Source organism: Adiantum capillus-veneris, chromosome 4, assembly GCF_014529385.1.
Source record: "Adiantum capillus-veneris isolate H3 chromosome 4, ASM1452938v2, whole genome shotgun sequence".
In the NCBI taxonomy this organism is placed as follows: domain Eukaryota; kingdom Viridiplantae; phylum Streptophyta; class Polypodiopsida; order Polypodiales; family Pteridaceae; genus Adiantum; species Adiantum capillus-veneris.
Genome location: NC_140934.1, coordinates 59,774,662 through 59,914,426, shown reverse-complemented (window position 1 = coordinate 59,914,426; position 139,765 = coordinate 59,774,662). Strand labels below are relative to the sequence as shown.

At 42.5% G+C, this 139,765-nt stretch overlaps 1 protein-coding gene and 2 pseudogenes across 2 annotated transcripts; all 3 read right to left on the bottom strand.

Moving 5' to 3' along the window:
* Positions 1-38,452: 38,452 nt before the first annotated feature.
* LOC147459257 (uncharacterized) lies at positions 38,453-86,826 on the bottom strand. 2 transcript variants are annotated; one of them, XR_015187846.1, is made up of 2 exons: positions 86,621-86,826; positions 38,453-38,815 (listed from the first exon to the last, which is right to left on the bottom strand). XR_015187846.1 is itself a non-coding variant. In XM_086510550.1 (2 exons), exon 2 carries the CDS (start codon positions 85,689-85,691, stop codon positions 84,231-84,233), a length of 1,461 nt encoding a protein of 486 aa, XP_086366676.1. In that variant the 5' UTR covers positions 85,692-86,406; positions 86,621-86,759; the 3' UTR covers positions 83,270-84,230. The 2 variants fall into 2 exon arrangements, 1 of the variants encoding a protein (XP_086366676.1); XM_086510550.1 differs by lacking the exon at positions 38,453-38,815 and adding an exon at positions 83,270-86,406 and having other exon boundaries at positions 86,621-86,759.
* LOC147459259 (uncharacterized) lies at positions 42,814-44,849 on the bottom strand (annotated as a pseudogene).
* LOC147459258 (uncharacterized) lies at positions 48,021-49,691 on the bottom strand (annotated as a pseudogene).
* Positions 86,827-139,765: the final 52,939 nt, after the last annotated feature.

Sequence of the window (139,765 nt, the reverse complement as noted above, 5' to 3'; positions counted from 1 at the left end):
GTAGGGTTAAGGGGACAAGGGCATTCAAGAAGTTAGTTTTGAGTAGGCTTTTCTAGCCTTTTTTTTAGACACATGTAGGATGTGGACCTAGGAGGTCACCTTCTCTCTCTAGCTTTTTGAAAGTGAAGGGAGTAAAGAGGTTGTGGCCACATCATAAAAAACGTGGATCACTAAAGCCAAAATTTGATTTTTAAAAAAAAAGTTATTTTTTACTTAATTTTTGAGTTAAAACTCCCCTCCAACATATATCCATATCAAAAAAGTATTTTTTTTGACCTTTTTAAAAACTTACAAGCACTAAAAGTCCAATTTTTCAAAAAAAAAAAAACTCCCTCCCAAAAAAAAAAAACCTTTCTTCTCTCTTCCTCCTCCTCCTTTCTCCCTCTTCTCTCCTCCCTGCCCCATTCCTCTCCTCCTCCTCCCCACTCTCTCTCTCCTCTCCCCCACTGTCCCCTTCCCTCCTCCCATGTTTCCTCTCTCTCCCTCCCTGCCCCCTTCTCTCCTCCTCCTCCACTCTCTCTCTCTCTCTCTCTCTCTCTCTCTCTCACTCACTACCCCCTTGTCTTCTCCCATGTTCCTCTCTCTCCCCCCCCCCTCTCTCTTTTCATCCTTTGCTTCCTCCTGCAACAGCTACCATGGTCCTCAAGGACATCACAAATCGTATGTATATATATTTTCTTGTTCGCAACATTTGCACCGAAGGCCACACGTGAGGGTGAGCAGAGGTCATCCCAGGACGTCGTACCATCGTGAGATGAATGTTGACGATTCTTCAATATCTTGCCAATACCATCACATATTTGAATAAAACACCCCTTTATGCAAGGTAACAATATACTTCTTACTTTGATTGTGTTCTTCTTATCATAAACTTTGAAGTCTAAGGTGTTGCCTCTACTTGTTTTGTAGTGCTTGCACAAAGGTTGCTTTTATGCACAAATAGTGAAAGGCTGCAGGTTAGAGAGGCCAAGTGTCACCACTTTTCCTCTAAAACAGTCTTCTTTGTTACACCTTGCAGGTAGGTGCTTCAAATCCATGCTTATTAGGGTGTAGTCTCATCCTAATGTATATTTTTGTATTGTTTATTCCCAGTTAGATAGAAATACTTGCAAATTTGTACAACTGATACTTAACAAGTGTCCTTCATTATATAGCTTGCAAATGTTGAATTTCATACATGTTTTTGTTACAAGGTGACCTCTTGCTATGCTAGTTGAGTGGCGTTGTTTGCAAGAATGGCTAAGGAAACTGGCATAACATGAAGCTTTTACGGTGGCACAAAGCTCTCCTCAGCGGCAATGTGGCTCCCACTACACCAAAAATCATTATGCTAACATGGAGAGATCCCTAGTAGGACAATGCAAAAACTTTTCATCAGCAGCAACACACCCTTTCCTAACATGAGGGCACTCCTACCAAAGATATTTTTATGTGATAGGTCACCCCAGGAGCATACCATGTCATAGAATGGATGTAAGAAGTATGACCACACTACTCCTTGGAAAGTGTTCACTGATGTATGTTTATCAAAGTTAATGAGAAGAAATTTGGACTTTTTTGTTTGTTGATGTGTAAGAGCACTCTAGGTCTACCATATATTAGATTGTTTGATAAGTTAAATAAAATTTGTAGTCATTTAAAGTGTGAGTTTGTTTTTGTTTGGTAAGATTGTACATGAGAAGACATAATAAAGTATAAGAGATCTTGAAAAAATAAGCCTCGATTAGATTCCTACCATGCACTTGTGACACCATACCTCTCCTTGAACCCTTTGATTTCTATCATTGTGGGAAGTCCAAGGGTGGTCTATTTTCAAATTTTTAGCAATAACTTAAAAAAAAAAGGAAATTTTGGTTATTTTAAAGTTTGTACACAGTTTAGGAGTTCATTCTGATTGTTTTCCTTCGGTTTCAATTTTTGATCGAGGGCACTCCTTGGAAGCCACTTTTGAAGGTGTTAGGGTGAGATTTTGAGAAAGTTTTGTATGTAGGAAATGCAGTCCTTAACACAATAAAAAACATTGGTTCTCTAAGTATTTTCAAATTCCCATGGTTTTAATGGCCGTTCGAGCCCGTAGATTACGAAAAAAGTAAGAAATGTCTGTTTTACATCATTTTTTAAGAAATTGCCAACTTGCATGTTGATTTTTGGAAAATCCGAGTAGGATATGATTTTTTTGCATCACACGATGGTCGAAGAGCGCGACGAGATGAACAAATTTATGTGAGACAAGCCCAGACAGATTCAGAGCCAATTGAACACTAGAAGCTCTTGAAAATAACCTAAAAGTTCAACACTTGAATTATGACCATGCATTAAAAAAAATCCTATACTTGTCATTTTAGGGCTTAGGGACCCTCAACATGAGGGCCACAAGGCGCGCAAATTGGCCCATCCAAAATTTTGGATGGCCAATTTGCGCGCCCTTGTGGCCCTCATGTTGAGGGTGCCTGGGGCCCTAAAATGACAAGTATATAAAATGACAAGTATAGGCTTTTTTTTATGCATAGCCATGAGATAGAATTGGGCAAATTAATGTATTCATAGCAAACTCCCCCCCCCCCCCCCTCCCCCCCCCAATGGCGAATAGCTAAACATTGTATCATGCCATGCTTTAACAAGAGGGCCACAAGGGCGCGCAAACTGCCATCCAAAAGCGCGCAAACTGGCCATCCAAAATTTTGGATGGCCATTTGCGCGCCCTTGTGGCCCCTCTTGTTGAGGGTCCCTGGGCCCTTAAAATGACAAGTACAAGATTTTTTTAATGCATGGCCATGAGATAGAACTGGGCAGTTTAATGTGTTCATAGCAACCCCCCCCCCCCCCCCCCCCCCCCCCCCCCCCAAATGGCAGATACCTAAACTTTGTATCATGCTTATCAACCATTTTTTACTTCCTTGTGTCCATCCCCTGTTCATGGAAATATCTTGGTCCCTATTTGTGCCTGGATGGGCATTCTACGCGCCGTTGTGGTCCCTCTTGTTGAGGGTCCCTGGGGCTTCAAAATGCAAATAGGGGCTTTGTTTTAATGTATGGCCATGAGATAGAGTTGTAGTGTTTGATGTCCGGAGTATTCACTATGTAAAATTTTCCTATATCATGTGCGTTCACCACAATGGATTGAAAGTAGCCCTTATAGGCCTGACCTACACATGTTTCTGTAACTTTACAAGAATATAAATTCCCTTCTGTTGAACACATGTGCTATGTTACATATACTTTACTGAACTCCCAAGGTCAAAGGCCTCACAAATTTTGTGCACTCAGAATATTTAGCACTAGAAATCAACCAAACAAGGAGCCAATTTTTACTTCCTTGTGTTCACCTCGTGTTCTTGGGAATGTTTTGGTTAAGCCATTTCTTTGGTATTTAAAACCACATGTGACCCCTATTGTTATAGTATCCAACCAAAGGTTTCTTGATTAGCAGTTATATAGGTTCGAGTGATACATATCTTCTATGTTAACAATGCATGTATCTATAATTTATGTTTACACTTTCTCTATCCAAATGAGCTACATAGTAAAAATCAAATCCGCAATTCAACAATTAAGTTCACAAGGTGATAGGTATTGGTATGATCTTTAGCAATACCAAATAAATAGCTACCAATAGCGAATGAATAGGGATATTTAAGAAGGTTTGATACCAAAAACTTGTCAACACTACTAAAAAAGGTGGAAACTCAAAGACTTTATAATATATATGATGAAACAAGAATCAATAATAAGTCACCCCTATATATCTACACCTCCATCTCAAGTTGTCACTTCTCTAAGTCAAGCTTGGCATAGGCATAGTATGGAAACAATAACATTTTGGAAAGTAAGAATTTAGCTTTCTCAACTTTTGAAATGTTGCTATTGATATATATTCAACATCCCCAAATGAGGACATCCTGACAAAGGTTATGATCCACTTAATAAGAATAACCATTAGTGATTAAACTGAAATCAAAATATTGTATGAATTTCTTCATGGTGGAATGATTAAGACTCGAAACTTCAAACATCTCACATGCAAATCAGAATATCCATAAAAATCAACAATATTTCTCAAATCTGTATGAAACTCTAGTAATCTAAATAAAATACTCACTCAGTGCGACACCATTTAACAAAAAGAAATATTTATATTGCATTTATAGAGGAATCCAGCCTCATAAAAATAATTACAAATGGAGACAATGTTGTTGCTGTTAGGCTTCTCTTACAAGTATTTGTCTTTCTCATCTAGAGATTCATATACACGAGTATTTGTGTGTCTATGACACTAGGGAAGATAGTAGTACTATAGGGATGGCTTTTCTAAGAGCTCCTAGAGAGTACCTATTGGTTCAAGATTCTACAAAAATCCTACTATTCTTATCAAAATCTTTTAACACGGTAGTGAAAGGTTCCTCACGGAACAAAAATAGGGTGATTTCCATCTCTGCACATGGTTGCTTGCTCATGTCCTCTCAAAACAAGTTGACTCTGTAAGTAAACAACAGATTATGTGAGCACAAAGTTATAATTACAAAATGATATCATTCTAATAATCTAATGACAACTATACAAAGAATAAATTATAAGAAAAATCTTTGATGACTCTCCATAGATAACACAACTTACTTACATTGTGAGACTCAATCACATGCTACAAAACTATAGATGGCGCACCAAAGCCATCAACAAAATAGCACCACCCAATGTTATGAGGTGTGAAGCCTAAACATTGAAAGCCATAAAGAGGTTAATTCCCTCCAGCATGATAAACTTAAAGATGGAGATGATCTTAAGCTCTGAATGTAAGCTACAAGGGTAGTTTTCTCACCATTCTATCTTTATGTTGGAGATGAATCCTTGCAATGCCCATGCACTATTCACACCTCCTGTTCTTGTGGTATGCAAGTCACGTGAGTTGATGCTTTTTCCACCTTCGGGAGTAGAGGTTTCCATGTAGTGCGAGTGAATGAAAGTAGAAGGAGGAGGATCTTGTTTCATGTTGTAATGGAGGTGAGAGAAGGGAGAGGAGCTAGCTTGGTGTGGAACTATGTGGTGGGCAAAGGGAAGAGATGGGGGAGAAGCTTGCTTGGTGCTACAATGGAGATGAGAGAAAGCTAGTAGAGAGATAATGTGGTTGTTGCAGCCATGGAGAGCTTCGAAAAGGGTTTGTAGAGAGAGAAAATCACTTTTAGCTATAGAATAGGTTTGGAAAGACTTTGGAGGGTGGAAAATGATGTTTTGAATTTTTTTGGAAAAAATTAATTTTTTAGTGCACGTTTTTTACTTTTGGAGGTAAAAAATACTCTTTTGACCATGAAATAGGTTAGGAGACCTTTTAAGGAGGGAAAACTTGAAATTTGAAATTTTTTGAAAACTTGAAATTTTTAGTGTATTTTTAAATCCGGGCCAAAAAGTGAGGAAAAAAGGTCAAAGTGGTCCCCCCCCCCTCCCCCCCCCCTAGCCACCTCCCTTACCTTCTCACTAGGTAAGAGGCCATTAAGAGGTGTAAGGCTACCTTGTCCCCCTACTTTTTTGAGGGTATAGAGTGTATCCACCACCCTCTTCCTATTGGCTGGCCTCTAATTAACCTTAATCCCAAAGGGCCCCTCGAGGGTTCATATTTTTTTTAATGAACCGCTGCGTCATCGAATTGCTCGCGAGAGATGTGGTTGTTTTTAAACAACCATCGCTAAGTATCAAATTCTGTATGTCGCTCCCAGTACTTGATCATCTCTCTGGTTGGTTGAGAAAGAGTGATATTTTCCTAAGTTAGCAATAACAATAACAAATCATCAACTACAATCTTTATAATCAACGATCGACGTTATAATTTAATCAATCGTACATATTTGTCATTCCAGGCTCCTGAGCCATAGTGTGTGGGAGTTTGTCTGATGCGTGCCTAAGCGTTGTTGTCTGTATGATGAGCCCGTCGCCTGATCGCTCTTTTCTTGCATTGCCCACTCCGACTCAGCGTCTGCCATGTTGCCACCACGGTAGCTCCTGTCTGGATCTCTACCCTGGTTGGCTGCTGCACGCCGCACACTGGAGTGCTTGTTTTTCAGAAATGTCTTTATGTAGCCCTCCAACCATTTTTGTGAAAAACGTTGACTGGGGGTATTTGAAAATCTAGCTAGCAGTGCATACTCAATGTACCGTGCATACTCAATGTACCGTGGTGTGCCAAAGTCCACCTCCCCGCCATATTTAACCCTGTAGTAGCGCCCATGAGTGTTTGGCACATGTGCGTGAGTATCCTTGTCCTCTGCATGAGGGAAGACACGCTCTGAAAGTGGAGACTCCGTTCCCCTGCCACTCCCAAAACAAGCGAAACCACAAGATCCGTTGCCGCTTCATCTCTCATGGTGCTCCCTGCCTAGAGACAAGCATCGACACGCGCTGTTAGAGGAAGTTCGTCAACGGTGTTCTAGCAAAGCAGGAGTGGAATGGAGTGGCGTAGGACCCTGGGATGCGATGGGAGTGGGACCCTGCAATGGAACATCTAACCTTCGAGTGCTATGCTCTCGTACTTAGTGCCTATATACATGCATAAACAAATATATATGTACACACAAATATATATACATATACGTAATGTAGCCATCGTTTGAGTAGAGATAATGAGTTATGGTTGTAAATGTAGCCATCGTTTTTTGTTGTGCGCAGTGAGAGAGTGCTCATGCTTCTATAGAGTGCTATGAAGAAGAGCTTCTTTATTGTGCTTCTTGCGCAACATCTCTTCACAATAGCTGCTTGTTCGAGGGATTACCTTGCACATCACATGTCTGCTTCCATTCTGAGGTACGGTATTGTTAAAAGCTATCCAACCTAATGCCTATTCGGTGGGAAGAAAGAGATACAAAGAGAGATAGAGAGAAGTTAAATTTCTGAGGGTCCATCGACGTCACGTAAAGAAGGTCTTTTTCATAGCACTCTACAAATGCACGAGCATACTCGCACTAGGCACACCACAACATGGTTGCTCTGACTACAACCATTGCTCTTTATCTCCCTATTTCTTTATCTTCCTCTCTCTACCTATCTCTTTCTTCCGATGGATATCTCTATTTCTCTCTCTCCCTCTTTACCTCTTTCTCCCCAGGAATTTCTCTATTTTCCTCTCTCTCTCTCTCTCTCTCTCTCTCTCTCTCTCTCTCTCTCTCCTCGTCTCCCTCTCTCTCTCTCTCCCTCTCTTTTTCCCTATCTCTCTTTCTCTTTCTCTCTCTCTCTCTCTCTCTCTCCCTCTCTTTTTCCCTATCTCTCTTTCTCTCTCTCTTCTCTCTCTCTCTCTCTCTCTCTCTCTTTCTATTTATCTCTCTCCCTCTTCCCTCCCCCCTCTCTCTCTCCTTATCTTTCCCTCTCCTCCTTCTATCTATCTCTATCTCTCTCTCTCTCTCTCTCTCTCTCTCTCTCCCCCCCTTCTCCTCTCCCCCTCCTCTCTATCTCTCCTCTCTCTCCCCCCTCTCTCTCGCTACTCCTCTCTGGTCTCTCTCTCCTCTCTCTCTCTCTTCTCTCTCTCTCTCTCTCTCTCTCTTTTCCCCCTCTCTCTCTATCTCTGTATCTCTTCCTCCCTCTATTTGTCTCTCTCTTCACTCTCTCTCTCTCTCTCTCTCTCCCTCTCTTTCCCCCTCTCTCCCTCTTTCTCCTCTCTTCCCTCTCTCTCTCTCTCTCTCTCTCTCTCTCTCCTCTCTCTCTATCTATCCTTCTCTCTCTCTCTCTCTCTCTCTCTCTCTCTCTCTCTCTCTCAGGGCTAAAAAAATAACCGAGAGCGTCCGAAAACTCGGACTCAGATCTGAGTTTTCGACGCGTGCTTAAGCAAGCAAGGTAACGCGCGCTGTCCCTCTCTCTCTCTCTTTCTTCTCCACACACACACACACACACACACACACACACGAGGAGAGGAAGGAGAGCCAGGTATGCTCCTTCCCTCTCCTCACTCTCATGTTCCCTTCCCCTCTTTCTCTCTCCCTCTCTCTCTCACACACACACTTGTGTTTTTGAAGAGAGAGAGAGAGAGAGGAGAGAGAGAGAGAGAGAGACTATCTCTATCTATCCCTCTCTCTCTCTCTCTCTCTATATATATATATATATGTATATATATATATATATGTATATATATGTATATATATATATATCCATCTGTCTCTCACTCTCTCTCCCTCTTTCTTCTCTCTATCTCTATCTATCCCTCTTTCAACTCTCTCTCTATCTAACATTCACTATCTCTAACAAACCTAATATTTCTAACATTTGCAAATCTAACAAGCCTAACAACGCAATAATTTCCAAACAAACGTCTCTTTTTTACCACGCACGAAGAGACATTTCAACAGCACAACCATTTGGGAAATGAACGAGGTATGTCATGATATCTCTACTTTTTTCATTTTTTAAAGGGTTTATGCATGTGTGTGTGTGGAGTAAAAACAATAGGGAAAGAGGAGGAGTATTGTTTTGTGTTTACCTTTTGTTGTAGTGTGGTTGCCGGTTAGGTTGAGCTTCGAATGATGAACGCGAAAAATCCCCTTTGACGAGCTCCTCCTTGACCCGAACATGCGTGTGTGTTTGTGTATGTGTGTATGTGTTGATGTTGTGTTTGAAATGGAGTAGGGAGAGGGAGGGAGGGGGGGGGGGGGGGGGGGGGGGGGGGGGGGGGGTGATGGTTTGGGAGGTGGAGAGGGGAGGGGAAGGGGGCAGGTGAGGAAAGGGAGGGAAGGGAGCTTGCAGAGGGAGCGATGACGGAGAGGAAGGAGAGCAAAGTATGTAGCAAAAACACCACATACTCTGTCTTCTTTTCTATTTTAGGTGCCAGGCGCTTTACTGTGGCTATTACCGTGTTTATTACCACAACATTTACTGCGACTATTACCACATTTATTACCGCAGTTGGTCATTTCAAACGGATACATGTGAATCCGAGGTTGCAAGGAGGGGATTTACAAACCACCCACTCTATCCTTAGCTATCCATTATTTAATTTTTTAGCCTTTTGAGTTTTTTAATAAACATTTTTAATTTTTTATGGATATTTTATTTTGTAGTACTTTAGATGTTTATTAATTGCATTTTTTAAGTTCTCTTTTAGTTAAAAATAAATTTAACGCTCATTGTCATTTATTCTCTTTGAACTTAACTTCATGTATTTTTTTAATGGAATTTAGGGCTTGTCTAATTATTTATTTTTTAGGACACATGACTAAATAAACAATTTATTGCATGTGCAAGACATCGACTAGGATGATTGTGGTCCCCCTGGAGGCCCTAAGCACGATCGTTGGCTCAAGGAATAACTCCTTTGTCCTTGTGCCAAGTGCAAAAGGGAAATCCCTCGCTTGAGGCGCATTGCATTGGAGCATGTGGAGAACGAAGGGCTTTGGCATCCTCAAAAAAGCGCTAGAACAGATGAGAGCGCGACTCACCCGTCGCTTGAGGAGGTGCCCCATTGGTTTGTGTTTAGTGGTGGTGCATCGGCGCGCAAGGCCGAATGGCAGAGGCAAGAGCTATTGGGCGATTTGGGTGCACCGCATGGTGATCCTCCCATTGACTCTACTTAGAGAGCTCCTATGGCGTCTCCGTTGCACTTTGAGGCAGAGGATGAGCACATGTTCGACATGTGTGATGAGTTACTAGCTCATGAGCGCGACGTGTGCGAGGAGGATTGTTAGCCCTACACTCAATGGGCTGTTGAAACGGAGGATAGATTGATGGCAAGTGCCCAAACACCTCTTTACGACGATGCACAGTACTCGGTGCTACGGGCATCGTTGGAAGTCCTCAACTTGCAAGCAAAATTCGGTTGGAGTAATGCAAGTGTCGATGCACTACTTCTGTAAGTATGGAATGTGGCTTTTATATACTCTCCACTCGCTTTATGGTGCCGTCTTCTAGCAATTGTACTAATACGCTTGTTTGTTGTAGTTTGATGGGCAAAATGTTGCCAAAAGATCACCACATGCCTCCAGATTGTCGATGAGCACGATCGTATGTCACTGCACTTGGAATGGAGTATGAGCGCATCCATGCGTGCGTCAACCATTGCATGCTATACCGCAATGAGCATGCATATGCTACCTCATATCCCGTGTGTGGGGAGGCACGATACAAGACCGGAGTGAGCGGGGTGCACCTACCCTGCAAGGTATCGAGACATTTTCTATTAATTTCTCGCATCCAACACATGTTTAAAAGCAGGTCTACCATGGAGCTTCTTGCGTGGCATGCCTACCACCACTCAAATGATGGAATGATGCGTGTCCCTGCCGATTCACCTGCATGGAGGCACATCGAAACCCAATGGCCAGAGTTCGGGTTGGAGCCTCGACACTTGAGGCTTGGGTTAGCAAGTGATGGTGTCAACCCCTTTGGCACTAGGTCTACTTCATGGAGCACTTGGCCTGTGGTGATCATCAACTATAATATTCCACCATGGGAGACAACCAAGAAGGGCAATATACTTCTTTCCTTGCTTGTGCCATGGAAGTACAAAGTGTGAAATATTGACGTCTACCTTGAGCCCCTCATCGAGGAGTTGGAGGAGTTATGGAGAGGCATTCCTATTGTTGATGTCTCACTTGCAAAGGGGGGGAGAGAGGTGAAGGAGTACGAGCGGAAGTGCGACGCGAGAGAGAGTGCGAGAAGAAGAGCACGACGATATGGTGAACTCGCTCTACTGTAATGTGTAGAGCATAGTGAGTTCTTATTAGGTTTTAACAAAATAATATGTGTACATACCTGGCGGCCCGCCCACTTACCTGAGCGACCACATTGGGATTTATACCCCAACAACCTCCCACTTAAAGTCCAATGTGGTACTTTAAGTGTGAGAGAAGCTACTATACAAGCTAATATACAAGAGATGTAGAGAAGTGATGTACTACCCTACACCTAACTGCTTGCGAAAATGCGCAAAGCTCTCTGAGGGAAGTCCTTTTGTAAGTAGATCAGCAGGATTTTCTGTGGTGTGGACTTTGACAAGCTGAAGTTGCTTATCCTCGAGCATTTCCCTGATGAAATGATACTTCACATCCACATGCTTTGTCTTTGAGTGATAAACTGGATTGCGAGCCAATTGTATAGCACTTTGACTATCACAATATAACACAGGCATCTCTTCTTTGATTCCCAAATCTGTTACTAGTAGATTAAGCCAAATTGATTCTTTGCATGCCTCTGATGCTGCAACATATTCAGCCTCTGTAGTAGACTGAGTAACACAATCTTGTAATCTAGAACGCCATGATACTGCTCCACCAGCCAATGTAAAGACATACCCTGACGTAGACCTTCGGTTGTCTAAGTCACCTGCATAATCTGAGTCTGTAAAACCCTTTACACTTAGCTCCTGACTCCCATAGCATATACGCATACTCTTTGTAGCTTTCAGGTATCTCAATATTCCTTTCACTGCCTCCCAATGTTTTTTGCCTGGGTTTGACATGTATCGACTTACTACTCCCACTGCAAATGCAATGTCTGGGCGAGTAGCAATCATTGCATACATCAAACTACCCACTGCAGACGCATATGGAATCTTATCCATTTCAGCCTGCTCTTCCTCAGACACAGGACAATCTTGTTTGCTAAGTTTCACATATGGTGGCAATGGAACACTCAATGCCTTTCCCTTCTCCATATTGAAACGTTGCAAAACCTTGTCAATATACTATGTTTGAGATAACCAAATCAACTTCTTTGATCTGTCTCTCTCAATGCGCATACCAAGTATATGACTTGCCTCACCCATGTCTTTCATGTCAAATGATTTTGCCATCTTTGACTTCAAAGCTGAAATTTCTTCCAAGTGCTTGCCAGCAATCAACATGTCATCCACATACAAAATAAGGATCAGCCAACTACCATCCTTAGCCTTCTTTGTATATAGACAGTGATCGAACTCACTACGTTTGTAGCCTTGAGAAAGCATAAACTTGTGGAATTTATGGTACCATGCCCTCGGTGATTGTTTTAAGCCATAAAGACTCTTTAACAACTGGCATACCCAATCTTCCTTGCCTTTCTCAACAAACCCTCCTGGCTGCTGCATGTAAATTTCCACATCTAAATCACCATGCAAGAACACTGTCTTGACATCCGTTTGGTGCAACACCAAATCTAATATGGCAACCAATGCAAGAAAGCATCTCAATGTAGTCATCTTGACCACCAGAGAGAAGACTTCATCAAAGTCAATGCCTTGTTCTTGCTTAAAGCCCTTGGCAACAAGCCTTGCTTTGTACTTTGGTTGACTATCATGAGCGGTGATCTTATACCTGTAAACCCATTTACAAGGTAGAGCCTTTTTGCCCCGTGGTAATTTAACTAGCTTCCATGTCTGGTTTTTATGCAGAGCTGTCATCTCTGACTCCATGGCCAATTGCCAATTCCCGGAGTCCTTCATTTGCATTGCTTCCTTGTAACATGAAGGCTCATTGCAATCAGTCAACATGACATAATTCATAGATGGAACAAACCTATCAGGAGGTCGCGTGACACGTCCAGATCTAGGCACAATACGTGGCTCAGGCTCAGCCACAACCTGTGGTTCCACTCTATCCTGTCCTTGCTCCTCTTGAGCCCTGACATTTTGTCTTGCATGTGCAGGTCCATCTTCTTGGAAGACAACTCTTCTAATCTCCTCAACCCTCTCTGGTTTAGAATGATATTTGGATTCATTAAAGTAAACATCATTGCTGCGGACAACCTTTCTGGATTCGGGATCCGAAAGTCTGTACCCCATCTCACCAGAATTACCATAGCATAGAAAGATGCACTTTCTACTCTTTGGCTCTTTGGCTCAAGTTTGTTCCTAAATTCCTTTGGAACGTGAGTATATGCCTCACAGCCAAAGACTCTGAGATGCTTGTATGAGGGAATTTTGCCTGACCATACCATCTCTGGCACTGAATCCTTCTGCAAAACCTTGCTAGGAGATCTATTTACAAGATGAACAGCTGTTGATACAGCTTCAGCCCAAAACCCATTTGGCAGCTGTGCATTAGACAACATACTTCTGACCTTCTCTTGTATGGTCCTATTCATCCTCTTAGCAACACCATTTTGAGGAGGATTGTAAGGAGCAGTAAGTTCACGTTTTAAACCTTTTGACTCACAAAAGTGATGAAAGGCCTTTGAAACATACTCTCCACCATTGTCAGTGCGTAAGCATTTAAGCTTCTTGCCACTCTGATTCTCCACAAGTGTCACAAACGTTTTGAAAACACTAAACGCTTCATCCTTGTGCTTGAGAAAGTAAATCCATACTTTCCTCGAGTAATCATCTATAAATGTCATAAAGTAAGAAGCTCCCCCTAGAGATAGGTTAGGCATAGGTCCACACAAATCACTATGAACAAGTGCCAATTGTGTATCTCTTCTACTGCTTCTATGCTTATGTGGCTGCTGTGTTTGCTTACCATACAGACAATGTTCACAGAATTCAAAATCATTAAATGAAAAGCCAGGCAAATAACCAGAACGAGACAAGATTTCCATTCCCTTCTTGGACATATGTCCTAACCGGCTATGTCACAAAGAAACGTTCGGCTGCTCGGTTACATTGATTACATTTTTAGAGACATTTGATACATAAATCATGTAAAGTCCTCCAGACTTTACTCCATGTGCTACTGTCATAGAACCCTTGGATATCTTCCACATGTTCTGTCCAAAAGTGGTGACGTAGCCAGCATCATCAAGTAAACCTGTGCTGATCAAGCTCTTTGTAATTGCGGGAACATGTCTCACATTCTTCAGCGTGAAAGAAGAGCCATTCGGAAACTTCAATTGAACATCTCCAACACCTAAGATCTCACATGTCTGCCCATTGCCTAGCCGAACATGATCTTTAGTGGTCACATAAGAAGTAAACCACTCCTTGTTTGGAGACACATGAAGTGATGCCCCTGAGTCTATAATCCAGTCACTCAGTGCATTTCCATCAGATGCTGTAAGAAGACCTGAGTCCATTGTATTCTTCAAGAAGTAGATGTCTCCTGACACTAGACTGTCATCCTCTGCAACAGTGTTTGTCACATTTATTTCTTGAATCTTCACTGAGGACTTGTTCTTCTCACCATGGTCTTCAGCTTTCTCTTTGCCTTTTTCTGCTTTCCATTCTCTGCAGTCTCCTTTCATGTGACCCTTCTTGCCACAATGGTAGCATTCTATGTCACTCTTGCCTTTAGCACTACGGGACTTGCTACGAGACTGATTCCTCTTTCCACCTTTGTACTTTTCTTTGGTCCTTCCCCTGACAACTAAGGCTGTTCCTTTGCCTTTGTCCATTGTCTTTCTATTGGTTTCTTCAATAAGCAGACTTCCTTCTACACCTGCTATGTTCAAACCATCTGGAGGTGCAGAATTACTCAAAGCTGTGAGAAAAGTGTCCCAACTTTCCGGCAATGTGATCAACAGGAACATAGCTCTAACAGGTTCATCAAACTTGACACCTTGAGCTAACAACTAACTATAGATTGTGGTTAATTCATTCAGATGATTGGACATAGGTGTCCCTTCTTTCATCTTCAAGTCAACAAGCTTCTTAAGCCCGTATACCTGTGAAGCTGCACTCTGCTTCTCATAAAGATCACTCAGCTTTAAGCATGCTTGATAAGCCGACATCTCGTCTGCTACATTGAAGTAAACGCTTTCTGCCAAAGTCAGCATAATGGTAGAAAGTGCTAATTCATCCATTTCGCTCCATTCATCTTCGTCCATATCTTCTGGTTTTATCCCCTTGAGCTTTATAGGTTTTATCTGCTTCTTTTGTACCAACACGTGCATGGGAAATTGGTTCCATCCAGCTTCTTGATATTGTAAAGAGCAGTGTCCTGTGATCCAGCCATAGCTACGCTTCACAGTAGTTTACTTTTCTGGGAAAAATTCGACAGAGTTTCCCCTGTAAACTGACCTCTGAACCAATATCAACCTGTCAAATGAACCAAGAAAGCTTCAGATTCTGCAGAAATTTTGGCAGAGTCTCCTTTGTAAAATGGCTCTGGTGTACTAAAAACAGACCAAAAAACAGTTCAAAAAACAATGTCTCTCTGACACTGTAAGCTGTGGGTAAACCTGTCCTGCACCTGTACTGTCTCTCACTGTCCTGTCATTGTCCTGTAAGCATAGACTGCGACAATGCCTCAACGGCAGTAAAGCAAAGATGCAATCCCAAATGTCGAACTCATAGTCAATACATCCTAGCTGCCTATCTAAGGGTGCTCGAGGGATCGCTCCAAGACCTGTATCACCGAAAGGATCTCAACATTCGAGAATCCCTCAGCTCAATAAAACCTCACTCGACCCTCAACAAAGGCTGCAGTAAATCTGACAGTACATAGAATTCCCACAAAGTCATACATCCACAAATTTCCCACTGTATGCTGTAACCGCTGCGGCGGTTGTTTGCTGCGTGACTCACAGCCAGCAAACCCTCAACATACATACATCATCTCTGACAATACATCCCATGTGGAAGTACCTGCAATGTCAGGATGAAATCTGGAATATCAAGCAGCAAACACAAGCTACCTGATGAACCAGTGGATGTCGCCTACAGTCTGTGTGTAGATGCGCCCGTGTCGTATGTGACACGCCTCCAAGAACTATGAGCCGTCCTTCGATGTGTAGACAACCACAAATCAACACTCTCGGAGTGTCGATATCCTCAGCACCTGCAGTCGTAGGCCGAAAACCCCAAATTTGCAGAGTCGGATATGCACCCGTCGAGACCACGTAGTCGAAAATGGCCTGGGTAGACCTTTGTCGAAGCCGAACGGTGGCCGAGATGACCTCAGAATGAACTTCTGACAACACCGAGCCCTTTGGGCTCGCCCACGAGATTTGGGGCCGTGTCTTCGCCTGTCGAATTTCACTCCAATCAGAGTTGGTGACTCTAGCCTCCTGCAGTGCTGACCCGAGCCTCGATCTGAGCTCTGATACCAGTTGAAGGAGTACGAGCGGAAGTGCGACGCGAGAGAGAGTGCGAGAAGAAGAGCACGACGATATGGTGAACTCGCTCTACTGTAATGTGTAGAGCATAGTGAGTTCTTATTAGGTTTTAACAAAAGAATATGTGTACATACCTGGCGGCCCGCCCACTCACCTGGGCGACCACATTGGGCTTTATATCCCAACAAGAGGCTATTGTGAGGGGAATCCTTATGTGGACTATGTACGACTATCCAAGTCTTGGAGAGATTTTTGGTAACCCCATTTCCTTCATCTCTCTCTCTCTCTCTATCTTTCCCTCTCTCCCTTTAGTTCACTCATCTCTCTAATGATATGATATGTATGCACAATTGTCCACATCGGGGCATAATGCATGTCCTACTTGCGGGCCATCGTTGGTGACAGAGGGGCCGGATTCCTTGTGCAAGGTAATCTATCCAAACAACCATTGTTTCTTACCCCAAGGCCATAACAAGCACAAGGCTCCAATAAATGGGAAGACCCCTCTAAAGCTCACGATGGCACATTGGGCAACCATTTGGGAAGGGCACCACAACAACAATCTGGCTCCGTGTCCTCCACCAAAAGGTATGTCAAGGTATTCCATATTTTTAAGGCTTCCACATTGGAAGGACTTAAAAATACAACACCTCTTGGATCCCATGCACATATTCAAGAATGGCCCAAACAGTATGGGACCACATTATTGGCAAGAATGACTTTTTGGGTGTGAGGGAGGATTTGAGGCTTTTAAAACGTCTTCCCGCCTCTGATACTCCACGTCGTGCCCCAAATGGAAAGATTGTGCTTCCTACAGCACCATGGATGCTCGCCAAAGAAGAATTAGACAAGGTGAAGGGTACCATTTCCTCTATTCGCACACCAACAGGATACATGAGGTCGCTAAAGGGAGCTTCACAAAAGTGAAGAAGGGGTGGAAGTGTTTAATTGTATGGGTTGAAGTCCCATGATTGGCACAAGATGCTTCAGGTAATCTTCATACTCCCTATTCTATCTATAGTTTGTGTGTATGACTTTCACTCACTTTCCCTTCCCCTGATTTACATTGTAGTTCATTCTGCCGGTGAGTATGTGTATATGTCGGGACAAGAAAGTCAGGGATGCTATTTTCAAACTAGGAGAGCTAGTAAGGTACACCACAAGACCACTCAACTACACCTTTTTTATGTACACAATAATTTCAACTAGCACTTAGTGTATCCTTGTTCTCTTTCTTGAAGATTTGTGAGCTCCAAGGAAATCGAAATAGATGCTATCCCTGCTACTCAAACATTTGCAACAGAAGCTGTGTGTACCATTGAAGATGCATTTCCTCGATCGGTCCTTCTTAGTCAAATTCACCTCTTGTTCATGTGGTGGAGGAGATCGCTATATGTGGAGTAGTGCACGCACAATGGATGTTATTCTTAGAGAGGTTTTTAAATACTCTCAAAGATTTTGTGCAGTTACGGTCTCAACCAGAGGCATGTATGGCCGAAGGGTGGATCATTCAAGAGGAATTTGTTTACATATCAGAGTATTTGGCACAAGTTGATCCTTCAATGCCTTGCATGTGATCAGACGAGGAAGATGCAAATATGACTTCACACTCGCCAAGTAGAAAGGGGAAAACTACTTAACATGGATATGAATCTATCTCGAGTGGTCAATAATTTTTGTATTTTCAATGCAAAGATTATGACCAAGTGGGTGGACTTGTGGACAGTGGAAAAGGCAAGGCGTTTGCAAGAGAGAGAAGCATGGAAAAAGCACATGGAGGAAGGAGGGCACCCCCGGTGCCTAGACACCTTGCATGTTTCCTAGATCTCATTAGTGCAGAGTGGATAAATGAGAAAATGACCAAGGCAAAAGCGCGTGGAGAAGACGTCACCAGCAAAGAATGGGAATATGCACGAGGCTGCGTACCAAAGGAAGAGTACTCATATACCTAAACCATATTGTATTTTTTTTTCTTGAAATTATCTTTAATTTGTATTTGATAAAAGATATTTTTCTATTTTGTAGTGCCTTTACTTTAACTCTATGTGATCAAAGGGTCGTCACTTTCGTACGCGCTACATTGATGAGCGTAGAACCACCATGGATTGTGCCATCATGGGTAACTTTGACACAGATGGTGATGAAGCTAGGTACTGCGGAACTATTGAAAGGATACTAAAGGTTAATTTTAGAACCTTTCATACCTTCATCTTCGAGTGCAAGTGGTTTGCAAATGTGTCTAGACGACATGAGAATGGTCTCTACATGGTGAACTCTAGTGTGCATCACACAGGGTGGTATGACAATTTAGTTTTACCATGCAATTGTGAGTAGGTGAGTGACATGTATCTTTTTTATTCTTATTTTCTTGTGGTGTTAATTATACCAATGTTACTCACTTTGAGCTTCTTTTTTTATAGGTCATCTATATCCCAGCAAACCACCAACCAAAACTTTGGTTCGTAATTGCCGTAACACCGCGGGGGAGAACTATTTTTTCCACGAATGAAGTGGACACCATCTTCGACCCTCTTCCACCTCCGACTTTGGATGAGGTGGAGACAGAGGAGAGGGAGGTCGATGAATCAAGTCCAGTGGTGGCAAGTCTTAGCGAGGATGATTGTCATGATGATGAAGATGATGAGATGGAGGATGACGTACTCGAAGATGATGAAGCCAATGCATCCACAAACAACAATTTTGTTTCTCTCTTTATTGTTTTAGGAGCCATGGGCTTAGAACTGGATGATGCCTCATGTAGGGATCTTTTGGAAGATGATTCATAAACATTTTGCAGTTATGAAGTTTTTTGATCGTGTAATCCATTCATCTCTCTCTCCCTCCTCTTCCTCTCTCTAGATTTGTGAACATGCTCAATTATGTTAATCAATTGACAATGATTATTTTAATTGTAACCAAGTGTAATCTTATTAACCCCCCCCCCCCCCCCTCTCTCTCTTTCTCTCTATCCCGCTTTCTCTTTCTTTCTCTTTTCTTTTTTAAATTTGAAAATATCATACAATGTTCTTTAATTTTTATTGAGAGGAGGGAAACACCAAAATTTGAAGGAGGGTGGGGGGGGGGGGGGGGGAGGGGGGAGGTTTAAGCCAGAATTTGAAATTTTAGGCACTAAATTTTTTCCAGAAATAAGCGCGGTAGCAATTGCGGTAATAAATGCGGAAACAGTGGCGGTAATAATTTAAACATAATTTTTTTTTCTCTAGCTGAGTTTGCACCTTCTCTCTACAAAACGCGATAAAACAACGAGGTAAACACTTGGAGATTTTTATAGTGCAAGAGACATTCTACCCTACGAAGAAGGGTGTACCTGCAACCTTTTGTTGGCTTGATATATGGACCAGAAGCATGAGAATCTAGGTACGTCTATTTCATTTTACCATATTCTCCTCATAGGAGGACCCCGTTTATCGAAAAATTTTCATTTTGACAAATAACATATGGTTGATGTATAATCATTGAATCTCTATGTGCAAGAAACACGATCTTTTCTCTAAAGCTTTATAAATTTTAACCAAGTTGGTTACAACTAGTGGGGTAGGGGTCCACTTGGTGGGCCATCCTCTACCAAGTGTATCTCTCCTCTAGGATGGGGGAGGGCCACACACACACACACACACTTACATAGGATCTCATTTGTTATGGATGACTTCCATCCCTCCTTGAAAATATGCCCTCTTAAGATCAATTTTTCTTATCTAAGGTGCTAGTTCTTGATTGCTCAATATGTAATTACCAAAGTCTGTACTAAAATGTAAACACCACATCCATGGGCACTTGCCACATAACACAAATCGTGTTTCCATGATGCACTTGCTACCTACCAGTCCTTTAAATGAGCTGAGGGACACCACATCTAGAAATTTTAAAAGGTCTAACTAGTAATCAATCACACCTAAATTTGGCCCCTTGGAAAATGACTGTAGCAATTAGAAAATACCCCCCTGCTTTGTATCTAAATTGCACCATTTGTCCTCGTTTTTCCCACTATAAAATGGGTCGAATAAGCAGATTCAGTTTACATTGCCAGACTGCCTCAAATTGGTTTAATAACCTTTTTTAATCAAAGTTAGAAGGTTTAATCTGCATGAGATTTTGTTGTCCCTCTAGAAAATGTGGCTTTATTATGCTGTACATCTTTCTGTACACGCGCGAAACTCCCTTTGCTCATCCAAGCTAGGCACATAAGTTCACTATCGTGAACATTACCCTTGATCATAAAAAATTCTTTTTGGCTCCATTCAGCTATGTTATGCCCATATGCATATTGGCGGTCTGAAATGAACAGCATGTGACTTAGGTATCTTGCTCTCATTCTATCTCAAATCGAGATGTCAACACGGTCCCTGCTCATAAAGCATTCAACAAATACCTAACTGGCCATTGAATCTCTTTCTTCATTCATTCGTGCATCTTTCTTGAGGGTTCCATACTCAATAATCCCACTCGGTCTCCTCTCCCTTTGCGGCATAAGTTCTCTCCGTCTTTCTTCGCTCGCATGCCTTGGTTGGGGTTTGTATGAGCTACACATCCCATTAGATTTACATGGTTGTGCGCCTCCCTCTTAGCAGGTTGAACTCTCTCTCTCTCTCTCTCTCTCTCTCTCTCTCTCTCTCTCTCTCTCTCACACACACACACACACACACACACACACACACACACACACACACACACACACACACACTCGCATTTGCAGGACCTGCAATGGAGATACCTTAAATCTAGATGACCTCTCCCTCTTTAGAGCTACATACAAGCTGGTGAATTTGTTCTCTGCAAACTTTGCATCTACTTAGAAATTTGGAGTTTTTTCTAGTTGTTGTTATATATAGCACATTAAGAGCTACCGCTTGTATTCTATGTTTGCAAAGTTTGAAGTGCTTTGGTAATGTAAAAATTTATAAAAAGGGATTTTTAACAACTAAAAGAAACATCATCACAGTAATGCGTGCCTCCTACCCATACATACCCAATGTGTGACCTGCAGATAAGGGAGTCGTTTTCATGGATGGGGAATTCCTCATGTGAGAGCCTCACGTGCAAGAAAAGCATTATGCATCATGAGATGACCTTCGTATCTGTGGTGAGAACATGCTTCTTCTCAAATGTATTTACGTTACCATTCAATCATAATGTATTGCTCAAGTATGTTTATTTTTGACATACAAGTTTAATCTAGGTATATATGTACCTACATCTATGGAGAATTCATTGATTATCTAGGCTACACAATATACAAAGAATGAGTGTTGTTTTTGCTTTCTAAGCCTTAAAACTGCCAGGAAGGGTAAAAAAAGAGACATGGTAGTCACTTTATATAATCTTGCTTTGTTGGGAATTTGTTTGTCTTTAACGAGCTATGGTTCATAGATATACCTAGAATGATATCTGGTTAAAAGTTTTTATATATAATTGGCTCAATGTGCTAGACTATCTGATGGTTTAATAGAAAAAGGGAATGATGCAGTGCATAAAAACACTGATTTTATACATGTCTGATATATTGCATTGCAGGTCTAAAACCATGTGCTTACCTAGCCTTAAATCTACCTTGGTGTCTCGATAGAGATGACAATGTGGCATTTTTTAGAATAGTTCATTTTATAGTTAAAATGCTTTTAATCGTTTGTTATTTTGATAATCAATATAAGAATAGCTAATTTTGGACTTGTTTTGGGAGACTTTCTGAAAATAACTATGGGTTATTTAATACTGATATGCATTAGGAAATAAAGTGGAAACCACAAGTGCAAATTGTTTGCCCCCATATTGATTAATAGGGACTAAATGTTGGTATGGAAACCTACTGTGGTTCATGGATGCCTGCTACGTCTGGGAAGCCATAAACCTCTCGTGAAGGTCACATTGTCGAGTGACTCATCTTCTCTGAGTCCCTATGTTTTGGCAATGTCCTCAAGGAACAAAAGTGACAATCATCCACCACCACTGCGCATGCAAAGTGGGAATTTGGAGGCATGGGACTTCCTCCAGCACCTCATCTCCCTCTATCATCTGATCTTCCTCCTCAATGGATCTGGGCTCTTGCAAGAGTATGAGTGCCATAGATCCTTTAGTCTGCTTATCAATCTCCTCGATAATGGTCATAGGTGGTTTTTGGTTGACCTTTTTCTTTGATTTTCCCTTATCCATGCCCTCAAGCACAAGTAACATCAGAACCATGTCCCAAGAAATGAATTGGGTGCCTATGCACCCCATGCCCAAATCTATGATATCATCCTCATCCTCTATCCTGTAGTCCCGTTCCGTGAGGCCTTTAATAAACAAACCTCAACAAGCAAAAGTGAAAGTTTTTGTTGGCTGCATAGAGATACTCCATGAGCCTCACTAAACACTTCTACCTAGAGCTGAAGATCTCCATCACATCCTTCTGCTAGATCATCCCTCTTTCTTTCCTTAACAGGTTTCTTGCTCCTTCTCCATTAATCTCTCTAGAGAGGATCTACTTCCCTCTCAAGATTTGCAACATTATCTTTCCCATTAAGCCAACAAGAAGGTGGAGCAGTACAGCAGTAAGTGGCATCAATCGTCTTTGTGTACCATCAAGAGTCCCATGGCATCATCAGGTAGTTGACGACCTAGGAGTGCCATTGACTTCCTTTTATGTAGCAATGTACAAGTCAACAGTGGATATTGGGTGACGATGGAGTTCAAACAAATTATGTGGGTGACAATGCAGCCCAGCTCAAGAGGTGGACATAAGGTCTCAAGGAGACACATGTCTTCTCGAGCACACCATTGGAAGGGAAGAATCATGGAGTTCAAGAAAACACAAGATGGCAAGAGGCTTGCAAAGGTACAACATGTGTATGTTGCTTCACAAATGAAGCTAGAGACAACAGTGGCTCCATAGAGGTTTTCTGCAAAAACTGTAATTTTACTCTTGTTTCAAGTTTTTAGGGTTGTTTATTTAGTATTTTTTCCTTGTACGTTTCTTTTGATGACTGCAAGATTTTCATTGCTTGTTCATGTTTGCAAATGTTTTCCATCCGATTTTGTAGAGTGGGAGCCAATAGAGTCCTTCAGAGGAACTTTTGAGGCCATCCACACTGAGCTTGGCAAGTTGCTCTATGCTGGCTGTCCATCCTCTAAGCTTGCCTCACGTGATATTTTTTTTAATAGTCATATTTATGTCACACCTAGGCAAAATGGGTATGGTAATCTTTCTCCGGTTCACTCGCCAACCTTGGAGAGTCTGGAATGGCCTAAATGAGACAATGCCTTGATCGTAGCAACCAAAAGGAGAATCAAGGCGGATGTGCAAGCGACAATGAAGTGCACCTATGGTTCCCACAAAGCCACGGTAACATGGCTTATGTCTCTTCATGTATTTGTGTTTGTCTTTCGACTTCAGAGTGTTCACAGGACGCCAACAACGTGGACTTGCAAAGGGGGAAGTGCGATCAAACGGATTCCTTGCAGCTGGATGGGAGACTAAGGTGGTCAATCACCAGGGAGATGAATCAAGTGCTTTGTAGTTGCTGACAATGTGGTGTTCAGATACCATATTACGAAGCAAATCTTGCGAATGGTCTTTCCTTATAGAAGATGGAATCTAACGATGGGAGAATGGGAGGCACTAGACTCTAATGTTGCTGCTAGAGAATCAGTTGACCTACAAATATGCCTCCGCGATGATGCAATGCACAAGATTGCAGTAAATAATGACTGGCACCTCAGTCACCTTTGCGAGTATCTTAATCTCAAACATATCTTGCCCAAGCAATGTCTCTTTGTAGTCAATGAAAAGGTTATTCGCTCCTTGTGAAAAGAGAAGAGCTTTCCGTGTGAGAACCTTCCGTTTTGGCGATGTATTTTTGTAAAAGCTTGTAAATGATAGGGATTCTTCTCCCATTAATACATACGGTGTTTTGAATCTCATTTCTGCACATACTTGTCTATTCTCAACTTGTTCAAGTTTTCGATTGAAACGTGCAATTCCTTTGATGTGGAACACAAATGTTTTCAATGTTGGTGTTTTTCAATGCTTTGTCACATGATTTTGTTTAAATTATAGTTTAATGTTATTTTGAGGTTAATTTTAAGTGCTTTTAAAAAAGTGACTTTGGGTATATAAGTGAATTTCTAGGTTTTAAACTTCATTTCTCACATTCACAAAACTCTAGCTCTAAGCTCTCTTTGTATCTTCTTCGCGAACGAACCCATGGCAACGTCTACTGATGCACTTCTCAGACAATAAGAAAAGGTAGGACTTGCAGATTGAGCACATGAACTACTTAGTGTGTTCGAGGGGACAATTGACATGCAAGACACTACCAACCTTCATGCAGAGGCATTTGATTAGAGAAATGGAGAACTTCAGTTTGAGGAGAATACAGCAAGCTTGAGGAGAATGTAGTAAGGTTGAGGAGGGAAAGGAGGTTCAAACTTTTGCTGCAGAGCTTTTGGGAGGGAAAACTAAAAGGAAGGAAAGAGAAGCAACTTGCAAGGTGAAGTGAAGCAAGGTGAGAGATGGTACAGTAGAGAGAGAGGGAGGGAATGATCATCACATTTTTGGAAGGACCCCCTTTTATGAGAGAGGGGGGGAGAAATTGGCAGCCACTAGAGAGAGAAAGGATTGGTTTTTACTCAGGTATTTAGAGAAAATTTCAGTTTTTTGAATTTATAAGATATTTTCTCTTTATATTTATAAAAGAGTACAAGTTTGACCACTTACTTTTAGGCCTTTCCATACCCACCATTTCAGTCCACATGGCATCTGCCAATTTTCCCCTTTCATAATCTACTTTTTAATCCCATGGCAAATAAAGAGGCAACACCAATAGCCATCTTCACTTCCAAAAGTGGCAATGGAAAGGAGAATGCGCAACAAAATGCAAAATGGCCTCAACAATAGAAGCCCAACTCACGTATCAACTATAACACAACATATATAAATCACTCAAGGAAGGGGGAGTGTCATCAACTACAAAACAATTTCAAAACTAAAGACCGTCCTTTAAGACAAACCTAAATACCAGATTGCACATGGTTGTGTCAAGGGACAACATGAGCTAGGAAGAGGGGAGTGTTTGGCTATTTCAGCATATAGGCGCCCAACTAGCCAGACACCCCATTTAAAATATATTTGTACTCTATTATTTTTTTGATCTAGTGTAGCTATACTTGTTAGGAAATATGACGTAGCTAAGTAGATAATTGAGTAGATTACTTAATGGAGAGAGATAATTTACACACACAAGAGATTATAGAGTAGAGAAAAGAGAGAGAGAGAGAGAGTACACACAATATATGTGGTTCACCCAATGTGGGCTACGTCCACGGGAAAGCAGCCACTCAACGGCTTTTGTACTTCAAAACAAGAAGTAGTTTACAAAGGGATTATACCCTTTTGGAGCTCCCGCCTTGCTTCACTCTCACCACCTCACACCCACCTTGTTTCATCAACTTCACACTATGAAATGTGTGTAGAACTGGCCTCCTTTTATAGGCCAAAAGGGCTGCCCTCTCTCATGAGAGGCAGCCATGTGTAGCTGCCCTTGTGTAGATAAGTCCAAATCGGACCCTCCAATCCGCCCATGTGTGGTCATCCTTGAGAAGACAAGTCCGCTTTTGAATTCGGCCACCGGCCATTGACTTCTGACCACCGGCCACCGGCCATTGACTACCGACCACCAGCCAACCGGCCAACCAACCGGTCGTTTTCTGACCACTTTCCGATCGCCATCCGGCCATAATATTCTGGCGAAAAGAACTATTCCGGTGAATATTTTTGGTTTCCGACGAGTGATTTTATTTTTTAGCGAGTTACTTTTCTTCACGAACGATGGCTTCTCCTCATAATGGGAGCCTTACAAATGTGCGTTTTTAACACAGAAAATTACAAGGGGTAAATCAGGCTCCATACTTAACAATACTATGTGTAAATCCTTATTCCAGAGTAGTAGATATATTCTATAAGTTGTAATTATTTCATGATATTTATAAAGGCCCATGTGAGCTTGGTCATTGGCCATTTAGAAAGCAATGACCTTAGTATGAAAGGAGGCCTATTCTGAAGAAGGAAAGGAGATCTATCGTACGTATTGTCAAGCGGTTGCACAACTCAGATTTGTAATAAACTTATCTCATGATTGGGTAATCCTATTTTGATTTCAAAAATTACATTGTGTTCCTTATCTCTTGCTCCTTTTTTCAAGTGTAATCATATTAAGTTCTATTGTGGTTTGTAACTTCGTGTCTGTGAGCCTTATCTTCAATTTTGAAGGCTTAAATCATTTTTTAATGACATTTTGACCATAAATTAGTGTTATTAACCTTAGGGTGACTTGCTTGAGTAGTTTTGTGCAGATTTTATGACCTGGTAAATGATGGCTCGTGATTTAGGTACCTTATCAAAATGCTGCCAAACTTTGTATACATATCACCGGAGATCTAATATAGCTTCCCTTAAAGTTTCTTGGCTATCCAAATCCATTTAGTCATTGAAATGGCATGATGACCTAGAGTGGTGAGAAACAACATAGGTAGATTTTTTGATCTGGGAGTTGGTGATTTGCTTGTTGAGTTTGATGCGTTTGCTTGTTTGGTTCACTTCTTGAGGGTGACAAAGAGTATATGTGCTCCATTTGAGTCACGTCCTTGAGTATTGACATGAGTATGTTAGTGCCAGAAAGCTATGCTATGGATGTCCATCGTGGTGAGTTGCTAACATTTGGGTACTCACACATATATTGACATGCTCCTTACTAATTAGTGCGAGTTTCAAGAAGGTTATCCCACATTTTTTAATCTTGTGATGGGTTGATCCCATGACTACTTGCTTTGGCCTCTGCTCAATTAATTGAGTGTGCTCTAGCCTAATCTCATGGTATTGCTACATTACTCAATTAGGCTTGTTTTAAGAAACCTACATCTTCCTTGGAGAAACCCCAAATGTATGTGGCAATACTTGGAAACGATCTAGTATCATAGCTCTACTAGATTCTCAGGCTTAAACATGATGTGGTAGGTATGATTATCACCAAGAGTTGGTTTTCTTGATTAACATTACTTGGATTTGATGTTGATGTTGGTTTAATCTCACTCTAAAGATCTCTAAATTAATGCCACTTTCATGTTGATTGTACTCTTATTTGCTGGTGACACTAGCATTTTATAAAAAATGGCAAAACCTAGATTATGTTGGGATTTAGTTCTAGGCATGAAATACCATTGCTAAACTGAAGATTTTTATCAGTGCTACTCTACATGCAAAGTTTTTTTTTTTTTTTGCTTTTGGCAATGTCTTGACACTCTAACTTTTCCTGATTTTGGGGATGGGACTCAGACAATTGATCCCTATTTCTGATAAATGCATTGTCCTCTCAGATTCTCGGTTTTAATTGATCTTATCTTCTATTGGAATGTCTTGTGCCAATGGATCATCTCCTATTTACTTGAACTTAACAAAAAAATGGATGCTCATTGTATGGCTAGTTTGCACTCTATATCTCCGAAGTTTTTCTACACTACCTAACAATGTGTTTTTCCTTGCCTTTGGTAAGTTCCATCCAACTAGATTAGATTTTATGGTAATAACATGCTAGTTTAATTTCATCAAGCTCAATTAGCTTTTGGAAATGAGTTATTGCATTTTATTGTTTGTCACCATTATCTACTTACTGCTGATCCTTTTTCATATTGTTACAAACTTAAAGCATAATGATATATTGCTGGAATCTTTGGGCTAGGTTAACTTTACCTTTGGAATAATCTTGCTTTGATCTTGTTGATGGTTGTGTCACCTTAATTATAAACTCATTGGACCTCGTTGAATGCCCATTGCTAATCATATCCCATAAGATGATTCATTGGGGAGATTTGCTATCAAGGATATAATTTGCTTATTTTTCAAAACCTAATAATGAATTGACAAGTTAAGAACATTGATTACTTGGAGGCTCCTATCTCAAATACGCATTTGTCTTATTGGGATTGAGATCTAAGATGCCCAAGGATATACAAGTTGAGAATGATCGTATGACTAAACCAAAGGTTGAAATTTACTTTTTTTTACACATACAAGATAATTTTAGTCTAATAATTTTTAAGTAAGACATGGATAATAGTTGATAGGTTCTTTGACACCTGTTATACATAGCCAAGGCTAACAAAATTTGATGTCTTGTCTATATAAATGCAGATGAGAATTATGTATTTTCTTGAAAGGGATTAGGTTTGTTGTTGTTTGACCTTGAAGATAAAGACCAATTTCATCTATAGATTTTGTGTTTGTCTAGATTTTTAAAGGATAATCAGAATGTTGCTTCATTCTGACCATAGTGTACAAGAATGATTTTAATGCAAAACAGTTCATGTACAAACACCTTCCTATTGTTTAAAGCCAGTTGTCCTTTGAACATAATGTTATTTTGAGTATAAATATTATTATTAATAGAACAACATACACACATGTCATATATTCAATTATGAACGTATTTGTTACCTTTCTCAGCTGAAAATTTTCATGAGGAAATTTATGTTATACATCTTGCTGGTTTTGAGGTTTTGGTTAAGGAGCATACGTTGTGTTGTTTGAGAAACCATTGCATAGTTTCAAATAATATCCTCGTGCATAGAATGAGATGATTCATGCATGTCTAATCTCAAAATGTAGTCTCTGATTGAGAGTACACTCTATGTACATTATAAGGATGATGTGACTCTTATCATTTTATTTTATGTGGATGATTTGTTATTGACCGGAAACAATGAGGATGCTATATGTATGTTCAAATAGACACTCCAAAGTGATTTTCAGGTATGAGACATGTAGACACAGGGTTTTTGGAGACATACTTGGCTATGCAATTTAAGCAATCTGATGAGGGTATTTATATGTACAGGGATCTTATGTAGGTAAGGTTCTTCAGCATTTGCATGAAGGTATGCAAGCCTATTTCTACTCCCATTGAGCTTGGCTTACATCTGCCACTTCATGATGGTTTAGATGCTTTTATGTGCATACTTATCATGCATCAGTTGTGATCACCTTGTATCCAAAAAATCAGTATGTAGTTTAAGTCACTAGAAGATTTATGCATTAGCCTAGTACAATGTAGTTCCTTGAGAAAAATAACATCTTTATCTTGTTGCATTTAGTGATTCATATTGGGATGGTGACTATGATACATGACATTCCACTAGTGTGGATAGATTATACATGGGTGATGCTTATGTTTCTTGGCTCAATAAGAAAAAATCCATATGGCTACGTCTATATGTGCTCCTAACTATAGGGCAGCTTTTATGATAGATATGCAGATTACATATGGACATGTAGGCTACTACATGATCTCTGGATGCCTTAGGATAATGCTATTATGATTTCAATATGCATAAGAGCACATTGATGTAGGGAAAATACACTTGGCATACTGTCCTACATAGGACAATGTGGCAAATATATTCAAGAGACCCAAGTTTGTAACTTTTATCAAATAACTTTTCTATGAAGCGCCAAATATATTAAGCTCAAAATCTTGCATCTTCCTTGTCACAACCTTGAATTTAAGCTCTAGATACAATTTCTCCAAGTCATTCTATCCCCAAGAAGCACTCTTTATCTTTTCTATTTGTAACTACATTCATTTTAGCCTTATATGGGTTTAAGTCCATTCAAAATCTCTTTGAATCCATGGGTGTGCCAAGTGTTAATGGGAATGTATGTTATTCGACAATTTTCAATCACCTGCGTCAAGTGAAATAGACAAAAAATTGCAACGATTTCTACTTGAGTGCATGGTAGGTGTCATCTTTGTGATACATATGGTAAAAAATATAATGGTTTCTACATGCATGATTTCATTCTTGTGATGCATAGGGTAGTACATATCTCCAAGGACATCATGGTTAAGTCACTCTCTCTTGGTGAGGTGAGTCTCTATGCAACTACAAATCCTCATGTATATTTTTGAGATTATGTGGAATGTGTGACTCAATTATCTTCAATTAGCCACATATAATATATGGCCTCTTATACATACATCTAATAAAATTGATGGGATATGGACTAAATATCTACTCCATATCCCTTTGGAAGGTACTGGGTGTATTTTGCTGACCAAACCATATCATCGTGCAAGCAAACACTCCCCATGTTGTGATGAATGCGGTCTTTGTTTGATCTGTGATTGTCCATTTGGAAATAATTGTACCCTTTGTATCCATTTGAAAAAGCATATATCTATTGACTAGCCACTTTGTCCAACGTAGAATCCAAAAATGAGAGTGAAAAGGATCTGACACCGTAGTTGCATTCAAGTTTTGGTAGTCGACACAAATATGTAGCTAATTGTTTTTCTTCGGCACTACCATAATTGGTGAGATCCATTTTGGATTTTCAATTGGGACGATAAATTTCCAACTTAGAAATGCATTAAGTTCATGAGACATATACTCCCCCCCTTTATCAGAACGGAGGGTGCACATAGTACATTTCGAGACATTTTCAGCCATAGCCAAAAATTGCTTGAAGCACAAAAACCCCACTTCGGAATTCGCCTCAAGCGGATACACCAATGCATGCCTAGAGTAATCATCAATGAAAGTTACGAAGTAAAGGTAATTGCCCAAGGACAGAGTTTGCATAGGCCCACAAACATCACTATGCACAAGCTACAACCTGTATGTGGTCCTAACTGAACCATCTTTTGAAAACTTTGAACACTACATCTTACCCAAAATACAGCCTTCACAAATATGTTCGGCAGGTGCTTCAAGAGGCGGCAAATAAGCAACCATATTAGATTATTGCAACTACAACAAACTGACAAAATTCAGATGCCCAAAACGTGCATGCCAAAGCTTTGTATCTGAAATAGCCTTTGAATCCACAACAGCATTTGTAAAATTCTATCCACACTTGTCATACAAAGTGAGCTTATACAACCCATGACATAAAATGCCAGGTGCAACAATTTCATCACCGAAACTGTGATCATGTATTATACATATGTCATCCACACAATCTAGCAAGTGCAAATACAGACAAAAAATTCTTCTTGATCCCAAGTACATACAATGCATCAACAAGTGTGAAAGAACTGACATTTACAGCAGTAAGCACAAACTTTCCAACTCCCTAAACCGGATAAGAGGCATTGTTGGTGCAAGTGACTGAATTCCCATGAGGGACATCCTCGAGAGAGGTAAACAAGTCACGATGAGAGGTAATGTGCTTTGTAGCAACACTGTCAAAGTACCACACATAAGCCTCTGTAGAAACTGACAAACATGAATCATGGACATAAGGATGATAAGTGCACTCTGCACTAACAGCCCATTCTGCATCAACATCAGCATCACAATCTCCTTTCGTAGAAGACTCTACAATAGCTGCATTTGTAGTGGACCAGCCTCTTTTGCCTTCAACTTAGGACACTGTTTGATCAAGTGATCATTAGCTTTACAATAATGGCAATGCGTCTTCTTTTTTTCCTTATCACCAAAATTCCCAGACGAATTGCTACCAACAGAAACATTAGGAACATGTGATTTTTCACCTGCAGAAGAACCATGAGAAGTGACTACATTAATGTTACCACCTTTTCTTTGAGCAACAATAAAAGCATGTTCAAATGTACGCTGTTTAGTACTTTTTTGTGGAAAGTGACTCTTGCAACAACAATGTGCATAATGCATTAAACTTGACAACTTTTGGATTTGCTTGGGTCATGAGTCTCCAAGTACTAGCAAAAGTCTGATAAGAGTCTGGAAAAGCATCAAGAATACTGTGCACAAGGGAACCGTTAGAAATGACTTCACCTGCAGAAACAAATTGCTCATTTATATCCTTGACACCAGCAAGGAAAGTGTCCATGTCATCTTCCTTATGCATAATCTTCGACTCTAGCTCTTTACACAACAATACAATTTTTGTCTCATTACGAAGACCAATCACAATATCCCAAGCATGTTTTGCAAATTTCGTTGAATGAATGTGAGCAATAATAGTACGCTTCACACCAAACGCAACGAATGCATGCGTATATGCATCTTTTACATCCTAACGAGCTTGCTCAGCCGTATACAAAAGAGCTTTGGCAACAACAACCCTGCCACCAAAACCTGTAACATCCTCAATATCGCCTACATCCTCAAAACCAAGACATACATTAATGCCTTGCACAATATTAGAGACACCCTTTGATACAAGGACATGTTGCATCATATAATCCCATATGGTGTAATTGTCCCCATCCAATCTATCATCAACAGAGCAAACATCTTGAACACATGAGTTATTGTCAGCCATAGCAAATTTTGTACCTGATGTGAAAAATGCCCGAAAAAAAGAGAAACGAAGCGGGAACACATGCTATATAGCATAAATGGTAGAATATTGTAAGGGACTTGTTATGCAAAAAATGACACTGACATAATTTTTGCTCAAAATGATGAAATAGCATGCGCAATACTGACATGTAGTGAAACGGAGGCAGAAATGAGTCTGAATCTAAAATCTGAGTAGATCAAGCTATATGAGCGTTTTCAAAATATTTGTCGACTTGTGGAAGCTCGCCAAAGCTCACAAAAATCAAAGAAAGCGAGCAAGCGTATGCTGGAGCTGCTGGCAACTAAGCTCGGGAGGACGCAAACTAATTGTTGAAATTAGGGTTGCAAAAAAGCACACACATCTTGGAGAAGACGAAGGAAGCTTAAGGTACACAACAGTGAGTGTGTTACTTAGTATGGAAAGATAGATAGCCCTAATGTGATGGGTGTACATACAATGCACGGGAGAAAAAACCTCATAGTGAGGAAAAAAATACCCCGACGGTCCTAAGTGTGTTCACACACATCACTATCACATGTATATGGTAACAGTGTCACATCGGTCCAAAACAAATCCCATGAGGTAGCACATAAGAAGATTGACACTATGATACAGACAATCTTACAAGAATGCCGACTACAAGAGTCTCTTGGCCTTAAGGTCAGGATTGGGGGACTCCACCCACCATGGTGCACTAACGAGAACACCCTCAAAGAAGCATTCACAAAGCTTAATGACATTCTTCAACCAGTTCACATCAAGCCCAAAATCGTTTCTTATGGCGGCTCGTGCCACCCAAGCATTTTATCCTCACTTTCAAGTACAAATAGGAGCAGATGAAGTTGTTGCACCAATCCAGACCCTTGAAGGGAACAAAGCTTTGGAACACCGAGGAATTGATCACAATTCAACTTAAGATCAACGCAAGCAAGCTCAAGAAACTGCATGAAGCTCACAAGCAAGGTAAATTGGCATTCTATCGAGGCGGTAAAGCCATCACCCAAGAATTTCAAGCTCTAAAACCAACTCCCCCCTTCGGTTTTGTTCTTTTCTTTTACCTCCGCGACATTAGGAGAAATATGAACCTTGCATGGGCCTTGTAAGGAATCCTAATTTTTAGGGATTAAGGCTAATGGTGTGTAGGGTTAAGGGGACAAGGGCATTCAAGAAGCTAGTTTTGAGTAGGCTTTTTTAGCCTTTTTTTTAGACACATGTAGGACGTGGACCTAAGAGGTCACCTTCTCTCTCTAGCTTTTTGAAAGTGAAGGGAGTAAAGAGGTGTGGCCACATCATCAAAAACGTGGATCACTAAGAGCCAAAATTTGATTTTTTTAATAAAAAAGTTATTTTTACTTATTTTTGACTTAAAACTCCCCCCCAACATATATCCATATCAAAAAAATATTTTTTGACATTTTTTTAAACTTACAAGCACTAAAAGTCCAATTTAAAAAAAAAAACTCCCCCCCAAAAAAAAAACCTTTCTTCTCTCTTCCTCCTCCCTCCTTTCTCCCTCCCTGCCCCTTCTCTCCTCCTCCTCCCCTCTCTCCCTCTCTCCCACTGTCCCCTTCTCTCCTCCCATGTTCCTCCCTCTCCCTCCCTATCCCCTTCTCTCCTCCTTCTCCACTCTCTCTCTCTCTCTCTCCCCCACTACCCCCTTGTCTTCTCCCATGTTCCTCTCTCTCCCTCCCCTCTCTCTCTTTTCATCCTTTGCTTCCTCATGCAACAACTACCATGGTGCTCAAGGACATTACAAATCGTATGCATACATATTTGCTTGTTCGCAACGTTTGCATCGAAGGCCGCACGTGAGGGTGAGCAGAGGTCATCCCAGGAACGTCGTAGCATTGGTGAGATGAATGTTGACGATTCTTCAATATCTTGCCAATACCATTACATATTTGAATAAAACACCCCTTTATACAAGGTAACAATATACTTCTTACTTTTGATTGTGTTCTTCTTATCATAAACTTTGAAGTCTAAGGTGTTGCCTCTACTTGTTTTGTAGTGCTTGGCACAAAGGTTGCTTTTATGCACAAATAGTGAAAGGCTGCACGTTAGAGAGGCCAAGTGTCACCACTTTTCCTCTAAAACAGTCTTCTTTGTTACATCTTGCAGGTAGGTGCTTCAAATCCATGCTTATTAGGGGTGGTAGTCTCATCCTAATGTATATTTTTTATTCCCAACTAGATAGAAATACTTGCAAATTTGTACAACATATACTTAAGAAGTGTCTTCATTATATAGCTTGCAAATGTTGAATTCATACATGTTTTTGTTACAAGGTGACCTCTTGCTATGCTAGTTGAGTGGCGTTGTTTGCAAGAACGGCTCAAGGAACTGGCATAACATGAAGCTTTTACGGTGGCACAAAGCTCTCCTCAGCGGCAATGTGGCTCCCACTACACCAAAAATCATTATGCTGACATGAAGAGATCCCTAGTAGGACAATGCAAAAACTTTTCATCAGCAGCAACACACTCTTTCCTAACATGAGGGCACTCCTACCAAAGATATTTTTATGTGATAGGTCACCCCAGGAGCATACCATGTCATGGAATGGATGTAAGAACTATGACCACACTACTCCTTGTAAAGTGTTCACAGATGTATGTTTATCAAAGTTAATGAGAAGAAATTTGGACTTTTTTGTTTGTTGATGTGTAAGAGCACTCTAGGTCTACCATATTTTAGATTGTTTGATAAGTTAAATAAAATTTGTAGTCATTTAAAGTGTAAGTTTGTTTTTGTTTGGTAAGATTGTACATGAGTAGACATAATAAAGTATAAGAGATCTTGACGGAATAAGCCTCGATTAGATTCCTACCATGCACTTGTGACACCAGACCTCTCCTTGAACCTTTTGATTTCTATCATTGTGGGAAGTCTAAGGGTGGTCTATTTTCAAATTTTTAGCAATAACTTTTTTTTAAATGAAATTTTGATTATTTTAAAGTTTGTACACAGTCTAGGAGTTCATTCTGATTGTTTTCCTTCAGTTTCAATTTTTGATCGAGGGCACTCCTTGGAAGCCACTTTTGAAGGTGTTAGGGTGAGATTTTGAGAAAGTTTTGTATGTAGGAAATGCATTCCTTAACACAATAAAAAACATTGGTTCTCTGAGTATTTTCAGATTCCATGGTTTAAATGCCCGTTCGAGCCCGTAGATTAAGGAAAAAGTAAGAAATGTCTGTTTTACATCATTTTTTAAGAAATTGTCAACTTGCACGTTGATTTTTGGAAAATCCGAGTAGGATATGATTTTTTTGCATCACACGATAGTCGAAGAGCGCGACGAGATGAACAAATTTATGTGAGACAAGCCCAGACAGATTCAGAGCCAATTGAACACTAGAAGCTCTTGAAAACAGCCTAAAAGTAAATCTTGTACTTGTCATTTTAGGGCCCCAGGGACCCTCAACATGAGGGGCCACAAGGGCGCACAAATCAGCCATCCAATGTACAGGCTTTTTTTGATGCATAGCCATGAGATAGAATTGGGCAAATTGATGTATTCATAGCAAACTCCCCCCCCCCACAATGGCAAATAGCTAAACATTGTATCATGCCATGCATAAAAATAAATCTTGTACTTGTCATTTTAGGGCCCCAGGGACCCTCAACATGAGGGGCCACAAGGGCGCGCAAATCAGCGATCCAAAATTTTTGGATGGCTGATTTGCGCGCCCTTGTGGCCCCTCATGTTGAGGGTCCCTGGGGCCCTAAAATGACAAGTACAGGCTTTTTTTGATGCATAGCCATGAGATAGAATTGGGCAAATTGATGTATTCATAGCAAACTCCCCCCCCCCCCCCCCCCCACAGTGGCAAATAGCTAAACATTGTATCATGCCATGCATAAAAATAAATCTTGTACTTGTCATTTTAGGGCCCCAGGGACCCTCAACATGAGGGGCCACAAGGGCGCGCAAATCAGCCATCCAAAATTTTTGGATGGCTGATTTGCGCGCCCTTGTGGCCCCTCAAAGTTGAGGGTCCCTAGGGCCCTAAAATGACAAGTACAGGCTTTTTTTTATGCATAGCCATGAGATAGAATTGGGCAAATTGATGTATTCATAGCAAACTCCCCCCCCCCCCCCCCCCCCCCACAATGGCAAATAGCTAAACATTGTATCATGCCATGCATAAAAATAAATCTTGTACTTGTCATTTTAGGGCCCCAGGGACCCTCAACATGAGGGGCCACAAGGGCGCGCAAATCAGCAATCCAAAATTTTTGGATGGCTGATTTGCGCGCCCTTGTGGCCCCTCATGTTGAGGGTCCGTGGGGCCCTAAAATGACAAGTACAGGCTTTTTTTGATGCATAGCCATGAGATCGATTTGGGCAAATTGATGTATTCATAGCAAACTCCCCCCCCCCCCCTCCCCCACAATGGCAAATAGGTAAACATTGTATCATGCCATGCATAAAAATAAATCTTGTACTTGTCATTTTAGGGCCCTAGGGACCCTCAACATGAGGGGCCACAAGGGCGCACAAATCAGCCATCCAAAATTTGGCCACAAGGGCGTGCAAATCAGCCATCCCCCCCCCCCCCCCCCCCCCCCCCCCCCCACAATGGCAAATAGCTAAACATTGTATCATGCCATGCATTAAAAAAAGCTTGTACTTGTCATTTTAGGGGCCCAGGGACCCTCAACAAGAGGGGCCACAAGGGCGCGCAAACTGGCCATCCAAAATGCTTGTACTTGTCATTTTAGGGGCCCAGGGACCCTCAACAAGAGAGGCCACAAGGGCGCGCAAACTGGCCATCCAAAATTTTTGGATGGCCAGTTTGCGCGCCCTTGTGGCCCCTCTTGTTGAGGGTCCCTGGGCCCCTAAAATGACAAGTAAAAGCTTTTTTTAATGCATGTCCATGAGATAGAACTGGGCAGTTTAATGTGTTCATAGCAACCCCTCCACCCCCCCAAATGGCAGATACCTAAACCTTGTATCATACTTATCAACCATTTTTTACTTCCTTGTGTCCATCCCCTATTCTTGGAAATATCTTGGTCCCTATTTGTGCCTGGATGGGCATTCTACGCGCCGTTGTGGTCCCTCTTGTTGAGGGTCTCTGGGGCTTCAAAATGACAAATAGGGGCTTTGTTTTAATGTATGGCCATGAGATAGAGTTGTAGTGTTTGATGTCCGGAGTATTCACTATGTCAAATTTTCCTATATCATGTCCGTTCACCACAATGGATTGAAAGTAGCCCTTATAGGCCTTACCTACACATGTTTCTGTAACTTTACAGAATATAAATTCCCTTCTATTGAACACATGTGCTATGTTACATATACTGTAGTGAACTCGCAAGGTCAAAGGCCTCACAAATTTTGTGCACTCAGAACATTTAGCACTAGAAATCAACCAAACAAGGAGCCAATTTTTACTTCCTTGTGTTCACCTCGTGTTCTTGGAAATGTTTTGGTTAAGCCATTTCTTTGGTATTTAAAACCACATGTGACCCCTATTGTTATAGTATCCGACCAAAGGTTTCTTGATTAGCAGTTATATAGGTTCGAGTGATACATATCTTCTATGTTAACAATGCATATATCTATAATTTATGTTTACACTTTCTCTATCCAAATGAGCTACATAGTAAAAATCAAATCCGCAATTCAACAATTAAGTTCACAAGGTGATAGCTATTGGTATGATCTTTAACAATACCAAATAAATAGCTACCAATAGCGAATGAATAGGGATATTTAAGAAGGTTTGATACCAAAAACTTGTCAACACTACTCAAAAAGGTGGAAACTCAAAGGCTTTATAATATATATGATGAAACAAGAATCAATAATAATTCACCCCTATATATCTACACCTCCATCTGAAGTTGTCATTTCTCTAAGTCAAGCTTGGCATAGGAATAGTATGGAAACAATAACATTTTGGAAAGCAAGAATTTAGCTTTCTCAACTTTTGAAATGTTGTTATTGATATATATTCAACATCCCCAAATGAGGACATCTTGACAAAGGTTATGATCCACTTAATAAGAATAACCATTAGTGATTAAACTGAAATCAAAATATTGCATGAATTTCTTCATGGTGGAATGATTAAGACTTGAAACTTCAAACATCTTACAGACAAATCAGAATATCCAAAAAAATCAACAATATTTCTCAAATCTGTATGAAACTCCAGTAATCTAAATAAAATACTCTCACTCAGTGCGACACCATTTAACAAAAAGAAATATTTATATTGCATTTATAGAGGAATCCAGCCTCATAAAAATAATTACAAATGAAGACAATGTTGTTGCTGTTAGGCTTCTCTTACAAGTATTTGTCTTTCTCATCTAGAGATTCATATACACGAGTATTTGTGTGTCTATGACACTAGGGAAGATAGTAGTACTATAGGGATGGCTTTTCTAAGAGCTCCTAGAGAGTACCTATTGGTTCAAGATTCTACAAAAATCCTACTATTCTTATCAAAATCTTTTAACACGGTAGTGAAGGGTTCCTCATGGAACAAAAATAGGGTGATTTCCATCTCTGCACATGGTTGCTTGCTCATGTCCTCTCAAAACAAGTTGACTCTGTAAGTAAACAACAGATTATGTGAGCACAAAGTTATAAAGTACAAAATGATATCATTCTAATAATCTAATGACAACTATACAAAGAATAAATTATAAGAAAAATCTTTGATGACTCTCCATAGATAACACAACTTACTTACATTGTGAGACTCAATCACATGCTACAAAACTATAGATGGCGCACCAAAGCCATCAACAAAATAGCACCACCCAATGTTATGAGGTGTGAAGCCTAAACATTGAAAGCCATAAAGAGGTTAATTCCCTCTAGCATGATAAACTTAAAGATGCAGATGATCTTAAGCTCTGAATGTAAGCTACAAGGGTAGTTTTCTCACCATTCTATCTTTATGTTGGAGATGAATCCTTGCAATGCCCATGCACTATTCACACCTCCTGTTCTTGTGGTATGCAAGTCACGTGAGTTGATGCTTTTTCCACCTTCGGGAGTAGAGGTTTCCATGTAGTGCGAGTGAATGAAAGTAGAAGGAGGAGAATCTTGTTTCATGCTGTAATGGAGGTGAGAGAAGGGAGAGGAGTTAGCTTGGTGTGGAACTATGTGGTGGGCAAGGGGAAGAGATGGGGAAGAAGCTTGCTTGGTGCTACAATGGAGATGGGAGAAAGCTAGTAGAGAGATAATGTTGGACTATAGGGGGTGCATGTGGTTGTTGTAGCCATGGACAGCTTGAAAAAGGGTTTGTAGAGAGAGAAAATCACTTTTAGCTATAGAATAGGTTTGGAAAGACTTTGGAGGGTGAAAAATGATGTTTTGAAATTTTTTGAAAAAATTTAATTTTTTGGAATTTTTTAGTGTACGTTTTTGACTTTTGGAGGTCAAAAATACTTTTTTGACCATGAAATAGGTTAGGAGACCTTTTAAGGAAGGAAAACTTGAAATTTGAAATTTTTAGTGTATTTTTAAATCCGGGCCAAAAAGTGGGGGAAAAAAGGTCAAAGTGGTCCCCCCCCCCTCCCCCCCCCCCCGTTCCCTTTTCCCTAGCCACCTCCCTTACCTTCTCACTACGTAAAAGGCCATTAAGAGGTGTAATGCTACCTTGTCCCCCTACTTTTTTGAGGGTATAGAGTGTGTCCACCACCCTCTTCCTATTGGCTGGCCTCTAATTAACCTTAATCCCAAAGGGCCCCTAGAGGGTTCATATTTTTCCTAATGATGGACGCTCAGTCATTAATTGATATGTATGTAACGCACTCACTCGGTGAATGATAATTCAATCTATCTATTTATCTCATTCTCTCCCCTTTCCTTTACTTATAAAACTTAGAACATTTGCATCCAAGTGTAACTTTTGAAATGTATACATAAATTTTCATCTAATAATTATTATGCTCTTGTAAAGAGGTAGACAATAACCTTGCAAGTGTTAAGACCCCTTTATTTTTATAATGGGAGAAAAAAGAGCTAAGAATTTAAATAGTAAGAGATTTCACACGTCATAAACGATACATGGTGTGTTTGCCAACCCATGCAAAATTGTGTATTGGTAGATTGGAAGAAGTAAGTGAGATTAGAAAATTTGAAAGAGAGAGAGAGAGAGAGAGAGAGAGAGAGGGATTACAAAGTGCTAAGGAAAGAGGTACCAAGATGCGTGGTGGAGGAAGAGACATGGAATGAAATATGAAGAGAACAAGAGAAGAAGCCTCCATAACGGTGAGTGATGCTGGAATTAGTGTTGTAGGGAAATATAAATAGCTTGGAGAAGACAAAGGAAGCTCAAGGCACACAACAAAGAATAGTATTACTTGGTGTGCAATGGAAAGATAAGATAGCCCCAGAGTGATGTGCGTATATACAATGCAGAGAGGAAAAAACCTCCTAGTGATGAAAAAAATGCCCCAACGGTCCCAAAGGTGTTCACACACATCACTACCACATGTATATGTTAACAAACCTCCCCTAACAGTGATGCGATGAACGCAAAGTGACACATAGTATAGGGAAGTGCCATGCCCTAAGAACATGATCAATCCACAAAGGGGAGCAAGCCCAAATCTTTGCGGAAAGCTTTGAACTTTTCATGAGATAATGCCTTTGTGAAAAGATATTATCCACCTAATGAAAGAGGGTTTATAGTCCACAGTTAAAAAACCAAGAGCACCAGATGGACATCCATCCATTAGTCCTAATGTTGAAATTGCCGGAATGTCTTGACATTCTTCATGTTATTCGTTCCAAACCAAACTGTGGTATTTGAAGAGCTCTTTCATTGCACAACAATCATATTGAATTGTGTATGTTTTGACCACAAGAAGCATACAAAGATAGATGTGTACAATATTATTGGACCTTACTAAAAATAGTAAAAACTTGATAATAATCTATGACCAAGTTGCTATGTAAATGTGCATGGAAGAGTTCAAAATAAGCAAAGAGTTATGCTATAAAGAGTTACGCTATAGGGTTTCTAAAAATAAGAGGTGCACTAAGATATGAGTAGCTACCTCCTTTTGCATTCTAACATGTTGTCTAAATTAATTCACAGAGTCCAAAGAGATACACGAACATTTAATATTTTTGTTATGCATACTTTTGTGGCCTTTGTCGACATATTGGCTTATTGCTTTTGTCTTTGCTATCTCCTTTTGCAAGACTCGTTTCTCCTTTGTTGTGTCCTTACCGGCCGTGACATTTGGGCTTAGTTATCCAAAGGCTAACAAAAGATAACCAAGCCTTCAAAATATAGAAGGGGTCACTTTCTCAACTAACCTTGCACTTTCCAAGCTCATCCATGCCTTCATTAGGTTAGAAAGGTCTGAACTTACAAAATACAAGAAAGGCTAAAACACTTGGACAAAACATAAACTAGTCATATGCTTGGTTGGCCGTGTCATAGGATTTTTTGTTTTTAATGCAAAAGTTAAAAAAAACATGTGTCTCTACGAAACATTTATAAATCTTTACAATTGAAGAAAACATGGCTTTAAATTAATTTTGAAGCAAGTGATGTCAAAATGCACAAATGAAAGTAGACTATGGACCTATTCAGCGATCATTTTGAGTGTGCAATGCTTAATATAATGTTTTGACAAGCTTCAACAAAAACCGTGAGTCTAGTTAAACTTTTCATCATGACATGAGAAAATAACACAAAATATAGACAACATAGTGCAAGACATACAAAAGTATGATGGAGCATTGGCACCGTGTCTCTCCAAGAATTATAAGGAACATAAGTCATGCCCTGTTCGGTAGTTTAGTTTGCAGCCCAAGCAAATGCACACACATGAAATTTGCATGCAAAAATGAATTCTTATTGTTACTTATCAATGTAAACATTTGCTAGTCACTTTGGAGAGGCTGCCATTGTCCGAGTTGCAAAACATGTGAATGTAGTGAATGTTTGCTAGGGCACATAGGACATGAGGTTAAGATTACAAACAAACATAAAGAGTAACATTAACTTCAGATGAAATCATTAACATACATAGCATCATGGTGAGCAATACTAAGAGAGAGAAAGAGTGATGACATTTCCACGAAGGTTCTGGAAGTAGGGAGAACTTTATATATAGGGAAAATTACCAAAATACCCCTCTAATTTGATGAAATTCCCAAAATGCCCCTCGTATTTTCAAAATTCCCAATCCGCCCATAAAATACACCTAAAATTTCTCAAAATACCCTTAAATAATTTGAAAATTCCCAAAATACCCCAAGTCCTAAATTAAGCAAATTGGAGAGAAAATCGTTCATATGCATTCAAGCTTTCAACACCCAATGAAGGCAGGTCAAATCTCCGCTACATATAGAGCAAAATCGCAAGGAAAATGTGGTATGGCTTCCTCATACAAAATGAAGCCAAATCCTCGCTATAATCGGAAAGAAAATCCCTCACATGCTGAGAGTAATGCATTAAAGCTTTTGACACAAAATGAAGGCAAGTCAAATCTTCCAGCACAAAATGAAGCCAAATCCCAACCACATATCGAGAAAATAGAAAGAAAGGTCCTCACACGCATTGTGACTTTCCCGTACAAAATGAAGCCACATCCCAGCTACATATTCAATCTGCAATTGGAGCTTTGCAAGAACGTTCATTGTGGCCAAGACCACCACAACGAGAGCATGTGAAAATACGCTTTTCCTTGAAGCGATCCTCAGTTCTAATACGAAGTTTTTTAGGACGCCTAGGTGGCCTACGTGTGGCAGGTGGTTTCAATTGATCACTAGCATCTTCACTTGCATCCACAATTGGACTTATGACACCACTATAAGTGTTACAATAGGCCTGCAAAGCATATGCTTTATGTACATACGATTGAACACACTCTCTCTTGAAGAGAATAGCTGCAATAGCATGAGCACATGGAATTTCAAATGTTTGCCACTTATTACATGAGCATGACCTTGTACATACATCAACCACACATGTTTTTGTACTTGTCAAGATCTCAAAAACCATATCACTAGAGGGCAAGATTCGGTATTGCCGAGCACTATTTCCAACCTCACGCAAGTTCTTCTCTACGTTTGCAACCAATGCAAATTGTGCTCTATCTCCCAAAGACTCACATGCCTTCTTTCCCTCCATTCCACGTGCATAGAACCAAGCTGTTAGTTGGCGACGAATGATATCAAGCATAGATATGATAGGCTTATCTCTAAAGCAACCATGCGTTCAATGACTCAGCAATGTTGGATGTAAGATGCCCATAACGCTTTCCTTTAAAGTGTGTCGTCGCCCAATGAGATGGGGGTGAAGTGGTCAATAAGTACTCCGTCGTGGCAGGACTTATAACTCTCATCCCCTCGATAGCCGCGTTGTAGTCGCTCATAGTGTTAGCATAAGCTGCTACCCAAAACAATCGAATAAATTCTCCATTGTTGCATTTCTTCTTGAGGTTAGCATCCAAATGGCGCATACAATATGCATGCTCACATCCTGGAAAGACAAGCTCCACAGCTGGGAGAAGACCTTTTTGCTTGTCTGATACAAAAGTAACCGCATTGACACTCGCCATACAATCATGTACATTTTGCAAAAACCACACCCAATTGTCTTCATTTTCCGCATCTACTATACCAAATGCTATCGGAAACAAGGCCCCCATAGCATCAATCCCTGTGGCTGTCAACAAAGCACCAAGATATTTGCTTGTTAAGAATGTGCCATCCAACCCAATAAAGTCACGACAATGCGTGAAACCAGTGATGCATGCTCCGAATGCAAGAAACATTCGAAAAAAACGACCTTCAGTGGTTTTCTGCAGATGGGCCACAATGCCCGGATTGCTAGCCACAAGCTTGTCGCAATAAGACTGAAGCTTTCCATAAGATTTTGCATGATCACCATGATTAATACCCAAAGCAAGTTGCTTCACCTTCCAAGCAACCTTGTACGAAATTGACACTCCAACTTCTCGACGCAAATCGGCCATGAGCTCCTTCGGCCTATACATTGGATGGTCTCGAAGTTTCTCTACATACCTTGTTGCAACCCATTCAGCAGTGGCTTCCTTGTTTCCAAGTTGTGTAGCACCACCGCAAGTGTGCTCATCATGAAATGCCTTGACCATACATCCAGGTCCACCAGAGACCAAAGACGCATGCAAGCGCCACATGCATCCCTCTGCCTTGCAGACAACTGTATATCTAGATCGATCACGCTTGGCATGCCTAAGCTCCACATGAGACTTGATTGCTTGTTCTTGAATCTTTGAACGAAGCACATCGAGAGATTCAAATTGAGCACCAAGAGAAAGAGTTGCAGAGACGGTAGCATTATTCTCTGATGTATTTGCATTACTCTCAGCCATGGTTTCCCTCTTCTGTGCATCCGCAATACCACACTTGTTTACATACAAACAACAAAAAGCTCGTGCATCAATATGTATCTTGCACTATGCGGATGCACATTTGCCTTGCACATAACCATGCCCATACATCGCACTCAAGTCTCCCCTCGTTTCTTTGAGTTGTCGACCTCAAGGGCCATGTAAGCAGATTGAGACTCAGAGCTGGCGAGTGTATTTGCAGCTGGCAAGTGTATTTGCACGACAGTATTCCCTGCTGCTCGTTGGCAAGTACCTCTGCACAATAGTATTCCCTGCTGCTCGTTGGCGAGTACCTCTGCGCAACAGCTCACTGGTTTTCGCTCAGTTTCGGATGAAACCGTGTACAGACATAATACGATGGGCTTTTTGGGAATAATGAAAATACGATGGGCATTTTGGGAATTTCCGCAAATTGGAAGGGCATTTTGGTAATTTACCCTTATATATATCTGTGTATTTAGAACCGGACTTGCTATATACATCAAACCGACAAGGGGCCATACGTTAAAGGACTTCCCTAATGGAGAAGTTGGGTAACACCCATCCAACATATCCCCTGGGCCTCAAACCTTGGCGTTACATCACGAAGGCTCAACCAACTGAGCTACTCTCTTGGGCATAGCAACATATTCTTCCTTTATTGTCTGACTTGCATTTACAAATTACAATTTTGTAGCTTACTACTCCCAAATCTCATTAAGGTTTGAGAGAATGTCACAATATGATGACGTGGCAATACCTGACTCAGCCAGACAGAGGGAGGAGGAAGAGACTGATGGCATGACAAATCCGTACAGCCCGAGATTCATGTTGCGGATCACGAGAGAATTTGCAGCGTAAAACATGGGGGATGCTTTTTCAACCAATCTTTGAAAGTAGTTGATTTTTTAAGCGTTGGCTTTTGAAAGTAGAGCTTTTCAGGCACTATGTTTTTAGCATTGATGCTTTTAGGTCTAGTGCCTTTAAATATGAGCCTAGGGGGGCACTTATGGCATATCAATGCATGGTTGCATAGTTGCAAGTGACTCCTAGCAATTATAGTCTACTTTTATCAATCGGAAAAGTACCATGTGGGACACCAACTTAGGGGTCAGTTCTCTATCGTGTTTCGTCTCCTGCATTATTTCAAGTGTTGTTAGTTTTTAAGTTTTATCACAAGTCTACTATGGATATACCGCCTCACCAATGGCTTGTCGGATACCTGAATCACATCCTTTGGTTAAAAATCTATGCAATCTCTTCGGCTTCTAATTGCTCATCAAGAAACATGTCCTTTGACACCTTTCCTTGAAAAGGTCCAAGAAGACTCACAAGAAAAGTACTGTGAATCTAGCAATTGTAATTGGACCATAAGAACCTATAGGCAAGAAAAGGAGTCCTCTTTTGGCCTTTCGCCCCACAAGCGTGAGAACGCTTTTTCAATAACTGGCTCAGTTTCATGAGTTGAGGTCACGAGAGAGCTTTTGGAGGGAGCTTTTTTCATATTTTTGCTCAACTTAGCAATCAAAAAAAAAAAGCTCGCTTCGCTCCAAAATCAATTTTAAGAGAGCTTTTTGGAGAGAGCTCTCTCTCTCTCTCTCTCTCTCTCTCTCTCTCTCTCTCTCTCGTTTCCCCCATTGTATTACCCTCCCACGCCTCCCCACAAACAAAAGTTACCCAGTGAACTGCTACCCCCCTTCATTTGTATTCAAATGTGCTTTCCACAATTAAAACATGCACAACAAAAGGCTTTAAAACCACCATAGGAATTGGGCACGTTCTTCATGAAGATTGATTCGATGTATAGCAACGAAGATTATTTCGAACCTTAAAGAATCCGTCTTGTCCAAGTACAAGTCGAGCATTCACTCCAAATCTAGAAATTCCATTCGTGTCCTCATTAAGCCTTTGAGTTTAGTTGCTTCTTTCTCTGATTCGAGAGCTTGCTCAATCAACTCCAGCTTACTCTCCGCATATGCGATGGCAATTCATCTCAGCTGAGTCCAGTTCACCAATTAGCACCACATTCTCTTTGCGAATTATGTAAAGGCCAAGAGAAACATACTGGTCCCCAACAATGATCCTCTCTATTGCACCTTCAATGACAACACTTGCAAACTGATCAAAGAACCTAAGAATGCCTATCAGCTTTCGTCCATCTCGTAAAATAACCAATAATTTCTTGTCAAGGTTATCTGCAAGCGAAGTACCTCAAAGAACCTAGTCGACCCCTGCAGTTCCTGGGCTCACGTTACCTGCAATGAAAACGCTCGCGTTATCAGCCTGTAAGTAGTTGTAGCGCCCTTAATTTAATGTGTATACATTGCTGCAGGGATATTCTAAACACGAAGCTCTGCGGCACTCTGGCGCTCGAGCTCAGCAATCTGGATGCAGCATAGAGAACCTGCTGGGGACAGCTCCTACAAAGGGCAACAAACGAGAGATCAACTTCTCCTTAGAAACCCAGCTACCGCAGTCCAATGTCTATGACAAGAGGTGTGGAAACACTTGAAGGCACTCGGCCTGCTTATTCGCAAGGTTTAAGATGTCAGTACCAGTGCAACCGGCTGCAGAAGGGCTGGGGTAGGTGCACAGCAGCGTCACAAAGCAGGCCAGCAAGCTGAGGGAGGTGTTGTGCAGGTGGGCAGCGTTGCAAGTTAGGGCATGTGTGCAGGTTAGCAGCAGCGAACAATCAGCACGCAGCTAGGATAGCAAGGTCAGCACGCGCAGCAAAAACAGCAGCAGATCGCGACAGTTGCTTCCAAGAAAAATGCGCATGAGAAAGTGCAAAGCATAGAAAACCCTAATGGCGCGACAGTCTGTTTCACAAGAGCGCCACAAATTTCTCTCTCTCTCTCTCTCTCTCTCATGTAGGCGCTACGCCCACTTGTACAAGGGCTAGGAAAATACATTTTCCCTAACCGGTGAAAATAAGGGCAAACTTGAACTTTTCTGTCAAAATTTGAAGCTTTTGCCGGTAATTACACTAAAACTTGTGTAAATTTCCTGGTTTTCTTTAAGACAAGCTCAAAATCTAACCGGGCTTTTACAGTTTGAGCCGATTAAAATACATTGGACCCCGGGTTTTTTCTAACATTGATATGAGAGAGAGAGAGAGAGAGAAGGGGGGGAGAAATGAGTATATATATATATATATATATATATACACACACACACACACACACACACACACACACACATATATATATATATATATATATATATATATATAGAGAGAGAGAGAGAGAGAGAGAGAGAAAAAGAAGAATGTTTTAACGTCGTAAAAAAGTATCCCAAGAGACCTTAAAGATCTATCCGACAAGGAAAGTTGAACTCAAGACCTGTTATTCAAGAGGGAAATGGCATAACCAATCTACCACTTGGGTGATAGAAAGGTTATACCGTTTTCCTCTTTTTACTAGCGCGCACACACACCCAAGAAGAAGAATGTTTTAATGTCGTAGGAAACCAACCGAAGAGACCTTAAAGATCTATCTGTCGAGGAGAGTTGAACTCAAGACCTGTTATTCAAGAGGGAAATGGCATAACCAATAGAGGAGCAAAGCGAGCTTTTTTTTTCAATTGCTTAGTTGAGCAAAAATTTGGAAAAAGCTCCCTCCGTTCCCATCCCCTTTTTATTTGCACTTGATCTTCTCCACAACTGAAATATACTACTCCCAATATAGCCTATCATCTTTATGCCCCCTTTCCCAACACTAAAACAAAAGGTGGAGAATCAAACTCACCTTGGTTTTAGGCAAAGAAGGGGTCATTGGTATAGGCTGCCTAGACTGCTTCAAAGAGAGTTCCTCCAACCTTGGGCAATCAGCAGCCGACTATATAGACAAATCAAGAATGTATTCTTGGAGCTGTTCCAGTTGTTGCAGGAATGGACCCAAAGCTCACAGCATACAACGGGGTTGAAGGTGCTGCACGATAAAGAGCTCATCCCCAAGATGATACTTTGCATATGGCCATTTGAAGAAGGGCCTTCCACAAGCAGGGTCTTTTCCTCCAGATGCACCATTCATGGACAATGATGTCATCGAAGGGCTTCCCATATTCCCCATCAATCCAGGTGATGAAGCTCTACCTAAATCTAAGCGTAATGGACTCTGCCAAAGTGGGCGGGGGCTTGCGATTGGACTGCTCACAGGTTTACCATCTAAGCCAAAAATTGCATTCGAAAGCAGCTTCCTCTAAGCTAGCAGCAGGTGTGGGCATAGCACCCTTGGTCTGTTTCCATGCGTTGTTTTCAGAAAGTCTAGGAGAATGTCCCATGGACTGTGGTCGCCGCAACTTGGCATCAGACTCGTGACTTTGTGATTTCCCAGGTATACTGAGCCGCAATCTCCCATTCCCCAAACGCTCCCTCTCTTTCTGTCTCTCCTTTAAACCAATACCAGAAAGGCCGTCTTGGACCAAACGGATCTTTCACCGTCTCTCACCCAAGTCTCTGACTTCGTGCAGTCCTGTTTCCTTCTCGCTCTTTTTCTCTAATTGGGTAGCATAGCTTGCTTAGAGGAGCTGCTCCACACATAAGCTCAGATTCAACCATGTCCGAGAGTGATTCTCTCTATCCATCTTTGTTCGATCTACTAAACTGCTGACATGGCTTCTCCTGCCGGAAGAAAACGAAGGAAGAACCTGCACCATGAGGAGATCATAATCCGTGTGACTTCCTGCAGCTTGCTGGCTAACCCCAGGTCTTGAAAAGGGCGAGAGAAATTTACAAAAAAACAGCTTTAAAAATGCTGTGTGCAGCACAGAGCTCATTATATCCACTCTTCAAAGATTCCAGCATACCTTGATAGAACGCAAGGTACGGTGAAACAAGTGCGCTGCTAGAAGCTCCTTTGAGTCATTCTAGAATAAGAGATGGTTCACTTCTCTCCATCAGAAAGATTCACCCTCGTCATAGATGCCTAGAACCTATCAATGCATATTATTTGCTGTCAGGGATAGTGTAACAAACTTGGGCACCCCAAGTCTAGATTGTGTCGCGACATGAGAGAGAATCACTTAAAATACTTCACAACTTTAAAATCACAGTTCAATTTGGTCAACACGGCCCGGCGTACTTCCATGCCCAGAGAGATTGGCCCCAAAACCTGGCCAACCTTTTGGTATTTCTTTATTTATTAAATCTTGAGCAAAATTACAACTCCCGTAGGGGTCCTCCGCTCTCAGACTCTGCATCCAGATGCTCTGAGAAGTGAGACCCTGTAACAAACTACTGACATGTCGACCTATTGAAGAACGGAGCTACCGATCGAGGAGCCTAAACCCTAGACGAAGCAAAAGCAACAGAAGAACCAACAATAGTCTTTCGAAAATTCCGTTGACTGCTGACGTGGCAGGACTGTACGATTTCCGCTTTTCACGCTGGCAGTGTTGATGTGGCAGGTTGTACGGATTTCCGCGTTTTGCGTTGGCTGATGATGTGGCAGGCTGTACGGATTTCCGTAAACTACGATGGCAGCTTTTTAGCATTGCTTTTGGACTAGATGCTCTGAGTTTGAAGGCTTTTTACTCTAAACTGCTTTGGGGCCTAGAGCCTTTAAATATGAAATTAGGGCTCATTCTGTGGCATGCTTCTTGGAGAAGGTGCAGTGTTTGGAGTACCGGCTTGTACTGTGTTGATGCAATATAAAGAAATACCAAAAGGGGCGCCAAGGTTTGGGGCAAATACTCTCTAGGGTGGAATTCTACCGCTCTGTGTCGCGTGTCGTCTCTCTCTCTCAGATCTGTTTTTTTTTAAAGTGATAAAAGTCTGTTCAGTCTGTTCTTTTCTATTGGCACGTGGTGCCCGTCTTGTGACAGTGGTATCAGAGCATCAGGCGTGTGCTTTTTTGAAAGCATATCAGTCCCACAAAAGAGCAGACATAGCAGACCAGAGACTTTTGGAATTTATTCGAGGTATCTTCGCCCTCAAAGCAGGACCTATTAGCCACTCCCACCCTTAACTTCATCGCGCATCGGGCGCGCTCCCGTCTTCACCACTCATGTCTTACAGGGCATAAGCCATTAAGATCACTTGCAAGAGAAGGATCCAAGATTTGTTTCGAGCTGCTATTTTTCTCAGAGAGTACCATGCAGATGTCTATAGTTACCAAGCAACACACTTCCAAGGACTTGGCAAGCTTTCAAGCAAAACTTTGCCCGAAGCTATATGGTTTCTGACATCTTCCTTCGGAGTGCAACTTCTGGCAGAGTGGGGTATCCTCAAATGCTTGCCATGGAAACCCTAGCAGATTATAACTCGAAATTTCTCGACATCTCTCAATAGATGTCTCTTCACGAGCAGATGACCTTGGAGGTTCGGTGTGATTGCTATCTCTAGGGACTACCATCGCCGCCAAAGAAACACAGTCTGTCCAAGAGCTGATGGACCATGTTGTGCTCGGCTACGACCTCATGGAAGGAGCCTAATGCTAATTTTTGGTGCAGGTTTCAGGATGGAAAGTCAGTTGACTTTTCGAGCTCGATCGATGTCGAGATTGCTTTTAAGTTTGAATTTTGTTTGAGTTCTATTTGAGAACTTGTTTGGTAATCCTGTTTGAAATGGATGGTATCTATTTTAAACCTGTCTTGGTGCCGATTTGAATTGTTCGACTCTGGTTTTAATACTGGTTTCAATGATTGGTGATTTTACTCTCGGGTGGAGAAGTGAGAAATACTGTTTTGGTATTGTTTGAACCTCGGAACGACGCAGGCCGATGCCCGGGGAGCGTTTCGTTGTATGCTAGAAAACCTCCGAACGACGCAGGCCGATGCCTGGGGAGCGTTTCGTTGTATGCTTGAACCTCCAAAGCGATGCAGACTACGGTCTAGGGAACGTTTGGTTCTCTGAGCTCATGGCCCGGACCTTTTTAGGTTATTTGCGGGAGGAGTGACGAGGTAGTCGTTGAGTAGCTTCATACTGCAGACCGTTTGTCTCGGGGGAGTGCTCATCAACGCTATTTGTTGTGTCTTGTAACATGCATATGTGAGCATTTGTGTTGCATTGTGATGTGCCAACCACTGAATATTCCTAATTGGATGAGATTGCCTGGGTATGTAATTTTAGTGCATCAAGACACCCGTGGAAGATCAGTACGGTCTGGGTGTGATGGCTAATTTTACTGCGCCGGAATATCAAGAGTTCCGATCTGGATGAAAGGAGAAGCTAACTCCTTGATCAAAAGAGCTGAAAGGAGAAGCTAACTCCTTCATCAAAAGAGCCGAAAGGAGAAGCTAACTCCTCAATAAAAAGATCAAATTGAATGTCCCTCGGAATGACCCTCGGAATTTTTTTTTTAGCTAACTTGAGTTGTTTTGCAGATATGCTGTAATCACGAACGATTACTCTCTTTCAAGAAGGGGAGATGTAACAAACTGTTGACGTGTCGACCTACTGAAGAACGGAGCTACCGGCCGAGGGACCTAAACCCTAGAAGAAGCAGAAGCAACAGAAGAAGCAGCAACAAACTTCCGGAAATTCCGCTGACTGCTGACGTTGCAGAACTGTACGGATTTCCGCTTTTCACGCTTGCGGTGCTGGCGTGGCAGGTTGTACGGATTTCCGCGTTTTGCGTTGGGTGATGACGTGGCAGGCTGTACGGATTTTCGTAAATTACGCTGGCACTTTTTGGCATTGCTTTTGGACCAGATGCTTTTGAGTTTGAAGGCTTTTTACTGTAAACTGCTTTTGGGGCCTAGGGCCTTTAAATATGAGGTTAGGGCTCATTCTCTGGCATGCTTCCTGGAAAAGGTGTAGAGTCTGGAGTACCGGCTTGTACTGTGTTGATGCAATATAAAGAAACACAGAAAGGGGCGCCAAGGTTAGGGGCCAATACTCTCTGGGGTGGAATTCCGCCGCTCTGTGTCGCGTGTCGTCTCTCTCTCTCTCTTAGTTCTGTTTGTATTGAAGTGCTAAAAGTCTGTTCAGTCTGTTCTTTTCTATTGGCATGTGGTGCCCATCTTGTGACAGGCCCTTAAGGCTCTTTTATTCTTACAAGGGATGCCAAAAGCACAGCTCCAAAGGCAGTTAAACTCCAAAACAACTTGATCCCAAAAGCTTTAAACTTAAAAGCAAAAGTTCCAAAAGCAATTGGTTTCCAAAATCTTCCAAAAGCAATCAACACAAATTACGGAAATTCTGTATAGTCTGTCCGCGCAAAATCTAGGACTGTTCGTACAGCCTGCCACGTCACGCAAAATCCAGAAATCCATATTGCTGCCATGTCATCATATCTGTACAGTTCCTTTCCCGCTCGGGTGGTCATGCCACATCATCAGTCCGGGTGGTTCTGCCACTCATCACTTTGTACATACCCCCCTCTTGAAAGAATTGTAATCGCCTTACGTCTACAAAACAGACAGAGGCCATAGACCAGTTCAGTAGACATTGACTCTAAGTACCGACGCACTTGACACGACACATCTAGCACTTGTACAAAGACGACAGTCACATCACTGCACATGACATCACAGGAGATCACATGACAATCAATCACAAAAATATTAATTCCAAATCTCAGACCATGACTGCCAGCAACGTATTTAGTAACCACATCTAAAATCATTCTGGACCTTATTGATATTGGGTTAACTAATCCCGTATTGCGATCATATCTATAGAGATTTTTTGACTCAAGCATTGTCGTGTGCAAGTAGTCATTCGCCTCGAGCACAGTCGTGTGCGAGAATCATCCGCCTCAAGCACTGTCGTGTGCGAGAAATCATTCGCCTTGAGCACTGTCGTGTGAGAGAATCATTCGCCTCAAGCATTGTCGTGTGCGAGAAATCTGTCGCCTCAAACACTGTCATGTGCGAGAATCTGTCGCCTCAAGCATTGTAGTGTGCGAGAAATCTTTTCCGAGGATCCCAATCCATCACCAAGCTCATATTGAATAGAGTGGTTTAAACATTCATTCGATTGAATCATTCGTAATCCATGATTCATTATCAGGTTCATTCAGGAGCTGTCACTGCTCCAAAATCATCATCATCATCTCTTTCTCGATCCTATTGTCTGTTCACAAATAGAAGGTTCTTCCATATTAGTTTCATTCAAAATTCATGATACTATCGGATTCATTCTGGAGCGGTCATTGCTCCCCATTGCATTCATTATCATCGAGTTCACCTGTTATCTGCACACAACTAGCAAGTTCTTCCAGACGACATTAATCTCATAAATCAATAATCATTTTCGGAAATTCCTATTTCAAAGTTCTTCACTCACACACTTAGTTCATACTCAACACAGTGTTTCAATCATCTAGTCATCTCACCCATCTAGAAGTCTTGATGCACCTAGATCCCTATGTAGCCATATATCCCGCAGGAACTCTTGATGCGCTCACCACAGCATCTAGTCATCTCATTCATATGGGAATCTTGACGCACTAGAATCATTCAACATACGTCATCATTCATTCATTCAAAATCATCATTCTTATCTCAAATCGAAAGGATATCCGATTCATTCCTGAGTTGTCGTCGCTCTCGATCTCACCATCTCATCCTTGATTTCACTTGCAAAATAAGCACTAACCTCGTTGCAAAAGAGTAGATGTCCAGCTCCATGCTTCCGAATCCATACAAATGCGAGTTTCTTGCTCCTATTTCTGGTTATCTGTCACAAACAACCATTGTCAATACATCAATATCTCTTTCAGTGTCCTTTCCAGTATCGGGTTCATCCTGGTCAACAGTTTTGTTCCAGCTCTTCCTGCGAGTAAAGCTTCCGCTTTTCTGCACTTGTCTGTTCTTTCAACTTTCATCTCGTCCTGAGAGAGGAATCAATGGCCTCACGCCATCTCGAGTGAATCTCATCAATCGGGTAATCTTCAGGTGTTTTTGCAAATCTCAGGTCTCTGGAATACTTCATCAATCTTTTCACACCCATGTCAACCTGCAGTGGACGCTTGTATTCTGCTCTGGCAAACTTTACCAAAAACAAAAACCCAAATCTTCATTCTTTTCTTCAGTTCTCATGTCAAATTTCAACTTTTCTTTGCCTTCCCCTTGAGAGGTGTTATGTCCATTAGATTCTTCACGAGAACACATGTGTAATCAGGGATTCTTAATGGCTTTATGCCTTGTAAGACAGAGCGATGAAGACGGGAGCGCGTCCGATGCGCTATGAAGTAAGGGTGGGAGTGGCTAATAAGTCCGGGGTCGGGACACAAAGATACTTCAATAACAATTTCCAAAATTGTGCCCAAGTGATCTGTTTGCTCTTTACCAGGACCGGTATGCTTTGAGAAAAGCACACGCCTGATGCTCTGATACCACTATAACAAACTTGGGCACCCCAAGTCTAGATTCTCTCGCGACATGAGAGAGAATCACTCAACTTTAAAATCACAGTTCAATTTGGTCGACACGGCCCGACGTAATTCCATGCCCAGAGAGATTGGCCCCAAAACCTAGCGCCTCTTTTGGTATTTCTTTATTTATTAAATCTTGAGCAAAGTTACAACTCCCGTAGGGATCCTCCGCTCTCAGACTCTGCATCTAGATGCCCTGAGAAGTGAGGCCTTTAGGGCTCTTTTATTCTTATAAGGGATGCCAAAAGCAGAGCCCCAGAAGCAGTTAAACTCCAAAAACAACTTGATCTCAAAAGCTTTAAACTTAAAAGCAAAAGTTCCAAAAGCAACATGTTCCCAAAATTTGCCAAAAGCAGTCAACGCAAAATCTGGGACTGTCCGTACAGTCTGCCATGTTAGCATGTCAACACAGAATCCGGAAATCTGTACTGCTACCACGTCATCATGGCACAAGACAGGAACCACGTGCCAATAGAAAAGAACAGACTGAACAGACTTTTAACACTTCAATAAAAACAGAACTGAGAGAGAGAGAGAGAGACGACACGCGACACGGAGTGACGGAATTCCACCCCAGCGAGTATTGGCCCCAAACCTTGGCACCCCTTTCGGTATTTCTTTATACTGCATCAACACAGTACAAGCCGGTACTCGAGACTTTGCACCTTCTCCAGAGAACATGCTACAGAATGAGCCCTTAACACATATTTAAAGGCTCTTGGCCTGAAAAGCAGTTATAGTGAAAAGCCTTTTTAACTCAAAAGCTTATGGTCCAAAAGCAATGCCAAAAAGCTGTGAGCGTAATTTATGAAAATCTGTACAGCGTGCCACGTCATCAGCCAGCGCAATTTTCAAAAATCTCCGTACAGCCTGCCATTCATCATGTCAACGCAATTTTCGAAAATCTCCGTACAGCTGCCGCATCATCAGCTTTTGCGTGGTCTTGCTTTATTTTAATTCCTTTATGTCACTGGGGCCCCATCGGACGGGGTCCCCATAAGTTGGTAGGACTTCTTCTTCTGTTACTTGTTCTTCTTAGGGTTTAGGCCCCTCGGCCAGCATTTGTAAGTTGGCTCCATTCTTTAGGCTTTGACACGTCAGCAGTTTGTGACATCTCCCCTTCTTGAAAGAGAGTAATCGTCCGCAATTACAGCATATCTGCAAAACAACTCAAGTTAGCTCAAAATTTTCAGAGGGTCATTCCGAGGGACAATCAGTTTACTCTTTTTGTTAAGGAGTTAGCTTCTCCTTTCTACTCTTTTGATCAAGGAGTTAGCTTCTCCTTTCGTCCAGATCGGAACTCTTGATATTCCGGCGTAGTAAAATTAGCCATCACACCCAAACCATGTTTGATCTTCCACGGGTGTCTTGACGCACTAAAATTACATACCCAAGCAATCTCATCCAATTAGGAATATTCAGTGGTTGGCACGTCACAATGCAACACAAATGCTCACATATGCATGTTAGAAGACATAGAAACATAAAGCCACCGATGAACACTCCTCCCGCATAACCTAACAAGGTCCGAACCGAGAGATATTCAAACTCCCTCATCACTCCTCCCGCATAACCTAAAAACGTCCGGGCCGAGAGATATAGAGGCCTTTTACAACCAAACACCCCCCAGACCGCAACCTGCGTCGTTTGGAGGTGCTGAGAGTAACCACTGCTCAGACTTCTTAATACTCCTCCTGCATAACCATCCAGGTCCGGGCCGGGAGTCACAACAACACTTTTCAATCACCATTTCTCACTACTCCAGCCGAGAGTAAAATCACCAATCATTGAAACCAGTATTAAAACCACAGTCAAACATTTCAAAATCGGCACCAAAACAAGTTCAAAACAGATACCATCCATTTCAAACATATTTCAAACGACTTTTGAAACAATATTGTCTAGGTATAAAGAAAAAAACAAGTAGAGAGTTTATTCGAGGTTTTGTTCGGACAACTGAACTTTGAGGACGATTGGCTGTCCTTCTACATCACGGTGATGGTTCGGTTCCGAACCTGGAGAGTCGCATCATTCTTGTTGTGCCAAGGCATGCCCAAGAGAACGTTGCAATTGCCCAACTTCATGATGTGGAGATCAGCTTTTCCATGATAATCTTGAATAGTCACTGGAAGAGCACCAATGAGCAGTACCCCTTTCTGAGTTGCCTCGTGGCTAGCTCAGCTTCAATTTCTCCACCCTCTGCATCATAATCAAAGTGCATCTACTTTAAGAATTCTGGATGGATGAAGTTCTCTGTAGCTCCGGGGTCAAAGAAAATAAGGGCTTTGACCATTGACTTTGCCATATGCTCGACACAATTCATTTGTACTCTCAAGGCGTATGCCATAAATATCAGGAACTAGTCCAATAGCGGGTCTGGCTCTCTTAGCAAGAGGTGGCGTCGAGGTTCTGTCGACCGTTGGTGCGGGCGTCGGCTCCTCTGGTCTATCAGTGCGTTTGGGACAATTTGAATGATTATACCCTGTTTGAAAGCATCCAAAGCAGTGGCCTTCTTGTAGTAGGGTGTCTCGTTGTTGAGGCGTCAAACGAGGCCTTTGCGGTCGATTTTCACGAGTCTCGAGAATTTGTTCGTTGTTGCTGATTATGCTCAACATAATTCATTTGTACTTTCAAGGCGTATGCCATAGATATTAGGGACTAGTCCAATAGCAGGTCTAGCTCTCTTGGCTGACGGTGGCCCTGAGGATCATGCTGTCATGGGAGCAGAAGGTTTCTCTGGAGACGTCAAGGCTCACTGAAACCGGCCCGTAGCACGGTAGGCTTTGGCTTTCACCCGAAATTCTTTACTTTAAACACACACAGAGAGAACATGCAAAGGAACCCTACGACGGGAATTAACACTTAAGCACACACACGGCTTGGAAGCTAGAATGCCCCGAGCAGACGTCGATAGCCTGTAGCCTCCAAAATTGGCGCCTCCTTTCGGTATTTCTTTATTCTTTGAGAGGGTAAATTACAGAGTAGAGTCCTGAGAATCCTTTACCTGTATCCCTCTAGATACTACCTGATTTGGCCAAATTTCGGCAGCATAACAACCCCAAAACTTGCGCCAAACCAATTCTCCTGCTAGAACTCACTTCCACTGGCGTATACCCTCTGATTCTAGACCAAAAACAGTAAATTCAGCTCGCTGTATTTACTGGTTTTTGTCCTGTTTTCAGCCCCAAACAGTCCCCTAGCTGTCCTGTGCTAGTGGGGTACGATTCTCAAGGATTCTAGCATCCGTATGGCTGAAAAACAGTCCATTTTCTGCGCATGCACAACGCTGAATTTGCACCTGTACGGTGAGGTTATGACCCTCACCGGTGCCTGCTTTGGAGTATCAGCTAGCTACCCCTGTTCCTGCTCAAGGAGGCTCTTGCCTCAGCACAAAAGCATGAACCCACACAGCTATACATCAGTCAAATGAAGAGCCCTCTTGTGGGGCATCACATAACTGCATGTAGGGGAGAGAGAGAGAGCAGTGTGTGGCGTGCAGGGCATCACTCCTAGCACCACACTATACATGAAAGGGAAAGAAAGCACTCCATAGCTCTTAACCTGTGACAAAAACCAAAATGAGGCCTCTCCCAGCATAAAATTCAGCGCCCATTTTTCTGTAAGAGGCAAGTCCATGAAAATCTGCCACTTGGCGCATTTACAAGCATTTTCCCGTTTCGGGTTTGCCGCTTAAAAATCTCCCGATTGGTTGCCTAGTTTGACTTCGCGGCAGAGTTGTAAAATGTTCCCCTAGTCATACCGGAGGTAATGACGTGAACACATTTCACAGCCCAAAATAGCAGTTCCTTGAATTTTAGGAAATGATTCCGTTGGGCTCCCACTGGTCATCTGACCATCTATCCTCATTGGGACCGCACCCAAAAGTGCAATGTGGCCCAACTGTCAGATACTTTCTGTTGGTAGTCCCACCTTGACTTTATGCCTTTATTGAGTTCACTTCCTAGTATCCACTAACTTGCTAAGTGCAATGGGGGAACCTACATGATCTTGCTATGAGCCTATACCATAAATACACGCCACTGATGATCCTGTGCTATCAACACTCTTTTATCATTGCATGTATCCGCAAGAAAGGTCGTAACACATAGATACAAATGACTTAATGAGACATTCATACTTATGTCATTTCCATCTATTACACTGAATTCATATGTACATTTGATGTACTAGCTCTATCATTACCCCTCCTTTGCACACGTTGGGTTGGGGCATAGGTAGGTTGTAACCCAAAGGCTTCAAGGTAAAGTTGCAATACATTTGGTGACTCTGACAGTTCATGCTCTTCCATCCACTTTGCATCCATAGGCGGATAGTTCTTGAACTTCACCAAATAACGTCTTGCAACTTGTCCTTTAAGTTTTTTGTCCTTATGTGCCAAAACTTGCTCAAGTACTAGGATATCATCAAGTTCCTCAACTTCTGGCTGACCCTCATCTGGCATATCTTCTGGCACATCACCCACGAAGGGTCTTAGAAGACTCACGTGAAACGCATTATGAATCTTCCATGCATCAGGCAATTTCAGCCTGTAAGCCACATCGTTGATCTTGTCAAGCACTTGAAAAGGCACATAGTAACGCATGCTGAGCTTAGGAAACAGCCGTTCCTTGCCTTTCATCTTCTTTAACCTTGCCTTTTCGAACCTTAACAGAACCCAATCACCAGGTGATAATAGCAATTCATGACGATGACGATCAGCAGCCTTTTTCTGTTTTGCCTGAGTCTTCTCCAAGGCAACTTTGATTTTCTTATACATTTCATCCATGTTCTCAACATATCGATCTGCCTCAAAGATCTTGTCCTTTGTATGCAAAATGGGAGGAACTTTTTTGCCGCCTTCAACAATCTCAAAAGGTGCTTTGCCAGTTGACGAATGCACTGTATTATTGTACGCATACTCAAGCATAGGCAAATATTGTTCCCGCTTGCCCTTATTATCTGACACATAGCATTTCAGCAAATCTAAGACAGTAGAATTAGCCTCTTTTGACTGTCCATCAGTTTTTGGATGAAACGAAGACGAGAATTTGAGCGTAGTGCCCATGTTCTCAAACAATCCTCTCCGAACAAACTGGTCATGCGAGGATCACGATTACTGACAATCGATTGTGTCATACCATGGTACTTAAACACATTGTACATGAACAAGCGTGTCATCTGATCATATTTTATCTTCTTCTTGACAGGGATAAAATGGGTCTGCTTGTTGAACCTGCAGATAATGGTCCATATACCATCATTCCCTGTCGGCGTTCTTGCAAGATCAAAGATAAAGTCCATAGCAATGCTTTCCCATGGCTTATCTGGAAACGGCAGTGGTTGTAACAGCCCTGGTGCCTTTTGCCTGTCAAACTTGACCTTTTGGCAAATTAAGCATGCTCGCACAAAGGCATCCACATCTCTCCTCAAGATAGGCCAATAGAAGAATGTCTCTACTGCTTTAATTGTCGCATCAATTCCACAATGCCTTGCATACGGTGGGACATGACTCTCTTCCATGACCTTATGTCGCAGTGGCCTAGTGACACAAAGTCTGCCATGCACCATCATAAAACCATCTCTGAGGAGGTAGTGCTCATGATGTTGCCCCTCTTGTAACTGTTCAAAGGTCCTTGCAAAATCTTCATCACAATATACTACTCCTTCATGTCATCTAGCTCATGATGATAAGGAATTGACACAACTCAAATTTGTGGCTTTCTTGATAACGCATCAGCCACAACATTCTTCTTGCCTTCCACGTGCATAATCTGGAAGTGGAACATGGAAAGAATGTCTGCCCATTGCATATGCTTTTCGGATAACTTTGACTGTGTCAAGAAGTATCGCAAGGTCTGATGATCTGTTAAGACACAAAATCAGCACCTAAGAGGTAGTGCTTCCAGCTAGAAAGCGCATGAATCACGGCCAAGAGCTCTTTCTCATAGACTTGGATAGTCTTCTCTGGCCCTTGCAAAATTCAGCTTTTATAAGCTACTAACCGTCCGTCTTGCATTAGCACTGCTCCGATGCTACTGTCACACGCATCACACTGGACCACAAATGACTTCTTGAGATCTGGCAAAACAATTACTGGATCTGAAGTCAACTTTTCCTTTTAAGAGACTAAAAGCTGAAATCTCTTTTTGGTTCCATCTGAAAGTGACCTCTTTCTTTTGCAAAGCGTGAAGAGGTGATGCCATCTCTGCAAAATTCTTGATAAACCTTCTATAGTAGGAACACAATCCCAAGAAGCTTCTGACATCATGCACAGTCTTCAAGTCTGGCCATGTCTTGATAGCTTCGACCTTTGCGGGATGCATTCTAACACCATCCTTTGAGGCTATGTGGCCAGGAAAGTGGATCTCTTCCAGGAAGAATTCACTTTTCTTAGGATTGACAAGTAACCTGTGACTGCGCAGCTCTTCGAACACAATGGTCAAGTGACGCCTATGCTCCTCTTCATTCTTCGAGTACACTATCGTGTCATCGAAGAACGTCCCAACAAACTGTTGATACGAGCGGCAAATCCGGTCCATCATTCTGTTGAACGCGGCAGTAGCATTTGTTAGCCCAAACAACATCACTAGAAACTCATAAAGGCCAAATGTCGTTCTAATCGCAGTCTTGTGCACATCCTCTGGCCTTATACGAATTTGATGGTACCCACTCCTAAGGTCTATCCTGCTGAAAATTGTAGCATCCTCTAAACAATCCAGAATATCATCAATTCTAGGAATAGGAAACCTATTCTTGATGGTATTCTTATTCAACGCACGGTAATCAATACACATGCGCCATGAGCGATCCTTCTTCTGCACTAGGAGCACTAGGGAGCAAAAGGGTAAAGAACTAGGCTGAATCAGCCCCTTCTCTAATAACTCCTCAACCTAGCCCAAAATCTCTTTCTGTTGCGCCGCGCTAACCCTTTAGGGAGGTCTATTTGGTGGGCTACACCCTGGCATCAAATCTATCCGATGGTCCTCAGGTCTCTCTGGCAGCAATTGCGACGGTAATGAATCAGAAAAACAGTAACTAAACTTTTGCAAAAATGCTGACCTTTCTTTATCTAACACGGATAAATTTGACTCATCACTATCGGAGACATCACGTGCAAAAATCAAGTACACAGAAAGATGATTCTTTATTACAGAAGTGACAAAAAAAAAGCAGAAACAAAGGGACTGACTCTCCTTTTAGCTTTACATCCAAGATGTGAGTTTTGCCCCTATGCTGTACAATGATCTTTTTGTTGTAGGCATCCATGACTCCATGCAGTTAGAACATCCACGAGATCCCCAACAAGGCGTCACATGCTTCCAGCGGCACGATGTAGAACTCTTCTGTGTCCACATACGACTGAATATGCAGACGCGGCTTTCCAATAATGGGAGTTACACACTTTGAGTGGCCAAGACATGCCAACCCTGCCTCTACTGTGTACCCTATCTCTTCAGTTGTGATGCGCGGCTTCATAGCTAACTCTGGTGAGATAAAGTTGGCTTTGGCACCTGGATCAAAGAAGATGAGTGCCGTCTGATCCCTAACTTTACCCCATGTCCTGCATAACTCACTGGCATCTGTACTGGGCCTGTCACCCACCATGTGTGGCACCAAACCTGCCGTGGGTTTAGGATTCTTGCCTTTCTGGACTTCTTTATCATCTCAGTCAGCTGGTCTTTTCCTTTGTTGACAATTGGTAGCAAAGTGACCAGGCTGCTCGCATATAAAGCATTTGTTTTCAGCCATTAGGACCTTCTTTTCCTCGAGCGACTTGCGCACAAAAGGCTTCCTTTTCTGTTTCTTTGCCTACGCTCCAGAAGGCCCAACTGAATCCTCGTCTTTGGTGGCCTTTTCCGACCCCTGTGACGCTTCAGGAGCCGTTCTCACAAAGGGCTTCTTCGCTGAATTTTTCTTTTGCTGCCCTCCTTTATCGTTGCTCAAAAACCCACACAAGGCAAGACCAGTGTTAGCAACTTCCATTAGCTTAGTGAGGGTAGCCACTCTGTTCTTACAATAAACGCGAAGCCCTTTAGGCAGCCCACAACAATACTTCTCTATCTGCTCTGTCAGTGGTACAAATCTGTAGGAGGTCACTGAGAGTAACGCTTTACAAAACCTCTGATTGTACTCCATCAAGCTCTTGCATGAAGCTAAAGTAAGCTGGTGCCAATCTGTCATGACGTCGGCTTCAAATTCATTTGACAGCCAAGCAGATGCAAACATTTTCTTGAAGTAAACTCAAGTGGTGGGTGCCTATCCTTGCATTAACAATGTCGTCCACCATGTGAGCGCATTGTCCTTTAAGAAAGTGGCAGCTTTCCTGACTTTCGAGGCCTCTGTAAAATTCCCTCCTGCATAAGCTGTATCAAACTGCTGGAGGAAAGTGAGAGCCTTTGCTTTATCCTCAAAGCCACTGAAAGTACTAAACTTTACAGCTGCACCACCTTCTTTGTAAGCTTTCGGCTTCTCCAGTGCCCCCAAGTTGTCATAAGGAATGGTCTGCAACATGGGCACTGTAGTAGGCATGATCGGCACATCTTGGCCATTCACATTTTGTGTCAGAGGTGCGATATCTGGCTGCTGTCCAGAAAAACCAGCCATGCCAAAATGACCCTGTGGCACCCCAAACTAGCCCTGATTGCACTAAAAACCCTGCTACATGCCGATACTACCATACATGGGGTTTGGCATCATGCCTTGCATACCCCCAAACACTGTTCCTGGCATGTACGGCTGACGTCCAGGCGCATAACGAGCCATATTTTGGAACACTAATCCACCCCCGAAATACCCAGGATGTACCGTGGGTGGTGGAAAAACTGGGAGCATTGCCTGGTAACCAGTTCCCTGTCCATTCAAGACAGCATGCTGGCTCTGAAAGGTGGCGGGCTGAACTGGCATAACCTGTGGAATCGGCGTTCTAGCCACTTGTTCAGCACGGGAGGAACCTGTTTTGGAGCCCCTAACTCCGCAACATGCGAGTGTTCCCTTTCCTGCTGAGTCGCATGAAGTACTTGGGCTTGAGCCTCAACAAGCTCCATACCCGGTGTAGGTTGCCTATTTTGTTGTTGCACTGTTGGCGCTTGCAAGAACTCCATAAACCATGGATTCTGCACCAGCTGCGAAAAGACATTCACCGCGGCAACTAACTGAGTCCTGAACGCATCATCCTCAAGTTGCCCAGTCATAAAGCCCTGTACTACTGGAGGGACATTCACATTAACAGGAGGTACAGTCTGACGTGGCCGTGAACTCTCGCCAACCTCAAAAGACCATAGGAATTTCCTGCCTGTCCTTCGAAGAGGAACCCTCTTCCATAATGCCCTTCCCTTTGTCGGCCATAGGTAATCCCGCGTTCTTGCACTCTGTGTCTTTACCCAAAGCAACCGACGCTCACTCTTTGAGGAAAAAGTGATTGATGTCCTGGCAACAGAACCTTGAAACCGGCCCGTAGGGCAGTAGGCGTTGGCTTTCACCCGAAATTCTTTACTTTAAACACACACAGAGATAACGTGCAAAGGAACCCTGCAACGGGAATTAACACTTAAGCACACACACGGCTCGGAAGCTAGAATGCCCCAAGCAGAGGCCGACAACCTATAGGCCCAAAAATCGGCGCCCCTTTCGGTATTTCTTTATTCTTTGAGAGGGTAAATTACAAAGTATGGTCCTGGGAATCCTTTACCTGTATCCCTCTAGATACTACCTGATTTGGCCAAATTCGGTAGCATAACAACCCCAAAACTTGCGCCAAACCAATTCCCCTGCTAGAACTCACTTCCACTGGCGTATACCCTTTGATTCCAGCCAAAACAATAAATTCAGCTCGCTGTATTTATTGGGTTTTGCCATGTTTCAGCCCCAAACAGTCCCCTAGCTGTCCTTTGCCAGCGGGGCACGATTCCCAAGGGTTCTAGCATCCGTATGGCTGAAAAACGGTCAATTTTCTGCGCATACACAGCGCTGCATTTTCACCTGTATGGTGAGGTTATGACCCTCGCCGGTGCCTGCTCTAGAGTAGCAGCTAGCTACCCCTGTTCCTACTCAAGGAGGCTCTTGCCTCAGCACAAAAGCATGAACCCACACAGCTGTACATCAAATGAAGAGCCCTCTTGTGAGGCATCACATAACTGCACGTAGGGGAGAGAGAAAGCAGTGTGTAGCATGCAGGGCATCACTCCTAGCACCACACTATACATGAAAGGGAAAGAAAGCACTCCATAGCTCTTAACCTATGACAAAAACCAAAATGAGGCCTCTCCCACCATAAAATTCAGCGCCCATTTTTCTGTAAGAGGCAAGTCCATGAAAATCTGCCACTTGGCGCATTTACAAGTATTTTCCCGTTTCGGGTTTGCCGCTTAAAAATCTCCCGATTGGTTGCCCAGTTTGACTTCGCGGTAGAGTTGTAAAGTGTTCCCCTAGTCATACCGGAGGTAATGACGCGAACACATTTCACGGCCCAAAATAGCAGTTCCTTGAATTTTAGGAAATGATTCCGTTGGGCTCTTACTGGATGGTCATCTGACCATCTATCCTCATTGGGACCGCACCCAAAAGTGCAATGTGGCCCAACTGTCGGATACTTTCTGTTGGTAGTCCCACCTTGACTTTATGCCTTTATTGAGTTCACTTCCTAGTATCCACCAACTTGCTAAGTGCGACGGGGGAACCTACATGGTCTTGCTCTGAGCCTAGACATCCTCTTACTATACGAATCCCAGTGCCGACCACTTCCCGTCTGCGGGTGACTACCGTTCACATTGGCCATACAATGTCCGACCGTTTGCTACTTCAAAAAGACGGTCTCAAAAATAAAACAAAAATCATTGGAAAGAAACCAACAACTAAGGTTAGCAGTTGCCACGTCCTCGTGACATAGTTAACAGTTGCCACATCCTCGTGACACTCGCTCAGGACATGTAGTAAATGTATGTCTTGTTTGAAAACATCCAAAACATCGGCCTTCTTGTAAAAGGGTTTCTCGTTGACGTGTCAAACGAGGCCTTTGAGGTTGGGTGTCACGAGTCTCCCGAGAATTTGTTCGTTGTTGTCGAGAGTTGTGGTTAGTGGATGAAGATTCTTCTGTGGCAAACTCCAACTTTCCCTTCATGAGCTTGTAGCCGACCGCGGCATGGTCCATAAGCTCTTCCATGGTGGAGACTTGCTTGGAGAGACAATATTCCTGGAATGGTGATGATAGTCCAATGGTGTATTGCTTGCATTGGGCCTCCAGGGGAACAGATCTAAAGGACACCGGAAGGTACACGTCGAGAAACCTTTGGTTATAGTCGTCCATGGTTTCAGTGGCAAGCATTTTCAAGTTGCCCCACTCTGCCAAAATCCGGACGTCAAACATAGAAGTCATGTAACTACGTGCAAAAACTGTCTTGAAAGCTTGCCAGGTCCTTGGAGCATGCAGTTGTGTCACGATTGAACTCCACCATTGCATAGCATTATCTTTAAGAAATCCCGCCGCTCGAATAATCTTGGATTCTTCTGTATAGTTCCCCAAAGCATAGATGTTGTCGAATTGCTGTAGGAACTGCAATGCTTTCTTGCGATCTTTAACCTCGGAAAAAGTGAAATTTGATTGTCGTGCCGCCATCCTTGAAATCTTTGGGTTGGTTAGGCGCGTATCCCACGTACAGATAATAAGAGTATCCATCTGGGCTCCAACCATTGTAGCCTCGTGGCAGTGGTGGTGGGGGAGGTGGGGGCAATGGCAGTGGCAAAGACGGTTGCACTAGATCACGGTCAAATGGCTGCACTATATTCCTGAAGACTCCCCCAATCGGAACAAATGGCTAAGAAGGTTGTCGATTGGAAGTCTCATACTTTCTCGTGCCGGAGAAGGAGGTACCACTAGGGGTATCACAGGGGGTAACGCGTAGTTCAAAAATTGTTGAAAACTTTGCAGCATCGGAAGATTCTGTTGAGGATGCCGCGAAAGAATGTCGTGAAGCTCGTAGAGTAGAAACTGCAAATATTCTATTGAATCGATGAATGCCATGTCTTGGGTTCTTTACGGCTTATGCCCTGTAAGACACAGCGATGAAGACGGGAGCGATGAAGTAAGGGTGGAGCCGCTAATAAGTCCGGGGTGGGGACACGAAGATTCTTCAATAACAATTCCAAAGATACTTCCAATTTGCTATGTCTGCTCTTTTGTAGGACCGGTATGCTTTCAGAAAAGCACACGCCTAATGCTATGATACCACTGTCTTAAAGAAGGGGCACAAGTGCCAATAGAAAGAACAGACTTTTAGCACTTCAATAGCAACTGAAACTGAAAGAGAGAGAGAGAGAGAGAGAGAGAGAGAGAGAGAGAGAGAGAGAGAGATAGAGAGAGAGAGAGAGAGAGAGAGAGAGAGAGAGCACACATGACATGAAGTGGCAGAATTCCACCCCAGAGAGTATTGCCCCCAAACCTTGGCGCCCTTTTCGGTATTTTTTTATATTGCATCAACACAATACAAACCGGTACTCCACGCTCTGCACCTTCTCCCATAAGTGTGTCAAAGAATGAGTCCTAGTCTCATATTTAAAGGCCCTTGGCGATTGAAAGTAGTTTACATGAAAAGCTTTAAACTCAAAAGCAGCTGGCCTCAAAAGCTGCCAGCACAAATTACAGAAATCCGTACATTGCCACATCAAACCTGTCAGCGTAAATTACGAAAATACGTACACTGCCACGGCAGCACCTGTCAACGCAAAATCCGGGCGTCCGTACAGTTGCCACGTTAGCATGTCAGCGTAAAATGCGGGACTCCGATGGCTCTGCCACGTCAACAAGCCATCGTTAAATGCTTCTATGCTTCTGCTTCTTCCGTTGCTGCTGCTTCTTTTATTGCTTCTGCTGCTTCTAGGGTTTAGGGCCCATGGCCGGGATCTGCAAGTTGGCTCCATTCGTCAGGGCTTGACACGTCAACAGTTTGTGATACTATGGCACACAAAAGCTGGGAAGAAGACAACAAGCACGATAAAACTGAGAGAGAGAGAGAGAGAGAGAGAGAGAGAGAGAGAGAGAGAGAGAGAGAACAAGAAGAAGAAGAGAAGTTTAGCATCGTAGGAAACTATCTCGAGAGACCTTAAAAGATCTATCCAATGAGGAGCGTTGAACTCAAGATCTGTTATTCAAGAGGGAAATGGCATAACCAATCTATCACACTTAAGAGAGAGAGAGAGAGAGAGAGAGAGAGAGAGAGAGAGAGAGAGAGAGAGAGAGAGAGATGAAATGAGATGATATATTAACGTCTTCCAAAGGCCAAAATGACCTATGAGACCAATCCATTACAAACTGGTGAATCTGATACCATGTCTAGGTACAAAAAAGAGATACAAAAATGAGAGAGGGCTTACCTTGTCTAGCAACACAGAGGAATTGGGGTGCATATGACCATGAAGCCTATAGAGCTCACAGAACAGGGAGAACGGCTGCTCTAGTTATTGGCAGGAGTTGGCTGGGACACGTCTGCACTTCATTGGTTTTTCCAATTTTTCAAGTGGTGCCAGGTGGAATTTTCTCCATTTAGCCTTCGTAAATACATTGCTGGGTTAACCAAATAACTATTTAACTATTTGGAAGGGACAAGCACCTCCCTCATGTAGGCCCTTTGGTGTGTTGTAAAAAAAAAAATCGTTGTTGGGTTAACTAAAGAGAGAATTGGATCGAAAGAAAAATAGCGTAGGTAATCTCTTTTTTGTTTTTGAGCAGAAATTCAATAAAAACGAACAACATTTACTTCAAATTTCCGAAAATCGAGGACTGATGCTGACTTGGCAGGACTGTATGGATTTTCCACAGTTCTGTTAACTATTGACGTGGCATATACGGACAGCACGTCAGTTTTAGCGCCATCTTTTGGAGAGCAAGAGCTTTGAGAATTAAGATGTTGGAATTAGGGTTGCAAAGAAACGCACACAGCTTGGAGAAGACGAAGGAAGCTCAAGGCACACAACTAAGAGTGTGTTACTTAGTGTGCAATGGAAAGATAGATAGCCCTAGAGTGATGGGCGTATGTACAATGTGGGGGGAAAAACCTCCTAAAGAGGGAAAAAATGCTCTGGCGGTCCTAGTGTGTTCACACACATCACTACCACATGTATATGGTAACAAATCCTCCCTGGAGTGATGCAGTGAACGAAAGCTGGCACATGAGTAAAGGGAAGTGCCATGCCCTAAGGACATGATCAGTCCAAAAAGGGGAGTAAGCCCAAAGCTGTACGGAAAGCTTCGAGCTTCTCACGAGACAACGCCTTTGTGAAAAGATTTGCAAGGTTGTCCTGTGTTGGCACATAAGCCAAGTTGATCTCTCCTGCTGAGCACCTCTCCCTGACATAGTGGTAATGCACCTCAATGTGCTTTGTGAGAGCATGAAAAACTGGGTTCCTTGCAACTGCCAATGCGCTTTGACTGTCAGTGTAGATAGAGTTGGCAATGTCCTTTCAACACCCAAATTAGCCATAAGAAGTCTGAGCCATACACACTCAACCATAGCTGTGAAGACTGCTCTGTACTCAGCCTCACAACTAGAAGTGTCCACAGTAGGTTGCTTCTTGCTCAACCATGATATACATGAACTGCCAAGCATGAAACAAAAACCACTTGTGGACACTCGCGTGTCAAGACAACCAACCCAATCTGAGTCCCAAAAAGCATGTAAGTCTGGCGGCAATGATCCCCCCTTGGGATAAAACAAGCCAAGATGTGAAGTGCCACTAAGGTAGCCGAAAACCTTGGGCTATGCATAAATCTACTGACCTGTGAGACTACAAAAATGCTCCCAACTTCATCTTGCTGTATCTCATTGACCGAGCACCCGATGGAAGAACCATTGATTTGTGTTAACTCCACATGGTGCACACTATCACCGAGAACCTTGGCGAGGCTAAAAAAGTGTCAGATGGCACATCCTCCAATGTGGGGAAGTGGGGTCAGACCTCGCCCCCAAAAAATCTTCTGACGACCATAACTTGCTATCCAGAGCTCCGATTCGCAATCCGAGAAGATCAGCATGCTCCACAACTCGAGCTCTACACATGTATCCACTGACACTTGCATGGGCCACAATATCCGGCCTCGTGTTGCATACATAAATAAGGCATCCAACAGCAGTTTGGTAAAGAGTGACATCTGCAGGATCACCAGCATCATGAAGACTCAATTTCAAACCTGTTTCCATGGGAGTGGCAATAGGTTTACAATCCTCAAGTCCAAATTTATATAGCAATGTCTCTATGTAACTTTTCTGACACAAGGCAATACCACCATCACACTGCTTAAACTGAATGCCCAAGTAATGATGCAACAGCCCCAAATCTTTTATCTTGAAAGTAGCATTCAAATCAGCCTTAAATTCAACAATATGTCTCTCATTTGGTCCAATGATCAGCAAATCATCTACATAAAGAACCACAATGAGAAGTACATCACCCTCACGCTCTACATACAATGTGCTTTCTGTTGGACTGTTACGAAAGCCTTGTTTAACCAAATGAGTGTCAGCTTTCTCATAGCACGAGATTGCTTCAACCCATACAAAGCCTTCTTACATCTGCACACTTTGTCCTCTTGTCCTTTCTTGACAAAACCCGAAGCTGCGTTACATAAACTTCCTCAAATATGTTAGCATTCAAGAAAGCAGTAACAATGTCTGATTGATGTACATCCCAACCAAAATGAGCTACCAATGCACATAGAAAACGCACAGTAGTCATACGACAAGTGGAAGCAAAAGTCTCTTCATAATCTATGCGTTTTTGCTGTGCATAACCCTTTGCAACAAGTCGAGCCTTATGGCGATCAACCTCACCATCCGGCTTGCGTTTCAACTTGTAAACCCACTTTGTACCAATGGCCTTTTTGCCAGGAGGCAAATCACATAAAGTCCATGTGTCATTTTCTATAAGTGCATCATATTTTGATTGCATGGCAGCCATCCAATTTTTTGAATTCTATGCTTCATCAAAAGAGAGAGGTTCCTCAACATCACGTAAGCTAGACACAGCCAAAGCATAACAATATGATGCATAAGATGCATGGCGAGAGCCTGAACGAGTACGACTAGACAAAGGTACATCCAATTTACTGTCATGCAATGTGTGCACCAATCATTTTGGCATACCTCTAGTGTGCTCATTTTCAGCCCTTTCCTCATCAAGTACATCATGTACATCTGCATCAGTAATAGGCTGATCTGTAACATTTTCGGAAACCCCCATAGGCTATACATGTGCCTCATTGGAATTTACATTCGTATTTCCACCACTGAAAAGAGGCAACAAAGTGTCATAAATGTCATGTGAGCTTATATTATTGTCTCTAGTACATGACAGTAAGAACTGAACAAAATCTTCTACAAACACTACACCCCATGAAACCAAAATATGTTTTGTTTGTGGATGATACAACCTGTAACCTTTGCTTTCAGCACTATAACCAACAAAAATACATTTGACAGCCTTATCATCCAATTTTCTGCACTGTGTTTGTGGCACCAAAGCGTATGCCAAACAGCCAAAAACACGCATGTGCTCAATAGAAAGCTTTCTATCATGCCATGCTTCATATGGAGTAATAGATTGCAAAGCTTTCGTAGGACACCTGTTAAGTACATAAGTGGCACACACGATGGCCTCAAGCCAAAAAGAATGCGGCAAAGCTTGACTTTTGACCATACATCGTGCCATTTCCGTAAGTGACCTGTTTTTCCTCTCAGCAACACCATTTTGCTGAGGTGTATAAGGCATTGTACATTGGTGTTTTATCCCACGACTAGCCAGAAATGCATTAAATTCATGGAGAACTCGCTTCATCAGGGAGGAGAAGTGCTTTGGATGCGGGGAACATGGACATATCTCCGCGAAGTGCCCTAACAAGGCACCGAATGAACAAGATGAAGAAAGGCCAGAAAGTTCTAAAGCAACTGAGAGACATGGCAGAAAAGGCAGATAAAAAGCAGAACTGGTACCACATGGCGTGGGACCTGAACCGAATCAAATGAATTAAATTACAAACTTTGCCGCCTTTTTGGGACAAAGTTTTTTATTTTGTTTCCCGAGTCAGGTAGGGCACGCCCGGCCGCTCCCCTCATACACCAAAAACGAGAACGACCAAGACTATGCACCTAGAAACCGAAGGCAGACGCTTTTGTCACTAGTTTCCGTCACTTTGCCGCCTTTTTGGGGCAAAGTGAAGGATCAGGAAGCTCTTTTAAAGGAGCTTCTTTTCACTTGGAATTGGCGGCTCGATTTAGAATTACGCCCGACAGACTGACGCCACAGGCGGAGGTAGTTCGATTGGCACCCGGATACAGGATGTTGCCATTACACCGAGCATTGGCAAACTTCGTTTGCAATGACAGGAGTGTTCAGGGCACGCAAGTGACGTTCTACTCGGAATCCCTTGGTACCACAAGAACTACGCCGTGGTTGACTACCGGGCCGAGAAAGCGACTTTGACAAATGAAGGGCTCAGAGTTGTACTTCATGAATTTTAGTTTCTTTACTCATTCTTTTGGGAGAGAACTGAACGATGGATAAAGGTCGAATATGTTTTGACCTAAACAAAAGAACGCCAGATTTTTCTCCACACTCCTTGATCTAATAATACCTGGAAGCACACGACCGAACCGGTCACCTTACCGTGTGAGCCGAGCACAGAATGAAGAGATTATGAACCAAGTGAAAGACCTCTCGGAAAAGCGTCTTGTCCAGCCTAGTACTTCACCGTATTGCTCTCCAATGTTGTTGGTTTTGAAGAAAGACGGATCTTGGAGAATGTGCATCGATTATAGAGCTCTCAACAAAATCACCATCAAGAACAAATTTCCGATTCCTAGGATCGATGATATACTCGACAGACTACAGGGATCCTCATGCTTTAGCAGGAGTGATATGAAGAGTGGATATCATCAGATCAGGATCACGCCGGGAGACGTCTACAAGACAGCTTTTCGGACAACTTTTGGGTTATTTGAGTTTTTGGTGATGCCTTTTGGCTTAACCAATGCTCCTGTGACATTTAACCGGATGATGGACAGGATTTTTCGAGAGTACAGGCTATTTGTTGGCACTTTCTTTGATGATATCATTGTTTTCTTCGAGAATGAGGCAGAACACAGAGATCATCTGCTTCAGAGATACACTTTTTGGGACATATTGTCTCAGCGGCAGGAGTGCAAATGGATCCGGCGAAGATAGACACTATCCGTGATTGGCCCGATTTGAAGAATGTCCATGAAGTTGGAAGCTTCTTGGGACTGTGTTCGTACTACAGACGGTTCATTCGAAAGTTTGCAAAGGTTGCTTCTCCTTTGCGTATCTTGACATAGAAAGAAGTCCCTTTCTCGTGGGGATCCACAGAGGTGACTGCCTTTCAGACATTGAAAGAGAAATTGACTACGGGACCAGTTTTGACTTTGCCGGACTTGCAGAAGTCATTTAAAGTATATTGTGATGCTTATGGTCGTAGTCTGGGTGCGGTCTTAATGCAAGAAGGCCATGTCATTGCTTACGAGAGTCGATTGTTCTGAAGGCCGGAGATGACAGCACAGATTTATGAGAAAGAGCTTTTGGCGGTTATCCATGCTCTTACTCAGTGGCGGCATTACCTACTCGGAGCGGATTTTACTGTCTTTACAGACCATCAGAGTTTGCGCTACTTCTTGTCACAGAAGCAGCTTTCAGAAAAGCAGATGCGGTGGGCGAACATCTTGTCACGGTTTCACTTCCAGATTGTCCATGTGCAGGGACAGAAGAATGTGGTGGCAGATGCTTCGTCTTGGAAACCGTTAGTTCTGGCTATTTCCGCAATACATCATAGGAGCTTCGAGGATATGGTCGACCAGTATGCCACAGATACAGATTTTGCAGACGTTTTTACACGGATACAGGATGGGGAGACAATACCGGGATATTCCATTCGGAATGGCTACTTGATGAGGAAAACCATGTTGTGCGTGACACAGCCATTGATGAAAAGGTTATGACTGAATGCCATTGTCCACCTTTTACAGGTCACCGCGGCATTGCTACCACCATGAAAGGGGTAGAGAGAGACTTCTTTTGGCCGAGACTCAAGAAGGATGTGGAAGAGTTTGTGCGCAGTTGCTTAGTATGCCAGAAGGTCAAGTTTGACAGGCATAAAGCACAAGGATTGTTACAGCCTTTAACCATACCCACCCGCCCCTGGGAAAGTATTGCAATGGATTTCACCTTTGATCTCCAGAGAACACAGAAGGGTCACAATGATTTTTAGATTACATGGCATGCCTGAGACGATTGTCTCCGACAGAGACCCCAGATTTACGAGTTTGTTTTGGAAGGCAATTTGGGAGAACATTGGCACGCAGTTGCAGTTCTCGTCATCGTTCCACCTGCAGACTGACGGGCAATCTGAGATTGCCAATTCAGTGGTTTTAGATTTATTGAAGTCTTGTATCTCGGATCAGAAGACTCTATGGGAAAAGTACTTACCTTTGGTGGAATTTGCCTACAATAACACGATACACTCTTCGACGGGGAAGGCGCCATTTGAGATTGTTGAAAGGCTGCGAAGGTTCCACCCTTCCTGAGCACGAAAGATAAGATTTTTGAAGCGGATGAATATACGCGAGACTTAGATACGACTTTTGCCAAGGTTCGCGAGACTTTGCAGAAGTCTGAAGAACGACAAAAAAAGGCAGCGGATCGCCATCGTCGCGACTTGAAATTGAAGGAGGATGATTGGGTGCTCTTACGTTTTGAGAAGGCACGCCTGAGAAAAAAAAGGAAAGGAGAGGCTTTTTCCAAAGCTTAGTATGCGAGACTACAGCCCTTTCCAGATCACTGAAAAGATAAATGATGTCTCCTTCCGACTAAAACTGCCTGATACTTAGAGGATTCACAATTCATTTCATGTGTCTCTTGAAACCTTTTAAAGGTGATGTGCCTGATGATGGGGAGCCTGATGAGCAACCTGAAGTTGAAGAAAACGAGGAGATCCTTGTTCCTGAACAGATTTTGGCACATAAGGATACGAAGAATAAAGGTAAAGTCCGAAGTCGGTTCTTGGTTAAGTTCAAGAACTATCCTGCATTGGATGCGAAGTGGATGGAGGATGGAGGACCTAGCAGATACTCCTCAGATTGTGAAACTTTACCTCGATGCTTTTGGTTTAGCATAGTCTAGTCCAAATGGAACCCAGAATTCAGCTTGGCCGGAGATCTGGTGCAGTAGGATACACAAGAGGGGAGTCACTCCGCTCCTTTGTCAACAGATGCCTTGATTTTGATACTAAAGACACTGATGTCTCTTTGAGCTTCGGGGATACTGCGAGCTGACAGTATTCTGTTGGTTGACTTTATGAAATGGAATTCCTGATTATGATACTGATTTGTTCTTGACTTCTTTTAAGTGCAAGAACTGATAGATGAAACGACTGCAGCATTTTGGTCTGATTGATCTCGAATAGACATGGTTGCAATAGGGGTTAGTCAATCGGACATCGATGGGGTCCCGATTAGATCTAAATGCGATTGCTAGCTACATTGCCGATAAATCATGCTCTAAGATCCGAATGAATGTTGAATGTCCCGTGATGTCTAGTGATGTCCTGTGATGTCGTGTGATGTGATTGCCGATTGGTACATGTGCTAGAAGTGCAGGAACTGATAGATGAAACGACTGCAGCATTTTGGTCTGATTGATCTCGAATAGACATGGTTGCAATAGGGGTTAGTCAATCGGACATCGATGGGGTCCCGATTAGATCTAAATGCGATTGCTAGCTACATTGCCGATAAATCATGCTCTAAGATCCGAATGAATGTTGAATGTCCCGTGATGTCTAGTGATGTCCTGTGATGTCGTGCGATGTGATTGCCGATTGGTACATGTGCTAGATGTGTGTTCCTAGTACGTAGGTACTACCAGTCAGTGTCTGCTAAGACGGTTTATGGCTTCTGTCTGTTTTGCAGGCGTAATCGAGGGCGATTACAATGCTTTCAAGAGGGGGGTATGTCACAAAGTGATGAGGTGGCTACCGAGAGCAAAAACCCTAATTTATGCCAAAAATCCTAAAACTTGCAAACCCTAATTTATGCCAAAAACCCTAATTTCTAGAAACCCTAACCCTAACTGCTGATTGAAACCCTAAATGTGGCTGAAACCCTAAATTTGGCGGCAGAAATGCTAGGTGGCAGCAGTACGGAAATTCCGGATCTTACGGTGGATATTGCGTTGATTCTCAGCCTTCCAGCGACGCAATTTGGCTACTTTTTTTTTGGCTACGCAATTTTGAGCTTGTGAGAGAGAGAACTGATTGCTTTATTTTACAAACTCAAGAGAGGGTTTGTGTGAGATAGAGAGAGAACACTTTGCTTTTGAACTGGAAGCTTTTGGGGCTCTGCTTTTGGGCATCCCTTGTAAACTTTAAATAAGCGGGGAGGGTTCTCACTCTACAGAGCATCTGGACGCAAGAGTCTGAGAGTGAAACCCTAACCGCTCTCTTGTACTTTGACATTGATTAATACATAAAGAAATACCAAAAGGGGCGTCAGTCTTTGGGGCCAATATCTCTAGGCACGGAACTCCGCCGGGCCAGTGCAAATCTATTGTGATCTGTGAATTGTTTTGAAGTGGTTATTTGGTGCTGTCGTGATTGATTCTTGACTTGGAATGTCCAAGTCTGTTACATTTCCCCCTCTTGAAAGAATTGTAATCGCCCTCGGTTAGGCTTGCAAAAACAGCAGGCATATGCTCCGTAAGTTCTTCACGTTGGTCAATTCAGTTTCTCTTGTCCACACAGCCATTTTTCTTCCATTTGATCATGCCACGTCATCACTTTGTGACATTCCCCCCTCTTGAAAGAATTGTAATCGCCCTCGATTATGCCTGCAAAAATAGCCAAAGGACTGAAACTTTCTTCAGTAGACACTGACTCTATGTACTCATGCACTAGACTCCACCAATCCAACACTTCTACAAAGACAACAGTCACTGATCAATCACATTTCTATCGAGGGTCTCAGATACAAATCTTGATCATTGTAACCATTTAGCAATCACATCCAAACCACACTGATCTTTCACGGATATCTTGAACTACTAATTGTTGATACTATCAAATTCATATCTTTTCTTTTTACATTTCAATCAAGCAATCCATGCTCATGGCCATCCCCATAGGACAGTATATCCATATAGCATATAGATCACAAAATCACACACTTAGTTCACATTGAACATCGTGTCTTCAATCATTCAATCTAGCCATCTCATTCTGTCCAAATCTCTTGATGCACCTAGATCATTGTGTAGCCATCTCATCCTTCTGAAACTCTTGATGCACTCACAATAGTATCCAGTCATCTCATCCAGATAGACATCTTAATGCACTAGTGTCATTCAATTCAGATTCACTTAGGCATCACATCCAGATCTCACTGATCTCTAAAAAATGTTTATATGCGCTAAGTTTGAATCACATTCATTCTTCATTCACTTAGCCATCACATCCAGATCTCATCGATCTCTAACAGATGTCTAGATGCACTAAGTTCAAATCATTCATCAGACAAAATATTGCAGACAATTCATCTTTCTCTACATGTCTCTAACAATAACACATGAAAGAGCACATATTTTCAGTTCAATCAAGGAAATTTCCAATTCGGTGCACACAGTTCAGTCATTCCGCAAAATAATGTCAGCCCATCAGTACCCTAAAATCTCAAAGAAAACTAGTGACTTTATTCAATCTAGGCAATCTGTGACAAGGGAGTGGAGTGGCTCCCCTCCTGTGCAGTTCGCACCACACCAGATTCAACTTGTTGATTCATTGGTAACTTTTGGCATAGACATTTCTAATAGCCCAAAAGCTTCAAGGTACAACTCTCTCTAAAGAAAATTTACGAGGTTCTCTCCCTCCATCCACTTAGCATCAAGGGCCAAAAAGTACCCTTGACCAAATTATCTAGTGGACTTAGCTTACCTTTCTGGTCTTTTCTCGTGTCCTCGGACCTGTTGGTAGCCCTGCTGGCCTCCCTGTCCTTGGCACCTCAAACTGGATCAAGGGAATTCTTTAATCTACTAGTTCATTCCCTTTCCTTCTGTCCTTGTGCCCTTGGACCTATGGGTAGCTTCCCTAGCCTTCTCTGTCCATTCACATGTTGTCGGGGGATTTGTGTTCGAAAGGTAAGCCGAGAAGGCGCGGGGCCTCTGGCTGTGAGAGGTGTGTGGAAGAGAGTAGACAGCTTATGGCTTCCCCCCCTGGTACAACAAAGAACGAAAACTTGAATATCTCCTAATCAGTGCAGCATTAGCCCCTATGCGTGAGACACAAAAATGCTCAAAACGTTGTTTCCCTTGTCCCATCACGACCCGTTTTCCCAAAAGGCCTGTTTTATGAAAATTTTACAGACTAAGACTTTTTCGGCCTCCCTTATGCAGAGGTGTGAAGTCTCTCACACACTTTCCTTTTTACCATTGACCACATGTCTTCCTCTACCCAAGTTGCCTTGCATGTCCTAAGAGCCTTTTCACATGTAAAAACCTTTTCTTTAAGCATGAAATCTCTACGCTTAGGCCTTCATAACCATATAAAACATACACTTCCTGGATCTCCTTGCTTGTTCTCGAACCCTAGTCACTGCTCAATAAATGTGTAAGCTTCAAATAAACTTTTTCGGCTTCCCTTTGCACTTTTTCCCATCATGGAAGCGCAGCCGCAGGACATCGTCAGTCTCAATCATCGGAACCCAGAAACGCATTGTCATTTGATCCCCTTTCTTCTCCGGAATCCCGTGATGAACTTGCATCTGGTTCCCCTGATTCATTCTCTTCCTCTGGAAGACTCTTGCCTTATTGAGGTGAATACTAACATGTTCGTAGGATAAGTCAATGAGCCGGCATGCATTCCAAATCCTTGCTTAGCATGTCCCATAAGTCTCTGATTAAAGTCAGACTTTTGTTCCAGACAATACTCTCGAATCTCTTTTGGCAAACCACAGCAAACCGCTTAATCTGGCCTCTCAAAGTCATCTTTCAAATCGAATACACTGACAAATAAGTATTTCAAAACCTCTGGTAGTAGCCATCCAATGTATCTTTCTTAGTCATTCTCAAGTGATGCCAAGCGGCAATGACATCTCTTTCATATTCGTCTAATATCTAAGTTGACGTGAAAATTTTCTTAGAATGTTCTGTGAATCGACCTCTTGAGAAGGCGACATCAAACTGCTATATAAACTCGAGGGCTCGATGGGTGTCCTAGTAGCCAGAAAACGTCTCAAACTTGACGGCTTGACCCTGCTCCTTGAACTCCTTGGTCTTCTTGCTCATTTGGTCACTTGCAAAAGAGAACGAGCTCTCCTCCTCTGAACTGCTAGATGGCCTTCCATGCCTTCTAGAATTTTTCACAAATCTACTTTTCTTTCTTTTTCTCCGCTTCTTCCGCCTTTTCTCATCCTCTTTGAAACTAGAGAATTGTCGGAATTTTGTGCAGATGAAGAAAAATCTCAATCATCCTCGAAACGAGCTCTCTGTCCAGCTCTTTCTACGAGTACAATTTTCGCTTTTCTACACTCGTCTATCCTTTCAACTTTCTTTCCGACCTGAGAGGAGAATCAATGGCCTCACGCCATCTCGAATGAATCTCATCAATCGAGTAATTCTTTAGATGTTTCGCAAATTTCGGGTCTTTGGAGTACTTGATCAATCTTTTCACACACATGTCAACTTGCAGATGACGTGTTTGTACTCCGCTCTAGCAAACTTCTCCGTTAAAAATTTGCCCAATTCTTCATTCTTTTCTTTAGTTCCCGCACCGGGTTTCAACTTTTCAGCTTTCTTCCCGACCTGAGAGGAGAATCAATGGATTCACGCCATCTTGAGTGAATCTCATCGATCGGGTAATTCTTCAAGTGTTTCCCAAATTTCCGATCTCTGGAGCACTTCATCAATCTTTTCACACACGTGTCAACCTACAATTGACGTTTGTACTCCGCTATGGCAAACTCCTCCGCTGAAAATTTACCCAATTCTTTATTCTTTTCTTCAGTCCCCGCGTAGGGTTTCAACTTTTCTTCACCTTCCCACTCAGAGGTGTTATCTTTGTCAAAACAGAGCCCCAAAAGCTATTAGTTCAAAAGCCCTAAACCCCAAAACCATCTGCTATCAAAAGCTCATGCAAAACTGCCACCTCATCAACCCAACGCAAATCGCGGAAATTCGTACAGCCTACCACTTCAACATCCGTACAATCTCCAACGTCAGCATGTCAGCGCGTTTAACGAAAATCAGCTTCAAGGTTCTATCTTTGGGTTTTTAGGGTTTTAGGCCCCACGGCCTGTGCTTTGTAAGTTCTTCAAGTTGGTCAGTTCAGTTTCTCTTGCCCACTCGGCCATTTCTCTTCCGATTGGTCATGCCACATCATCACTTTGTGATAGTGATCAAGGATGATTACAATTCTTTCAAGAGGGGAGTATTCACAACTTGGTGACATGGCATGCCCCCTTAAAAGGAGGACCAGAGGGTTAGAGTTTAACAACTCTAACCTAGACCAACTTGTGAAGTATGGCCAAGGGGCCTAAACCCTTCAAATACCAAGCATAAAGAAAAGATGCTGATTGGCTGAATTTTTGGAAAGCGCAGGCTGATGTTGATGTGGCAGAACTATACGGATTTTCCACAAATTCCGCCAACTGCTGGCGTAGCAAACAACAAGGGTCAATTTTAGCGCCAACTTTTGGAGAGCAAGTGCTTTTAGAATTGAGATAATTTTGGGGCTCTCCTTTTGAGCATTCCTTGTACAGTTTATGAGCATCCCTCGGGGCCACTCTCAGGGAGCATCTGTTCGCAGTCTTGGAGAGCTAGACCCTCAGGGAGTTGTACCTTTGTGATCAGCAATCAATAAAGACATACCAGAAGGTGCGCTAGTCTTTGGGGCCAGTGCATCTGCTGGGAGCGAAACTACGTCATTTCATGTCGATTCTCTCTCTCTCTCTCTCTCTCTCTCTCTCTCTCTCTCTCTCTCTCTCTCTCTCTCTCTCTCTCTCTCTCTCTCTCTCTCTCTCTCTCTCTCTCTCTCTCTCTCTCTCTCTCTCTCGTAAGTTCAGTTCAATTACTAGTACTTTCTGTTCATGTGTTGCTATTGATTTCTCGCTTGAAGTGTCCAAGCTTGTAACACGAATGATGTTGTTTCATTTCAACTCCAAGCCCGAGTTCAGTGCCACAAATCCCACCGCTCTAGTTCCGTTCATACCCCACGGAAGTTATCATGAGACATCATGCGCTTAATTGAACACGATCATAAGTTGTTAGAGGGGAAGAACGGGATCGCAGATCAAAAAACATTTTACCTTTCGGTTGGGCAAGTTTGAAAGTGTTACAAATGTCGCAAGATAGATCACTATGCTAGACATTGCCCGAGGTGATGGTTGTCAACAAAAGCCAATAGTTAAATCCACTTAGAGACGTGTTTCTAGAGATGTCAAGCCCTCTGCTGCTGCGACTATGGATGCACACCGGAGCATAGCAGCCATGGTATGCGACGGGACGTTTAGTACGCGGTGTACAATATGTATGTTTGAGAATCAAAAATAGAATACATCAACTTTTTTAGATTTGATACTTTGATAAGGACAAATGAAGCGGGTCATGTACCTCCTCAATGACTCTTCAATGTTTAATTATACCATACATAAACAAGCACCATGAAGCTCTAATCAACTATCAAACATAGGAATAGAATACGTGTAAAGCAAAAAAAAACGCTACAATAAAAAACGTTATGTGACGTACTATACGTTTCAATATAGGACGTCCCGTATTCTAAACAAAGTACGCGTATTATAGCTGATATGCAGAGGCGGAAGCGCGAGATCAAGATGTGGCTGAGGATGCAATGATTGAGGATGATATACACCCTGCACCCGAAAAACAAGAGGAAAGAATAAGAAGGGTTCCTGCACGAGGTTTTACCAGTTGGTGAAACCCAAAAGCAAGATGTCATTGTTGAAGACATTCATGGGGAGAAGATCAATTTTCTTAGCCATGTTGTGGGTGTCTCTGTTACGTCTAAAAGTACTACTCTGCTCAAAAAGAAGAAAAAAGAAGAAGTGAGTATCTATCCATGATTCTTTTAAGTTCATGATTGTATGGGTTGCTGGTGGCCTCCACAGATTGGTCAGACAGGGAGGCACCCTTTTCTGAATCCACCATGAAGAATCTCGTAATCTAAGATCAAGGATGCATCCATACATATAGAATCCAGATCAGTACAGTACACTACATCCATATGGTAGATCCATGCGTATGGAAAGGTACAGACTAGAGATTTGGCCTTTTATCCTGCGCATGTGGTTGGAATAGCATAGCAAGGGTATATTTGAGGCACCAAGCGTTTTGTGAGGCTCTGTAAGTTTTTACAAAGAACCAAAGTAATTTTGATTTCATCTTATTTTGTATCATGTATGGCATCTACCATGAATTTCTCTATGCAGTAGAAGTCGGAATATCAATGTTATGATTCTTCAGGTCCAATTCTTGATATTTTGTCGAGTGTTGTTATCATGGTTGTAGTTCTCGCTTATAAGTGTACATAACTTCATATGAATTCTGATGTGATCTGGATATTTAGCTTTAGGAATGGTGATCTATGGAGTAAGATGACTGATATGTCTATGAGAATAATGTAGAATTTTCGTGTAATTTATGTTTTTGTTTAAAGGGTACATTCTGTTACTTACCTTAAAACTTTATCAATACAAAGGGTACATACCTTACGAATTGAAACCAAACCATACCTTACATACCTTTCCACCTTGCCTTAATCAAGATTAATGTAGATGCAATGAAATTGCAACTTTCAGATGGCACAAGCAAGAAGTATCTTGCATAGTTTTGTGGAGAGTCTTGCCACAAGGTCAGTGACACGACTTGCAGATGCTTCGCTATATAAGCCTATCAAGAGTATCAAGTATGAGCCTCGTAAGTACCCATTTACAAACTAAAAAGCCAAAAGAAGATTTCAATGCTCCACATACCAATGTCAATGGTATGCCAAACTCTCAGCTTCAGCAAGGCTTGTTTCCGAAAGCGCAAACAAGAACACAAGAAAATTTTGAGTCCCTATGAGGACAAAGGTCCTAGGCAATGAGCCCATACAGCATGATGCCAAAGTAACGCTATATATTAAGGAATGGATGGGCCGACACTCTTTTGCCATAACTCATCTCCTCAGATTATATGGCTCATTACCGAAGATACTTGTCATCACGGTCCCAAATGCATAGGATTGCAATCGAGTACGGCAGCAAGACAATCACGGACCCATCTGAGAAAAGAAAGGAGATTATTTGGAGAAAAAACAGAGTAAAGCATAAGCCACCATCTGCGTGATGGAAACCGGCTATTTACAACCAAGGGAATGACATTAATGGCACCATTCCCAAATATCCGAATCACACATATAGTAACTATGGCTCCAATCCAAAATGTTTTAGCATCCTAGTGTCAAAATGTGATCCAAAATGCCCACCCTTATTTCCTGTTTTCTGTCTGTATGCAAGCTATTGACCCATGTCTGCCATCGTCCACAAGACTGTAGCCATGGTCCATCAGTTCCATGATGCATACTATCATATACCTGGATGAATCCAAGATATGCCCAGGTTCACCTTTAAAGAATAGTGCACGGTATAGAGTCAACGTAGGCATCCACGAGTCAATATAACCTTCAGCTCCATCATGCTTAGTATTGACTAAATATGGCATACACATTATCGCCATCAGTGATGAATAGGATAGGGATCCAAGCACATGAGCACAAATCGACACAAGGATCTACATAGACTATTTGTCATAGCCCCAGAGCTTAAATAAGAGTGCAGCGCAATTATCCGTTATTCGAGATGATGAAACCAAAATGACATTTCAAGCCAACAACTGAAAGGATTAACCATCTCTAAACAAGTGGCGCAACAACAAGCAAGCATGCAGGAATGTCGCAAAAAAAACCCTTAAAATTTGAACCCATATCTGGCAGAAAACATGTATTCAGTGAAGCCACATTTTTGCCTGGCCCTACAATAAAAGCATCTCTCTTAGGTCTGGCAGCTAGAGATCATTTTTTTTGCAAACTGCTTGTGCATTCCAATGGAGAAGACTTCTAGTGAAACAAAGCATTCTTGGTTTTTTCAAACGAAAAAGTGAACAAATACTCCTCAAGGGCAAAAAGCTTCTCTCCATTGGACCCTATATTTAACTGTGTTTATATGTGTATATATATATATAGTAAATACGTGTATACGCATGTGCTAGCAAGCCTATAACTATCAGTAAAACGCTCTGCTTCCATAATACAACTTAGAGCCCTCTTTCTTCCTTCCATCCGCCACTTTCCTGTCTACTTGCACGCTTCTCAAAGCAGCCAGATCTTTGGAGTCGATGTCAAATGAGAATTTCATATCAGCAAGCTTATCTGTGAATTGCTGCATGCTCTTCAAATACAAATCTACGAAATGCTCCTGACTAATCGCTGTTTCGGGCTCTACAGAGGCATTCACTGGGGGTGTAGCGTTGTCTGTCATGGCTTGATCAGCTTGGCAAGTCGCAGAAGTTTTCTCTGTTTCTTGAACCATCTCTTTTGCTGCGCTATCTGGAGACTGCTTGCTTCCGCATTCTGCTGATAGTTGGCCCCCTGCAGCAGGCGATTGAGCTTCGACAGCAACATGAGATAGCTCCTTCCCTACGTTTACATTAGCCATTTCCTGCATCTCAGATGATGCCACTAAGCCTGGCAAATAAGAAGGCATGTGCATGCATTCTTCCCTTGGACTAACAACCATTTCATCATCCACACTGCTCACAGAGGGTGCATGTAAGCGTGCCAAGGGAGCAGTCGTTAATGGGTCTTTGACCTCAAAAGGCGTCGCATACTCGGTATGTGATTCAGCAGAGAGACTCCCATGTCCCGCATGCTCGCTTGAAATTTCCACATTCCCCGAATTTGCTGATGAGCTACTTGACTCACTGCACTCCTCAAAAGGGACATTATTTGCCAGCTTATAGTACATTGAGACCAAATGCTGGTCCGCTGCAGCCGCTTCCAAGTCCAAAAACTCTACTTTACACATGCTTGCAGACACAACATTTTGTTGCCCACAGTCCATCATGACTTCTTGGAAGTTAGACGGTGAGTTACAAAACAACACTTTGCTTTCAAGCGGCGAGAACTCACCTCCCACAGCAGCACTGCTGTTATTATCAAGAATTGAAAGAGAGAGCTGCAGCGTGCCTGCGGGCGTGTAGAAAAGGTCGGTTGAAGTCAAGCAATACTCACATGTTTGCTTGCCTTTTCCATATAATGTCTTAAGAGGCACCAGCACAAAACCCAAGAGCTGGTCCTCCAGGTAATTTCGTGCACAGCTCATCATCCAGAGCTCGCATTTGAGGATGGCGTCCTGCTGCTGCTTGCTGCTAACAGGAATTTCAAGGCTTTGGTTGAAAACTGGGTTTTGGCCACCGGCTTTGACGGGGCGAGTGGGATAGACAGCATCTTGGCAATGGCTTAAGAGAAACTTGGCATACACGTCTTGGTTTCCATAAATGCAGATGTTATGAATGTGCTTAGCTTGGTGAATGGTCACGTGAAGGATACCATCGTCCATTCTTTGTTTCTCTTGTAGGCTCTGCTTCATCAAAATTGCCTCATCTGAAGGCATGGTGCCCTTGAAACTAGTATCACAATACATGAAGGAAGGGGGCAAGGTCCAAGGAGTGCTATAATTGGCCATGAAACACTTGAAAATTGTACACAGCAGAGGCAGGAGAATACTCGTGTGTATGTGTGCAATGGGAACAACTCAAAGAGGATACCTATGTGAATGTGTGCAATGAGAGAAAACTCAATGTCGGAGGAGGGCGGCCGCTCCTATATATCACACAATACTGCAACATGCATGATGAGAACCATAGCCCAAACCCAGAAAAAGCTCATAACCTACCATCATTTCTTCCTCAACCTCTACTCCAAGCAAAAAAGGCTGCCCAGAGAGCGCACACACACATACTCGCACGCACTTCCCGCCTTCGATCATACAATATCCTCCTTTTTCCTGCACGATTGCACTTCCCCTAAACAGCCCAAGTGCAGAACTAGAAACACTTTGTATGGAAAGGACCCACAAGCAAGCAGGAAAAGCTCCCTTTTGTGGAAGCTACTCTCTTTACAGGCAAACATGGCTTTGTTAGCAGCAAAGACGGATGCTCAGCGCTGCGCAAATCGACACATATTAAGCTTGGTACAGGAGGTAGATAAATGCAGGAAATTTGCGGATCAACATCTAAGCCAAAAGGGCTCATTTTTCCACGCTAATCAATCCGACGCAGGGCTAGCCAGTCTTGGGACCCAACAAGAATTTAAAAAATAAGAGTAAAGAAATGGGGGCAGATATTTTGACAAGAACAGGGGAATTCGGGAAGATGAATAGGCAGCGAGCAAGAACAACCCTGTGAAAAGATGGAGGTGTCACATGCTTATCTGCAAGTCCAAAAGCACTTGAAACACTGTGTGTGTGTGTGTGTGTGTGTGTGAGAGAGAGAGAGAGAGAGAGAGAGAGAGAGAGGGAGTGTGCGTGTGTGTGTAATGTTGTGTTCGAGTAAGCGCGCGCGCGCCTGTGTGTGTGGTGTAAGAGAGCGAGAGAGAGCTCTTGGATCTGTGTACCTTGGCGCAGCGGTGGTGCTTTCCATTATTCAAAAGCTCCCCATGCCTTACTTCCTCTGCTGCAACCTGCTGTTCAGCCCACCTTTTCCCCTTCCCAAGGCCTCCTGATTCCTCCCTATATTCTTTTCAAAGTCCTCTTCTTTGAAACAAAAGTGTATCCATCTAGGAATCATGACATTGATGTTACATTTATCCCACCCTGCCATAAATAGGCAATTTTCCATAACTCAGGTTTTTTTTGGCATATTTAGTATCTAGTATCTACCTCTTTCTAGCACACTAGCCTCATACTATAGTTGAAATAAGGCTTGGTTCACAAGGGGACGGTGGAAGTCCCTGGCAAAATGTATGTTTCCCGGCAGAAGGGAGATAAACTCGAGCTTTCTCAAGTTCACACAGGGCGGAAGGAGACAACACAAAATTGCTTGCATGGACCCTGCTCATGTGTGCATAGAGCCTACTTTTTTCCTCTATCGAGCTTGCATGGCAAGTGGAAGGGAGCTTGGGCGAGGGGTCGGAAGAAAAGATGTGGATGGTGGAAGAGAGAAGGATGTTTCATTCCATGATGTGGCACCTTTCTCATAGGCTTCTTCCGCACCTTGTGAACAAGATATCCAGGCGGCTACCATCAAGTGGCTAACATAGCCAAAAGTCTCGCTTTTGCCGCACTTAGTGAGCCCAATCCAAGGTCGTTACTATGGGGCAGGTTTTGCATAGGTGAGGTAGAACCTTGCCTTCAACAAGCAAACTTGTCAATCATAGCCGTGAAAGCTTTGTACGAACGCATGTGCTATTGGGAGGGCGGGGGTAAACATATATATTATGAGAGAGTTGCCAAAATCAGCAGAGTAGGAAATCGGACGAAAAGTTTAGTGACGTTCACATGCTGAGGTAGCACTCAACCTGTGTGAAAGCTCTCTATCTCACACAAGGTCCTTCAAGTAAAGGGGATATAGGGCCCAAACCAGACGAGCTTGATCTCCATCATCTCATCAGTAGAAGTAACTATGATGAACTAGAGGGCGGTGAACTAGGTCGTAAACTAGAGTATTGTACACCTAACATGCCCACATGGACAAGTGATGTGCAATATGATGTTGGTAAGGCCTTCGTGTGGGAACTAGAAGGTCCCAGGTTTAACCTCGAGTGATGAATTAGGGGCGACATTTTTGCTCCTTTTAGGGAATTGGACAGTCAAAGATCTCCTGATGATTTGTGGTCATTGATCCCCCTAGGACACCTCATGTTTAATGGAGATGTGGGATGTCCAGAATAGTCACCAATTCTCCCCTAGTTCACCAACTTCATTTGACGGTCGAGAACGATGCCCATCCTAAACACTTAATCTCAGCCATAGATTCCCTCCCTTAACCGGCCTATGCCACAGGGAGACGTGGGCACACTAGCACATTCCCTAGAGACTTTAATAGAAAACCTACATTTATAATTTTAAGCAATATCAATCAATAACTTTCGTTCCAAGGGTGTTGTTTAGTTTTGTGGTTAGGTCTCCTTCGATCTCATCTAGCTCTATTGTGTATGGAGACATGCTTTTGACACTATCGATCTCGCCCTCGTGTTGATGCATGCGACGTCTCTCTCTCTCTCTCTCTCTCTCTCTCTCTCTCTCTCTCTCTCTCTCTCTCTCTCTCTCTCTCTCCCACATGCCCTCTACTACTGTTTTCTCCTCGGTCCCATGGGAGCATCTGAGTAGCTTTTTAATTAAGCACCTCACAAAACCTTTGGCACACCTACTCGTTACTCTCTAGCACACCACATAGTGGAAATCCTTTCCCCACATTTTTCTCCACAATGCGTGCAAACATGCTTCGACACTCCTCTGGTATGAGGATTAAGGTGATCCAATATCCTCAAAGTGTCGTGATGACCAAAGACATACTTTGAGAAATTTGGCACGAGGGTGAACGTGTCAATAAGTGGACATGTCCATTTAGCAAACTTTACCACCCCCCACCCTCCGCACAAAACTACTTGAGTTAGTAGATTGAGAAAATTGAGGTGGAGCATTTTCATTGGCAAGAACAAGGATACAAGCCTCGTCCACACATGGCCTTGTACTGGCCTCAAGAGCTATGGAAACAAGTCAAAAATTATGCCTCTTCCATTGCAATAACACATCCAAGTTCGTCAAGAAGCGGCGCATCTTTTGCGTTGCATCGGAGAAGTATAACACGAGCAAAGATCTACCCGATTTCATTGTCCTTTAGTTGGGTATTTTACCCTAGCAATGTTTGAGGTGTCTATCACACAAGTTTTTGGCAACCCTCTAAGCCAAAAAAACTTGCTTTCTCCATCACAATAACACATCCAAGTTTGCCCAAGGAAGGGAGTGAGCATCTTTTGTCTTCTTGCATCCAAAATGCATCTTTTGTCCCCTTGCATCTAAAATTAGAGAACTACAACATGAGCAAAGATCTGCTCACTTTCATTGTCCTCAAGTTGGATATTTTACCCTGAGAGTGTTGGAGGTGCCTATCACATAAGTTTTTGGCAACACTTCGAGCGGCTTATGCTACTATGAAGGTATTCCAATTCTTCGAAAAGTGGGTAGCATTGTAAATTTTTTTATTTTAATAAATTTCTCACTGAGATTTTGTGAGTACTGGGAAAAAAAAAGTAAAGCACTAACTGCAAAAAAAATGGTTAAAGAAAAAGATGTAAAACACCGTGAGATAAGCAATAGTCTTATCAATCTCGAAAAAATAAAAATCCATTCAAAACATCTTAAGTTCATAACTGAAGGGTGAGTTTAGAAAATGAAAAGACACATGAAGGTGGAAAGTCAAAAGACTTGTGTCCATATAAACATATAAAGAGAGATGGTTGAGTGCACATTGATATATTGTGTTTCTCTTCTCCTTCAACATTTTCTTCTCTTTAGAGGGCTTTTGCACTATCTAGGTAGTGATTATATTTTTTTGGAGCCATCAGTAATATAGTCTTACTGCCTTACTCCAGAATACGCTCGCAAGGTGGTCAGTGGAAAGGGCTTGAGGTGCATGATAAGTTGATGGCCATGTAATGGGCCGTTTTGGAACTTGGGGGTATGACGTGCGAGCTTACTTGGAAATGCAACAGAGCAGCGATGTCTTTGGAATGGAGAGAGTTGTCGAGGTACTTCCACAACTCTATATCTAAATTGTCCCCTTGGCTCTCCAAGACTAGAGGTGTCCTTCTCACCCCTTTTTGGAGGGAAGTGGCCAGAAAAGTCGATAACAAAGGTAATAGGCATATAGGACAATTGTGGGACTACATCAGAGGCTGTAAGAAAGGAACATATCAACTGGCCTTCGAATTTAGCCTCAATGGGCCAAAAAGATTGTGGACCAGTAGAGCCCTTGAACTACTCAATATGTGGTATTTTACTGACTGTGAGTTTTACCCCCCTTTCAAAGCCATTCGAGCCATCAGAAACCTCATTCAAGCTACGGTTGAGGAGCTGCATTTTTCAGCCCTCTTTTGGCAGTTTATGCTGCGTTTTTGGATCGAAACGGAGGTTTTTTGGCGTAGCTTTCACACCTGGACTTAGATACATGTGATCCAGGAGTCTACCTTGGGGTTTTTCCACGCTCCGAACGCGCTCGTCATATCAGAATTTTAAAATTCTGAACGCTGAATTTTCTGCAGCAGCAGTTGTTTATTGTGTGTCGAGGATTTCACACATGGTTTGCTCTCAGATGTGAGAGTGATATTTGCTGCAAGTTTCCTCACAGGTGGGAGGATACGATGTATGCCTTATGTGGTTTGATGCTCAGGGAGACTAATGTGATTGCATTTTGAGCTCGGCAATGTACACCTCGAGCATGTTTTTTGGCAGTCACAGGTAGAGCAGATATTTGTGTACTAGATTTGCAGGTGTTTGCAATGATGTATGCAATGTGTGGAGATTGGTGCATGCATTTGGAGTGCGGTTTGATGCGCTTTGGTTGCTCATGGTTTTGAGCGTGTAGTCAGTTTGGTTACTGGTTTTGTGGCCGTTTTACTGACGAACTCTGGCGAAATTTTCCCAGGAGTTTTATGCGTATCATTTATGCGATCTAGGTAGAGATTGCGGGTTGCACTCAGCATTTGTGTGCGGTGTTCTCTGCAGGTGGGAGATTTGTGCGTGTGTATGCATCGATACCGCACAGTGTGGGCTTGGTGATTCGCTCACGGTTTGACAGGCATACAGTTATCTTGGCACACTCACAGGAGTGAGTATTGTGATGTATGCTTGTGTGGCTACGAGCTAGGTAGCCGGATTCGAGCAATAATGGCTTGAGGTTTTTCAGCAGGTTTTAGCTACAGGTTTACAAGTTTACAGGCAGGTTCGAGGGCTTATTTGGGAGCTGAATTTTCAGCCATTGTTTCCTCTTTGTAGGTGTCCATGTATGGCTCAGTTGTAGGCTGATCTGGGACACGTTTGTGACTTGTTTATGCAGTTGTTTAAGAGCTGAATTTTGGGGCTGTTTTGGGGCTGATTTGCAGCCATATTTGCAGACTTTTGTTGATGCGATTCGAGCCAATTTAGGGCTGATTTGGTTGACATTTGCTACTCATTGTTGGTTGCTCTTTTGCAAACATTATGGCTGATTTTTCATTTGACTTCCAACGTTATGGTCTGACACAGTTTGATGGTGCAAATTTTGTTGCTTGGAAGGAGCATATGCTTGTTGCATTGGCGGATTTGGGGCAGGATAAACCCTTGTGTGGTTTATCGGCGAAGCCCAAGTCTATGCGTGATGATGATTGGCAGGATCTTGATGAGTTAGCAATGTCTACGATTCGTTTGCATCTGGTTGAGTCTGTTGACTGGCAGGTCTCGAGGGAGACTACAACTCATGCTTTATGGCAGAGTTTACATGCTATGTACGCGACATCCATGCCTACGGGGGAGTCTAGTCCCACTTCTATGTCCATGGGAGAGATTGGTCCCACACGCAAGTCTCGACGGCATAGAGACTTGACATGTTGGCATTGTGGACATAGAGGGCACATTAGGCGTCGATGTTTCAGGCGTTTGAGACAACGGAGGCGACAAATGCGTGATGCAAATTTGGGCATGACAAATGCTAGTGAGATCAGTACGGTGGTTACTGAGTATGCTTGTGACGGCGATGTCACATTTACATCTAGCTTGTCTTTAGACAATCTTATGTCTACGGATTACATATCGGATTGCACATTGTCTTCACATTGGTTACTAGATTCAGATGCTACTTTCCATGTCACGTCGCATCGTGAGTGGTTTAGCACGTTTTCTAGTGGGAGACTTGGTTGTGTGCACATGGATGATGGTGCTGTGTATGACATTGAGGGTACAGGAGACGTATGTTTGTCCTTGCCCAGTGGTATGAGATTTACCCTGCGTCATGTGCGTTATGTGCCAGATCTGAGATGGGATTTGATCTCAGTCAGACAGTTACGGGATAGTGGATGTCAGATTTTGCTACGAGAGCGAGATTTTGTGATGCATTTGGGTTCGCTAGTGATTGCGAGAGGTGCCAAGAATGGTACAGGTTACCCATTGCATGTGGATCACGGGAGAGATGGTGTTGTCTCTGTGATCATGCAGCCAGGTAGACAGCGAGAGACCAGGCGAGTCTCTTTTGCTTGTGGGTTGTAGGATGCTTTGCATGGAATGCAGAGCAGTGACCTTGTTGTGCAGGTTGCGTCTACGGATGCACAGGTAGAGCGGGACAGCTCTAGTGAGTCACAACAGGATGAGTCATCAGAGGTGATGACAGAGATGACTCACATGGATGCTGAGATGTCAGCTATTGTGGAGTCATTTCTTGATATGCTTATGCCAGAGCTTGATGCAGATTCAGGACAGATGGATACTCTTGGTACACATGTGATATGTGGTGGGCACGAGGAGTCACTCCAGAGCTCGGAGTCAGAGTAACATGGTCTCTATGACAGGGGACAGGATTGCCATGAGTTGAGTTCTGAGTTGGAGGTGGCAGAGGTTGCCAGGGTTGCATCAACGTTCGGTGTCCTCATGTACGAGATCCTGATCTCGAGACTCGACATAGCAGCTGCAGTGGGAGCATTTTCAGCAGGGTTGATTAGTTGTTCGATGACTGATCTCGGCATAGAGCATAGTGGAGGTTTGCAGGTATTGGACCGATACTTGCAGGAGTGCATGAGCTCTTGTAGACTCTTTGCAGAGCTTGGAGCTAGCTCTGTGTGGCTTCCGCAGCGGGATGTTTGTCTATCAGTAAAGCCGGATGCACTAGCTCATCGAGAGTCAGTGGGCATAGGTTGAGAGAATATCTCACCTTCTATTAGTTGTACACTAGTAGATCTTGCTTAAAGGAACATTGGCCTTTAAGTGGGAGGTTGTTGGGGTTAAGGCCTATGTGCCTTGACCGTTCGCCCCGGTCATGGGCACCCGCCCACTGTTACCCTATACTTATAGTGAGTATACTGTATAGGGGGAGCTGCCACTTCACAGTCTCCCCACCCACATCGTGTGTGTGTCTCCTTCTCTCTCTCACTCTCCGTCTGTGGTGCTCCCCGATCCCCTTCAATTGGTTCTCCCCGCTTAATAAGCAGAGGGGCAAAAAATGGCCAGGGCCAAGATGGGAGACGGTTATGAGGAACATATGGTGCATGGGATGAAAGTCTTCTTATGGAGGTGTTTTGGAGAGCAATGCCAACTAGAGTGAATGTCCTTGCAAAGGGAATTGGTCAAGATAGATGCTTGCAATGTAGAATGGCTTGTGAAGACCTCTCTCACCTGTTTAAGGAGTGTCCGTCGATTTGTGGTCTTGCAGGTAAGATTTGCAAAATGGATCCAAAAAAACTCAGAAAATAGGATTCTTCAAGAACGATCTCTTCTTGTGAGGGAAGACGTTCAAGAGTCATACACTTCTCATTGCTACACAAATCGTGAGGTATTGCTACTTTAAACACATTTGGAAGAAAAGGAATTGTCGGATCTTTGAGAACTCCTTGGAAGTAGCAAAGCTCACGGAAATAATCAAAGAAAGCAGGTAACGATCATTGGCATTGGAAAGCAAAGAAACTCAGAGGAGTGGAACATGACCCTGGGCGTCGTTGGAATTGGAGCTGATCTCTTTAGATAGCTTATTCCAGTGTTAGAGTTTACAGCTACTGGTGAGTCATTAGTTCAATCAGTAGAACTGGAGGAAAAGATAGAAACTGAATCAGAAGAGTTACATGAACTGGAATACATCTGTTGAGAGAGAGATAACTGAATGACTGGAATTAGTGTTCAGATTTAATTCAGATTCAGATTTAGATTCAAAAGAAATGGATACAAAGTTTATATGGCTAAAGTACACTCGACTACTGTATTAAGGATTACAAGTAGGATAGCTCAGGAATAGCTTCAGGACTACAAGCACACAACTAAGAGTAGGAAGTCAAAAGATAAAACAGCCCAAAAGTACAGCCAACCCGATTACAATGTAATGGGTCCTATTTATAGCCTCTTGGAGTTACTGTGGTAACCGTCATGGTAATTATTGATTGGTCCGCTGCTCGGCTTTCCAGGAGTTGGTTCCCACCTAGTGAAATGGCCTCCGCCAGTGAGACTGCCTCTGCCATCTATATCCTTCCCTCCTTTCTTGAATTTTGGTAAGACTCCAAAAATTTCGAAAAAATCCACCGTCTGATCCTTCTGAAGCATAGTTTCATGCCATATTTCAGGGTTTCTTGAGTGCTTGACACCCCCTATAATTGTAATTCCAAGGGTGTCAGCCAAAGAGATGCCCACACCTGGTTGAGGAAATCCACCGTCTGATTCTGAAAATGTTTGGAAAAATCCACCGTCTGATTCTGAGACGGCTGGAAAATTCCTCCATCAAATGCCGAGATGGGACTACCCAATATCCTTCCACTGAACCTGCTTCCTTTTGCCCTTAGGTCTTGATGGTGTCTCAAAAGTCCCACTGCCACCATTGTCCTTCTGAATGAGTCTGTAAATGGCCTCTTGCTCAAGTTGATCCCTCCTCTCTTTGGTCATTTTGACTTCATAAGGCGTGAGGGGATGATAAGTTTTGGTGTCAGGATCATAGAGCGTGCGTCTGCCTTTTGTTAGACGAGTCTTGGCCAATTTGTGACAATGCGAAGCTGTATGGATCCATCCTTCTGGAAGAGGCTAATTTGTTTTGATCCTAGCTTCAAAGAGAATCGCAACCATCTCTCTGTACTCGGGTCCTAAGCCTGGTTTAGCCGTAATGTCCTTTTTAGGAACTTTAGAGGACTCAACAGTGAGTTGCAACAGCTGGTTTGTGATCTTAGTGAAGCCTCTAATCTGAATTTTCCATTGTCCCATACAGAGCTTGATCCTCTGTACCTCATCTTTTGATTCCTGGAAATCATTTAGTTGAAGAGCATCATTGAATAGTGTTTGGCAGGTTTTCCACTCCACGGTTGATCGCTCATACCAATCCTGAAGATCATCAGTAATCTTAAAGTATGTAAGCCGATCTACTGGTTCAGTATGTTGTGGGTAGAAAAAACCTCGGCAGCTCTACTTCTCTTGCTGGTAAAGCATACATGAGAACTAAGGAATCAGGGACAAACTCTAGAAAATTAAGGACAGCCTGGTTCTCCTGCTGCATCATCTTCTTGGTAACTTTAACCAGCTGAAATAATCTCAGGAGAGTAGTTGCCCGTTCTCCTACTGTCACTTGTGTTTGAGGTCCTTTGCTTGTGGTAGTTTGTTCTTCAAGAATGGCTCTCACCCTCTGATCCAAAACTCCCCTGGCAATCTGCATTTGCACTAAGACCTCTTTTAACTGACTTCTAACATCTTTCATACATCTATATGTCGGCTTATTCCCCAACAGGAGTTCTAATTCCATAGAAAGGGAATGGCAATCTGCAGTAGAATGCCTCTGCCAATGTGGATTAACTACTTGTGCGCTCCTTGCCGCACTGTCGAAGCAAGGGACTTGCCGATACACCGTGTGCGAGCCACAAATGGCTCCAAGTACACAACAATACTAATCTAGCAAGCTCAAAAGAGGGCAATTGTGTGTCACTCACCGCTCTATGCTCCTGTCGCGGAAGATTCCTCGCCGCGATGAAGAAGAAGCTGCAGTCGTGCCGCGCTCAACCGCTTCGCCACCGTCGTGCCTTCGTAATGCTCGATCGCACACACACTCTCCTCTCTCTCTCTCTCTCTCTCTCTCTCTCTCTCTCTCTCTCTCTCTCTCACATACACACACACACACGAGGAGGTGAAGAAGAAGAAGATGGAGATGGAGATGGAGCAAGAGCACTCTTCTATTGCACAAATGAGAGAATAAGTGAATTTTAGGTTTAGTTGGCTTTTATATGAGCTCACCCCATTCACACTTGGGCGCCCATGCTTAGCCAACTAATCCCTTGAATGTCCCAGTTAGAGTGCGCCTCTCATCGGCGATCACTCTTACCCTTTTCCTATTGGTCCGACAAGCCCGGTACCTGACTCTACCAAATACATAATACACGTCCGTCGTAGGTGATGGGGTGTCCGTGAGCCGTGAGGATTAACATGCCCCCCTTCCTGATGTAGATTCCGTCCTCGGAAGCTATTGAGTTGAAGCTCGTTCGTTGAGGTGGAAGAGCACGAGATGAATGTCCTTAGCCTTCTTCAGTCACTGCAAAATCAAACAACATTGGCACAGTAATTGCATTCTCATAAGTGATTAAAAAGCATATGAAGTTTTAGGTAGACAAATTGATTGGTAAAAGAATTTCAAACAATTTGTCAACAATGAACATTAAATTGCAATGTAATCAAATGCATAAAGAGATGTAAAGGTAAAAAATAAAACAAGTCTGGGGTCGCTAATTTGACGGTCGAAAGGCACTAGAGATCGAATATTAATACCATGGGTAAGCTTCTTAATTTTTTGTGGTCAATTAAGTTGTTTAATCGCGAGAGCCAAGTATTCATGTTCGAGGGCTGACTAGAGGCTATATCTAAAAGACCTTGTAGTTAAGCTACCATAAAAGGAATTTCTCATGAAATCATCGCTTGACTAATTACTTTTTCTTTGACCCCCCAAAGTCTTCTCACAGTGATTCAATTTTGATGTGTGTGCTTATTTTGTATGCCTTGGGTTTTTTGCTTTTTAAGTAAAAGCGCCCATACTGGGAACCTCTAGGGCTCTAGTACCATAGGCAATACATGTGAGTGAAGTACCAAATCAAGCTGAGATTTCTCTTCCAGCTTAAGATTTTACAGTGTGGCACTTTGATTTTTTGTTTGTTCATTTTCAGCATTTTAATTTTGTAACTTTGGGGGGTCATATAACACTGATACACCTCCCCAGGCTCATCACACTAGTAAACTCCCTTTATAATACTTAAGCTAAAGGTCAATAGGGTCAAGCCCACTAGAAAGCCCTAGTACATTTCACACAATGCTGCCTAAATCGGATTAAGAACCTAAGTAACCATTGATTATTAGGAAGGCATTCCCCATGGTATTAAGAGAAGATTTCTAACACCCAACTTGGTCAAACTAGCTTAGTCGGACTGCTTGATTTTTAAACCTAGACAAGTGATTATGACAAAAAATTACATTGAATTAAATGTTTGATACTAAGCAAATGCGGTGAATATTAAGCTACCAATCACAATTAAAGCTGACAATCATAGATGCAAAAAAGATAAGGGACAATGCTAATGGACAAGAAACACCTGTTTGTGTCGATGGTCGTGCTTGATTTGAAGAGTGAGTCGAGATGAAGATTCCATGAAGGTCCAAATCCTACCAATAGCAACACGCTCCTGTACACACTAGGAAACAAAAGGAATACCTCCAGGAGGCACATTAGTGGAAAAACGTACCAACCTTATTGATCACAACAAAAAACATAAGGAACCCTAACCTAATTATTTGCACTCCCCCTAGAGAGTCAAGGGAATAGGATATTGTAGAGGTTGGGGGGAAACCCTAAGGCTAAACCCCTATCCTCGTCGTCGAGATAAACAAAGTCATCATCCATGAGACCATATGTGCCATCCGTGTAGTCGTGTAAATTTTCTTCTTCATCATAGGTGCCCATGTTTACTAAGAAGGTCACTAGACGCCTATAGTCATCTTGGTCAAAAGGGTAGGCTTGTGCAATGGGAGAAACACTCTCTACTAAGTATGGATCAGACGTGGTCAAGAGACGTATCAGCCATTCTAACTCTTCAAAATTCCTCTCACATGCTAGCGTACCTATCAAATCCCATTCACATGCAAGCACTGGAAAGACCATGTGAAATATTTGTAAAAAGTAACGAGGGTACCTCTCACCCAAGGCAGGAGTGGATGACTCTAGCGTACTAGCCATATCTATACACGCAAATAGATGATGGTTAGAGTGCAAATATTACAAGGGTCGTGTTCTTGTGCATAATTTGTTTTTATGATTTGTGTTATGGCTCTTGCTCTTTTACTTTTTTATCTTGTTTTTGTGAGTATAAGGCTGTATATATACATTCCCTAAGATTGGAGATTAAGAGGTCAGGGAGAAAGGTTGAGAGGGAAGCAAGTGAGTGATGGATGTCCACAAACACTCCCCCCTTCCTTGGGTAGATCATACCGTTTGAAATGATGTCGTCACCCTTTGAAACCAATTGTTCCAGTTGGTAATAGGTGAGGATTTTTGCCAGTAGTTTTCTATTACCCTAGGTGCCTCGTCAAGTTGCAAGGGTGGTAAGGTACTCTCCCAGGATCGAACTTGAAGTGGTTCATCAGGTGATTCTTGAACACAGGAGGTGTGGATTCTTTTGTAGCTTCATGGAGGTCCACTACTATAGATGGAGGCTGTGTAGAAGCTTTTACCTTATGGATGTATTACATGAGGAGCTAGAAGCTTCATGGAACTCCCCCCTTTCTGAGCTAGGTGGAATAAATTGGTTTTGCCTTGGAGCCCAAACTAGCTCTGGACTAGGTGTGTAGCATTCTGTGATCTTTCCCTTCCCATGGTCTGCCATTGGCTTTAGTGTTACACTGTTTGACTCATATGGGTTTGTTGTTGATAGGGAAGGACACATTTTACGTTTAGGTACCCAAATTTGCTCATTTCCATCATAGTAGCCTTGGGACTCTAATAGTTGTTTTGGAATCCATCGTGATTTGGTCTTGACTCTCCTAGGGCGCGCTCTTGGTTTTCCCAGGAAATTTTTTCTTGGAATGGATGGGAGGGTTGAGGTAGTTGGAAGTAAGGCCTTGGGGACCCATTGATATGTACTCTTAGGTCGTACAGGTTGAGTACTTGCAATATTACTGCTTGCTACAACTACAAGTGTTGAAGTGCTAGGTTCATGGGTAGCCGGCAAAGACGAGTTAACCACCTTGGCTTGTGAATGTTGGCTATCCTTCAACTTTGCTAGAGTTTGCAACGTAGGTGACTTTGCTTGAATGATAGGGGTAAGAGTCGGTGGTCGCGTCGTGACACTACCAGCATCCCAATCAATAGTGCATTTGGTTGCCAACATCCACGTGCGTCCCAGGTTTACGTTGCCTTCCATAGCTCCCGCGGACATGACTAGAAACCTCTGCACTATGCTTCCATTGTCATAGACAACAGGGGTCTGAAGGACTCCAACAATAGCAGTTTTCTTTTTATTAATGCCCTTGACTTGCATCGTACTCGGGGATAGGGTCGGTTTCCCTAATTGACACGTACCAAACTCCATAGGATAACAAATTGTGTTTAGCTCCCGTATCTAATAAGGCATTGTATAGTACTTTCCCATAGGGGCTATTTAGCTCAATTGGGTATCGTAGGGGTGGCTCAGATTCTAATGAGTCGTTATCTGTGTCCTCGAAAAATGCTTGCGTGATTCCCAGATTAGCCTCTCGTTGGCGTCTAAGACGTTGTTGTCGTTCTCGAGCCTCAACTCTTGCTTGGATTTTTTTAAGCACTGCTTGTTCCTTGGCAGCCTTCTTTTGATGGATGGCTTGCAACTCTTCCTGGCTTAGAGGATCATAATATCTTTTGAATTTACTCCCATTAAGGAATCCAATGGTTTCAACTCCATCTAGAGTCTCCACACGAATGGTACCTTGCGGGGTAATTTCACACACTCGATATGGTCCCTTACCAGCGTATTTCAATTTCTTCTTTTCATTACGTACCCCGTACATAAGAACTTTATCACCAACCTTGATGTCTTTATCCTTTAAATGGCTATCAAACCACTTCTTTCTCCTATCCTTCTCCACTAGAGCATTTCGCACAGCTAATTGCCTCTCTTCATCTAGCCTTTCCGGGATATATAATCGCTCCACTAAGGGGTTACCATCCCAACCTTCTTGAGAAGCTACTCGAAGACTAGGAATGACAAACTCCCATGGCATAACTGCTTCTTGGCCATACACCATCTTAAACGGTGTGCAATTAACAGCAACTTTATACGCAGTACGATAAGCCCATAAAGCTGATGTAAGCTTTAGGTCCCAATCAGTGCGATGAGCCTCGACTGTCTTTGTCAAAATGGAGATGAGAGTTTTGTTGGTACTCTCAGCTTGGCCATTTGCTTGGGGATAATAGGGTGTAGACTTGTGGTGAGATATCATGAAGTTTGATGTGAGTTCTTTTATTACTTCATTTATAAAATGAGTTCCATTGTCACTCACAAGTTCAAAGGGGCATCCAAAACGTGTGATAATGTTCTCAAAGAGGAACTTAGCTGTTGTTTTTGCATCCGCCTTTCGTGTCGCTTTTGCTTCAGCCCATTTGGTTACATAGTCGGTACCCACAATGATATATCGTGATTGCGTGTTACGTGCAGCCGGACTAATCGGTCCTACAAAGTCTAAGCCCCACTTTTCAAATGGTTGGGTTACCTTGATGGGATGTAGAGGCATCCTATCCCTTCTTTGTGGCTTGTTGAAGCGTTGGCATTCATCACATCCCTTTGTAAAAAGTGATGCATTCTTAAACAGAGTGGGCCACCAATAGCCTCATTGTAAGATCTTTCGGGCAGTCAACTTTCCTGAAAAGTGACCACCAGCTACGCCCATGTGTGCCTCTTGTAGAATATATAAATACTCATCCTCGCGGGCACAGCGTCTAAGAACATCATCTTTTCCTCTCTTATAGAGAGTTCCAGCCAGTAAGCAATAGGGTTCGCATTCCTTGATTAATTTTCGAGCTATATCTTTTCGGAGTTCTTTGGGTGGAAAACCATTAACTAAGAAGTTAACAATCTTTTCACTCCATTCAGGCATTGTCTCAACAATGAACAAAGGAGTATCAGGCAATTCACATCAACCCCCGTAGGAGCTTCGCCATTAGGGATACGAGATAAATGATCCACCATGACATGTTTCCTCCCAGGCCTCACAACAACGGTGAAGTCAAACTCAAGAAGAATTAACAACCATCGTGTAATTCGACCTGTGGAACACGGCTTGTTTACCAAATATAGCAATGCTTGATGATCAACATAAAACATAAACTTGGTAGCAAGAAGGTAATAGCGAAATTTCTTTACTGCGTAAATCATAGCTAGACCTTCGCGCTCTGTAGTAGTGTAGTTCATCTCGGCATCATTTAATTGGCGACTTGCAAAGCTAATAGGGTAGTCCAATTTATGTTCTCCTGGTTGAGTTAGAACACACCCAATAGCAAAATTTGATGCATCAATATGCACATGAAAAGGTACATTCCAATCAGGTGTTCGCAGGATTGGAGCACTTGTTAGGGCCTTCTTTCATAACTCATAAGATTTATGACATTCTTCCGTCCAGTGAAACTCGATAAGAAGCTTGTACAATGGACGCGCTATCTCGGCAAAGTTTAAAATAAATCTTCGATAATAACCAACATGGCCCATAAATCTTTGAACTCCTTTATAGTTCGTAGGTGGTGGCAAATCGGCAATGGCTTTAATCTTACTCTCATCTGTGGATATCCCGTTCTTGGACACTATATGCCCTAGAATGACTCCATGCTTAACCCAAAATTGGCATTTGAAAGGGTTCAATCAGATGTGATAAAATCTGCACCTTTCAAATATTTTTCGTAGATATAACAAATGCTTCTCCCAAGAAGAATAAACACAAAGGTCGTGTAGGAAAGCTTCACAAAACTCCCTTAGAAATTCTTTAAACGCAGTGTTTATTAATCGTTGGAATGTAGCAGGGGCATTTGTCAAGCCAAAAGCCATAACATGAAATGCAAACACTCTAAACTCTGTGATAAAAGCAGTTTTAGCTTGGTCCTCTAATGCAATTGTGATTTGATTGTAACCAGAGTACCCATCTAAAAAGCTATAAGCTTCCTTGCCCGCAACTCTTTCAAGCACATGTTCTGAATATGGCAAGGGATAATGATCTCTCCTAGTGGCTGCATTAACTTTCTTGAGGTCCACGCACACTCTTAGTTTCCCATTCTTTTTTGGCACAATGACTATTGGAGAAACCCATTCTGAGTGCTCAATAGGGTATATGAATCCACATTGGATAAGTTTTTCAATCTCCTCTTGTACAATTTTGGCGTACTTAGGATTCATTGGATAGGGTCGTTGCTGGACGGGTTTAGCGGTGTTGATCATGGGAATTGTATGTTGCACCACAGAAGGTGGAACGCCCTTCATGTCATGATATGTCCAAGCAAAGATACCCTTGTATTCCTTGAGGAGCACCTTAAGTATAGCCTCTTCAATTTCGGTAAGGTCTTGAGCAATAAAGACTGGTTTAGACTCCTCACCTGGTTTTGCTAATTCTATCTCTTTAACTACCGCTGGACCATCATAGACTCCACTGCTTCCATTGGTAGGTATTCGTTGGGCTTTGGCATACACAACCTTTCGCTCCCCCGTGGTATAAGATTTAAAATGTTCAGGATCCGTATGTAAGTCAACAGGCTCTTGTCCTGACGGGGACCTTTCTTTTAGTTCTGCTTCCTTTTGTTGTTGTGCTAACTCTCGGTTTTGACGTCTTCTTATAGTTCGACTCAATTTCGGCTCTGTAACCTCCAATTGAGCGAGGTCAATGGGTCGCGGGCTGCACCACATGACACTCTGGAGATGTTCACCCCAATTGTCTACTAGCTTTCGATGAGCATCACATGCCCCTAGATAGCTAAGCCATTCTGCAGTAGATCTTTCCTTGTTTATCCTAGCTCTCACATTTGCTCGATATTGTTGTCTCTTATATGACCTTTGTTTCTTGTTAAGGTTTTGATGTTGGTAAATGTTTGAACTCGACTCGCTTGATAGGTCTTCGCTTGTATCTTCTTCACTCTCATATAAATTACCATAGATGGTCCAACTAGACCTTGAGTGTTCAGTTTCTACACTTGGCTCACTCAATGTTTCCTTAGGTTCTGAATCCATTTCTTCCTGAGATTTCGTTTTCGATGTGTATTGGCCTGAAGCCTTTGAGGAATCATCAGTTTCACTCTCACGTAGGTGTGCCTCTTTCTTATCATCGGATGTTACATGCGCTACACCTAACATGTTTACTGGTGCAATGTGTGGTATCTCTTCCCCATCTGGTGTTACCCAGGTTGTTCCTCTAGCTCCCCATGTATCTATAGTTGCCGCTAGGTGTACACAATTGACATTGTCTACCTCAGCCATTCCGGGTAGGATATCCATATAAGGAGAGTTCTCCCCAATATCCGTGTCTTCGTTACACGTGTAACAATACTGTAATGGAGCTGAGTGAATTGTTGTGTCTGATCGATTATCAATGATGAATTTATTTCCTAGAGGATGCGTTCGACCACTTAAAAGATCAACTCGAATGACAGAGTCTTGGAACTATAAGTAGACGTGGTTTTTGGACCAGTCATGCACCACTTTTGCTTCCCTCATGAATGGACGCCCTAAGATCATCTCAAATGACATAGGATGCTTGGAAAAATCCATAACAATGAAAGTTTGCCTTACCTTGTGTCCCAAGACCTTGATTCTGAGATCCTTTAGCATTCTAATAGGCGTAACAGTAGATCCATTAGCCATTTTACCACTACGCTTGTGGCTTCAAGGTGAGGTCGCCCCATAGACTCCCAACAACTCTTTGTCACCATGCTGACTCCCGCACCACCATCAAGGACCCCCTTTACAGTTAATCCTTTAGTAGTGATTGGTAGAGTAGCATTAGATTCATCACCTTCAAAGTATTGCCCCAACTTGTTAACGGGTACTTCAATTACAGATTCATGTCCCGCTAGGTCAGATGGTGGTGCTAAATGTTCCTCATCATTCATTACCGAGTCAGGTTTGTTCATATGTGCAAATTGTGGTAATCCGGCCTGTAATTCTCCATTGAGGAAGGCTCGAAGAGTTGAGACTAGCTCGGGGTCTTTATATAGTTTGGACATGATGGTGGTTCTAACTTCTGAAGACATGAAATCCATCAATTTGGCAACATTTAATGGCATCTTGTGGGACGTAGGACGCTGACAAGAGAATGGTGAAGATGGAATCTCCACCTCCTCAAGGGGGTCGGGTATTCCCTCACCAAACATTCTCTCTAGTAGGAAAGGTGTGTGTTCACTTTCAGATGTCCTACCCTCACTCTCTTCCCGAATGATATTGGGTATAGCTAACGGCCTGTAGTTCTTGTGAGGTTGAACTTGTGTGGGAAACACTGTGTCCGACATCTGGATATGTTTGGGTTCAGGTTCTAATGTTCGTTGAGTTTCTTCCACCAAACCCCTCAGTTGTTGGACTCGTTCAATTTCCACTATTGGGTTTGGATAGGTTCCAATCTTTCTCTTGCAATCCTCATTTTTCGTCTCTCGTGGCTTATCTTGGGGGTTCGCAACTGGGTGGTTTAACTTTGAATACTCTTTTGGTGTTCGTCGTAATTCCCTCTCGTGATCCTCCTCACTGGCTTTTTCCTTTATAGTAATAGTTTTGGTCTCCGTGGTCTCTATCAAATCTGAGTCATCCTCAAGGTCATTCATATACACGGGATCCTCTCCTGTCCCTATGTTAGTCTTTGAACTAGGTTTTGAGCTAGAAGCATTAAGGGATTTCTTTCTTCGTGTTTTCTTCTTTCTTGCTCGGCCAATGGATGCAGCATCTCTCTCTTCGAGGATGTAATTTTGCTTTTGGAGCATCGACCGTTTGAGTGCATTCACTGGTGCTATGTTTATAGTTGGTGGTGTCCCATCAACAATCTCTATTATGTTCAATGGTGTGATTTTCGGTGCGTTTGGATTGTTAGGACACTGTGTGATCAAATGATCTATGCCACAATGATTACAAGTGAGTATTGGCATTGCCAATGCATTCCCTTGACTTGTTTGCATTAGTGCAGCATTCTTTTGCATTCTAATGGGGCACTCAGCTACTCGATGTGGTCCACCACATTCGTAGCACTGAAGAGGTGGTCTCCTGGCAAAACTATTAATGTTTTGGCCTCTTGCTGCTAGCGCAATAGCTTGATATACCGGTTTGATTTGTCCCCAATGGTCTTCCATATAGTACATGGGACACTCCTCAAGCATGTCGACTCCATAGGTGATACTAGAGTCTATGTCCTCTTTGCAATCTACATAAGTACTAGATGAATCGCAACATATTTGGTTCATAGGTGTAACTCTTGGATGAGGGGGTTGCGGTCCTAGCACTGAAGGTGGCAACGGTGTGGTTTGGACCACATTTTGGGTTCTAGGGACCATGTGCTGTAATGGAAACTGTTGCTCCATGGGTGGGGTAGGCATCAATGCAGGCACTCGAGGTGAGTCTGCCCAAGCTATAGGTGGTCTATTTTCCATGATGCGTTTAAGCATTAGGCAATCCTTCGCTTGATGGCCATACCTACCACACGCGTTACAAGTCTCGTTAAACTTTACTCCGAAAGTAGGGCATTCACTCGTAGTATGTGGGCCCAAGCAAATTGAGCACCATTGTTGCTCCCTTCTTGGATACATGTGAGTGTTTTGTGGAACACGATTACCCCTAAGGCTTTCTTGGATGGCCTTGGTGAGATCTGCCAAAGTCATCTCAGATATTGTTTGCTCTTTCACGATTGGCTTTATCTTCATTGGCTCATGCCCTGATGCTTGCAAGCTACTAGACTTCGGCTTGGCAGACACTCTTTCTCCTGCAATCATTAAATTATCCTCCAATTGGATTGCATTCATGGTGACTGCTTCCCAAGTAGTGATACCTCTAATGACTAGGCCATTATAAATACTTTCATGTCGTAGTCCCCTAATGAATCTATCCAGCAATTGGTTGTTGTTGAATCGCTCGTTTGGATTGCATCGAGAATTCAAATTCTTTAGGCGACTAATGAAGTCTCTCACGGATTCACCTTCTTCTCGTTGGGCTTTCTGGAGCTGAGAGGCTACACCCCAAAGTACTCCCTCTTGTATGTATTCTTTTAAGAACAGTCTCCTAAGAGTAGAGTAGATCGTTTTCTCTTCTACTCTTAAGGTTCTATACCAATCTCCAGCCTTTCCGCTTAGTGTCAAACTCAAAGCCTTACACTTATGTAGCTCATTGTGCTCTTCCAAGGAATCACACACATGTTCAAAGACTTCCATATGCTTTCTAGCATCTCCGTCTCCACTGAATTTCTGTGTGAGCTTAGCGACTTGAACTGCCTTTCTCCTAGGCTCTCTATCAGGTGCACTACGCATGTTTTCCACAATAGAGCGACCGATAGTTTGAGCAAATGCTGCCAAATCTCCTATTTGAGCAGGTATAATGGGTGTATGTGCTCCTGGAACCACATGTGAGATGGGAGTTGGCCTTGGCCTTGGCATACGCGCGGCTCTTGGGTCCCAAATTTCGTATGGTGGTGTACCAGACGGTGGTCCAAAGTTTACAGGCGTGGCCCTAGGCATAGGGGGTGCCTGATATGGCATGTTATTATTAAATGGCATGGCTCCACTTGTATAAGAGCTTGGATAATGCCATTTTGGATTGTAAGCTCTTGGAATAATCGGAGGTGTAGGAGCTACATGAGGCTAAGGTACGACAGGTGCACATGATTGATACATACATGTAGGTATAGTTGGGGGCTCTGTGCTACTAGGCATCGGCGCCGTGTTAACAAATGAACTCCATGGTGTACTTCTTGTCATGCTGACCATTGGGATATGCATGGTAGCCGTAGTGTCATTAAGAGAAAGATGAGCTAGATCTGGGAAGGTAAAGCTGCCACTTGTGGGCTCAGATTGTATTGAGGCTCCTGGTGAAACAACATATGGAGGATAAATGGGGCTCACTGAGGGAGTCTCCATTTGTGACAGGGTTGGTTGGTTGGCCTTTCCCGTATCCAAGAATCTCATTAGGCCTGTTGAAGGCATGTTGATCCCTGTGTTCTGTCTTTCTAACTCGACAATCCTATGGAGGACATCACAGACTTTTTGTTGTTGCTCATCTATGCTAGTAGCACTCGATGTGGATTGTATAACATCTAACCAACCCACATGATAGGTGTGTCCTGTGTACCGATCAGTTAAAGCTTCTGCTTGTAGGTCATACTCCCAATTTTCGTTTAGGAATATCCCATCTAGGCCTGGCGTGCTGGAGGTTTCCCTTGAAGTGGAAGCATTATTGCTCCCCATAGCTTGCCCCTCCGTGATTGTAACCTTGGGAGCACTCGGTTGCTCGACTGGCATGATTGTTGTCATAGGAGCCTTTGCTTTTAGGGCTCGACTTTGTTCTAGCCCTCATAGGTTCTCAATTTCTCTCTCCCTTGTTGCTTGCATATAGCGTTCAATCTCTTGCACTTCGGCAAGACTCATACCATCGGGTAGTAAAACCTCAGAGGGAGATAGTCCTAAAGGATCAGGAGGTGCAATGGATGGAAGATTCACATGCACAGTCCAAGAAGCATAGGGTCCATTTTAGGCATGAATGACGAATTTACTTCCCCACTCCCTTCATTTATTTCATTAACCGCATGTTCGGAGCGAGTAGCTCTACTAAGGGTCTCTTTTAAGCAGCTAAACACGCTGGACCCGGGCTGTGGGCCCATGGCATGCATGTATTGACTTGAACTATCAGGGTTTGGTGTAGGATACCCCTCCATGACTTCGTAGTCAGAGGAAGAATCACTAGACGCGATATGAGGATCTTGGGTCGCGCTACCTTGAGTCCCGGCCGAAGGTCCAGAACCTAGGGTGGAGGAATAATGGGTGCCCGCGTAAATGGAGGCACTACCAATATGCTCGTGCTCTAACACTCGTCCAGAGCGTAGGTTCATATGACTTGGATCCCCTAGAAGTGTCAGTGAGGGCCCGTAAAGGCTGCTCACCTAGTAATTTTGGGTGTTTTGCAACCCAAGTCTTTTCTTATTTATTTATTTTTTGATTTTTTGGTCCTTTTTTTCTGACCCAGCTATAGAATAGAACGTATGATAGCTCAAAATGAGCGTCTCGGTCAGAGGGACATGCCGTGCTTTACAGCCCTCCGTTTGGTCACTTTATGCCCTCGGAATCCCTAAAACCGTCAATTTCTAGTAGGGAACTAGGCCCAAATTAGAAAGTCTAAGGGTGCAAGTGGGAAGAGAAGGGAGGAGAGTGGAGGACTTGCCCCACATGCTCTCATTCCCTCTTGAGGGGGTAGGGTATATATGTAAGAGTGAGTCTAGTATATATCATAAGACTGAGGATTGGGGCTTGGGCTTGGGCTTGGGGGAGTGATCCCGATCCCGATCATAATTTTAGTGTAGCCCCCCAGTCACTCACGCTTAAATATTTTCGTTTTTTTTTTTTTTTTTTTTGGGCGACGATCGCGCGCGGTTTTGGTGACCCTTTCTTGGCCACACACACTGTCACCTACCTAACCTCCCAGTCAACAGCTCACAGCTCACAGACAGCTCACTACCTTATCTACTTACTAACAGTGCTGCTAACCACTAACTAATCTACTAACTAATCTGTTAACTGCTTACTGACAGTGAGCTAACTGTCCACCTACTTCCTCTCTCACTACCTTACTGTGCAAAGACTGTGTGCAGGCAAACCTTGACAGAAAACTGTGTACAGATTGTGTGCAAGCAGAAATTGCTAACTGCCTTCCTACTTATTCATTCACTGCAAACAAGCTAACGACTACTAATTGTGCAAAGACTGTGTGTAAACGGAAAACACAACATTATGCAGAAATCACAGAACTTGCAGACAATACAGAAATTAACAACTTGCAGAAAAACAACTCATTCCTCTTCCTCTTCCTCTTCTTTCCTACTACAAACAACTCATAGGAGAAGCACAAAGTGCCTCTTGGGCTTGGTGCAGGGCGATTCCTCGGCAGCGGCGCCAAAAATGTGCGCTCCTTGCCGCACTGTCGAAGCAAGGGACTTGCCGATACACCGTGTGCGAGCCACAAATGGCTCCAAGCACACAACAAGACTAATCTAGCAAGCTCAAAAGAGGGCAATGGTGTGTCACTCACCGCTCTATGCTCCTGCCGTGGAGGATTCCTCGCCGCGATGAAGAAGCTGCAGTCGTGCCGCGCTCAACCGCTTCGCCGCCGTCGTGCCTTCGTAATGCTCAATCGCACACACACTCTCCTCTCTCTCTCTCTCTCTCTCTCTCTCTCTCTCTCTCTCTCTCTCTCACATACACACACACACACACACACACAAGACGAGGTGAAGAAGAAGAAGATGGAGATGGAGATGGAGCAAGAGCACTCTTCTATTGCACAAATGAGAGAATAAGTGAATTTTAGGTTTAGTTGGCTTTTATATGAGCTCACCCCATTCACACTTGGGCGCCCATGCTTAGCCAACTAATCCCTTGAATGTCCCAGTTAGAGTGCGCCTCTCATCGGCGATCACTCTTACCCTTTTCCTATTGGTCCGACAAGCCCGGTACCTGACTCTACCAAATACATAATACACGTCCGTCGTAGGTGATGGGGTGTCCGTGAGCCGTGAGGGTTAACACTACTTTATCCATCAACAGTTAATATCCATTCTTGCACTCTCTCTAGCAGTTGTATTGTACTAGGATGCAGGCAATTGGCACACCTCATGATCATGGAAAGCAGCTGACTTCCAATGTTGAACCATTTCCCTAGTGCCGACATATAGTCGTTGAAATCGCTCCAGATCAGTGATAAGATCATCATCCTCCAGATACATCCTGGTTATAGGAGCCTGATGATGTCGTAATCTCTTGTTCAACGTGATGAGCTGTAATGCATGTTGCTCATCAATTGTTGGAATCTCAGTCACAGCTTTGCCTTTCCCTTTATCATTTGTACCGTGTTGTGATTGGTGTGCTGGTGAATTTCCAGCATTGCTGGTTTGCTGATCTCCCTCTTGCTGGTCACTTGAATGTTGTCCTTCATGCTGGTCTGATTGGTCTGCCTTGGACTGATTCCCTCCTATAGCCCCCGCTCCACCATTACCAGGTCCTGAAGCTGGAGATGGAGGAGAGTCATCATTACCATGCCCCTGTTTTGATTCCTCACCCTTCTCTTCTTCCTCAGCTTCTGCCTTATCATCATCTTCCTCAAGGTTATTCTGCTGCTCAATATAATCAAGGATAGCTTGGTTTGCTAGAGCACTGGTATATTCAAAGAGTTTGCCTTGCAAGTCACTCTGCATTGTTTCCATGAGAGTCCTCAAATTGTCTATATTGAAAACAACATTCCCTTCTGGATTTAATATCTCAACCAGATTATTATAGATGTATCTTTCTGTTAAGGTGGCTTTCAGAGCAGTGTGGGTATTCAGCAAGGAGTTGAAATCAACTCGCTTCATTCTCAACAGAGTTTTGAATCTGTCCGCAGCCCTTTTAGCTTCTACCTTTGCTTCCCTCAAAGTCCGTTCCTCAGACTCCACCTTGGATAACCTATTTTCTAATTGTTGAATGGTCCTAGCCGACTGAGCTTCAATGATACCGTGGCACAGGGTTTGGGCGGCCCTTTCCTGCTCCATCTTTTCAATCTGCTACTCAGCTTCCTTCAGTTACGTTTTTGCCTTGGTTAATTCGTCATCTGACACTGAAGTATCCAGCATTTGTCCTATGGCATTCACAATAGTGTTCCAAGATGACTGAATTAGTACAGAATAGCCGTCCCTCACTGTGGCTGGGTCATAGGCAGTTGGCTCATAAACCATGACATGAGCCATATATGGTAGTGTAGAATAATCAGATTTTTGCAGAATTAGACGTCCTATGAGAGGACGAGTCTGCAGCTGTTGTAACCTATCTTTCTTTGTTAATCGTAGGGCCGCTTCACTATAAGGAATGGAAACCTTTCCCAGTGGACTTGAAGGTGCTGGCCCTTTTCCCTTATCAGTCTGATCTGATGGCTGCTCAGCACTGGCCCTATCTGATTGGTCCTGTCCCTACTGGTGATTGCTGAAATCTAACATGTTGACTGGGTAACTCCACCAGTGGTCTGATTGAGAGTTTGTTCAGTATGACTGGCTAGAGTCTTTTCAGTAGACACTGTTTGAATCTGTCTTTCTAACTGCTTAAGAAGAGTAGTGCTTTTAGTCAATGTCCTCCTTTGTTTTTTAAAACTGCCAGCCTCCTCTTGTGTGGCCTTTCTCTTTTGTCCAGTGAGAACTAACTGGTTTTCTGGGGTCTCTTCATCTCAAGATACTTCAACATTGCTAGGCGCTGGAAATGGCTTTTGGCTCCAAGCCAATCTTACCTGGGCATGGGCGTCTGGAGCAGATGCCCAGTAAAGAAACTGCCAAACATACCAAGCTTTGAAGACATTCTGAGACTTCAACTTGGCAGTCTGCTGAAGCACATTGTGTGATAATATCGGATAGAGAGGATAGAAACTGTAGAGTCCAATCTTTTTGCTAAGAGCATAGCAAACAACTTTTCTGACACATAGGTAGGATTATTTTTAAGACTCACAGCTTCAGCCACAAAGCAGTAGGCCGCAGGAATGTCCAGACCTGCTAATGGCACTCCTTGTACACTGGCTTTTAGTTTATTTTTGGCAGCATCATCTTCTTTCAAGGCTGCACTAATTTGCTCTACAATTGCCATAGATGGCTTTGGCCCATTTGGCATTCGGAATGCAAAAGCAATGTTCTCTGGAGTGACTGCTACTTTTCTACCATAGACCATAGCACTTCCGTCTTCAGCATTGAAAGAATCCAAAACTTGCCTTATAATTTTTGTGTCAAACTCTATCCTTGTTGCTTGCACAACCACATGAAAATTCCACAGTCTCAGTAAGGCCTCTGCTTGCTCAGTAAACACATATCTCTCTATTTTGCTGTGAGGAATAAGCGGAAGAGTCGCTTTTGCAATAGCAATAAGGGCTTGGGTTTCTTCTATAGTTTCCTGCAACTTCTTCGACATTTTCTTCCTACTCATACACCGTGAAGACGATGAATGAGTATATGAAGAAGAAGATGACTTACTTGATTCGTCAAACCCGTATCCTGGTGTGGCTGACAAGGATAAACTACAGTCTACACTTTCCTTGGATGAAGAGGTTTGTGGCTGTAGCGAAGAGCTCAACGATGGCGAATGAACGACAGTCTGCAGGCGTCGTGCAGGAGACTTGCGAGGAAAAATGCTTACTCGCCTTATTGTTATACGCATTCACACCATAAAAGCTCCACCACTTACCGTTCCTAGAGTTCTGCGCACCGCAAGTGACGTGGCATACATGCATTGGACAAGACTTTCTCTGAATAATAGAGCTGGATTTTAGCTCCATTTTATACCCCTAGCAACAATAATCCAGACAGATCTTTCAGCCTTATCGTGCCATTTGAGAACACCCAATCAACTTCAAATGGTCCAGCCCAGGCTATCTTTAAGTTTGGTTTCTTAGGGCTTAATCTTGATTGATATAAGAGAACCAGATCGCCTTTCTGAAACTCCCTAACCTTAATTCGTCTGTCATGCCAGTGTTTCCTTCTTTGCTGAACAATTTCTTGTTCCAGCATAGCCCTCTGTCTCAGCTCATCTAACTACGTTAGCTCTTCTAGTGTATTTTTTAGATTGTGATTAAAATCTAGGCCATGCTCGACGGCCATTCTGAGACTGGGTATGGCAAATTCCATTGGTACGACAGCTTCAGTGCCATACACCATTCTAAATGGTGTTAGTCAAGTAGTGACCTTATAAGCCGTTCTATATTTCCATAGAGCAGTTTGAAGTTTCAAGTCCCACTGCTCTGGCTTTTTCTGCACAATCTTGGTAAGGATAGTCTTGATAGTCTTGTTACTGCTTTCTGCTTGCCCATTGCATCTAGGATAATAAGGTGTTGATTTCCGATGCTTGACTGAAATCATATCCATGAGAATATCCATAGTGTCATTTATAAAGTGTGTACCTTGGTCTGACACAATCTTCACAGGACATCCGTATCGGCAGTCAATATTCGCAAAAATAGGAACCTAGCCGTGGATTTTGTTGTATTGTCGGGAAGAGCTTTAGCCTCAATCCACTTAGTCACATAATAGGTAGCCATTAATATATATCTATTCTTTCTGGGAGTAATATTTTTGAATGGCCCCATAAAATCCAGACCCCATTTCATGAAAACACCCAGTGGTGGCTGGATTGGTGTTAAAGGAGTCACGTCTGCTATTGTGGGTCTGCCCATTCTTTGGCATATATCACAGGTTTTGCAAAAGCTTCTGACATCAGATATTAAAGTCTGCCACCATAACCCAGCCTGCAAAATCTTCTTGAAAGTAATATCAGTAGAAAAATGTCCACCAGATTCCCCATTATGTGCATCTATAATAACTTGCCTTCTACCCTCCATAGACACACATTGGCGAAGAATCCCATCGACACCCAATTTGTAGAGTGAACCGCCAATGATAGTGAACTTAAGGCTTTTAATAACAAGAGCCTTCTTTTGATTGTGAGTCCAATCATCTAAGAACCCTCCCTTAGACAGGAACTGATATACTTCGTACAATTCTGGATCAATTGAATCTGCCACTTCTAGCTGAAAAAGTTCTGCATCTATTGGCTCGTCGCTTAAAGACTCCTTAGAGTAATTTTCTGTACTCTTGGATAAGAAATCGGCACCACAATGGTTTTTGCCAAGTTTATGGAAAATACGAAATTCAAATTCCATGAGGAACATCATACACCATATCAGCGTGCCTTGAATAACGACTTTATTAATCAGAAATAATAAGGCTTGATGATCCACATAGAAATGAAACAACTTGCCCAAAAAATAATGTTTGAATTTGGTGGCACTGAAAACCATCCCTAAGGCTTCTCTTTCAGTAGTTGTATATCCTTGTTCAGCTTGATTGAACCTGTGTGACTGGCAAAGTATACTGGATAGTCAGTTATTCCTTTTGGCTGGGCTAGAATTGCTCCCATTGCCAGTCCCGAAGCATCCACATGTACATGGAAAATGACATCCCAATCCGGTTGTTCAAGAACTAGTTTACTGACGATGTCATTCTTTAATTTCTGAAAACTTTCTTCACATTCAGCAGTCCAACTGAACTTGCTAGTTTTCTTTGTAAGCTCATACAATGGTAATGCTTGAGAAGCAAACTTGTGCACAAACCTTCTGTAAAAATTAATATATCCCAGAAAAGAACTTAATTCTGATGTATTCCTAGGCGCCTTGGCCTGTTGAACGCACTGGATCTTGTCATTGGCCATTTCTATTCCATTTCTGGACACCAAATGTCCCAGTAGCTGTCCTTTCCAGACTAAGAAAATAGATTTGAATGGATTCAAAAAAATCCGCTTTTCCCGACAACGCTTAAAAACCATCTCAAGAAATAGTAAATTCTTTTCCTCTGTGGAATATACAATGAAGTTATCCATGAATACGGCGAGGAATTGATGAAGAAATTCACTGAAGATTTCATCATACATCTTTGAAAAGTGGCCGGTGCCTTGCAAAGGCCAAATGGCATTACCAGATACATAAATGCTCCCCACTCTGTAATAAAAGTGGTCTTTCCCCGATCCTCAGGACCAATTTGTAACTGGTTATAACCACTATACCCATCCATAAAGCTATACATCTCATATCCTGCAATTTCATCAAGTAATATATATGTGAAGGGTAATGGAAATGGGTCCTTGATGGTTTGAGCGTTCAGTTTCCTATAATCTACACATACTCTCAGCTTCCCATTCTTCTTAGGCACAACCACAATAGGAAACAACCAATCACTACTGGCTACTTCAGTAATGAACCCAGCCTTTAGAAGGTTGTCAATATCTTCCTTGACCTTCTTAGCATAATTCAGATTCATTCGATAGCACTGCAGTCGTACTGGCCTGGCATCGGGTTTCAGTGGTATTCGATGTTGACAGACCTCTGGATCCACTCCTTTGAGATCAGTATGTTCCCATGCGAACACATCTTTATAGTGTTGGAACATATGTCGTGCCTTTCTTTCATCGTAGGATTCAAATGTTTATTAACCTTGATCATTCTAGGGTTTTCTTCAGACCCCAAATTTTATTCCTCTATCTCCTGATCATCTGGAAGCAACCAATTAGGCCCTCCACCCTTTATCTTGGTTGACTCCTCAGCATAATCCCAGGACAATCCTCTGATCTCTGATTTACTATTCTGATTTCTAGTAGCTCCTCTAGAGTATGCCAGTTCTAATGGTGTGCTGAATTCAACTGGTTCTTCTGGCCTTCCAGTTAAACGAACTGGACGTTCTCTTGAATTCAGTTTAGTGAACTGGTCTGGAAATTGTTTCTTTTTTTTTCCAGCTTCATCTTTGTTTATTAAAACTGCATTGAGATCTATCTCTATTAATGGAAAGATATTCATAGCTGCTAACATTCTCTCAATTTTCTTCACCTTGTACTTCTGGCAAAGGTCTTTGGGTCTCAGTTCTTTTCTCCAACTTCTATTGTTATTCGTCTAAATCTGGATCCTACTATTGGCCCCTTGTATTGTCAAAGTATGATTAGCATAGTCACGAACAGCCTGTGCCGTTTGCAGCCATGGGCATCCTAGTAGCATCCCATACGCTCCTAGCACATCCAGTACTAGGAAACTGGCTTTGAACTTTTCTTTGCCCACTCGTATCTGCATATTCTCTACCCTTCCAGTTGCTTGCACCACTAGATGATCCACCATTTGGACTTTGAAAGATGATGGTTTCAAGTTAGTAATTCCCATCCTTTGCTGAAGATGTGCTCCCAGAATGTTTACCCCTACTCCTCCATTATGACGCTTGAGAGTGGTTCCCACTGTTTTCAAACTTTGTAGTCCACCTGAATCACTGGCACTTCATCATATCTGATAGCTGTCAAGTCGACTGAGCCTCAGCCTTCATTCACCGTCTGATGAATTTCGCTGCTTCAGGCAAAGTTCTTCTAATGTCCTCTAACTCCACAACGAGTTTCTGAATTCTATCACAAATTTTGACATGAGTTTCCTCTTTCTCATGATCAAAGTTGTCGTCAGAACTTGAAGAGCTGGTAGTATCTTCACAATACCATTCCTTTAGTTCAGTGCTTTCAGCTCCTTTAGCATTTTCCAACTCTTCCATCAACCCTTGTACTGCAGCCAACATGGTCTCAGGCATCCGAGGCTTCGACTGATTTGGTTGTGTTGTCTCATAAAACTGGGTAGGTATCTTATGAATGACCCAAGCATCAGAACTCTCTAGCTGCTCTGGCAGCTTCTTGGCTAAATTCTCTGTGATTTTCGCCGCTAGTTCTCTTTGCACCTGCCATTCATCAACCACCTTTTCTTTACCCTTGGCCTTCCATACTCTCTCTGATGAGCCCATTTGCTACTTTCATGAGTGACTGGTTTCGTTGGACTTTCTGGAATTTCCTCAATCACCAACCCTTTACTTTGTGTAATTGCTCGTACAAGAACTGGTTCTGGAACCTTCGTCTCAGTATCCGCAGCCCCAGGTGTTTCTGGTCACTGAGCCGCGAAATGCCCATACTTACCACATGTATAGCAATTCAGGATTCGATTCTGAAAATTACCACGACCTCGGTCCCAGCTGGTACCCGCTTGGTATTTACCGCGCCTTGCACTAGTATCACTTACACCTGGTTTCTCTTCTTGAGAAGCACTAGTAGTTTCCACTCTTACTGGTTCAACATTAGTGAATGCCACCACTGACAAATCTTTTCCCTTCTTAAAATGATGAATTCGAATACCACAGTTGTTCCATAGATGGCCATAGGCTTTGCAATAAGTGCACTTTGGGCATTCATTTGAAACATGGTCTTTAGATTTATACTTTGAACACCAGGTTTCCATTCTTCTTATCGGCTGTTTGGTCTGGCTAATTTTAGCAATTTGCCGGGCCATCTCTTCAATATTCCTAGACCAAGATCCTTTCTTAATCTTGTCTTTGGTTCTTTCATCTCAACTACTTTCAGAACTACTGGAGGCTCTACTAGACTCAGAATCTTCAGTAGAAGCACTGCTACTACTGGACCTTCTCTTCTTATGACTCTTTTCCTTCTTAGCTTGCTGTTCTAGCTTCAGAGCTCGCTGCACCAAATCATTGAATTTCTTGGTTGGTGCGGGCACCTCCTGTTCCCTAAGCTTCTTACTGCAAAAACCATTCAAAAACCATGCTCGCAGTTGCTTCTCGGATGGTGGTTCCTGCAGTTGTCTATTTAGTTCCTTGATTTTCTCAACATAACTTCTGACTAACAATTTTCTCTGCTTTATCTTATCCAGCTCACAAAGTATATCCTCATCCCCTCTATTGTCTGAATAATCGAGTCGGAAAGCTTTAAGCAGTTTATTATATGATCTGAGTTGACAAGCCGGGTAATGGTAGTACCATTTCCTTTCTGTCTCCTTTAATGTTTGCGGAAAGTATTCACCCCAGTCATCTTCATCAATATTTTTTAACTCAGCATATTGCTGAAAGGCTTGGATATGAACATCCAGGTCATCCTTCTTTCCCCCTTTGAACATGGGAAAAGAAATTTTCAATGAAGATGTGTAATCATGTCTATTAGCCTCATTTCTTCCTCTTCTCACCTTGGGGTCCTGACTCCTTTTTGAAGCTTTCTTATAATGGTCTATGTCTACATTCCAATAATTTTTGCCTCCGTCTCAATTGTTGTTTCCTCCCTGGCTTTTCTACTAGAACTATGATGACTTCCTTTACTGCCTTTGGCGCCTTCGTCTCCCTGTGTGGTCCGAGAACTCTTGGTCTTGCGTTCTTCCCTTTCAGCCCTTCGTTTTCTGGGATGACTAGAATGCTGAGAGTCCTTTGCCTCATCAGCATTACTGTGCTCCTCTTGAGCCTCACTATCAGTTACTTGTTCATCCTTGGGATCAAAATCTTTTTCTGACTCCTCAGGGATAGGGTCAATGCGGTAGGATGGTTTCCGGCCACGACTGGGTTTGGGTGCCATTACTCCAGCTGAAAACTCAAACTGGGAGAGGAGTTCACTGGTCAACGAGCAACATCTCTAGCCACCGTGATCGCCAAAATGGAATTGGAGCTGATCTCTTTAGATAGATTATTCCAGTGTTAGAGTTTACAGGTACTGGTGATTCATTAGTTCAATCAGTAGAACTAGAGGAAAAGATAGAAACTGAACTAGAACAGTTACATAAACTGGAATACAACTGCTGAGAGAGAGATAACTGAATGACTGGAATTAGTGTTCACATTCAGTTCAGATTCAGATTCAAATTCAGAATAAATGGATACAAAGTATATCTGGCTGAAGTACACTCGACTACTGTATTAGGTATTACAAAGTAGGAGTACAATTGAGGATAATGTAGCTCAGGAATAGCTTCAGGACTACAACCACACAACTAAGAGTAGGAAGTCAAAAGATAAAACAACCCAAAAGTACAGCCAACCCGATTATAATGTAATGGGTCCTATTTATAGCCTCTTGGAGCTACTGTGGTAACCGTCATGGTAATTATTGACTGGTCCGCTGCTCGGCTTTCCAGGAGCTGGTTCCCACCTAGTGAGACTGCCTCCGCCAGTGAGACTGCCTCCGCCATCTACAGTCGTACTCATAGACGTGCAAAGGTGAAAGTATAGGCTCATCTGTGGTTTTGGGGTGGCTCCCCCATGATCTGGTAAAGTGGTCATGGCTCAAGACGAGCATGGCAAGAATTTGTAATTTCTTGGATCTTTCAATATAATCCACTCACCATTGTGAATTTTGCCCCCCAAAAAAGAAGAATATAGTCTTATTGTCCTTTGGTATATAGTCTTACTATATACCAAAGGACAGTGGATGTATTAAAAATATTGGAGCTTTAAGAATTTTATACGTGGCAATACAAATAAAGAGATTTTTCTTCTATTTAAGCTCTCTCTCTCTCTCTCTCTCTCTCTCTCTCTCTCTCTCTCTCTCTCTCTCTCTCTCTCTCTCTCTCTCGCGTTCGTAGGATGGGTCTCACACTCGTATAAGAAAAGAACCTAAACAAGTGTAAAGATATTGTGACTTCAATTCGATCAACTTTCCGAAGCACTTCTTTCATGAGTCACAAATTGGCCCTTTGCATAGGGTTTCCAACAAGTACCGCTTAGGATGAAGATCTTTGTATGGAAGGTACTCTGGAGGGCCTTGCCGACTGGGGTGAAGGTACTAGCTAGAGTATTGGTCCCAATAGTTGCCCGCAATACAGATCAACAAGCAAGAACCTCCCCCACCCGTTCAAGGATTTCTAGGGATCTATGGCCTAGAAGGAAAGATATGTAAGTGGGTACAAAAGACATGGAATGTCTGTTTTTCCCCGTCTGCTCGCCAAAAAGTTTACAGTGTTATGTCATCTTGTACAATGGTCGATATATTCCCACTTTGACAATGATCGAGTGTTTACTTTCACTTTGACGCTTGGACACATGTTTAGTGTTCTTGTATCCACTCTCGCATGAGTGCGTTTATGGTATGCTCATAGTGGCTACAGGCAGAATTCTCGTATGCAAAGTCTCACGTTGATGACAATTCCAACGTGTGCCTTACAGGTGCAACTTCATAGCAAGATCTTTGGGATGCGTTTTAAGCACAACGTCTGTTCACTGCTTGTGTATATGGTTATGGGCTTTATGCTCGCTTGAGAGTTGTTAATCCCAGTTTGAGTCTCCGTTATCACTTGATACTTGTTGTACACTCAAGAGCTTAATTGAGCTACGGTTTTAAATATGCGAGCATTCGATAGATGCAGTTTTTCATGCTTGATTAGCATAGTGGTCGAGTGATCTCCCACTTTGATGCATATGCGATTTCTTCATTGATTTGACATCATGTGTGACAACGAGTCGACAATGAAGATTCATGAGAGACGGTGGTCTCGTTCTTGCCGATACATGCGTTGTTGGCATTGTGGTCACACAGGGCACATTAGGCATCGTTGTTTTAGATGTATGAGGCCGCAACGGAGATCTATGCATGGTGCAAATGAGATTTTGACATATGCTAGAGTGGTGGCTTCATATGCCAATGACGGTGATGTCACGTTTCCCTCTACTGTTCTTGTTGATTACATGTCTTTGAGTGGTGACACTTCTCCTCATTGGTTGCTAGATGAGGATGCAATTTTCCACATCACACCACATCATGACTGGTTTAGCACCTTCTCTAGTGGGAGCTTTGGTTGTGTGCTTTTGGTCGATGGTTCGATGTTTGACATAGAGGGTGCAGGAGATGTTTGCTTGTCATTGCCAGTGGTGCATCATACACACTACAACACGTGTGCTACGTTCCTCAAATGAGACAGAGTTTGATCTCAATGAGATAGGGTTGTCAGACACTTCTTAGATGGGAGTCTTTCCAGATGCATTGCAATTCATTAGTGACAGCTTCGCCCTCACTACTGATGCATCTCTCTCTATCTCTTGTGTCTTATAAAATCTAATATCTAGCCAACCCAAATGATTTTCTCATATTAAACTGATCATTTAATGTGGGAGAATAAACGGGAACAAGGGTTAAGATATAGACATGTGCTTATGGATCTATCTCAACACGGGGCCAATGGTAAAGGGGCCCAAATGAGAAATGGTCTATCAAAGAGCAAGGCTAACCAATGGAGCATAAGACCTTAGGGTTAGCTTCATTGAAGACCTCCAATAGTTAGTGTGAAAGTCTTGTAACCTTAGGTAAGCTAGGGATGAGCTTGAAGTGGGAACCCGGCCCAAGATTGAGGTGCTTGAGGTGGGAACCCAGCCCAAGCTAAGGTGCTTGAGGTGCTTGATGATTGAGATGCTTGAGGTGCTTGACATGCTTGAGATGCTAGGGCTGTACTTGAGGTGAGAACCCAGCCCAAGCTTAAAGTGCTTAAGGGCCAAGCTTGTAGTGGGAACTGGGCCTAATCTTGAGGGGCTTGAGGTGTCAAAAGTCAAAGATCCAATCCCTACAAGGAGGGGGTGAGCCCTACATGAGGGGGGTGAGAGAGAACACCCACACACTCACACAAGGCATACTTGGTACAAAGAAAGCATAAGGGACACTTGTCAAGTTCCTCCTCATGTTGCCCTCATGGTGTGCCTGAAGCCTATTGGTTGGCCACCCAAGGGGTCCAATGGTAATTTAGGATATTTAATTACTTGTCTTTGCATTTATCAAGTCCTCTCTCTCAAAGAGGAAAGGGGGGCACTTGTCCCAAGGCTACCCTTGTTGCTTGTAATGCCTCCTGCTTGTAATCGGCTAGGCCTGGAGGGGTCCAATGAGCTTCAAGCATGAGCTACAAGGGGGGGGTTGACCAAAGCAAGCTAGGGGGTGGCTTAGGGGGCATACTCTCCCACACACACTCACACACACTCTCATTATGCATTGTGCAAAGTGCAAGAGATCCCTCTCCTTCTCCAGGCAAGTAGAGGTTGAGAGCCTACACCAACACTCTTGCCTATGGAGTGCAAATCCAACCAAGAGCCATGCTTGAATGCTTAAGCTTGCCATCTTATCTATCTTCATTACTATGCTATTATGTATGCTAGCAAGAAGAGTGATGATAAGTGAGAACTAATTCTTTCTCCTATGAAATGTTCCTTCTTCGTCTTCCCTACCCTCATTCCTTGCTAGCTCTCTCCACCTTCGAAGGTGTTTGAGGTCTTGGGATTGAGGCTTGGGATAGTTAAAGCTTTCCACAAAGTTTAAGTTATGCTTGTGATGCATGAATCTTTTCATCTTGATTGTATCACCTAGGTCACAAGGAACACAAAGATTGTATTGTAACAAGTCTCTCTTAATGGGAGAAAACATAATACAAATGGCTATTGGAGGGGGGGCCAGGTCCACATAAATCCGGTCCTCAAATGTTGTCATGTTCTCTAAATTCTCTCTCTTGCAAAATTATTGTTCATGCCAAGTTAGCTAATTACTATGTTTATGTTGCTATCTTCAATTATCTTCACCTGTTATGCTCACAAAGTAATTTCTCCAAAGTACTCTCATTAATTTTCGCTAATCTCAAGTTAAACAGGCCAATTCCATTACATTGGTATCAGAGCGTTTGATTTCTCTTTTCTTGCTTAAGAAGAGAGGTCCTTAAGTAGCCTAAATGGTTGATGTTGTTAATTATATTAGGGTAAGTGGAACTGGGTTCTATTATCGGTTTTGTTGAGTCCACTATATGGGATATGGTGCACATCTCGGGAGCTTTGGACTTAATAATGGAGTCTTTTTAGACTTGCCTACGGCTTTGCCATTATTGAGCCATAAGAAGTCCAAAAGGAGCTAGCCCTCGACAACTCTGCTATGTTAGATTTACTCCATTACTCTCTATAATTAACCACTTCAAGCCGTGGGTGTAGATACTTAAGAGCCAATTTTCAAAGGCTAAGAGGAGTGGCAACTAAGATTTTGAATTGCCAAAGCATACACTAATTACACACATTAATTTTGTTAACATGGCTGACAATAATCAAGAGAGTAGAATGAACATTGATAGCTTTGATTTTGCACATGAAGATGCTAATGATGATGCCCCCGTGTTCGTGAATTATCTCGTTATTAGGTTGCAGCAAGCTATGGGAGACCCTGCTTTGCAAGCCGACATTACTCAACAACTTCGTGCTTATGGAATTTCCCTTCCTCTCCAAGAGGGGAGAGAGCTTAGGAGGCCTCTTGAAGAGACCCCCAAAAGAAGACTCTCTCCCATTCGAGAGGAGGAATCTAAACAGCAAGAAAGCAATGAAACTTTAAGTTCCTCTAAAGATGTGGCTCCTTGAAGACAGCAGTTTAGAGGATCGTCCACTCCTCCCAAGAGAAAAAGATCAACACACAGTCCCTCTCCTCGTCATTCCGAAAGAGAAGAGAGGAAACAAAGGAAGAAAAGGGTAGGAAGAGGTCACCCTCTTCTCCTTCTTCTTCACCTTCCTCCTCTTTGGATGAAAGCTATGGCTATTCTCCTAGAGAATACAGAAGGGGAGGACATCACAAATCATACCCTGCACCTTTCTCCTCTTTGGATGAAAGCTATGGCTATTCTCCTAGAGAATACAGGAGGGGAGGACATCACAAATCATACCCTGCACCTTTCTCCTTTTTGATGAAATCTATGGCTATTCTCCTAGAGAATACAGGAGGGGAGGACATCACAAATCATACCCTGCATGGAGAAGGTCCCAAAGCTAAATAAGTTCAAGGAGGGAGGAAAGAGTATCACAAGTTCAAGGAGGGAGGAAAGACCTTTGATGCTACAGACAAAGTGTTGGCTGTCATCTAGCAGTTTGATGCGGCCTTTGGAGACGAGGGCTTCACGGAGTCCTCCAAGCTACACCATGTAGCTATACACTTTCAAAAATAATCTCGTCAATGGTGGGCTAGCCTTCATGGCAATGACGAAGCCCCAAAGACATGGAAAACTCTACGAGTTTCTATCATGAAGCAATTCCTTGCAAGCAATGCAAAGGACAAAGTGCTTACCCGAATGGCGCAACTTGAAGCTTCTCTCATGAGTCTATCCACAAGTATGTAGACAAGTTTTGGGATTTACATCTCAAGGCTACTGTCTTTCAAAAGATAGACTTTGCCGAGCAAAGGTAGCAATTCTATGCGGGATTACCTGAAGAGATGGCCGAATACATCAACTCTCAACGGTCTGGTTCTATTAGTGAAGTAATCCATCACACCATGGTTGCTTCACGCATTAACTTCCATCAAGGGGCTAGATGGAATGTCAAGCCCATGGAAAACAAAGACAAAAATGATGCAAAGGAAAAAACCAATGTTCAAAATTCTTCCCAAGGCACTTCCAACAACAACAACAACAGTCGATCCAAGGAGAAGGGAGTTTACAAAGGCAAAAACAAACTCTCTCATGAAGAGCTTGAAGGACCATAAGTGTTTCAAGTGTGCGGAGCAAGGACATGGCTATCGTTCTTGCCCCAAGAAGAATGCTTGCAATGAGACTCCTAGGGCTTCCACTATCAAAGCTCCAAAAGAGGAGGCTCATTGCAAAGGATCATCACTTTCCTATGCTTGGGGAAAGGTAAGAGAGCATGATGCCTTCATCTTGTTTGACCCTAGCTCTACTCACAACTTCATATCAATGGAGTTGGCTACCAAGTTGATCATTCAAGCTTTCGAGATGGGAGATATGGTAATGGCTGACACAGCTTTCAAGGGACAGCAAGCTTCCGTTACTCCCTTGATTGGGAAGTTGAGGCTTCATCTCCAAAGCTATGTCGACAAAGAAGACTTTTTCATCTCTCCTCTCCAACATGAGGATGCTATCCTAGGGGCTCCATGGTTTGATCGCATGGCTACCAATATGAAGTTCCTTGAAAGAAGAATCTACTTCACCTACAAGGGAAAGAACTTGTATATATATGCTAGTGAGCGTGGTTGCACTATTCCACTTGTAAATCCTCCTACTTTTGATAAGTCAATGAAGAGCTCAGTTTATGCGTACATGATTTTTGTCAAAGAGTATCTAAAAGATCCTAATGTTTCATCAAATGTAAATGATAGGAATTAAGAAGAGTTAGACTTGTCTAATTTTCTAAAAGGATTCCAAGATGTGTTCATCGATGATATCCCTATGGACTTACCTCCAAAATGAAGGGATGATATTTGACCATCGTATTGAGCTCCTTCTAGGAAGCTCACCACCTAACAAGCCTCCTTATCGAGCCTCTCAAGCTCAACAAGAGGAGATCATGAGGCAAGTACAAGGATTGGTAGACAAAGGGATGGTGAGGCCTAGTTCCTCTCCCTTTTGTTCTCCAGTCCTTTTAGTGCAAAAGAAAGATGGTTCATACCGTATGTATGTGGACTATCGAGCACTATCAAAAACAGATTTCCCGTGTCTCGGGTAGAAGATCTGTTTGATAAGCTACAAGGCTCTACCTACTTCAGTAGGATTGACCTTAAAAGTGGCTATCATCAAATAAGGATAGTGGATGAAGATATCCTAAAGACCGCGTTTCACACAATGTTTGGTCTTTATGAATATCTAGTCATGCCTTTTGGCTTAACTAGGTACATTCAATCGTCTAATGGAGAAATTTTTTAGACTTATCACAAATTCATTGGAGTGTTCTTTGATGATATCATCATCTACTCCAAGTCTTTGGAGGAACATAAGCAATATCTCCAAGTGATTTTTCAAGCATTGAGGGAGAACAAGCTTTTTCTCAACCAAAAGAAAAGCTAATTTTTCCTTCAAGAGATTCAATACCTAGGTCATATTATCTCTCAAGATGGTATCCGTATGGATCCATCAAAGTTAGAGGTAATAAAAGCATGGCCTAATCCAAGAAATTTACATGAGCTAAGAAGCTTTATTGGTATGTGCGCATACTATAGACGCTTCATAGCAAAATTATCTCAAATAGCAGGACCACTACATGACTTAACTAAGAAGAACGTTAAGTATGTATGCATTGCTAAGGAGAAAAATGCTTTTGATAAGCTCAAGGAAAAGCTTAGTTCCCAACCAGTTCTCGTGCTTCCGGATCTCTCAAAGCCATTTGAGGTCCAATGTGATGCTTGTGGTGATTGCCTTGGAGCAGTTTTGCTTGAATAAGGGCATGCCATAGCATATGAGAGCCGAAGGCTCAATACGAATCTTGGGCATTTATGAGAAAGAGCTTTTAACTGTTCTACATGCCCTAGACACATGGAAGCACTACCTATTGGGGACTCCATTTATTCTACAAACCGACCACCAAAGTCTCAAGTATTTCATGATGCAAACCAAGCTTTACGACAAACAAATGAGGTGGCCAAATTTTCTTTTGCAATTTAATTTCCATATTGCTCACATTGCTGTTAAGCACAATCAAGTGGCCGATGCACTTTCACGACGACCAAAAGTTAATGCGGTGTCTATAGCTACTCATAATGATCTATCCTCTATGATAGATGAGTATGCTATTGACCCTGACTTTAGAGACATAATGTCAGCCCTTGCTTTGGGGAAGAAAGAGGAACCATTCACCTTGCAGGATGGTTATCTTCTCCACGGCAATAGGCTATGTGTTACCCATTCCCTTCGTGAGAAAGTTATGTATGAATCCCATGCTCCTCCCTATGTGGGGCATAGAGGTATTCGACCTACTCTTTGAGGAGTAGAGACGTATTTTAATTGGCCTACCATGAAAGTGGACATACAAGAGTATGTTTCAAAATGCATAGTATGCCAAAAGACCATACATGATAGAGATAAGCAACCTGGATTACTCCAGCCATTGCCTATCCCAAATTCACCATGGGAGAGTATATCCATGGATTTCATCTTTGGATTGCCCAAGTTGATCCATGGAAATACGGGAATATGGACAATAGTCGATAGGTTTAGCAAGCAAGCACACTTTATTCCTGTCAAAAATACTATTAAGGCACACCAAATGGCAACCCTCTTCATACCCCACATTTTCAAACACCATGGATTTCCAACTTCCATCCTGTCAGATAGAGATCCTAGAATGAACAGTAATTTTTGGAAAGGTCTCTTTGAAAATCTAGGAACAAGATTGAATTTCTCTTCGGTCTATCATCCACAAACGGATGGCCAAAGTGAGATAGCCAATCTTACGATACTCGATCTACTCAAGACTTATGTTACCGAAGTAGATCAATGCTCACAATGGAAAAAGTACTTACCTCTTGTAGAGTATGCCTACAATAATATTGTACATACTTCTATGGGAAAAGCAGCTTTTGAGATCATTGAGGGAAGACCTAAAAGTCCCTTGCTACTCAAAGTACATGGGAAGAACTTCGCCGCTGATGAGTATAGCCGTGACTTACAAGAATCTTTTCAAAAGGTTAAGGAGGCTATATCCATCTCTCAACAAAGGCAAAAAGCTGCTTCTGAGAAGCACAGAAAAGCCTTAACATTCAAAGAAAATGATTGGGTCTTACTTAAGTTTTCTAAGGCTCGATTAAGGCAAACAACGGGCAAAAATCCTACGAGCCATCAAAAGTATTATGCTAAGCTAGCAAAAAGATACTATGGTCCTTTCCAAATTTTGAAACCTATCAATGAGATGGCTTACCAACCCAAGTTGCCCAACCATTGGCTCATACACATTGCTTTTCATGTGAGCCTAGTTAAACCCTACAAAGGAGAGCCACCAAGTGAACCAATTATTTAAGACCCTCCTAAAGTTGAAGACCAAGAAGAGGTGCTACAACCCGAAGCTATCCTTCAGCATGAAGACAAGGTACTATGACATGGTAAGATTATCCGGCGATATCTTATTAAGTTAAAAAATTATCCTTTTGAAGATACTAGATGGATACAAGGAATACATCTTAAGGATAACATGAACCTCTTAATGCTTACAATGCTACATTACAGTAAGCAAATGTATAAATTTCTTTTAAATGACCCATGTTTTTGTCTTATAAGACTAGTTAGCTTTTTAATTGTGCACAAATTTAAATAGTATGCATGCCTAGAATCATGTTTGTGATGACGACGTCTCTCAAACACCAAGTAGATTTTGTCACTTTACTTTGGGAGAATGAAATAGACTAAAGAGCAGACATGCTTGCGGCAACTATGTCTCCCAAGCACCAAATGGATTAGTCATCCATCTTGGAAAGATGATGTAGGGTCAAAAGGGATCCTCTACCCGCTAAGTAAGATTGACTAATGACTAAGGCTTTATCTCTTCTACCTCATAGTCGAGGACGACTATGATTTCAAGAGAGAAGTAATGTCATAAAATCTAATATCTAACCAACCCAAACAATTTTCTCATATTAAACTGATCATTTAATGTGGGAGAATAAACGGGAACAAGGGTTAAGATATAGACATGTGCTTATAGATCTATGAACATGGGGCCAATGGTAAAGGGGCCCAAATGAGAGATGGTCTATCAAAGAGAAAGTCTAACCAATGGAGCATAAGACCTTAGGGTTAGCTTCATTGAATACCTCCAATAGTTAGTGTAAACGTTCTTTGACCTTAGGTACCTTAGGTAAGCTAGGGCTGAGCTTGAGGTGGGAACCCGACCCAAGCTTGAGGTGCTTGAGGTGGGAACCCGGCCCAAGCTTAAGGTGCTTGATGACTGAGGTGCTTGAGATGCTTGAGGTGCTTGATGATTGAGATGCTTGAGGTGCTTGACATGCTTGAGATTCTAGGGATGTACTTGAGGTGAGAACCCATCCCAATTTTAATGTGCTTAAGGGCCAAGCTTATAGTGGGAACTGGGCCTAATCTTGAGGGGCTTGAGGTGTCAAAAGTCAAAGATCCAATCCCTACAAAGAGGGGGCGAGCCATGAGGGGGGATGAGAGAGAACACCCACACACTCACACAAGGTATACTTGGTACAAAGAAAGCATAAGGGACACTTGTCAAGTTCCTCCTCATGTTGCCCCCCTCATGGTGTGCCTGAAGCCTATTGGTTGGCCACCCAAGGGGTCCAATATAATTTAGGATATTTAATTAATTGTCTTTGCATTTATCAAGTCCTCTCTCTCAAAGAGGGAAAGGGGACACTTGTCCCAGGGCTACCCTTGTTGCTTGTAATGCCTCCTGCTTGTGATTGGCTAGGCGTGGAGGGGTCCAATGAGCGTCAAGCATGAGCTACAAAGGGGGGGTCAACCAAAGCAAGCTAGGGGATTGCTTAGGGGGTATACTCTCCCACACACACTCACACACACTCTCATTATGCATTGTGAAAAGTGCAAGAGCTCCCTCTCCTTCTCCTGGCAAGTAGAGGTTGAGAGCCTACACCAACACTCTTGGCTATGGAGTGAAAATCCAACCAAGAGCCATGCTTGAATGCTTAAGCTTGCCATCTTCTCTACCTTCATTACTATACTATTATGTATGCAATCAAGAAGAGTGATGATAAGTGAGGAACTAATTCTTTCTCCTATGAAATGTCCCTACCCTCATTCCTTGCTAGCTCTCTCCACCTTTGAAGATGTTTGAGGTCTTGGGACTGAGGCTTGGGATAGTTAAAGCTTTCCACAAAGTTTAAGTTATGCTTGTGGTGCATGAAGCTTTCCATCTTCATTGTATCACCTAGGTCATAAGGAACACAAAGATTGTATTGTAACAAGTCTCTCTTAATGGGAGAAAACATAATACAAATGCCTATTGAAGGGGGAACCGGCTCCACATAAATCCGGTCCTCAACTCTTGTCATGTTCTCTAAATTCTCTCTTGCAAAAGTATTGTTCATGCCAAGTTAACTAATTTCTATGTTTATGTTGCTATCTTCAATTATGTTCACCCGCTATGCTCACAAAGTAATTTGTCAAAAGTATTCTCATTAATTTCTGCTACTCTCAAGTTAAATAGGACAATTCCATTACATCTCGTCTCTGCCCTCTAACATACCAACCCCTTCTCTCTCGCCCCCTTCTCCTTAACTTGGCTCCTTCCTTGCAAGAAAGAGAGAAAGCATGTCCTTCTCTCTCAGTGCCTCTGCAATTACCCCCATCTCCTACACTCGGTGGACGAGAGAGAGAGAGAGAGAGAGAGAGAGAGAGAGAGAGAGAGAGAGAGAGAGAGAGAGAGAGAGAGAGAGAGAGGTATGATCCAACATCGGACGCCCAAAACAAAGAAAATCCTCCCAAGTGTTTCTTGGAACTAATTTCACACACACAAAAATATCCCTGAATTGACATGCTCCCGTTGATACATGGTGCTTCTCTCTTTGTCTCCCTCTCTCCCCCCTCCACATGTCATACTACGCTTTTTTCTCCCCAACGCTCCTATGAGGATCTCCTTAGATTCTTGTTAATCAAGCCTATCAAAAAATTTGGCACACGTTCTCGCTCCATTTTCTCTCATAGTTGGAATCTCTCAAGATCCCCTCCCATCTAATCCCACTTAGCGTAAAATTTCCCATGCAAGAGGACACAATCAAGCTCACCACACTGCCTGCACAATTTGGCTCTTGTCCTAAGACATCCCACCAGTGCAAGCTTGGCGCTTGTTCTGTGAGGCCCACCATTATAAAAAAAAATCACTCTTGCCTCTCGCTCGATTCTTGCCATCGAGATCTCGTCCACTTGTCCTTGTGTCAGTGCTACCTGCACGCCATGTTCTTTGCATCTGCCGATGTTGCCACAAGCTCTTGCACCACAATGACTCCTGACTGCCGCACGTCACTAACTCGCTGCACATGGTACACGTGTAATTTTTCTTCCCTTCCCCAAGAAACATTCACAAAGATTCTCCTTAAACAAGTGACTCCAAAATCATTCAGACATATTAGGCTAGAGTCACCAAATTCTATGGTCACAAAGACATGTAGCATTTAATGGCCTAGCCGCACTTGAAACAACGGTTATCTTTACGATAACGCTCAAGCTGTTCAGGGGAGAGTGTATTTTTGCCTTTATAAACTCCCTTCTCTTTAGCTTTGTTGTTGTTGGTGTTGCCTTTAGGAGACTTTTGGACGTTGTGCTTCTGCTTAGGCTCATTGTTACAGTCCTTGTTCTCCGTGGGCTTAAGATTTCTCTTAGCCGCTATTTGGAAATTGATTCGTGAAGCCACCATGGTATGGTGTATGATCGCAGATATGGTGCGTGGCCTTTGGGAGTTGACATACTCCGCCATATCTTCAGTTAAGCCCGTACAAAATTGTTGTTTTTGCTCTCCAAAATCCATCTTTTTGAAGACAATGGCTTGGAGATGTAAGTCCCAAAACATGTCTACATATTTGTGAATAGATTTGTAGGGAGAGAGCTTCAAACTTCACCATTCAGTGAGTACTTTGTCTTCGGCATCGGTAGCCAAAAACTGTTTCATGATGGAAGCTCTTAAAGCTTTTCATGTTCGTGGAGCATCACCGTTTGCCCGTAGGCTAGACCACCATTGCTTGGTGGACTTTTGAAAATGCATAGCTACATGGCATAGATTAGAGGACTTTGTGAAGCCCTCATCTCCAAACGCCGCATTGAATTATTGGATGAAAGCGAAGACTTTGTCCGTAGCACCAAAGGTTCCATTGTAGGTAAGGAAAGAGATGTTCTGTCCTCCCTCTTTGAACTTCTTGAGCTTAGAAGACCTCTTCCACATGGCAGAGGATTTCCTATGGCCTCTTCTTTTTGGTGGTTCAAAAGGTTCCCCATCACTTTCTTCAGATCCTCCTTGTCTGCACCATCACTTTCTTCATAAGAGGAAGAGGATGAAGAAGATGGAGAAGAGGGTGACCTCTTTCTTGCCTTTTTCTTCTCTTGTTTTTTATCATCCCTCTTTGAATTATAGTGTGGAGAGGTGTGCAATGGTCTTCTCCGTTTAGGAGGTGATGGAGAGCGTTTTGCCCACCTTCTTCGTGGAGCCATCTCCGCCGAGGTGGCAGGAGACTCACTTCCTTCTCGTTCTTTTGGTGGGGGCTCTTGAGTTTTTCTTTGGGAAGGAGATGCATCATCAAGAAGTAAATTTTACTACCCTTCGTATGTATCCTCTTCTTCTTCTCCAATCAGAGAGAGGCCTCTTTTGGAAGTCTCACAAGGAGGCTTCCTAGGTACTCTCTCCTCATGGTGGGGAGTTTGGAGAATCCCATGAGCACGAAGCTGCCATTGCACTTGATTTTGGAGAGATGGATGGCCCACGGCTTGTTGAAGCCTAGAAACAAGGTAGTTAACAAGCATAAGGGCATCATTAGTAGCCTACTCATTAGCAAAATCAAATCTATCAACATTATTATCATTCTCTTTACTATTGTCAGCCATTTTAACAATTTTTAGGTGTAAGCTTTTTTAGGTGTACTATGGCACTTCAATCCCTAGTTGCTACTCGTCTTTACCCCTTTAGAAAAGCACTCAAGCTACTATAACTGTGGCTCAAATATCATTAACTGCAAGGAATTTCAACACCAAAACAATACCGGATCCTCTCATGCTTCTAATAGCTCAATAGTGGTTAAGTTGTAGGTAAGCCCCGTAGGATTGCACTATTAAGACCATAGCTCTCAACGGTGATGCCCCGTATCTGCACTAAGGCAGGTGCATTGCAAGGTTGAAAAATCCCTATTCTACTTACTCAATTGCAATTAATAATACCAACCATTTATAGCTAGCTTGAGGACCTCCCTTCTTGAGCAAGAAAAGAGAAACCTTGTGCTCTGATACCAATGTAACATTTAATGGCCTAGTAACTTGTGTGCAACAGAAAATAGCATAGACATAGTGAGCATTTCATTAGAATAGACATCCTAATGAGCATAGCAAGAGTGCTTGGATGGAGAGAGCAACAGAAAGAATAACACCTAGTTAGATAGGCATGAACAATACCTCAAAAGAGAGAGAAATTAAGCTATTGACGACAATTGCGGACCGGATTTAGCGGTCCCCCCTCCAAAATTCTTTGTATTATAGGTTCCCCCATCAAAGGAGACATTTACAATACAATATTTTGTGCTCCTTCAATAACTTGCTGGTGCAATGAAGATGGAAGCTTCAAGCACCATGCACACACTTATAAAACACAACATCAATTCCCTCACCGGTCTCAAACCCAAGACCTCACACACTTTCGAAGATGGTGAGAGCTAGTGGGGTATGAGAGTAGATTGAGAGAAAGAAGGGGTATTCTTACGAGAAAGAAGTATATCTCCTCTCATAATCACTCATAATAGCTTAGCATAGCTTAGTAATTAGCATGGTAGAGGAGATGAGCATGCATTGAAGCTTGAATTTTGGTTGGATTTGCATCACAAAGCCAAGAGTTGTTGGTGTAGGCCTCCCTTCTCACAAGCTTGGAGTAGATGATGAGCTTTCCATTAAAGCTTGAGAAGGAGAGAGAGAGAGAGAGAGAGAGAGAGAGAGAGAGAGAGAGAGAGTCTTCTTGCTTCACACATGAATTGTGTGAGTGTGTGTGTGATAATGCCTTTACAAAATCAGCCCCCCCTCTCTCTTGGTCGACCCCTGTTTTGCAATTTACTCATGCTGGCACCCCATTGGACCCTGCAAAGCCTAACCAATGATACTTAAGAAGCATAAGTGATAGCCTTGTGACATGTGTCCCCGTTTCCCCTTTTGTGAGAGCTTTAGGTAATTAATTAATGCAATTAAACTCTCATTGGACCCCTTAGTCTTCTCGCCAATAGGAATCAGGCAAGCCATTGGGCTACTGAATGCTCATTGGAACCCTTGAGAGACTGGCCAATAGTCTTCTAGAGAGCTCAATTCTTATTGGTTCTTTTATTAAGTGTTTTTAAATGAATTAAACTAGATTTACTCTAGCTTAATTCTCATTGGTCCACCTCTATGGCCATCCGCTAGGATTTGAATGCACCTTGTGGGCAATTGGGCTAGGAAGCTGACATGTGTCCACTATGCCCTTTGTGTAAAGGGGCTTGCATGAGAGTGTGTGTGTTTCTCTCTCTCATCCCCTACTAAAAGGAATTGGCCCTCCTCTTTAGGAGCTTGCAAAGACTTTTTGTACACTATCAGACATCCAATTTTCCTAAGCATTGACCATTGGACTTAACCTTTGAATTTTGGAACCTTAGCATTTTGGAAGTCTTAATGGGTTGAACCTTAGGTCTTTCAAGCCCATTGCTTGCACATTGCTCTTCTGCTCCCCTTTTGGATCCCTATTTTCTCTCCTTTGGATCCCTACTGTGACCAGTCTGCTAGCCTTACCAATAATCTAGCTTTTTCTCCCCTGGTGCTTCTCCCTATTAAATGATCAGTTTAACATGAGAAATTTATTTAGGAGAATTAGATACTAATAATTACTACAAAGACATCTCAAAAAGGAGGATGATATCCTTTGTAGTAAAGTGAGTGTTTTTTGTTGAAAATCCCTTTTAGGGAACTTCATGTTGGCAGCCATGCTATTGAACCATGGTGCCCCTAGGATAACATCCTCATGTTGGAGAGGAGAGATGAAATAGTCTTCTTTGTCGATGTAGCTTTGGACATGAAGCCTCATTTTCCCAATCAAGGGAGTAATGGAGACTTGGTGTCCCTTGAAAGCTCCATCGACAGTTACAGTATCTCCCATCTCGAAAGCTTGAATGCCCAACTTAGTGGCCAACTCCGTTGATATGAAGTTGTGAGTCGAGCCAGGGTCAAACAAGATGAAGGCATCATGCTCCCTTACCTTTCCACAAGCATAGGAGAGAGGTGATCCTTTGCAATGAACATCCTCTTTTGGAGCTTTGACCGTTGAAGCTCTAGGAGTCTCATTGCGGGCATTTCTTTTGGGGCAAGAATGATAGCCATGTCTTTGCTCCCCACACTTAGAACATTTCTTTTGGGGCAAGAACGATAGCCATGTCTTTACTCCCCACACTTAGAACATTTCTTTTGGGGCAAGAATGATTGCCATGTCTTTGCTCCCCACACTTAGAACATTTGTGGTCCTTACAAAAAGCTTTAGCTCTTATGGAGAGAGTTTATTTTAACCTTTGTAAACTCCCTTCTCCTTGGACTGATTGGTGTTGTTGTTGTTGTTGGAATTGCCTTGGGAAAAAATTTGTGCATTCTTTTTCCCCTTTGCATCATTTTTGTCTTTGCTTTCCATGGGGGAATTCTTTCTAGCCCCTTGTTGGAAATTGTTATGCGAAGCAACCATAGTGTGGTGGATTATTTCGGTGATAGAACCAAGCCGTTGAGAGTTGACGTGCTTTGTCATTTCTTCAGGTAATCCTGCACAAAATTGTTGTTGCTTGGTGAAGTCCATCTTTTGAAAGATAGTAGCCTTGAGATGTAAATCCCAAAACTTGTCCACATATTTGTGGATAGACTTTCATATTTCTCACATTGCTGGTAAGCACAATCAAGTGGCCAATGCACTTTCATGACAACCAAGAGTTAATGTGGTGTCTATAGCAACTCACCTTCTATGATAGATGAGTATGCTATTGACCCTGACTTTAGAGACATAATGTCAGCCCTTGCCTTAGGGAAGAAAGGGGAACCATTCATCTTATAGGATGGTTATCTTCTCCATGGCAACAGGCTATGTGTGTTACTCACTCCCTTCGTGAGAAAATCGTGTACGAATCCTATGCTCCTCCCTATGCGGGACATAGAGGCATTCAATCTACTCTTCAAGGAGTAGAGACGTACTTCTATTGGCCTACAATGAAAGTAGACATACAAGAGTATGTTTCAAAATGTGTGGTATGCCAAAAGACCAAATATGATAGAGGGAAGAAACTTGAATTACTCCAGCCATTTCCAATCCCTAATTCACCATGGGAGAGTATATCTATGGATTTTATCTTTGGATTATCCAAGTCTATCCATGGGAATACGAGAATATGACAGGTTTAGCAAGCAAGCACACTTTATTCCTGTCAAAAAGACTATTAAGGCACACCAAATGGCAATCCTCTTCATACCCCACATTTTCAAACACCATGAATCGCCAACTTCCATTGTGTCAGATAGAGATCCTAGAATGAAGAGTAATTTTTGGAAAGGTCTCTTTGGAAATCTAGGAACAAGATCGAATTTCTCTTCGGCCTATCACCCACAAACGGATGGCCAAAGTGAGGTAGCCAATCTTACAATACTTGATCTACTAAATACTTATGTTACAAAAGTAGATCAACGCTCACAATGGAAAAAGTACTAACCCCTTGTAGAGTATGCATACAATAATACTGTCCATACTACTATGGGAAAGGCACCTTTTGAGACCATAGAGGGAAGACCTAAAAGTCCCTTGCTACTTAAAGTACATGGAAAGATCTTCGCTGCTGATGAGAATAGCCGTGACTACAAGAATCTTTCAAAAAGATTAAGGAGGCTATATCCATCTCTAAACAAAGGAAAAAGGCTGCTATTGATGATAAGCACAAAAGGGCCTAAATGTTTAAAGAAAATGATTGGGTCTCACTCAAGTTTCCCAAGGCTTGATTAAGGCAAATGACGGGTAAAAATCCTACAGGCCGCCAAAAGTATTATGCTAAATTAGTAAAAAGATACTATGGTCCTTTTCAAATCTTAAACCCAATCAATGACATGGATTATCAACTCAAGTTGCCCAACCATTGGCTCATACACAATGCTTTTTATGTGAGCCTAATTAAGCCCTACAAAGGAGAGCCACCAAGAGAACCAATTATTGAAGACCCCCACAGATTGAAGATCAAGAAGAGGTGCTATAACCCGAAGCTATCCTTCGGCATGAAGACAAGGTACTACGACATGGTAAGATTATTCAACGGTATCTTATTAAGCTCAAAAGTTATCCTTTTGAAGATGCTAGATGGATGCAAGGAATACAGCTTAAGGATAGTATGAACCTTGTCAATGCTTACAATGCTACACTAGAGTAAGAAAATGTAGATATTTCTTATTAATGATCAATGTTTTTGTCTTATAAGACTGATTCTCTTTTTATTGTGCACAAATTTAAGTAGTATGCATGCTTAGATTCATGTTTGTGATGAAGATGTCTCTCAAACACCAAGTAGAATTTGTCACTCTACTTTGGGAGAATGAAATGGACTCAAGAGCAGACATGCTTACAATAGCTAAGTCTCCCAAGCCCCAAATGGATTAGTCATCCATCTTGGAATGATGTCATAGCATAAAAAGGGATCCTCTACCCGCTAAGAAACATCAACTAATGACCAATTATTTATCTCTTCTACCTCATACTATGATTTCAAGAGAGAGGTAATGTCATAAAATCTAATATCTAACCAACCCAAATGATTTTCTCATATTAAAATGATCATTTAATGTGAGAGAATAAATGGGAACAAGGGTTAGAATATAGACATGTTCTTATGGATCTATCTCAACACGGGGCCAAGGTTAAAGGGTCCAAATGAGAGATGGTCTGTCAAAGAGCAAGGCTAGCTAATGGAGCTTAAAGACCTTAGGGTTAGCTTCATAAAGACATCCTAAGGTTAGTGTTAAAAGTCCTTTGACCTTAGGCACAAGCTAGGGCTGTGCTTGAGGTGGGAACCCAGCCCAAGCTTGAGGTGCTTGTCGTGCTTGCTGACTGAGGTGCTTGAGGTGCTTAATGACTAAGGTGCTAAGGTGCTAAGGTGCTCCATGACTAAGGTGCATAAGGGGTTCAAGGTGTTCTCAAAAGTCAACAAGATCCCTACTCACACGGGGGGGCGAGCCCTCATTGTAGGAGCATGAGAGAGAACACACACACCCTCACACAAGGCAAGCTTGGTCTAAAGAGGCAAGAAGGACACTTGTGAGGTTTCTCTCCATGCTGCCCTCATGGTGTGCCTAAATCCTATTGGTTAGCCTCTTAAGGGGTCCAATGATAATTTAGCTAATCTATTTTTTTTTTCATTTATCAAGTCGTCTCTCTCAAAGGGGAAAGGGGGACACTTGTCCCAAGGCTAGCATGGTTGCTTAATATGCACTCTGCATGTGATTGGCTAGTCTTGAAGGGGTCCAATGAGCTTCCACCTTGAGCTAGAAGAGGGGGTCGACCCAAAGCAAGGAGAGGGCCTGCTTGCAGGGTATACTCCCCCCCCCCCCCCCCCCCCCCCCCCCCCCCCCAACACACACACACACACTGATTGTGTGAAGCGAAAGTGCAAGAGCTCCATCTCCTTCTCTGAGCTTGTTGAGAAATTGAGAGCCTACACCAACACTCTTGGCTATGGAATGCAAATCCAATTGAGAGCCATGCTCCAATGCTTGAGCTTGACATTTTCTTCATCATTAGTATGATATTATGCTATGCTGTGAAAGAAGAGTGTTGATAAGTGAGGAACTATCTCTTTCTCGTATGTTACTTCTTCTTCCTCTTCCTCACCCTCATTCCCCCCGCTAGCTCTCTCCACCTTTGAAGGTGTTTGAGGCCTTGGGACTAAGGCCGGGGATGGTTAATGCTTTTAAAAAATTTATGTTATGCTTGGGATGCATGAAGCTTTCCATCTTCATTGCATCACCTAGGTCACAAGGAACACAAAGATTGTATTGTACCAAGTCCCTCTTGATGGGAGAATCTATAATACAAAAGCCTATTGGAGGGGGGACCGGCTCAACATAAATCCAGTCCTCAATTGCTGTCAAGTTCTCTAACTTTTTTTCTCTCTTGCAAAAGTATTGTTCATGCAAAGTTAATCAAATATATGATTATGTTGCTACCACTAATTAAGTTCACCCTCTATGTTCTCAAAGTAGTCTCATGAAAATGCTCACCTAATTCTCTTAATTCCGCCATTTCCATGACAAATTTGATTTTTTTTGTTTTCTTACAACTTGGATGTGTAATTTTTCATGTTTGTTAGCTTTTAGTACCTAAGATATAGTGCTAATCTTGTAGTTTGTGCATGTATATGCATGACATCTATATCCAAGGTAGACATGCATGTAAGGCATGCAATCATACTGATATGTTGGCATAAAAGCACACATGGACTCTTTGGCTACAAACCAGGTACTTTTCTTTTTGTTGCTACAACATGGTTGACACAATATCTATCAGGTATCTTGATAATTGCAAGCCCAATGTACAATCCTCTATATCCATGCAAAGTACATTCTAATTGTTAGGGATTGTCTAACTACTTGCTAGCTTCACCAAACATTTCAAGACATGTCAAGTGATTTTATGTATTTGCGATCATTCACACTATTGCTTATTACATATCACAACAATTATATGCATCTCAGTAGCAAATGTATAAACACATCTAGCATCCACCCAATGCATAGATAGTTTAGTTTCTTAGTTTCCATTTTGATGATCTTGAGCTATGGAGATGGATTAAGAATTCAATTTTTTTGCAAGTTTATGTTGCTTTCATCCAAGGAATGTGCACATTGCACTTTAATATGATCCTTGTACAAATGAAATATGAGACACATTTTTGCTTCAGCCTTCATACATGCCATGCATGGTTTTAATTCAAAATAAAAGTACTTTACATACTCTAGGCAAGGCCTCACAATATGTTTTTCCATCCAAAATATATGATGTGTTTAAATATTTGATTTCTATACAAGGAATGTTTTTAGACTCACACAATTTATTCCAAAACCACTGAATGATTATGAATGGTATAAAAATTTCATGAGCAATCCAAGATTTGAAACTTGTTGCTATGATGGGTCTATTGTTACACAATTCCACTATTAGAGAGGTGTAGTTAATGTGAAATAGTTGAGTAGTTTATTTACATCTCTCTCACAATTAGCTTTTGTTGTATCAAGTTTTCAATTGAAGAGGTATGTCTTCTCTTCATGGATTTCATTATGTCCAAGGGCCTTCTACTCCATCCTTTTCCAACAATTATGGATTGGATGTACGTAGTAACCTTTGGTCTTTCACAAGTTTTGCTAGACATACATAGGTTTCTTGATTATTATCACCATACAATGGTATTCATCTTCACCTGTTAGACATGTAAGTTATCACGTGAGTTCAAATGAATGGGTTTTTTAATTGCTAAAAGTTTAAAATTTTAACAGAATTACATCAACAGAAGGGGTTTTTTTAATGATTTTAGAGAAAACCGCGTAAGTTTTTGAAGAAAAAGGGGTCATTTTATTACCCTAAGCATGTAAGTAAAGGGTGTTTTTAATACCCTTTGAACGCATGTTATATGAATTGTTTTTTAAATGTGCAACACCCAAGGCATAGAAGAACCTTTGAGTTAGGGAAATCTTTATTTTTCAAGTAGGTATGATGACAAGGTCCTTGGTCAGATTCATACATAGGCAAAGGTTTACGAACGGATTGGTTTCATGTAATGCTTTTGGGTTTTGATGGCAATTCCCTTGCTAACTACTATGATGGCAATCCAAGGTGTTGCCATGGACACTATATAAAACATATGCAAACCAAGTTTGTTTTGGCATGTTCTTTCTCCCCAGGGATGTTCAAACAAATCCCAATGAATCCACATCCAATTTAACTCTATGGCATCCATGGGATGTATGAGTGCTCAGGAGTATGTACTTAGATGACATCAACTCATGAGTATGCAC

Bases quoted from the DNA above. Each gene is read 5' to 3' on its own strand.
- LOC147459257 (XM_086510550.1), bottom strand. From the start codon at position 85,691: ATGGCCAATTATAGCACTCCTTGGACCTTGCCCCCTTCCTTCATGTAT.